General features: G+C 46.2%; 1 protein-coding gene across 1 annotated transcript in view; it reads right to left on the minus strand.

Moving 5' to 3' along the window:
- Positions 1-142,827: 142,827 nt before the first annotated feature.
- The window catches only part of LOC147121949 (uncharacterized), a 10,763-nt gene continuing 9,411 nt past the window's right edge, over positions 142,828-144,179 (minus strand). Inside the window, exon 3 of the mRNA XM_085982535.1 lies at positions 142,828-143,948. Within this exon, the coding sequence (XP_085838661.1) occupies positions 143,056-143,948 (893 nt within the window). The 3' untranslated portion in view covers positions 142,828-143,055. The remainder of the gene's footprint in view (positions 143,949-144,179) is intronic.

A 144,179-nucleotide genomic window follows, 5' to 3' on the forward strand; every position in this document is an offset into this window, starting at 1 on the left:
TTCCCACTAGATTTGGCTACATTATATGCCCTTGTTTTTAGTCGGGTACTATCCTTAATTACTTTACTTAGCCACGGATGGCTATCTTTTCTTTTACACCCTTTTTTCCTCAGTGGAATATATATTTTTTGGAAGTTGTAAAATAACTCCTTAAATGTACACCACTGATCATGTACCGTCTTACCCTTTAATCTATTTTCCCAGTCCACTCTAATCAATTCCGCTCTCATACCTTCATAGTCTCCTTTATTCAAGCTCAGCATGCTTGTTTGAGATCCAACCTTCTCACCCTCTAATTGAATATGGAATTCAACCATGTTATGGTCACTCATTCCAAGGGGATCCTTTTTTAATTAATGCTGTCGCATTACACAGGACCAAATCTAAGGTTGCTTGCCCCCTGGTCGGTTCAGTTACATACTGCTCAAGAAACCCATCCCTAATACACTCAATGAACTCATCCTCAAGGCTGCCCTGCCCAATTTGATTTGTCCAGTTAATATGATAGTTAAAATCCCCCATAATTATAGCTGTTCCCTTATTACAAGCCTCAACTATTTCCTGATTAATACTCCATCCAACAGAGTTGCAACTGTTCGGAGGCCTATAGACTACGCCCACTAGTGTTTTTTTCCCCTTATTATTCCTTATCTCCACCCAAACTGTTTCACTATCCTGCTCCTTTGACCCAATATCATTTCTCTGTATTACAGTGATTCCTCCCTTTATTAACATAGCCACCCCACCTCCCCTTCCTTCCTGCCTGTCCTTCCTGATTGTTAAATAACCTGGTATATTTAATTCCCAGTCATGGTCACCCTGCAGCCATGTTTCTGTAATGGCCACAAGATCATACCCATATATAGTTATTTGTGCCGTTAACTCGTCCATTTTGTTACGAATGCTACATGCATTCAGGCAAAGAACTTTCAAATATGTTTTGTGACACTTAGTTCCTGCTTTTTCCCCTTTTACTACTTTACCTTTTACTCCATACCTTCTGTCCCTTCCTGACATGCTCTGTTTTTTAATTCCCCCACTGCTACCTAAGTCTATGACCTTCTCCGTAGTCATTTTTATTATTTGCTCTCTAGAAACCTCCCCCCCACTAATTAGTTTAAAGCACTCTCTACAGCCCTAGTTATATGATTCGCCAGGATTCTAGTCCCAGCACTGGCCAAGTGAAGTCCGTCCCAATGGAACAGCTCCTTCTTGTCCCAATACTGGTGCCAGTGTCCCAAGAAGCAAAACCCATTTTTCCCACACCAGTCTTGGAGCCACGCATTTAACTCTCTAATTTTATTTATCCTAGCCAAATTCGCTCGTGGCTCAGGTAATAATCCAGAGATTATTATCCTTGAGGTTCTGTTTTTTAATTTGACCTCTAGCTGTTCATACTCCTTTAACAGAACCTTCTTCCTTGTCCTATCTACGTAATCTGTACCAACATGGACCACGACAACTGGATCTTCCCCCTCCCACTCCAAGTTTCTTTCCAGCCCAGAAGAGATGTCCTTAACCCTGGCACCGGGCAGACAACACAGCCTTTGGGACTCCTGCTCTCGACTGCAGAGAACCCTATCTATCCCCCTAATGATACTATCCCCTACCACTACAACATTTCTTTTTACCCCCCGCACTTGAATGGCCCCCTGTTCCACGGTGCTGTGGCCAGGTTGCTCATCCTCCCCGCAGTCCCCGCTGCCGCCCTCACAAGGAGAAAGAATCTCGAAACTGTTTGACAAGAGCAAGGGCTGCGGCTCCTTCAACACTACCTCCTGGATCCCTGTACCTGCCTCACTCATAGTCACACCGTCCTGTCCCTGACCACGGACTACATCTGAATTAATTAATTTCATAGGTGTGACTACCTCCTGAAACATAGAGTCCAGGAACTTCTCCCCCTCCCTGATGTGTTGCAGTGTCTGAAGCTCGGTCTCAAGTAGCTGAATACGGAGCCGGAGTTCCTCTAGCAGCTAACACTTGTCGCAGATGTATTCACTGTGAGCCTCAATGGGGTCCACCGGCTCCCATGTCTCGCAACAGTAACACATCACCTGCTCCATTCTATATAATTAATTAAATTTCTTAATATTAGTTATGAAGACCCTGCCCAGATATAGATGATAATATCACACCACTATTCAATCGGACTTACCAACTTAAAGGTATAAAGAGAAGGAAGAGAACCTACCAACCAGCTGATCACCAACCTCCTCTTTGAATGCTGTCTGTGGGGCCTGTTTGGTTGATTCGTCTCGCTGCTCTGCTTTCGCAGTGCTGTCTAAGCCTGGGACTGGGAACAAAACAGAGCAAAAACACCCCCTCACCTCCCACTTGCCCAAACTCTCCCACTTACAAACTCTCGCTCCACTCAATGCACTGCACCCTGTGCAGCCGCACTAGTCCCGCCCCTTTTATACCCAGATTCTACTTCCGGTTTAAGCTCCCCAGCAGCTTAATTTACACTAAATAATATCCTGACTACAAATGGTTGGGCATATTATGATACCATGCAAATGAGGGAACCTAGCAACACTGGGTGCAAGAAACGCCTACGCATCCTTTACATCCAGCATTGCTAATGGTGTCAGGAGGGGATTTAAAATTTAAAAGGCCAGTTTCTGCAGTTGATCACAGAGTGATCGCTTGCATCTCAGGAACCAGCAAAATATGAAAATGCTCACTTGAGTATATTTCTTTTTATTGTGCTGCTATAGCTTTTGGGGGCACTTACACTACGGCAAAGTGCCACAGCGAAATCCTTTTTCCACCAACTAACACAGATAGCTGCCCACAATATGTGAGGACCAAAAGAGCACTCCTGCCTCTCCTGGCCCACAAAGAAACCTAAAATAGAACTTTAAAACTTACTTTCTGATTCTGATCTGGCTCATGATCCAGCTTCCGACAGGTTTGCCTGATGGGAAAGCTGTCAATGTTCCCCTGCTCAGGACCTCAACTAAAATTGCAGATCGGGTCCTGATTACATCATCAGCCCCGATCTGCATATTTAAAGTAGGACCCCGCTTCCTTCCTGTGGGTGGCCTACTTGCCTACTCAAAAAAGCAGGTTAAGATAGGGACATGGCAAGAAGGCAGTGGGATCAGAGGAGGTAAGTGACTGGTCTTATTTTAACTGCACCTCCTCCCCGCCCAGTTTCTGACAGGCGGGAGCAGTTAAAATCAAGGCCTATGATTCTGTGATTTGGCTCCCCCAATAGCTAACTGGGCAAATGTACCATGTGATGTAATACTTAACTATACAGACTGGTTAATGTACAGTGCCCTGTACTGGAAAGTGTGCCTTTACATGGATGTTGGGTGATGACCGATTCGGATTCAGCTGTGATACAGGGTGGATAAAGGGGAACCAGTGGATGTAGTGTATTTTGGACTTCCAAAAGGCATTTGACAAGGTGCCACACAAAAGATTACTGATCAAGATAAAAAATCATGGGATTGGGGGTAATATACTGGCATGGGTGGAAGATTGGCTATCTAACAGAAAACAAAGAGTTGGGATAAATGGTTCGTTCTCGGGCTGGCAATTAGTAACTAGTGGTGTTCCGCAGGGGTCAGTGCTGGGACCCCAACTCTTTACAATCTATATTAACGGTTTGGAGGAGGGGACCAAGTGCAACATATCCAAGTTTGCCGACGATACAAAGATGGGAGGGAAAGCAGTGAGTGAGGAGGACATAAAAAACCTGCAAAGGGACATAGACAGGCAAAGTGAGTGGGCGGAGATTTGGCAGATGGAATATAATATTGGAAAGTGTGAGGTTATGCACTTGGGCAGAAAAAATCAAAGAGCAAGTTATTATCTAAATGGAGAGAAACTGCAAAGTGCTACGGTACAAAGGGATCTGGGGGTCCTGGTGCATGAAACACAAAAAGTTAGTATGCAGGTGCAGCAGGTGATCAGGAAGGCCAATGGAATCTTGGCTTTTATTGCAAGGGGGATGGAGTATAAAAACAGGGAAGTCTTGCTGCAGTTATACAGGGTATTGGTGAGGCCACACCTGGGGCTGAAAATTCAGTAGGCTTAGCGCCCCATTTGGGGCGCTGGAGGGCCTAGCGCCGCAGTTATGGCCAGTTTGAAAATTCAGTGGGGCCCTTCCGTCGGCGTTACACCGGTTGCGCTGCGCCGGCACCGATGACGTCATCGGTGTGCGCAGCGTCCCGGTTGCCGTGGTGACGGGCCCCAGCGCCGAAATTGAGTTGCGGCCGCCTCGCCCGTGGCAGCCGCAACTAAGATTTTTTCAACCGAGTCTTCCCCAAGTTAGCGCCGGCGCATTAAGGTCGCGCGGCGGCCGGCCGCTTTCCCGCCGGCCGCCTGCCCGCACCTCCCTCCCCGGACTCCTCCACCCCCCCCCCCGCGGAACAGATGTGTCTGGCCTGCAAGCCCGGCACTTGTCCGAGGTGCCGGGCTCATTTTTTCCAATATTTGAACGGACAGCGGGCGGGTGCAGGCAGCTCCTCCTTAACTGAAGGAGGAGGCCTGCACTTCCCCAGCCTGCCGCACCGCATCGGGTCCCGCAGCGCCGGATTAGCGCCGCAATGCGGCAGTCAGCGCTCATTGGGAGGCGTTCACGCCCGCCAGTAGCGCCGGCAGCCGTCTGGGCGCGGCGCTACTGAATTTTTGGCGCGCGCAGGGGGACTTAGCGCCGGCGCTAAATTTCCGGCGCTAAAGCCCTGGCGCGGCGCCAACTCAATTTCTAGGCCCTGGAATACTGCGTGCAGTTTTGGTTTCCATATTTAAGAAAAGATATACTTGCTCTCGAGGCGGTTCTGCGAAGGTTCACTCGGTTGATTCCAGAGATGAGGGGGTTGACGTATGAGGAAAGGTTGAGTAGGTTGGGTCTCTGCTCATTGGAGTTCAGAAGAATGAGAGGCGATCTTATTGAAACATATAAGATTGTGAGGGGGATTGATCGGGTGGATGCGGTGAGGATGTTTCCACTGATGGGTGAGACTAGAACTAGGGGGCATAGTCTTAGAAGAAGGGGCTGCCCTTTCAAAACTGAGATGAGAAGAAACTTCTTTACTCAGAGGGTAGTTAATCTATGGAATTTGCTACCCCAGAGAGCTGTGGAAGCTGCAACATTAAATAGATTTAAAACGGAGATAGACAGTTTCTTAGCAGATAAGGGAATTAGGGGTTACGGGGAGAGGGCAGGGAAATGGACGTGAGTCTAGGTTCGGATCAGCCATGATCCTATTGAATAGCGGAGCAGGCCCGAGGGGCCGTATGGCCTACTCCTGCTCCTACTTCTTATGATCTTATGTTCTTATACTCTCTTATAGGTGAATAGCCTGCTAACATTTGCTGTCTAAGCTCACACATCACAAAGTATTGAAAGCTGAACAGTGCCTGTGCAACTGTAGCATAAGGAGGGAATAAAGTTTGAAAAATTAATGATTCAAACATTTTTAATGTTTTCTTTTCAATGACAGTAATAATTATGCATCTCCGATCTCCATAAAATCACACATTTTAGTAAGGCCATGTAAAATTACTAAATGCCTATTTGAAGGGTTGAATTATTTGAAGTGTGCAGCCGGTTTTGATTTTCGTCTTTGCTCTGTGTTACGTTGGGTTAATTAGGATGATTTAGCGTAATTAATTACTCTTGTTTGAAATAAAAACAACAGACTCGAAGGTCTGGTTACTGGCTAAATATTTTTGGGAAAATCTATCGGCCAGCAGACATAACAAATGCGATCAGGCTGATTTAGAATATGGAGCTGGGCAGCTTCCTGCAAATTGAATGCCTTTAGTACTTGAGCGACAAAAGCTGAAAGTGTTTAGGAAAATAAACTCTTTCCTTGTGCTTACAGGAAAAATAAATATTGACATCTGGGCTCAATGCTCATAGCCATGTCTTCTTTTAAATTGTCTCAGTGGTATATCTGAAATATTCACTGGGGTGATTTGTGAGAAACTTGCTCTTGGGATAACACTAAATAGTGTGTCTTTTTTCGGAGTCTATATGCAATGGTATGAAAGATTCATACACCATCTGCTAGCAGGTATTTTATTGTTTTTCTCAAACCTTCTTTGCCCTTTTTTTAACGGTTTTGTCAGTGATGAGGAATGAAACACTTTTCCATTTCAAGCATTCAGTACCAGCCTCAAACACTCTCAAGTTGCCTCAAACACTCTCAAGTCAAGTGTGTCATAGATTACATACAGTATAAAGCTCCTACTAATCTGCCACAGCAATATGCCTCAGCCCCTACTTCAACAGAGGATTCCTTATTGCACCAGTGTGACATTTTACCATTTCTCACACCAGACATTCTGCGATCTCTCTGAGTGAGCATTACCAATTTAGTACCAAATTAGCAGTAGGTATGAGCTGTAGGCCTATGCCCACTATAAACTAGATTGAAATTTGTTGTGTATGTGCCTTTAAGAGAAGAACTGATTCTATACTGCAGTACCGGCAGTGACCACCCCTGTATATAAAGCCATAGCAGGCTTCTGTATTTCAGTCTTGAATAACTCTCTGTTCAGTAAATACCTGTTTTATTGTTCTCCTGCGGTCTGAGTATTATTGATCCTCGGACACTACACTGGCGACGGGCAGGTTTGAACTCACCTGCAGTACTGCATCACCTCACGGGGATCTTTTCCCTGAAGAGAAGCTTCTTGGAGGTCGAAGTCAGAACGGCGGGCGTCGACCGCGGGCAACCGCCCAGGGATCCATCGGAGAGTTGCACGGGATGGCTGTGGATCGCTGGGCCTGGCTCCCCAGTCGAGGTGTTCCAGCAAGCCGTGCTGGTAGCAGGTAGTGTGCTGACCCTTCCGGACTGCGGCGGGCTCGGGCTTGATCGAGCGGCTCTGCAAAGGGGCCGTGCAGCGTCGTCGGGAGGAAGAGAGAGAGAGAGGGTGGAGCGCACAGGGTGCGGTCGGTGCTCAAGAACAGGGCAGTGTGGAGAGGATAGAACGCGGGGAAGGAAAAGTGAGAAGCGCAGAAGCCGCGGGTCACCGCCATTACCCTGTAGAACGCTAGGAGCACCGTGGCAGCAAGGGGAAGAAGGAAAAGCGTGGGAGGCGCCATTTTATTCCATTGGGGAAGAAGGAAAAGCGCAGGAGGAGCCATTTTATTGCATTGGAGAAGAAGAAAAAGCGCGGGAGGCGCCATTTTAAATCACCCAGGATGCCGAAGAGTGGCAGTATCACTGCTTTCAACAACGAGGTAGAAGACTAGACCACAAATGTGGAAAGAATTGAAGTGTACTGCAATGCCAATGAGGTGGCCAATGGAAAGAAGGTGTCAGTATTATTAAATTTGATGGGCGCGAGAACGTACGGCCTATTGCGGAATTTAATTACCCCAGCTAAACCAATGGAGAAAAGTTTTGAAGAGATTGTTAATATCTTACAGGAACACAATCCCTACACCGCTGCTGATAGCAGAAAGATTCAAGTTCCATAAAAGAAACCAGCACAAAGATGAGAACAATGCTGACTATCTTACGGAACTATGCAAGTTATCGAAGCACTGCCAGTTCGGAGCAGGACTGGCAGACACCTTGCGGGATAAGTTTGTCTGCGGGCTCCAGAGTGAAGGAACCCAGAAACGACTACTTTCGGAAAAGGACCTGACGCTAGAACAGGCTTTCAGCGTGGCAGTATCCTACGAAGCAGCAGCACAGGGAGCTGCGGAAATACAACAGAAACCACAGGAATACCGCGCTAACGATATGGCGTATGGAGCAGAAAAGTGCTATCGCTGCGGCAGAACAACCCATGATCAGAAGGACTGCTGGGTTAAGGACAAAGTATGCAGGCAATGTGGGAAAATGGGACACATAGCAAGAGTCTGCAGGTCGGGATAGAAAACCAACACGACAAGAACTACTAAGGAAAAGTACAAGAAAGTAAAGAAATTGAAAGACAGTAGTTCGGAAGATCAGGAGAGTGATAAGGACTCCGGGAGCAGGAGACTAAGTTGTCTAAAGTTACACAACGTGATCGCAAAGGAGGATCACCGAACCATTTGGGTCACCCTCATGACAGCAGGGTCCCCAGTAAAGATGGAATTGGACACAGGATCAACCCTAACTGTCATGAATCGATGAGACTATGAGCGGCTATTCTCACACATACCCTTGAAGGACACGTCCATTGTATTGAAGACATACACGGGGCAAAAAGTCTACCCCAGAGGAAAAATAAGGGTGCCAGTTGAATACAACGGCAAGGAAACACAGAAACTGTATCTATATATACTACCTATATGCTACCAGATGGAGGACCAGAATTATGGGGACGTGAATGGATCCGAAAAATACAATTGGATTGGCATTCCATTCAGGCGCTAACTGTGACTGATAAAAAGGATGATGACGTCACACCTGGACGACTGCCAAAATTCTAACTGACGCGAAAGAGGTGTTCCAACAAGGACTTGCTTGGGACTCTAAAAGGAGTAACGGCAATGATAAAAATCGAAGATAACGCAAACCCAAAATTTTTTAAGGCCAGACCGGTACCTTATGCGATCCGCCCAGCCGTTGAAGCTGAGCTGGAGAGTCTGGAGCATTCGGGTGTGCTGTCCAAGGTGGACTGGAGCGAGTGGGCCACACCCATCGTTCCTTTAATGAAGAAATCATTGAGCAGCACGCCTGGGGAACCGAAGAAGGTTCGCATCTGTGGGGACTTCAAGGTAACTGTGAACCCAGTCCTGCACCCAGTACAATATCCACTTCCACGGATAGAAGATATTTTCGCCTCACTATCTGGAGGGAAACGCTATACAAAGATTGATCTGGCCCAAGCATATCTGCAAATGGAGGTGGAAGAAGCGTCTAGGAAATACCTCACGATAAACACTCACAAAGGCCTTTACCAGTACAATCGACTGGTATTCGGGGTAGCATCAGCCCTGGCTATTTGGCAGAGGGCGATGGAACAAGTCCTGCAAGGGATCCCGGGGACCCAGTGTTATTTGGACGACATCCTGGTTACGGGTGAAAATGACAGTGAACACCTTGCCAACCTGAAGCAGGTGCTCACGAGATTACAGGAATATGGGCTACGAGCCAACCGCCCCAAATGCGAGTTTTTCAGGAGGCAAATCTCGTATTGTGGCCACATGATTGATGAGGAAGGGTTGCATAAGTCGCCGGACAAGATTGAGGCTGTAGTCAAGGCTCCAGCACCGGTAAATGTGTCGCAACTGAGGCCGTTCCTCGGGTTGGGGAACTACTACCATAAGTTCTTGCCGAATTTATCCACAATTCTGCACCCACTGAACGCCCTACTGCAAACTGGAGTAACATGGAAATGGAGTGATGAGTGTAAGCGTGCCTTTCAGAAATGTAAATGCCTAATCACTTCAAAAGAATTATTGGCCCACTACAATCCAACACTACCGATTCGGTTAGCATGTGATGCATCTCCCTACGGCATCGGAGCGGTGCTGTCACACAAATTCCCTGACGGTTCAGAGAGGCCAATAGCCTTTGCGTCGTGCTCGTTAACCTCAGCCGAGCGTAACTACGCCCAGATTGACAGGGAGGCCCTCAGCCTGGTGTGGGGGTTGAAGAAGTTCAATCACTATCTGCACGGGCAGAAATTCACCCTACTGACTGATCATCAACCCCTGGTCTCCATTTTTAACCCAAAGAAGGGCGTTCCAGTGATGACGGCGCAATGGCTGCAAAGATGGTCACTTTTTCTAGGGGCACATCAGTACGACATAGAGTACAAGGGTACGAAACAGCATGGAAACGCTGATGGGCTGTCGCGCCTATCGTTGCCTACGGCAGTGGAAGCACCTGCAGTGGATCCTGTTGAGATATTCCATGCGACCATAGTCGAATGTCTACCTGTTACAAACTCAAGTATAGAGAAGGAAACCCGAAATGACCCGATACTCTCTCAGGTCTATGATTTGACGGTGAAGGGATGGCCAGCACATGGCAACTCACTGTTGCCAGCATTCTCGCCAAGGAGAGAACAGCTGTCAGTGTGCCGGGGGACCTTGATGTGTGGATCCTGAGTGGTAATTCCACCCAAGTTGAGAGATAGAGTGCTCAATGAGCTTCATGAGGGTCATCTGGGAGGGGTAAAAATGAAGGGCCTAGCCAGGGCATTTGTGTGGTGGCCGGGAATCGATAAAGAAATCGAGGGTATGACCAAGAGATGCACAGGATGCCAGAAGGTCCAAAGCGCTCCACCACAGGCCCCGCTACATCCATGGGAGTGGCCCTCATCTCCATGGCAACGGGTACACATTGATTTTGCTGGTCCATTTATGGACTCAATGGCCTAGAAATTCAGTGGGCCTTGCGCCCACTTAGCGCCTAAAGAGGTCTTTTGCGCCGGCGGGGTGGTAGCGCGGAAATTGAGTGCAGCGGTATTGGCGGCGGTAGCCGTTAGCGCTGCGCCGGGACCGATGACGTCATCGGTGTGCGCGGTGGCCCGTAACGCCCCGAAACCGCGCCGATCCCCATATTTATTTGCGGCCGCCTCCTCTGAAGCGGGCGCAAACAGCGACCAGAAAACGGGGCCGTCCTGCTGCCATAGTGGGGCGCTTTAAAGCGGAAGGTGCGGCCGGCCGCTTTTTCGGCGGCCGCCTGCCCGCACCTCCTTCCCCGGCCTCCTCCACCCGGCTGGTTTCCGTGGAGCCCGGCACTTCTCCGTTGTGCCGGGCTCTTTTGCCGGCACTCGCGATCGGGGCTCCGGCCGTTGCAGGCACCTCCCCCTTAAGAGAAGGAGGAGGCCTGCAGTACCGCAGCCTGCCGCACCGCATCGGGTGGCGCTGCGGCAACTAGCGCGCCGATATTCAGTTGCAGCGCCCCAAACGGAGGCGGGCACACCCTGGTATAGCGCCCGCTTCCGAATTGGGGCGCAGAAGACGAATATACGGCATGCGCTAATGCCTCCCCGCCCAGCGCTAACTTTTGGGCGCGAGCGAGCTGCCCGCGCCCAAGTGAATTTCTAGGCCAATGTTCCTAATCGCTGTGGACGCCCATTCGAAATGGCCAGAGGTCATTAAAATGTCTTCCACCACCACAGAGAAAACTATTGCAGTCCTACGGACCATCTTCGCCAGGAATGGCTTGCCAGAACAGATTTGCTCCAACAATGGACCACAGTTTGTGTCAGAGGATTTCCAGAGGTTTCTGAGGAATAATGGGGTGAAGCATTACACATCTGCCCCATATCATCCAGCCACAAATGGATTGGCTGAGAGGTTTGTTCAGACCTTTAAAAAGGCCATAAAGGCAATGCATAATGACGACATACCACTACAACACAAGGTGGATAATTTCTTGTTTGCTTACACATGCAGTCACCAACCAAGCTCCAGCCATAATGTTCTTCAACCGAAGGCTAAGATGTCACCTGGATTTGCTCAAACCAAACATAAGACGAGATGGTGAGGATAAGCAATTCCAGCACATAAATGAGAAGCCAACCAGGAGCTTCAAGATAGGGCAACCAGTCTTGGCCCGTGACTACCGAACAGAAAAATGGCAGCCAGGAACGATATGCACACAGCAGGGACCACTAATGTACACAGTGGAGGTTGGAGAGAGCATCGTGAGACGCCATGCTGACCAGATTCTAGAGTCACAGGAACAAGCCAAACCCATACCATGAGCAGGTGCACCTGGTAATCAACCCGAAGTACAGATTGCGTCTACCTCAGAAGCAGTGGTATTGGAAGCTGACGAACCAACCAATGACAATGAGCCAGAATCAACTCCGCCGCAAGAACAGGATATTCGAGAAAGGCGCTATCCAGTCAGGATCAGGAAGCCTCCTCAAAGACTGAACTTATAAATGATTATTTCAGTTGATGTATATAGTACAGAGAAAATTGTAATTGTAATTAGTTATTATTTAGTTGTTAAATGAATGTTATGTACTGTTTATCTAAAAGGGGAGGAATTGTTGTGTATGTGCCTTTAAGAGAAGAACTGATTCTATACTGCAGTACCGGCAGTGACCACCCCTGTATATAAAGCCATAGCAGGCTTTTGTATTTCAGTCTTGAATTACTCTCTGTTCAGTAAATACCTGTTTTATTGTTCTCCTGCAGTCTGAGTATTATTGATCCTCGGACACTACAAAATTGCCCCAAGCTTGTTTCACAAAGGACTCTCACAACTGACAGACAGGAGAATTTCATGACTCTGGGTATAATGTGAAATGTCTAAAGTAGTGGTAGGATATCAAGTCAAAGTGTAGCACTGTTAATGATCTGGCAAACTGTGATGGTGGTGTCAATTGCCATAATGTGTATTTCACATTTTCTATCTTTTTATATTTGTACATAAGATCTATTAAGAATGAGTTTATTGCAAGATCCTCTCAGTTGTTGAATTAAAAACAGTGCAGTGTGGGGCGACAATCCACCTGCTAGTTATTTTAAAGGTTACTGAATGTCTTGTGGATAATGTCCATCTAGATGTGAAAGCGCAGTTATGCAGTAGGAGTGCTAGTTCACCTTTCATAACATAGATTTAACAAGTTTTAAAATTTAACACAGTGTAATAACACCAATTACATTAATTGCTACAGGGAAGGAAGATCCCCTGACAATATATTTTCCAGTTCTGGTGCTAAAGCAGTAGGACCGGAGCACAGCAAGTAATACACTTGTTTTCTCTTTAGGCTTAAACTCCTGCAATATTCTGAGGCTGACCCTAATGAATTATTCATGGTGAGCCTCCAACCAATTTTGGGCCTCGGGCTGGGAGCTCACAAAAGAAGGGGTGAGAAATTATGTGTATCTGCAGCTCTTAAAGGACTACAGCTAAATTTAAAGGGATGTGGTCACTTAACGGTAAGTGACTACATATAGGACTAAAAATTGTTGCAATTCATAAAGACTGCAAATATTTCAGCCTTTCCAAAGGCTGTATGGGGGAAAAGAATGAGGTTGCTGAAAAAAGCAGTGACTGGCAAAATACATGTGGAAACAGGAAATGAAGTTTGTGAGCAAGGGATGGAGCAGCACAGCACCAAAGCTATTTGATGGCTAGCAAAATGGAGTTGCTGCTGCATGAGATGGATTATAGAGTGGTTACCTGTTTAGCACTTCAGATTCCCTCTACAGAGGAAGACAGTGCATATGCCTGACAGGAGGTGGTGGCTAATATCAATGCTTTGAACGCTACCTGAAAGATTTTGAAACAGAAGTGGAAGAAGATGGCGTACCTTAAGGAAGTTGCCAGGTTAAGACCACCTAAGAGTACCATTTACCAGGTGGATAGCCCAAGTATGTACACCACAAAGTGTTTTCTGTCAATCTGTGTCACATTTGCTGCTGGTCCATGCCACATCCTCACATAACCTTACAGCTGTTTCATTGCTTATCATGCATGCCCATATTCCAGGAGTGTGTCTATTCATGCTGTATTCATGTACAACTAACATTCTTGTCACACTCATCTTCAAAGGGCTTCATACATAAAATCATTGTACACAACCTACCTGCATAATGCATGGTCACTTACTGACACAGGATGGGCACAAGGCTGCCATCAATGACTGCTCTACTTTAAAAAATGCAGCAGTGCAGTGACATTGGGCAGCCACTGTTGCTATTCAGTAAAAGGGAGATGAAAGTGCTTGCCATGCTGGCTTATGCATCACTAGCTGAAGTGCCCGGCGGTGCCGAGGCTTTTTCGAGGGCATGTTGTTGTTGGAAGAGAGAGAGAGAGCGACTGGGGGGAAGAGAGAGAGCGACTGGGGGGAAGAGAGAGAGCGACTGGGGGGAAGAGAGGGAGGGGAGGGGTGGGGGGAAGAGAGGGAGGGGAGGGGAGGGAGGGGAGGGGAGGGGGGAGGGAGGGGAGGGGGAGGGGGGGAAGGGAGGGCGGGGGGAGGGGAGGGGGGAAGGAAGGGAGGGAGGGGGGGAAGGGAGGGCAGGGGAGGGGAAGGGAGGGAGGGGGGAAGGGAGGGCAGGGGAGGGGAAGGGAGGGCGGGGGGGAGGGGAGGGAGGGGACGGGAGGGCGGGGGGAGGGGGAGGGAGGGGGAGGGAGGGCGGGGGAGGGGAGGGGGATGGAGGGCGGAGGGGAGGGAGGGCGGCGGGCGCCCCCCCCGAGGGTCGCGACCCCCCCCCCCCCGAGGGTCGCGACCCCCCCCCCCGGAGGTGAAGTCCGCCGATTGCGCGCGCAGCAGGAGCTGAGACGCGGCGTCTCTCTCGGCCGGCGGGCCCGGTTGCCAGGGCAACCGTGACGCTGACCAAGCCAGAGAGAGAGACGCCACGTCTCAGCTGCTCCTGCTGCGCGCGCGGCCCCCCGCCCCGAGGGTCGCGGCCCCCCCCGAGGGTCGCGGCCGCCCCCCCTTCCCCCCGAGGTGAAGACCGCCGATTGCGCCCGTTGCCAGGGTAACGCTGGACGCTCAGCAAGCCCCGGCAGAGAGAGACGTCTCAGCTCCTGCTGCGCGCGCACCCTAGCGGCGCTGGGCTGAGGCTCGGCCCTCCAGCCTTCGAGTGGGGCCGGGAGGTGCCTAGCTCGGGCGTGGGTGCGGAGGAGACGCCGAGGCTTCTAGGTCTACCTGGAAAAACGGGGAAAGATAGGAAAATTAATGAGATTAGATAAGTTAATTACTTTCTAAATCATTTTTAAAAAAAACAATATGTGTTTTAAAAGCAACGTTTTTTTTTAAGACGCAGAAAGCGGGAAAAAGAAAGGAAAAGTTTGGAATCAAGATGGCGGCGACTCACCTCGGTTCAGAACGATAAAGCCCGGCCACACGCGCACCGATTGGCCCGGCGGCACACGCCAGCAACCCGGCGTACGATTGGTCGAGCTCGAGGTCACTCTGTTGCTAATGAGCGGATAATGAGATGCTAATGAGCGGAATGTTGAAGGTTTTTGGGATACCGCAGGCGCAATTTTAGCCCGACCGAAACGTAAATACGCTTAAAACCGTCTCGGAAGCGTAAGCTTTCTTTGGAGGTAACGCGCGCGTAGGTACGCCCTGTAACTTTTGAGTGCATACCCGCAATGCACACGCGATGACAGACAGATAGACAGATAGACAGATAGACAGAATGACAGAAGTACCGATTTATATATATAGATAGAAACTTTTGCTTTCTGTTTTTATATTTTTTGCACATTTTTCAGGGGTTCCCCATGCTAAACACGCCTGCGGGGAACCCCGCTGATGAAACCTGGCATGAAGCTTGCCGGCTTGCTTGCTGTCAGCTGCAGCTCATTCAGGAAAACAGAGATTTAAAGGGCCGGCATTTGTATGTTGAAGGACCTTGTTGTTGCAGGTTTGGGGCTACTTCTTCAAGGCTTAGGCACAGCTGTGGAATGTTGGAGCCTCACACACTTCTCCAATGTGATCTCCTGGGAAGCCCCTCTTGCCACCCTCACTCAGCGCTTCCTCAGCGGAGGCATCTACCAGGAGCATGGGATGCCTTTTCTTCCTTCCCTTCTTGCCATTTGTACGGAATTAGCACATGCTAGCGGGGTTGGGGTTATTTGTCTCTGGCCAGTCAAAAGCCTCTGAGCTGCTCCAGGGACCCCCTTGCGGTTTCGAAGCGCTCCCCTATTCCTGAGTTCTGACCGCCAGACTTATTCGGTAGCGATGTAGACAGAAAACAACATGACTCGTGGTTTGGGTGCAAAACAGACCAGTATTTATTGAAAAGAAAAGAAAGAAACAACTTAGAAAAATTGATATAGCTCTTATGCCTGGTACAACACTTTTGCTTAAACGCAGTACACTTAATGTCCACTAGAGGGCTCCCTGCCCAGTGCAACACTACCTTATTTTAAATACAGTACTTTAATATAGACTTAAAAAAATAGCTACACAGCATTCACCACAGCTCTACAGCTTGATGCAACACCCCTTTTAATACAGTTTTACATACAGTACTTTAAAACAGCTAGTCCTTTTTCTAATACAGTTTTAAATACCGAATTTAATGTTCACTATAGCACTTCTCTGCTAAGTGCAGCACTGTCTTGCTTAAATAGGGGAGGAGAAATGGACACAACGAAGGAAATCGACTAAAATCACAATTCTAACGAAATTCCCACTTTACTCCCACCCCTATACCTATCCTAGGTTGCCTTGTGGAAGGCCAGAAAAATATATGCTCACCACTGGAAATGCCTGCTCCGTGTCCTGCGAACTTAGATCTTCACTGCCCCGAAGTGAAAACCACCCCAGTGTTTTAAAAGTAAACTGCTGGTGTTTTGCTTTTACAGGCAGACTCCCACGCTGTAGAGGGACACGGAGGCGAGGCCAGAGAGAGAGAGAGATGCTTCTGGGAAGCTATCTTTTATACCCCCATTTGGGGCCCACCCAGATCTGGATGTTTCTGGGCTAAAACAAAAGATATCCAACTGCCCCATTGTCCAGTAATGGGTTTGAATGTGTTCTCCCATTCATTTCAACGGTTTCTCCTCAGTTTGGATGTGTCCACTTGATATACAAACAAATGCTAATAGCATTCAACTTCTTTGTAAACAAAGCATTGTCCTGTGGTCATCTGGAACCGCAATTGATTGACAGTCTTGAGTGCTTAGCAAACAAAGTTCCTTTGTTCATGCTGGCAGTTTCAAGCACTTGATCTTAGAGTCAACATTGTATAACATTCTGTAAACAGGCATCGATTGTCCTGCTGCAGGGTGGGGGGAAACTCCCCTTTGATTGACAGATTTGACTGCCATTGAACCTTTCTTCACAGACACAGAAAGCTGTTTTCCAAGTCCTTTGTCTTCGGCCATGCGGTCTGACAGCCATTTTTGATCCCTGAAATTTTTAAAGGTGTATCACCCAGGGATTCTTTAATCAAAGAAATTAATCTTCAGAGCTGTAAATTATTGTGAATTCTTACACATTAGAGGATCTCCAGCAGCAGAGGCGGCAGCAGCAGAACCAGGAACAGCAGGATGAGCACCAGGAGCACCAGGCTGCTGCTCACTCACCTGAAGCTGCACAGACCAGAAGGGGCCAGTGCTTGGAAGTGGCTTGAGAGCACCTTGCTGCGCATTAGGGGGCCATGGGGACCCGTATCTGCACTAGCAGTCCTACTCAGAAGGACTTCTATGAAGGTCTGGTTTCTCTGTTCAATAGATGGTCAACGCTCCTCAAGAGATGTCATTCTCTTATGAGCACTCACCATGTTTTCCGTACCCTGGTGAGTTATCTCCTCCATGGAGGTTGCCAACCTTTCCATTGTGATGCGTTCCTCCGCCAATGACTCCACAGAGGCTCTGCTCATGGTCGCTATGGACTCCTCCATTCGCTCCGCACTCGCAGCGACACTGGAGACAAAACCTGCCAGAGACTCCTGCATCTGTGCATGGAGATCCATCACCTCTTCTCTTGCGGATGGACCAAGAGGCAGAGGGTCGACATGCAGCGCAGCTGAGCTGAGCTGGCAGAGTCCTGCGCCCTCCGACGAGGACTCTCCACTGCTGTCCCTGTCTCCAGAATCTGCTGATGCTCACTTGTGAGCTGTGATACACCAGGTGACAACACTACTCTATGTCCTGAAGGTCCCCCCGAAGTGTGAGTGTCTGCGCTGGTGCTGGGTGCGCTTACTTCTGCTGATGCTGCGCCCTCAGAGGTTGGAGCTTCCTCTGAGGAGTCTGGCTGCACAGCCTCTTCCTCCTCCACAGTGTGGACGGGGGCTCTGGATGGTCCTGTGGGGGAGTAGTGGAAGGAGTTAGAGATGTGATGCCAAGGTGACATGCACATTCGAGTTGACATCTGCTGACACCTGCATCCATGCAGCCTTGGTCTCAGTGGGAGGCCTCTTCCTGCCTGACCTAGGGAAGAGGACCTCCCTGTGGGCCCTAACCCCATCCAATAATGCCTGCAGTGAAGCTTCGTCGAATTTGGAGGCAGCTCGGGTCTGGCACTGGCCACAGCTGCCGCAGGCTCCTCTGCCATCCTGTATGGTTTGTTTGGAAGCCAACAGAGGAAGCAATGCTTGCTGTGGACCTTGAAAGCACCATGAATGATGATATCATACTGTGGGGCTTCCTGACTGGAAATGGACAATTAGCAAGGCTGCCCACACACTGGAAATTAATTGGCCACTTGAGGGAAAATTGCGTGGAACTGGCTGACCCATTTTTTTGTGTGTCAGAACCCCACATTCGGGGGAATCCGACCATTCCCCACACAATCCACAAAATCGGGCCCTATGAATCCGCTATCCTAATATTACAGTGACTATATGTTAAAGCCCCAAACAAAATTTTTGCTCAGCATCTACTGGCCACAACTCGACAACAACCCGGGGAATCACTTGACGAATTCCTTCAGAAACTTTGCAGGCTCAGCAAGGATTGTAATAGAGTTTAGAGTTTTACAGCACAGAAAGAGGCCCTTCGGCCCATCGTGTCTGCGCCGCCCATCCATCCCTGTCCAGTCTAATCCCATTTTCCAGCATTTGGCCCATAGCCTTGGATGCAATGGCATTTCAAGTGCTCATCCAAATGCTTCTTGAATGTTGTGAGGGTTCCTGCCTCTACCACCCTTTTAGGCATTGAGTTCCACATTCCAACCACCCTCTGGGTGAAAAAGTTCCTCCTCAAATCCCCTCTAAATCTCCTGCCCCTTACCCTGAATCTATGCCCCCTTGTTATTGACCCCCCTACTAAGGGGAAAAGTTCCTCTTTGTCTACCCTATCTATGCCCCTCATCATTTTGTACACCTCAATCAGGTCCCCCCTCAGCCTTCTTTGCTCCAAGGAAAACAACCCCAGCCTGTTTAGTCTTTCTTCATAGCTGAGGCGTTCCATCCCAGGTAACATCCTGGTGAATCTTCTCTGCACCCTCTCCAAGGCAATCACATCCTTCCTATAGTGAGGCAACCAGAACTGCACACAGTACTCCAGCTGTGGCCTCACCAGCGTTTTGTACAGCTCCATCATAACCTCCCTGCTCTTATATTCTATGCCTCGGCTAATGAAGGCAAGTATCCCATATGCCTTTTTAACCACCTTATCTACCTGTTCCGCTGCCTTCAGGGATCTATGTACATGTACACCAAGGTCCCTCTGACCCTCTGTACTTCCTAGGGTCCTACCACTCATTGTGTATTCCCTTGCCTTATTTGTCCGTCCAAAATGCATCACATCGCACTTTTCAGGGTTAAATTCCATTTGCCACTTTTCCGCCCAACTGACCAACCCGTTTATATCGTCCTGTAGCCTGAGGCTTTCCTCCTCGCAATTTACCACTCCACCAATTTTCGTGTCATCTGCGAACTTACTGATCATACCTTTCACATTCTCATCCAAATCATTTATGTAGATCACAAACAACAAGGGACCCAGCACCGATCCCTGAGGTACCCCACTGGACACAGGCTTCCAGTCACAAAAGCAACCTTCGACCATCACCCTCTGCCTCCTGCCACTCAGCCAGTTTAGGATCCAATGCGCCAAGGCACCCTGGATCCCATGGGCTCTTACCTTCTTGACCAGTCTCCTATGCGGGACCTTGTCAAAAGCTTTACTGAAGTCCATGTAAACCACATCCACAGCATTTCCCTCATCCACCCCCCTAGTCACCCCCTCGAAAAATTCAATCAGATTTGTCAGACATGATTTACCCTTGACAAAGCCATGCTGACTATCCCCGATTAATCCTTGCCTCTCCAAGTGTAGACTAATTTTGTCCCTCAGAATTTTTTCCAATAATTTCCCTACCACAGATGTTAGGCTCACTGGCCTGTAATTCCCTGGTTTATCCCTGCTACCCTTCTTGTATAATGGTACTACATTAGCTGTTCTCCAGTCCTCTGGTACATCCCCTGTGGCCAGAGAGGTTCTGAAAATTTGTGTCAGAGCCCCTGCAATCTCCTCCTTTGCCTCCCACAGCAGCCTGGGATACATCTCGTCCAGGCCTGGGGATTTATCCACTTTTTGGCCTGCTAAAACCGCTAGCACCTCCTCCCTCTCGATGCTAATATGTTCAAGTATGTCATAGTCCCCTTGCCCGATTTCTATGTCTGCATCGTCTTTCTCCATAGTGAACACAGATGCAAAAAATTCATTTAAAACCCCGCCTACATCATCTGGCTCTACACACAGATTGCCACTTTGGTCCCTAATGGGCCCTACCCTTTCCCTGGTTATCCTCTTGCCCTTAATATACTTATAAAACATCTTAGGATTTTCCTTTATTTTGCTCGCCAGTGTTATTTCATGGCCCCTCCTCGCCCTCCTAATTTCTTTTTTAAGTATGCCCCTGCACTTTTTATACTCCTCTAGGGCTTCTTCCGTCTTTAGTCTTTTGTAACTGCCAAAAGCCCCCCTTTTATTTCTAATGCATTTTTGTATATCCCTTGTCATCCAAGGTTCCCTTTGCTTGTTGGTCCCACCCTTGACCTTTACAGTAACATGTTGGTGTTGTACTCTCTCTATTTCCCTTCTGAAAGTCTCCCACTGTTTTGATGTGGATTTTCCTATAAGTAGCTGCTCCCAGTCCACTTTGGCCAGATCCTGCCTTATCATATTAAAATCGGCCTTCCCCCAATTTAGTACTCTTATTTCCGGGCCGTCTTAAAGCTGTCACAGCTGAGCAGTACCAGGAGGAGTTAATTCATGATTCCTTTATTAATGGGATTGCGGCTCCCTTCATACGCCAGCGTCTGTTGGAGAATAAAACCCTCGAGTTACAGGCTGCATTTGACCAGGCATGTTCCCTGGACTTAGCAAAGAGGAATGCAGATACCTATCTTTTACCTCATGTACGGGTTGCTGCTATCACTTTTAATGACTCCTTCGATAGGTCTTGGGTGGAAGCCCTCACTGATGATGACTCTAACCTAGCGGATGACAACCCTACCCTAGAAGCCTTCACTGATGATGACCCCGCCCTAACGGCATCTTGGCAATCTGGAAGGAAGTGTTTCTTCCATGGAGGTGCGTTTCATTATAGGAAATTTTGTCCTGCTCGTAACGCAACCTGCAATCACTGCAGCAAGAAAGGTCACTTTTCTAAGGTATGCCAGTCAAGAGCCTCGGTTAGTAAGAAAGGCCACTTTTCTAAGGTACACCGGTCGGGAGCTCCTGTTAGTTTTACAGCTACTGTCTATAAAACTGCTCCTCCCCCAAGAGCCACTATTAAGGTTACAGCTGCTATCTATGAAACTGCTCCTCCCCCAAGAACCACTACTAAGGTTACAGCTGTCAAGGGTAAAACTGCCCCTCCTCCCATCACAACTGTTTTTCCCCAAAGTCTGACCCATGCAGCCACGAAGGTTTCGGTAAATGGACACATTTTGAGCGGACTAATCGACTCATGCAGCTCTGACAGCTTCATAAGTGAGCGGGCTGTCAGTAAGTTAAAACTGCGTATTTATCCCTCGGACAGGGAAATTGCAATGGCTCTGACGACACTGACCACCAATTCTTCCGGCTTTTGTCTTGTCGACCTTATTCTCAATGGCCGCACTTATTTCTCCACATGGCTCGGGGTGCTCAAAAACCTATGCAGTGATGTGCTCCTGGGACAGGATTTCCAGAAACAACACAAAAGACTCACTTTTGAGTTTGGAGGGTCAAAGCTGGAGCTTACTATTTCCAAAGTACCGTTTTGTGCGCTTTCGGCAGCTTCGCTCGACGAGCCCTCCTTGTTTGCCAATCTTTCCCCCCGATGTAAGCCCATAGTCACTAAATCACGACGTTTCAGCCAAGATGATCGATCCTTTATCGAGGCGGAAATCTCTCGCCTTCTAGCTGATGGTATCTTTGAGCAATGTTCATCTTCCTGGCGGGCTCAAGTCATCGTTGTTAAAAATCCTCTGAAGCAACACAAGAAACGTCTTTGCATCGATTACTCGCAAACTATTAACCAGTATACCGACCTGGATGCCTACCCACTACCACGCATCGATGAAATGGTCAATAACCTTGCCAACTACAAGGTATTTTCAACTTTTGATTTAAAGAGCGCATATCATCAAGTACCGTCAAAGGACTCTGACAAAAAGTATACGGCCTTTTAGGCCAATGGTCGGCTTTACCAGTTTTGTCACCTTCCATTTGGGGTCACCAATGTGGTGGCCGTCTTTCAATGGGTAATGGATAGCCTTGTCAAACAGGAGAACTTAATGGACACTTTTCCATATCTGGATAATATCACCATTGTTGGTCATGACCAGAAGGAGCATGATGCCAACCTCCAGAAATGTTTTGACTTTCTCCGTCATCGCAACTTAAACTTAAATGAGTCCAAATCTGTGAAATCAGTACCATCAGTCAACATCATTGGCTACTGGGTGGGCAACAGTGTCATCAAACCGGATCCGGAGCGACTTCATCCGCTTCAGGAGCTCCCTCCCCCTATGAATCTCGGCTCTCTTCGTCGGGCACTTGGCATGTTCGCCTATTATGTGAAATGGATACCCCACTTCTCCGACAAGATCCAGCCCCTGCTTCACACAAAGTCATTTCCATTGGAGGCAACGGCTATTTCAGCTTTCAACCTCCTCAAGCAACAACTGGAAAAATCCACGCTTCGTTCCATTGATGATAATCTTCCTTTCGTGGTCGAGTGCGATGCATCGGATGTGGCGATCTCTGCTACCTTGAATCAAGGTGGTCGACCCGTTGCATTTCGGTCCAGAACTTTGCAGGGTAGCGAGCTCCATTATCCTCCTGTCGAGAAGGAGGCTACGGCCATCATCGAAGCTGTATGTAAATGGAGTCATTTTTCTCGCTCGTCGCCATTTCACACTTATAACCGATCAGCGCTCCATGGCCTTTATGCTGGATAACCGGAAACACACTAAGATCAAGAATAACAAAATACAACTCTGGAGGATGGAATTGGCCGCCTTTGGATATACCATACATTATCGACCCGGCAACGAGAATGTGGCCCCGGATACCCTCACACGGGCATTCTGCTCTTCTATGTCAACTTCGACTCTTGCGGATCTTCATACTGACTTATGCCATCCTGGCGTTACCCGCACTTTGTGCGATCTAAAAATCTCCCATTTTCTACGGAAGATGTGAAAAGAACGTGCTCCTCCTGTAGAATTTGTGCGGAATTAAAACCGCAATTCTTCCGTCATTCGGATGGCTCGCTGATACACGCTATGCAGCCTATGCAGCGACTCAGCATTGACTTTAAAGGGCCATTGCCTTCCTCAACACGAAACACATACTTACTTGCTATGGTGGACGAATATTCACGCTTTCCCTTTGCTTTCCCCTGTCCCAATATGCTTACTTCCACAGTGATCAAATGCCTTGATCAAATCTTTTCCCTTTGCGGTACGGCCAATTTCATCCACTCTGATCGGGGTCTGTGGTGATTATTCCTTGATTAGTAAAAGTATTATGATTCGTTGTTTGTTAACTGCCTTGGGATATGTGTTGTAATCTCATTGGTAGTTGATGATCACATGATGTGTTGTGGCTACCTTAAATTCAGTCCTTTTCTAGCCTTAGTTGGGACTGGATGTAGAAAGATATGCTGCTAATTTTAAAGTTAATAAAGCCTAACTTTGGAAGGCAAATCTATTCTTTATTTCAATTTATTAACTTTTTGTTAGAATGGAGCGATATCTTCAACCAGAACGATTCAAGGCTGACCCCAATTCTGCTGGAGTGGATGATAAATGGAAACATTGGTATTGTACATTTAAAAACTTTTTGGGCGTGTTGGATCAAGAGGCTCTAAATAAGCTGAATATGCTGATCAACTACATTGACCCGGATGTATATAAATATATTTTGCACTGTAAAACTTATGAAGAGGCTATTTCTACATTGGAAAAGATTTTTGTTAAACCAAAGAATGAGGTATTCGCACGTCATCTTTTATCTGCCCATAGGCAGCAGGTGAGAGAATCTTTGGATACTTATTTACAAGCACTTCGGTGCCTTAGTGTTGACTGTAATTATAAGGCTGTGACGGCTGAAGAACATAAGGACGAATCGGTACGGGATGCTTTTATTAATGGATTACTGTCTAGATCAATTCGTCAGCGGTTGTTAGAAAATAAGACTCTGGATCTTAAAAGTGCTTTTGAGCAAGCTTCTACATTGGATGTGGCTCAGAGAAGTTCGGATTCTTATGCTCTTTTTAATCGGCCTGCGACTATGGTTTCGGCAGTTTCGGATGAAAAGGAATTATGTGGACTTAATGGGAGTGGTTTACTAGATTTTGAAACAGTTTCTACTTCGGCGGCCGTTGCCTCTAGGATTCAGAAGTGTTATTTTTGTGGGAATATCCGGCACCCTCGTCTGAAGAGTCCTGCTCGGGAGGCTGTGTGTAGTAAATGCGGCAAGAGAGGTCATTATGCACGTGTGTGCAAATCATCAGGTTCAATTACCTTCCCTCCTTCTGGTGTGGGAGGGTCTTCCTCCACTACCTCTTCTGTGACTATTCAGCCTTTAGATAGGGCGTTTATTGCATCAATTTCTGCTGCATTTGCTCATGGCCTAAACAAAGCTATAGTTACGGCTCAAGTTAATGGGTTGGAAGTGAAGGCCCTTATAGATACGGGCAGTACTGAGAGTTTTATAAGTCTTCAGTTTGCGAAGGAGAAGCATTTGAAAATTTTGCCTGTTACGTATCAGGTGTGTATGGCTCAGACGACCCTTATTTCACAAATAGCTGGTTGTTGCTTTGTGAAAATGGTTCTTCTGGGTAATACGTATACTGATATACGCCTATCTGTTTTGCCTCATCTCTGTGCGGATATTTTGATTGGACATGATGTTCTTCAGTTACACGAGTCTCTTAGTCTTTCATTTGGAGGGACTAAGCCACCTTTATCTATTTGTGGATTAACCTCTTTATCTATTCCTCCATTATCACTTTTTTCTAATTTGATGTCGGATTGTAAGCCAATTGCTACCAAGTCAAGAAGATATAGTAGTCAGGATAGAGAATTTATTAATTCTGAAGTTCAACGTCTCTTATTGGAAGGAATCATTGAACCTAGTTGTTCGCTTTGGCGAGCACAGGTAGTTGTCACGACTAATGAGAGACACAAGAAACGAATGGTGATAGACTATTCCCAAACTATTAATAGGTATACTCAATTAGACGCGTACCCTTTGCCTAAGATTGATGAGCTTATCAATAAAGTATCTCAGTATAAAGTTTTTAGCACTATTGATTTAAAGAGTGCTTATCATCAGCTTCCTATTGTTAAGAAGGATCAACCATATATGGCCTTTGAGGCTGGTGGAAAGCTGTATCAGTTTTGCCGAATACCATTTGGTGTTACTAATGGTGTTGCTTGTTTTCAACGGGCAATGGATGCTTTTATAAGTGATAACTCCCTCTCTGACACCTTTTCATACTTAGATGACATCACAGTGTGTGGCAAATCAAGGGTGGAGCATGATTCTAATTTAAAAAGATTCCTTCAAGCTGCGGAAAAAGTTGGTTTAACTTTTAACAAAGAGAAATGTGTCTTTTCGACTACTGAGGTAAATCTATTGGGGTATATTATTTCGGGAAATAAGATTAAACCAGATCCAGAACGTCTGCGACCATTGATCGATTTACCTTGTCCTACTAATTCTAAGGCTTTGCAACGAGTTGTTGGACTGTTTTCTTATCATTCTAATTGGATTGCAAATTTTTCACGGAAGATCCGGCCTCTTATTCGGGTTACGACATATCCTCTATCATGGGAGGCCAGGACATGTTTTGAGAATTTTAAAAAGGATATTTTAGGAGCTGTTGTGCATTCCATTGATGAGCAGGTTCCCTTTGTGATTGAGACGGATGCTTCGGATTTTGCAATTGGGGCTATTTTGAACCAAAATGGAAGACCTGTGGCCTTTTTCTCACGTACTTTGAATAATAGTGAAAAAAGACATTCCTCAATAGAAAAAGAGGCATACGCAATAGTAGAAGCATTGCGTAAATGGAGACATTATTTATCGGGGCGACATTTCACGCTGGTAACTGACCAAAAATCTGTGTCCTTTATGTTTGATGTTAAACATTTTGGAAAGATTAAAAATGATAAAATAATGAGATGGAGGATTGAGTTGGCATGTTACCATTTTGACATAGTTTATCATCCGGGGAAGGATAATGTTGCTGCTGATGCACTGTCGAGGGCTTATTGTTTGGTGATTCACGGAGATACACTTATTAATCTTCACAATGCCTTATGTCATCCTGGGGTTACGAGGATGATACACTTTGTACGCAGTAAGAACTTGCCTTTTTCAGTTGAAGACGTCAAGCGGATGACTTCATCATGTTCTATCTGTGCTCGGTGTAAACCGAATTTCTTTAAGCCTCAACGAGCTCATCTTATAAAGGCTACTTCTCCTTTTGAACGTTTGAGTGTTGATTTTAAGGGACCTCTTCCTTCAACTACTCAAAACCGATATATATTTACTGTTGTGGATGAGTTTTCAAGGTTCCCTTTTGCTTTTCCTTGTGCAGATGTATCAGCTGCTACAGTTATTAAATGTTTGACTCAACTTTTTGTCATCTTTGGGATGCCTGCGTATATCCATTCAGATCAGGGAAGTTCTTTTATGTCTTCCCAGTTGAAGGAATACCTTCAGAGTCGGGGAATTTCTACTAGTAGAACTACCCTGTATAATCCCCAGGGTAATGGACAGTGCGAACGATACAATGGGGTGATCTGGAAGGCAGTTATGTTGGCGTTGACATCCCGGAACCTTAAGAATACACAGTGGGAAATGGTGCTGCCTGATGCCCTGCATTCCATTAGATCACTGCTTTCAACGGCTACTAATGTGACCCCCCAAGAAAGGCTCTTTAACTATCCGCGGAGATCTACTATGGGATATTCGGTACCTTCATGGTTTACTATGCAGGGACCTGTGTTGCTTCGACGCCATGTTAGATTGTCAAAATATGACCCCTTGGTGGAGGAGGTGGAGCTGTTGGAGGCAAATTCCCAATATGCTCATATTCGATTCCAAGATGGGAAAGAAAGTACTGTTTCAATTAAAGACTTGGCTCCTTGTGGGGGCCAGCCCTCTTCTGAGGATATTAATAATGGTCATGATTCGGATAAGGTGGATGCTGTTACAGATACTACGAATATTTCCAATCCGATTGCAGATAATCATACTTCTATTAGTCAGCCTTTGGTAGATGTTTATGACCGTCCCAGTTCATCTTCTGATGGGATTTCTAATCCGGAAACCGTTGAGAATTGGGATATGGATAGCCTTCCTGTTGAAGATACTTCTGTGCCTTCTGGCGTGGGAGGGCAAGGAATTTCACCAAGGTTAAGAAGGTCGACACGAACAAGATATCCGGTCGACCGATTGAAAATGGACTTTTAAATTGATAATGTTTTAAAAATTGTTGAAATATTATAGTATATTGTTTTAGTTGAGAGATACTTAATACTTATGCGTAATGTTATTATTTGTTGTTGTTCATTTAGTATTGTGTTATGTAAATAGTTTTATTCTCGTGCATAGTTTAGTTGTAAATAATTAATTGTAAATTGTAAAAGTTATTAGGTTGGAGTATATTTTAAAAGGAGGGGTGAATGTGGTGATTATTCCTTTATTAGTAAAAGTATTATGATTCGTTGTTTGTTAACTGCCTTGGGATATGTGTTGTAATCTCATTGGTAGTTGATGATCACATGATGTGTTGTGGCTACCTTAAATTCAGTCCTTTTCTAGCCTTAGTTGGGACTGGATGTAGAAAGATATGCTGCTAATTTTAAAGTTAATAAAACCTAACTTTGGAAGGCAAATCTATTTTTTATTTCAGGGTCCCTCCTTCATGTCAAGCGAACTCAAAAGTTATCTTTCCCAACGGGGAATCGCCACAAGTAAAACGACACCGTACCATCCCATTGGTAACGGACAGGTTGAGAGATACAATGCTATCATTTGGAACGCTGTTTGTCTTGCACTAAGGTCACGCAACTTACCAGACCAGCAGTGGGAAACTATGCTCCCTGACGTGTTGCATTCCATCAGGTCTCTTCTTTCCACGTCCACCAAAGTCACACCTTACGAGCAATTCTTCAGGTTCCAGCATCGCTCCACACATGGGACGTCCCTACCACCATGGTTGGCAGCTCCCGGCCCCATGCTGCTCCGAAGATTCGTCCGATCTTCTAAAAATGATCCCCTCATCGACGAGGTAGAACTCACGGACGTTAATCCCACGTACGCGCACGTGCGGTACCCTGATGGCCAGGAGTCCACCGTTTCGCTCTGGGACCTGGCTCCCTGTCCAGCCGGTCCCACGGACCCAACTGATAGAGAGACCCACGGTGATGATGCCGACACTCTGCGCTCCCTTGAAGATGACGCCCTACCTGGGACATCGAGAGATCTGCCTGCTGCCCCACCGGATCCACTCGGGGAGCCGAGCGCTCCCCGTGGGATGGCCACCCGAGGCCAGGTCTATCCCTGGCTATCAAACAGGATGAAGCCAGCTCTGCGCCTATGAGGACCCGCACCCGGAGTCACGATCTCCCCAGCCTCCCTCGGGTCGATCAGGGCAACACGGGCCCTGTCGATCCACCGGTACAGATCAAGTGGCCCAGGGACCAATACACGGTCCGGGGAGACGTGCCTTCCAGCCACAAACAAAGATCTAAAAGACTGCGGCTATTTGTGGTCCGCCTGATCCGTTAAGAGGAAGTCGTCAGACTTCCAAATCTTTTAGGCAGGAAGAATGTTATAAATCTCATCATCATAAAGAAACTACTCATGAAATAACACTGGACGGCCAGCTGGTGGCGCCGTCCAAGGAGTATAAATACTCGGGCGTGGGCCCAGCTAGCAGGGACATTTTGTAAGACAGGAACTAGTGAAGTACAACTAGACCTCCATGTTCTGAAACAAGTTGATTAAAGCCTTGCTTTATACTCAAACCAAGTGCGTAGTGAGTTTTATTACGTCAAGTAGTGTGGCTTTAACCATACCCATCCAGCACATGTACTGGTAATACTAATGTACTCATCCAGAGTGTACACTGTAACACGAATGTATCCATCCAGCGCATGAAATGTAACACTAATTACCCATCCAGAGAGTGTACCGAAACACTAATATGTTTACACACACATCCAAAATATGTACTGCAATATTAATGTAGTCATCCAAAGTGTGGACTGTAACACTAATGCACCCATCCAAAATATCCACAGTGACACGGCTGTACATTTTGACCAGTGCTGTTCCCATATAATTCCTTTGTGTGTTTTTAAACACCAGACCTTGTCAGTTATTTTAAATGTGTTAACGCCTCAGTAAAGAAGTGGATGGAGGGATTTAGTACAACTGTGTTAAGCATTTGTACGGAACAGTTCTGGTCAAAAAAAAATATCCCCATTACATACTATCACATAGAGACTTGTGCAAAAAAAAAGTTCTTTAATTCTAATCAGTGTGATTTGTTGGGCCTTGAAGGAAATCAGAATCACATCTAGATTTCAATCCATGGGTAATTTTTGAGATGATTTGCTGATATGTAAAGTTATTCACATGGAATCCCGTTCAGAGTTTAAATTATTTGTATTGAGACAATTGTTCATTCCCAAATGTCTGATATTATCAAAAATCTGATTTTCTTTTTTGCTTGTTTCTTTATGTTGCTGATTTATAGCTTGGTCTGTCTGCTTTCTGTTCATTAGATTTTTTCATTGCTGGGTAGTTGCATTCTTTTCGTCTAAAGTGGAAAAGACACCACAACTTGCACAGTGATTATGTTACTGGACTAGTAATCCAGAGGCATCGACTAATGATCCGGAGAAGTGAGTTCAAATCCCACCATGGCAGCTGGGGAATTTAATTTCAGTTAATTAAATAAATCTGGAATGAAAAGCTAGTAACCATGAAACTACCGGGTTGTCAGAAAAACAATCTGGTTCACTAATGTCCTTTAGGGAAGGAAATCTGCCGTCCTTATCTTGTCTGGCCTATATTTGACTCCAGACCCAGAGCAACGTGGTTGACTCTTAACTACCCTTTGGCCGAGCAAGCCACACAGTTGTACCGAATGGCTACGAAAAGCAATAATAAGAATAAAACCGGACGGACCAACCGGCATTGACCTATGCACCTGCTTCGGACACGCCAAAGGCACGCCCAGCCCAGTTGATCCTGCAAAGTCCTCCTCACTAACATCTGGGGACTTGTGCCAAAATTGGGAGAGCTGTCCCACAGATTAGTCAAGCAACAGCCTGACATAGTCATACTCACAAAATCATACCTTTCAGCCATGTCCCAAACTCCTCCATCACCATCCCTGGATATGCCCTGTCCCACCGGCAGGACAGACCCACCAGGGGTGGCAGCACAGTGGTATACAGTCAGGAAGGAGTGGCCCTGGGAGTCCTCAACATTGACTCCTGACCGCATGAAGTCTCATGGCTTCAGGTCAAGCATGGGCAAGGAAACCCCCTGCTGATTTACCACCTACCGCCCTCCCTCAGCTGATGAATCAGTACTCCTCCATGTTGAACACCACTTGGAAGAAGCACTGAGGGTAGCAAGGCACAGCATGTGCTCTGGTTGGGGAAATGTCCATCACCAAGAGTGGCTCGGTAGCAATACTACTGACCAAGTTGGCCAAGTCCTGAAGGACATAGCTGCCAGACTGGGCCTGCGGCAGGTGGTGAGAGAACCAACACGAGGGAAAAACCTACTTGACCTCGTCCTCACCAATCTACCTGTCGCAGATCCATCTGTCCATGACAGTGTTGGTAGCAGTGACCACTGCACAGTCCTTGTGGAGATGAAATCCTGGCTTCACACTGAGGACACCCTCCATCATGTTGTGTGGCACTACTACCGTGCTAAATGGGATAGATTCAGAACAGATCTAGCAGCTCAAAACAGGGAACCCATGAGATGCCGTGGGCCATCAGCAGCAGCAAAGTTGTATTCCACCTCAATCTGTAACCTCATGACCCAGCATATCCCTCACTCTACCATTACCATTAAACCAGGCGACCAACCCTGGTTCAATGAGGAGTGTAGAAGAGCATGCCAGGAGCAGCACCAGGCATACCTAAAAATGAGGTGCCAACCTGGGAAAGCTGCAACACATGCATGCTAAAAAGCGGAAGCTGCATGCTATAGACAGAGCTAAGTGATCCCACAACCAACGGATCAGATCAAAGCTCTGCAGTCCTGCCACATCCAGTTGTAAATGATGGTGGACAATTAAACAACTAACGGAAGGAGGAGACTCCATGAACTTCCCATCCTCAATGATGGCGAAGCCCAGCACACAAGTGCAAAAGACAAGGCTGAAGCGTTTGCAACCATCTTCAGCCAGAAGTGCTGAGTGGATGATCAATATTGGCCTACTCCTGAGGTCCCCACCATCACAGAAGCCAGACTTCAAGCAATTCGATTCACTCCACGTGATATCAAAAAATAACTTAGTGGATTGGATACAGCAAAGGCTATGGGTCCCGACAGCATGCCGGCTGTCATGCTGAAGACTTGTGCTCCAGAACTAGCCACGCCTCTACCCAAGCTTTTCCAGTACAGCTACAACACTGGCATCTATCCGACAATGTGGAAAACTGCCCAGGTATGTCCTGTCCACAAAAAGCAGGACAAATCCAACCCGGCCAAAAAACCACCCCATGCAGCAAGAACTGGACAACATTACGGCTTGGGCTGATAAGTGGCAAGTAACATTCACGCCACACAAGTGCCAGACAATGACTATCTCCAGCAAGAGAGTCTAATGACCACCCCTTGACATTCAACTGCATTACCATCACTGAATCCCCCATCATCAACATCCTGGGGGGGTCACCATTGACCAGAAACTTAACTGGACCAGCCACATAAATACTGTGGCAACAAAAGCAGGTCAGAGGCTGGGAATTCTGTGGCGAGTGTCTCACCTCCTGACTCCCCAAAGACTTTCCACCATCTACAAGGCACAAGTCAGGAGTGTGATAGAATACGCTCCACTTGCCTGGATGAGTGCAGCTCCAACAACACTCAAGAACCTTGACACCATCCAGGCCAAAGCAGCCTGCTTGATTGGCACCCCATCCACCACCTAAAACATTCACTCCCACCACCACTAGTCAGTGTACCATCTACTAGATGCACTGCAGCAACTCACCAAGGCTCCTTCAACAGCACCTCCCAAACCCGTGACCTCTAACACCTAGAAGGACAATGGCAGCAAATGCATGGGAACACCATCACCTCCAAGTTCCCCTCCAAGTCACACACCATCCTGACTTGGAAATATATCGCCGTTCCTTCATTGGCGCTGGGTCAAAATCCTGGAACTCCCTCCCTAACAGCACTGTGGGAGTACCTTCACCACACGGACTGCAGCGGTTCAAGAAGGCAGATCACCACCACCTCCTCAGGGGCAATTAGGGATGGGCAATAAATGCTGGCCTTGCAGTGACGCCCACATCCCAGGAACTAATTTTTAAAAACTTCTGAACTCTACTAAACTATCATCCAAACTCCTGGAAATCTGCTGGCAGAGTTTATACATTCTTCCAAGAAAAGCTCCAAAATACCACAGCAACCATTAATTATTGAATATATTCTCCTGATGGCCCAGTTGCTAAATACACTGTTTGCCGTGGTGCTGACTGATGCCGACCAGAAGGTCCAAAGTTCATCCCTGGTCTGTACATTATTTTTCATTTGTTCTCAGGATGTGGGCGATGCTGCTACGGCCACATTTGTTGCTCATCCCTTGTTAACCTGAGAAGGTGACGGCGGGCCTTCTTTTTGAACTGCTGCAGTCCCTGTGATGATGGTGGTCCTACAATAGCATACATTGTTAGCTGATGTCAACCGGGGAGCTCCAATTAGCCTCAACGTTCCCAAGCAAGGAAGGGGAAAATCAGCCAAGGTTCTAGCAGAGTAGAGACAGTTTTACTTTGCCTGTGACTTAAGCTATATCTTACCTGGAGTACTTGATGCTGACACTGTGAAAATGGGAAACTGGTAAAGGAAAAGTATAATCTTGTTTCCCTCACTTCTGTGATCACTTCCCTTGATTTGGAACAATGCCCCAGTGTCTTTAACACTCTCTGTAACCTTCTCCGGCCATACAGCCCTCCATGATCTCTGCGTTCCACCAACTCTGCCTTCTAGTGCATCCCCCACTTCCTTCGCCCACACCATTGGCGGCTGTGCCTTCAGTCATCTAGACCCTAAGCTCTGAAATTCCTGCCCCAAACTTCTTTGCCTCTCCAACTCTCTCTCATCCTTTAAGATGGTGCTTAAAACGTACCTCTTTGACCAAGCATTTGGTCACCTATCCTAATGTCTCCTTCTTTGTTTCAGTGTCAATTGTTTATTCTGATTATGATCCTATGAAGTGCCTTGGGACGTTTTTACTATGTTTCCACATTACAACAGAGACTCCACTTCAAAAAGTACTTCATTGGCTGTAAAGCGCTTTGAGACATCTGGTGGTCATGAAAGGTGCTATATAAATGCAAGTCTTTCTTTTTAAAGATGCTATATAAATGCAAGTTATTGTTGTTTAAACAGAGTTAACCATAATTTGCTGAACTAAAGTTGCTGGAGGTTGCATTAAGCTGTGGGAAATCCCTTGTCTGATAACGTACTGCTATAATTTCTGCAAGTCTCTCAGTAACAACTAGGGTCAAATTTATGAGACATTAGTCCTTGTTACAGTTTTTCCTGGTGGCACCTTGTTATTATGCCACCTTATTTACAAAAAACATCTTTTAATTTCACACAGTGCAGCAGAAAGATGATCCTGTGTTGGGCTGTTTGGCTTTGATCTTACAACTGGGATTTTTGTTTCTGTAGTCTATTGTCTAATGCCCATTCCATCTTCTTTGGTTTCATCAACTCTTGTAAAAAAACATGACATAGTGTTTTCAAAATTGTAATTAACTTAAACCAGCCTGAAGGGATAGCTAACTATGAGCTGCAGTGTGTATGTTCTGTGCCTTTTGTCATGGAATACTGGATCATTAGGAGTTTCATGGGTTTTTTGATGCCTTTGGTGACAACTGATCAACCTCATGTTAGAATGGGTATTCTCACACTGACCGTAATTTAGACAATTTAGTTCTAGTTGGGGTCCGATTGTCATAACCAATGCATGATTTTGTAGTTTTCTTGCTTTACTTCTCAACTCATAATTGTTTAAAAGTAAAAGGCATCAGCATACTGGGAGCCATGGTGGCTTGTTCAGTAACAGGTTTTCTTAATTATTAGTGTAGACTTTATGCCTTCAGATTGTTTGTTAAGCTGTTTTTGTACTGCTTCTCCTGCATACTAAAATTGCAGGTGAGGGTGGTCTTGCAAGGGCTCTTGTTTGATTTTATTTCCCATTTCTGGATGATAAGCTACAGTAAATGGCATAGTTGCATGGAGAACTTTATCTCATTTCTCACCATAATTTGAAATTAAACTTTCAACAGATCCTGATGTATAGTCCACAATAGATAATAGCACACTGAAGCTTATCTCAAGCCTAAACACTCCCTATCTCAACGTTTTTGTCTCATTTTATTGATACTACTCTGATCATTGCTCCTCTGGACTTTTCCTCACCTGTTCCTCTTAAACTCCAGATATGCTGTTCTACATATTCTTCCTCCTCTATGCATCCTTGTTGTGTTGAAACCAAGACTCATCACACTGTCACAACATTAATGCAATGTATCCAAGGATCTGTAAACAGTGAAACTCCTTAGCCGGAATTTTCCAGGGTGGTAGCGGATACGATCAGTGGCGGGTCGGGTGGGAAAGTTGTTATTTTTGACAGCCGGTTCGGAACCCGCTGTCATCCCGCCCCCACGTGCCTTTCCCACAGGTGCATCTGTCATCGTGGAGCCGACCTGATTGGCAGCGGCGGGCGACCCAATTGAGATGATTAACAACTAGTTGTCAGACCCTTAACGTCTGTCATCTGTACTTCACCTGCCATCTATTCCATCACCTTGGTCCTCAGAATCTGAACACGATCAGCCCCAACACCAGCAGTACCAGGCACACCAGCAGCACCAACAACAACACCTTCTCCGCAATCACCTGATGCTGCACAGGACAGAGGGCATCAGCACCCAAGCACATTGCTGCCCGGGAGGCCAGAGATGGCCTCGTCATGGCCAGATTTAGTTAACTTTACGCTGTACACCCATATGGCTGCCACATGATGTGCCAGGTTGGCACCACCCCACACCAACACCTTAAAGCATCCCTACAATGACCAAGCCATTCCTTTCACACGCATCACCATTGCAGGGGGTACTGTTATGTCTCACCATTCACTGCAACTCACTAAGCCACTTCCAAATGTGCACGCAAATCTGTCCAAGACTGGAAAGTGTTGAAAATAAAGATTTTTATGTTTGACACCACACTAACAGAAACTTTACATAAACATTGGATAAAACACCCAAGTGGCTACCTTTGTGTGTTGTTAGTTGGTATGATTGCACTAGGATGAGGGTGAGTGTGAAAGGTGGCTAGTGAGATGGGGATGTGATAATGTAGATAGAGAGGGATGGGTGGAGGTGCAAGTTATGTTGATGTGAATAAGGATGTGCAGGAGTAGAGTAGGGAAGGCAGAGTGAAGGGGATGTGATGAGAGGCACAGCAGGATGAAGTTAAGTATGGCTTTGTACTAACGTTTCCTGATCTAATGATATCGTTGAAACATTTGCGGCACTGCACTCAGGTCCTCCTGAACACATCCCTGCTTGTGATCTCCTCTGCAATGTGCAACCAGGCTGTTTTGGTCTCCTGGGGAGGTCTCTTCTGCCCATCGGAAGGGAAGAGGACCTACCTGCGTGCTCTGACTTCCTCCATATGCATATGGAGGGAGTCATCGGAGAAGCTGGTGCAGCCCTCTGCATCTGTGCAGTCACTGTCAGTGTTTGCAGCACTTCAATGCTGTAGTACACTGACAGTACTATGTTAGATTAAACATCAAATGTAATGTGGCCATGGTCCCTTTAAAGATCATGGCCGAAAATGCGTCATGAATGACATCACCAGACCCACTCCATTTAATTGGGCCAGGTAACGCGCTGGGCGGGCTTAATAGGCCCTATTAACGTAAGTTCCTTTTCAGCAGCGGGATGGAGCTGGCAGCGGGGTTGTGACCCGCCATGGGCACCTCCCACACCAGACCCGCCAAGGTAAGCAAAATTATGGCCCTTGTCGCCTTCTGTCTTCCCTTCCTCCTGCAATCTACAGGCTGTTAGAGCCCAAACTTGGCGTCACTATCTTCAGAGTTAGCAAACACCAAAATTTGGACATCTGAAACAGAACTTGAACTTAGATGGAAAAAAGAATCAAAGTTGTTATCACTTATACTTACTAATTGTACCACAAACCTGGTAGATGCAAGCTATTTTTTTATTCACTAACATTCTCTACATTTCCTGAAGGCATTGACACAAGTCCTGGCTAAAAGTACCTTGTCTAAGTGCCCATTCGTAATATGGAAATCTGCACAGTGAGTGTTGCTAGCGTATTCAACTGTAGAGAGCATCACAGCCAAGTCCAATTCTGTCTTCATCTGAAATCCATGCTACCACACTTCCCAGCACAGATCATTGGATAGTGTTCAGTAGCTGGAATGCTGACTATTTTTTCCCCAACTAGCCTAAGGAATCTGCCAACAATTGCACACAAACCGCCATCCTAGCTGAGATTAGCCAACTCTTGGTATGGCTCAGTACCACACCACTCTACACCATGTGGTTCATTACCCACTGTGCTGTCGGGGAGCCTCTAGCTGCTTGCTCTGATAAGTCTCACTGATTAGCTCTATTTCATAGTGGCTTTATCTTTATATTCTCTCCACTTGTCTTTTGAAGATACCAATTGCAATTTTATTATCATTTTTTGAAAGTTATGTATAATTTGCTTCCAAAAAACTATCAAATATGCAAAAACAATGAAAATTAGGTTTAGAGTGTTGTAAAATTAGTCATACTTATGTAGAAGTCATAATTTTAACATCAATAACAAACCTTCAAGTTTACCAACACATAAATTGCAGACCTAGTTTCACAGGTCTTAAATACAGAATTTGTGTGGCAATGTATACGTGTGTACTTATACACATGTGCATCACTGTGTTCACGTTCATGTGTATGGTACAGTTGGAGCAGGCAAAAGTAAAATCACGAAAGGTACTGTGAAGGAGAAATAAAACAAACTGGGGTTAACTTTCAAACAGGTATAAGGCTGCTTTTACATAGAATTACATAGAATATACAGCACAGAAACAGGCCATTTGGCCCAACCAATCCATGCTGGCGTTTATGCTCCACTCGAGCCTCCTCCCATCCTTCCTCATCTAACTCTATCAGCGTAACCCTCTATTCCCTTCTCTCGCATATGCTTATCTAGCTGCCCCTTAAATGCATCTATACTATTCGCCTCAACTACTCACCACTCTCTGGGTAAAGAAGTTTCTTCTGATTTACCGATTTGATTTCTTGGTGACTATCTTATATTGATGGCCTCTAGTTTTGCTCTTCCCCACAAGTGGAAACACTCTCTCTGAGTCTACTCTATCAAAAAGTTTCATAATTAAAAAAATTCTGTTAGGTTACCCCTCAGCCTTCTCTTTTCAGGAGAAAAACGACCCAGCCGGTTCATTCTTTCCTGATAGGTATAACTCCGCAGTTCTGGTATCATCCTTGTAAATCTTTTTTGCACCCTCTCCAGTGTCTCTATATCCTTTTTATAACATGGCGACCAGACCTGTACACAGTATTCCAAGTGTGGTCTAACCAAGGTTCGATACAAGTTTATTATGCAGCTGGAGTATTGTGTCCAATTCTGGGCACCACACTTTAGGAAGGATGTGCCTTAGAGAGGGTGCAGAGAAGATTTACTGGAATGTTGCCAGGGATGAGGGACTTCAGTTACGTGGAGAGACTAGAGAAGCTAGAATTGGTCTCCTTAGAGCAGAGAAGGTTAAGGGGAAAATTAATAGATGTATTCAAAATTGTGAAGGATTTTGATAGAGTAGATATCCACTGGCAGGAGTGTCAGTAGCCAGAGGACACAGATTTAAATAATTGGCAAAAAAAACAAGGGGGAGATGAGATTTTTTTTTACGCAGTGAGTTATTATGATCTGGAATGCACTGCCCGAAAGGGTGGTGGAAGCAAATTCAATAGTAACTTTCAAAAGGGAATTGGATATATACTTGAAAAGGAAACATTTGCAGGGCTTTGGGGAAAGAGCAGGGTAGTGGGACTTAGTGGATAGCTCTTTCAAAGTGTCGGAATAGGCATGATGACCTTTTTTGCTGTCTGATTCTATAGGGGTGATTTTGCCAATGGGGGCGTGTTGGAGGCGGGGACTGCTGCTTGTTGGGTTTCAGTCCCGCCTACATTGACTTGTGGCCAACCCACCCTATTTTCCCTTGATTGACCTTGTTAAGCCCACCCAGCGGGCTTAGCAGGCCAATTAAGGGGAAGCCAGTTACAGAGAACATCAAATTTTTGACAGATGAATTGTCATCGTTTGACAGCTCTGTGAAGCTGTCAAACACTGACATTTTCTGTTGTTTGATGAGTCCTTTTATTCAAGTCTCAGTAAACCTCTTTTGTGAGCAGAAATTAGATGGCTGTTGCATCAGAGAATGCAGCAGCCATCTGTCATCTCTGCCGGTGAGATGCGAGAGTCTCCACATCCCCAACTGTTGAAGCCTGCAGGAAGAATCAAAGGTAAGTAAACATTTTCTATCACTTTCCACTCACCTCACATACTTACCTCTCCACACTTGCACCCATCACTTACCTCCACAGCGCACTTTTGCACCCCTCTGACCCCCGCAGACCCACTGCTCGCCTCTGTGACCCTGGCGGGGTTTCCCTGACGTCGGGAAGCCCGCGCCTCTGGTGGAAAAATGGGGATAATCCTCTTAACTGCCTGTTAACTACCTGTTAACAGGCAGTTAAGTGGCTGTAATCCCCTTCCCGCCTCCAGGAGACGGGACCCGGCACGGGTCGGCTACCCGCCTCCTGGGAAGATGGCACGGAGGCGGGTTGGGGATGGGATGGGTACCCGCCCCCAGATTCTGCCATTTTCCCGGCAGTCCCGTCTCCAAACCCGCCTCCCCAGGGCTGGCAAAATCCAGCCCTTTGATTCTAAATCAGGGTTCTACACTGGCTGTAGGTAGAAATTCAGGTACAAATGGGTGGAGCTTGCCCGGCATAAGCTCCACCTAGTTGTAGCAGGTCTTAAGTAGCCTAACCAGCAATCCTCAAAAAAAGCCGCAAAACGTTTTAAAAGTTATGTTTGTGGAGCCAGAAGGAGCGGCACTACTCCTGGCTTCACAAAAATACTGCAGGCTGCAATGCATACCAATTTCCACCCCATCCTGTTTTACGGAAGTCTTTGACTGACACTTTATTTGGAATGTTCAGGTTTGTAGGTGTGCCTGCCATGAAGGGATTAGCAGTATGATGATCTCATTTTGTTGCTGACTGAATTTGCACTATCAATTTGCTTAAACTTTAATTGAAAATTTAAAAGGAAACCGAAGCACAGTAAAAATGCCCACTACTGCATATATAGTAGCACTCTTGCAGTGCAAGCCTAATCTTTTTTAAACTTATTTTCTTCCCCAATTTCTCCCCTCTTCTCCTGAATGTAGTAATTTATCCTGGGGTACAATTCCAAGTGTGCTGACAGACCTCTGGTAGTTCTACACACATGGGGCTAGATGGTGACTGTCACCAGGATATTCACTATGGGGAGCATCACAGCTGTGCATTAAGATACACATGGAATGAAATTCAACTTTGGCAGGGGCGTAAAACGGACAGTAGCGTATCGGCCACATGTTATATACCTCGCTCAATTTTCTTTCTAGTGAGTCAATGGAAAGGAAAATTGTGCAAGGTGTATAATGGGCACCCAATCCACTACCGCTCATTGTGCACCACTGCCAAAGTTTATTTCACCCCCACACACTTTCCAATGTGGTCACTGGATCAATCAGATGCAGAAACCTTGGCTGATTATTTTCCCTATCCCTAGTGTAGGGAGACTAAGGCCAGTTGCGGTGTCTCTACAACTGCCCAGGCTGAGCTTAGTTAATTTAAAATGGACCAGGGCTCAAACCTGGGCTCTTCTTGGACTGTATGGTTTAGCAACGTACAATTTGATGCATATACTCACTGAAACATACATGGAGTTACTGCATTACTAACTTAAACTTGGTGGACCTTCAGTAGAGTGTGGTATCCCACCTGCATGACAATGCAGCAAGAAAACCTCTTTACTTTGAAGAAGGCATGATAATTAATAATTAATGCATATGGGAAGCTGCAAGCATGATTTATCCAGGACAGGCAGTGCTACACGTGTTGTTTTCTTGGCTGGTAGGAACATTCCGAATTGAGAAACAGCTGGTAGAGCTGAAAATGTGAAGACTATCACGCTATTCTATGCTGGGAGCAGAATAACCAGCATCTCTCAGCTTTTCAGCTGCTTTTTCTTTTATGTCCTGTCCATTCTGCAATCTTAATAAAGAAAAATCAGGTTTATGTGTCACATGTTTTTATAAAGAGACACCCTAGAGTAATAACTCTTCCCTAAAAGAGGTGTAAATACATTTAGAGATGACATTTACAGCCACATTACAGACAAGCATGCCATTTCTCAACTATGAGCAGCATTGCCATTCAATGGTTTGGGTTACTGAGCAAGAAGATCTGAACCAGTCTGCTTTAATGCACATGGAATGTTCCTCAGTTAAAACTCTTCACAGGAAAGGCTATTTTCAGCTACTTTATAAGTGGATAGTTCACACTCTAAGCATTACAACCAGGACAAACAGCTGCCGCCTCTGCCACTTTCTACTTGGGGTACTGCAAAAAATCTAATGGTTTCATTTACCGAGATGAAAGTAGAATGTTATTTAACATGAAAAAAGCCGATTAAATTACTTAAAGGCAGTTTGGTGCTTTAACAGGCATAATACAGCTTAACAAGATACAGTTGTGTTAAGCTGCAACCTTTTTTACCCCATCTCTTCTGATGGCGTTGATTCTTCTCCGGCAACAACTCCATGAATACCTCAGCCCTCTGTTTCACTTAAGTGGCCATTCCTCATTTTGACCCGAGACTGCAAGTATTGACGGGATATTTGACTGGAAGGGGGCATCACAGCTGAACCCAATCTTGATCTCATCTGACGTGTGTGTGTATATACATACACACATATATATATATATATATATATACATACATTCACACACAAGCACGCGTTCAAAAAGAGATCACTTAGCAGCAAACTCTGCCAAATATTTAACCCTTTCTACTCCAGGCACCTTGAGATCAACTTCAGAATCTCTACTGTAGCCCTAGTTCAAATGCGTTAACTCAGCATAGACCAAGGATTAAACCTGTGACCTTCTCATCTGAATTGCTTAAAACTCCAGGCAGTGCCTTTACCTGGTTGATCATCAGGTGAGCAACACTCTATTATCTTAATCAGGTATTTATGAAATCTTCTGATTAAAATCTGCCATCCTCAGCACCACTTTGCATTTCTTTTTCAAAACCTTTCTTTCAGTAACACAATTTATCAGTGAATGTGTGGGCCAAAACGACTGTTTAACTTGGCTTAAATCCCACTATTCATTTCATTTTTGAAACATTCTTTCTAAGTCACCTGTGAGGTGCTTGCTATGAAAACAAAATGCTTTATCAGATGGATTCAAGGTGTACTGAAGTTACGATAATTGAGGCATTGTAATCTTGTTTAAGTCAAAATGAGAAATCTGTTTTAACCGACTTAGGGGGAAAAATTAGGTTTCTTTGCGCCTCCCGTTAGCGCCCTGCGCTAACGGGGGGCGCAAAGCAACTAGCGCCCGGGTGCGATGCCGCCAACGCCTCCCGCGAAATTCAGTGGGAGGTTAGCGGCGGCGGTAACCGTTAGCGCCCAGCGGCACTGCGCTGCCGGCGATGACATCATCGGCGTGCACAGCACCCCGCTCGCGCCCCGGCCGCGATCTTCGGTAGCGCCCCCTGACTTACCGCCGGACGCTATGTTCGACGGGGTCAGGAGGCCCTACCTGCGGCTGGGGCGGCGCTAATTAAAGGCAAGGTGCCTTTTTGTTGCTGGCCATCTGCCAGCACCTGCCCCCGTTGCCGTTCCCGGCCTCCTCTGCAGCCCCCCCACAGAGTGCCGGATGCGCTCCATGAGCCCGGCACTCCTCTTGAGGGCTCTTTTGCCGGCACTCCAATCCCTGGTGGCCCAGCTGGGCCCCGGGTCGCGCTGCACAAGGCCCCTCCCCTTTAAGAAGGGGAGGAAGGCCTGCAGTACCGCGGCGCGACGTGCCGCTCCGCGATATTCCCTCGCATCTAGTAGCGCCCCGCTTCCCTCTTGGGGTGCTACCGATGAATTTCGGCCGCAGGGGCGCTAACTTTTTCGGGGTGCTAAAAGTAGTGCCCTGGCGAAGTTAGCGCCCCAAAGGGGGCGCGACTCACTTTTTCCCCTTTGTTCTTTGTTTCTGCCAATTCCTGGTATCTTTATTTGTCAACTTTATTGTACTTCATATTAGCAGCTTTCCATTAACGGCATTATAACTGAGTGCCTGGTTTGTGTCAATTACCAGCACAATTCATCGCCATTTCTGCTAAATATCAAAACTTTCAAATGATTCATCATCTTTGTAGAAATGCACTAAGTAACTCTTTTAAAAGTGATGCAAACATCTTGTTTCAATTTTTTAAGTGCTAAAACTGATTTCAAAGCACAGCCAATGCAAAAAGGAGAGACGTGCTGTAATACTAGAGTACTATTCCGGAATTTCTCATTTTCCTTTGCATCCACCCTGCCCTCGCCATGATATAATCTTTCCATAATTTCCTAGAGAAGAGCCTTATAGTCACGGGAATTCAACAAGAAGATCCCAGATTATTGCTGGCACATACACAAAAATTAGGATGGAGTATTTTTTTTAATTGAATAGTCCAATTGAAGGGGAAAGGCCTATTGTCAGCTGTGGCTCAGTTGGTAGCACCCTCGCCTCTGAGTCAGAAGGCTGTGGGTTCATTAGTCCCACTCCAGACACTTGAGCACAAAAATCTAGGCTGACACTCCAGTGCAGTACTGAGGGAGTGCCGCAATGACAGCGGTGCTGTCTTTCAGATGAGATGTTAAATCAAGGCCCTGTCTAACCTCTCAGGTGGACGAAAAAGATCCTATGGCACTATTTCGAAGAAGAGCAGGAGAGTTATCCCCAGTATCCTAGCCAATATTTATTCCTCAATCAACATCACTAAAACAAATTATCTGATTATTATCACATTGCTGTTTGTGGGAGCTTGCCTAGTGCAAATTGGCTGCCGCGTTTCCTACATTACAACAGTGACTACACTTCAAAAAGTACTTAATTGACTGTAAAGCGCTTTGGGACGTCCGGTGGTCATGAAAGGTGCTATATAAATGCAAGTCTTTTTTATTTTACCGCCCATCACCAGGAGAGAAGATGAGATAAACCAAGAAGTGTGATTAGATGATGCTAAGCTTAGTATCGCCCCATTTGGGGCGCCATTATCGACCGTGCGCAAAGTTTAGCACCTGGCGCTAATTATCGCCTCTGATGGCAAACTTGGAGGTAATTGGAGCGCTAAATCAGGCGCTTCACACCTGTCTTAAGGCGCAAAGGCCGAGGAGCGAGGCGGTACCTCAGAGCGCTGGCGAAGCAAGGAAGGGCAAATCAAAATAAACCTGCAAAGTGCTGCTCAGTACTCAAAACTCCTTCACACAGCGTTGAATCTCTCCAGAAGTCTCTCTCTCTCTCTCTCAGAATGCGTGGTGCAAAAATGTCACCGACAAAAAAAGGCAGGAAGCGGTCGGCTTTAAATAGCGCTCCCCCAGTCCCTTTCTGACTGCAAAACACTCCCCTCAACCTGTCGTTGCTAGCAGCAGGCGGTAAGGCAGGGGGCACCACTCAATATCCGGTCCGGGGCGCTAACGGGGCGTTGCACACTCGACTGACATCACGATCTGCCGGCGCAGGAGATCGTGGCGGTAGTGTTTAGCACTGCTGCAAAATGTCTAGTTAATTTCGCGAGTGGCGCAGACATCGCCGCACCCGGGCGCTAGTTGCTTTGCGCCCTCTTAAGGCGCTAATGGGAGGCGCAAAGAACTGAATTTTTCCCCCATAGATTGTTAGATTGTAGAAGGAAGGAAAGACTAAAGGAGATAAGGCAGTGAAATTGGACTTGGGCGGTAGCCCAAAATGGGTGATAGTGATTCAGTAGCCTGGTTACACCTGCCCGGTTTTCTTTTCCATTGAACTCTCCTTCACCCATGTTGCGCCACCGCCCAAGACAAATTTCATCCCCAAGGAGTTCCACAGTTTTGAAATCTTGTGAAGGAGTTACAGGAGATGGTGCGATGAATCTTGATTTCAACACAGTGAGAATATAAGGAAAAGGAAGAGATGTGCTTTTAGAGCTCAGGAGGAACAAGAGAGGAAAGTTCAGAGGAGCAATGACCATAGCAGTATTGAGACAATAGAGCAGAGGTGTCAGCCTTTCAAACTTGAAGAGCCAGTAAAAGAAATTCTATACTGACATGTGTAACTGTGCTTACAAATGTTGATGAGAAGGATTCAGGGCACTGTGCGGTGCAGTCTTGTTCTGGCACTACTAGCTGGCCAATCTTCCAGGCTTACAATGACACAACGAGAACAAATGTTAGATTGCTGGCTGTAAGAAATACCTTAAGATAGCGTTTGCTTCTCAGTATACTAGATGTTATGTTTATATGCCTGTGTGTATTACTATATATAAGAACATAAGAAATAAGAGCTGGAGTAGGCCATTTGGCCCTTCGAACCTGCTCCACCATTCAACTCCATCTATCCCCATTTCCCTTAATTCCCAAAAATGTATCGACCTCTGTCTTGAATATACTCAATGACTGAGCATCCACAACTCTCTGGGGTAGAGAATTCCAAAGATTCACAACCCTTTAAGTGAAGAAATTTCTCCTCATCTCACTCCTAAATCTCAGTCCCCTTATTCTGTGACTGTGACCCCACGTTCTGGATTCCCCAGCCGGAGGAAACATTTTCTCAGCTTTAATCCTGTCAAGCCCCTTAAGAATTGTACATGTTTCAAGTAGGTCACCTCACATTCTTCTAAACTCTAAGGAATATAGGCCTAGTCTACTCAATCTCTCCTCATAGGGTAATCCCCTCATCCCAGGAACCAGTCTAGCGAACCTTCATTGCACTCCCTCTAAGGCAAGTATGCCTTTCCTTAGGTAAGGAGACCAGAACTGTACACAGTAATCCAGGTGTGGCCTCTCCAATGCCCTGTATAATTGTCATAAGACTTCTTTACTCTTATACTCTAATCCCTTTGTAACAAAAGCGAACGTACCATTTGCTTTCCTAATTGCTTGCTGTACCTGCATGTTAACGTTCTGTGATTCATGTACAAAGACACCCAGGTCCCTCTGAGTACAAACATTTCCCAGTCTCTCACCATTCAAAAAATATTCTGCTTTTTTGTTTTTCCTACCACAGTGGATAGCATCACACTTCCCCACATTGTATTCCATTTGCCATGTTCTTGCTCATTCAGCCAACCTGTCTATATCTCTCTGCAGCCTCTTTGCGTCCTCCTCACAGCGTACTTTCCTACCTAACTTTGTATCATCAGCAAACTTGGATACGTTACACTCAGTCCCTTCATCTAAGTCATTAATATAGATTGTAAATAGCTGAGGCCCAAGCACTGATCCTTGTGGTACCCTGTTAATTACAGCCTGCCAACCTGAAAAAGTCCAGTTTATTCCTACTCTCTGTTTTCTGTCCATTAACCAATCCTCAATACATGCTAATATATTACCTCCAATACCATGAGTCCTGATTTTGTGTACAAACCTCTTGTGTGGCACCTTATCGAATGCTTTTTAAAAATCCTAATACACTATATCCACTGGCTCCCCCTTATCCATCCTACTAGTTACATCTTCAAAAAACTCTAACAGAATTGTCAAACACGAATTCCCTTTCATAAAACCATGTTGACTCTGCCTAATTATAATATGATTTTCGAAGTGCCCTGTTACCGCGTCCCTAATAATAAATTCTAGCATTTTGCCTACTACTGATGTCAGGCTAACTGGCCTATATTTCCCCGTTTTTTCCTCTTCCAACTTTTTTAAATAGCGGGGTTGTGTTTGCTACCTTCCAATCCTTGGGGACTGTTCTAGAATCTAGGGAATTCTGGAAGATTAATACCAGTGCATCCACTATCTCTGCAGCTACCTCTTTTAAAACCCTAGGGTGCAGGTCGTCAGGTCCAGGGGATTCATTGCCACTTAGTTCCATTAATTTCTCCAGTACTATGGCCGCAATTTTGCTGGCGCTCAGAGGGCGGGTTTGGAGGCGGGTCAGAGGTTAAAGCCGTTTTGATTGACGATGGGCTCCGAACCCGCCATCATCCCGCCTCCACGCAAATTTGCAAAGTTTCGGGTCTGGGAGTCCCAATCAGACCCGACACCAAGCGGCGGGAGAGGCACTTAAGGCAGTTAACAACTTGTTAACTGCCTATATAATCCCATTTTACCAGGCTCTTCCCATTTTACAACATTTTCAGCATGTTCCACGTCATGAGCCAAACACACCAGTTGACTGTGCCGGGTTGAGCAAGTACCTGAATTCTTGACATAAGAACATAAGACATAAGACATAGGAGCAGGAGTAGGTCATTTGGCCTCTCGAGGCTGATCTGATCTTGGCCTCAACTCTACTTCCCTGCCCGCTCCCCATAACCCTTGACTCCCTTACCTTTCAAAAATCTGCCTATCTCCACCTTAAATATATTCAACAACCCAGCCTCCACAGTTCTCTGGGGAAGAGAATTCCAAAGATTCACGACCCTCTGAGAGAAGAAATTCCTCCTCATTTCCGATTTAAATGGGTGCCCCCTTATTCTGAAATTATGTCCCCTAGTTCTAGATTCCCCCACGAGGTGAAACATCCTCTCTGCATCTACCCTGCCAAGCCCCTTCAGAATCTTATATGTTTCAATAAGATCCCCTCTCATTCTTCTAAACTCCAATGAGTATAGGCCCAACCTGCTCAACCTTTCTTCATAAGACAACCCCTTCATCTCCGGAATCAACCTTGTGAACCTTCTCTGAACTGCCTCCAATGCAAGTATATCCTTCCTTAAATAAGGAGACCAAAACTGTACGCAGTATTCCAGGTGTTGTCTCACCAATGCCCTGTACAGTTGTAACAGGACTTTCCTACTTTTATACTCCATCCCCCTTGCAATAAAGGCCAACACTCCACTTGCCTTCCTAATTACTTGCTGTACCTGCATGTTAACTTTTTGTGATTCAAGGACCCCCAGATCCCTCTGTACCTCAGCATTTTATAATTTCTCCCCATTTAAATAATAATTTGCTTTTTTATTTTTCCTACCAAAGTGGATAACCTCGCATTTTCCCACATTAAAATCCATCTGCCAGATTTTTGCCCACTCACTTAGCCTATCTATATCCCTTTGGAGATTCTTTGCATCCTCCACACAATTTGCTTTCCCACCTATATTTGTATCATCAGCAAATTTGGCTACATTACATTCGGTCACTTCATCCAAGTCATTAATATAGATTGTAAATAGTTGAGGCCCCAGCACTGATCCCTGCGGCACCCCACTAGTTACAGTTTGCCAACCTGAAAATAACCCATTTATCCCGACTCTCTGTTTTCTGTTAGTTAGCCAATCCTCTATCCATGCTAATATATTACCCCCAACCCCGTGAGCTCTTATCTTGTGTAGTAACCTTTTATGTGGCACCTTATTGAATGCCTTCTGGAAATCCAAATACACAACATCTACTGGTTCCCCTTTATCCACCCTGCTCGTTACATCCTCAAAGAACTCCAGCAAATTTGTCAAACATGATTTCCCTTTCATAAAACTATGTTGACTGCTTGACTATATTATGATTTTCTAAATGTCCTGCTACCACTTCCTTAATGATGGATTCCAGCATTTTCCTAATGACAGCTGCACCTGCAGCATAAAAGTGGACCTGTAACATGGCTGACTTTCAGATGGCAGCACTTTGTGTTTTGAGGTGTTGGAACACATTTTGCAGGTCTATTGAGCTTGTAAATGTTTACGCTGAGATCCATATGCACTGTGACCTCCTTGGAAAACCCTCTCCCCACATTGACTGAGCGCTTATAACAACTAATCCTCAACTGAGATATATACCAGCAGAATGGGAACCATTTATACCCTCTCATGCTGGTCCTCAGAATCGACGGAAGAGCAGCCGCAGCAGCAGCAGAACCAGGCACAATAGCAGCAAAAGCAACAGGACCGCCAACCTTCTCCTCAGCCATCTGATGGTGCACAGGGCAGAAAGCATCAGCGCAGGGATGCACGTCGCCGCTGGAAATACCCACAACACAGGGTTTACAGGCCGAGGATGACCTTCCTCAACATGACTGAACAGAAGTGTCAAAGGTAGGCTGAGACTTTCGCGAGAGGTAGTCACTGACATCTGCGCAATGCTGCACCAACACCTGGAGCCCAGAGGAGCGGGTGGACACCCCTTACCAGTGGCTGTCAAAGTCACCACCACCCTCAATTTTTTTGTTTCAGGGTCCTTCCAGGGATCATCAGCAGACATCAGCGGCATCTCCCAGTCAGCTGCACACACCTGCATCATGCAGGTAACCGATGCCCTCTTTGCCATGGCGTACAATTACATACACTTCTCCACGGATCAAGCAGGTGTAACCGTGTGTGCGGTTGGCTTTGCAAATATGGCAGGCTGCCAAAGGTGCAGGGTGTCGTAGACTGCACACATGTGGCCCTTAGGGCACCCCATCGCAACCCAGCTGTTTTTGTCAACCACAAGGGCTTCCATTCCCTCAACGTGCAGCTGGTGTGTAACCACAGGAAGGACATTTTGCATGTTTGCTTGAAATACCCTGGCAGTTGTCATGACTCGTTCATCTTGCACCAGTCTAGTGTGCCTCTGCTCTTCAATCCACCTAACTAACTTTCCGGGTGGCTACTTGGAGACAATAGCTATACCCTGAAGACGTAGCTGATGACGCCGTTGAGGAGGCCATTGAACGAAGCTGAGGAGCGCTACAATGCCAGCCATGTTTCCAGCAGATCCATTATCGAGCAAACCATCGGCTTGCTGAAGATGTGATTCAGATGCCTTGATAGATCAGGTGGAGCCCTACAGTATTCAGCAGCCAGGGTCTCCAGAATCATCGTGGCCTGCTGTGCACTGCACAACATCGCACAGCATCATGGCTTGCAGCTGCCTGAGGAATAAGTGGCTCAGCGCATAGCCTCCTAAGATGAAGAGGAGGAGGAGGAGGAAGACGGAGGCGGATGTGCCAGTTCCAGCAGCACCCGAGCATATTGCTGCCCGTGATGCAAGTTATGCACTAATCTTTGCCATATTCACATAAGCAGATGAATCAAACAAACGTGGCTGGCACCTTCTTAACACACCATGCACAATGTACAAGAACCTGTGGGTTCCTATCACTCTGACCACCATCATTACAAATGCAAGGCGCCCTGAGCCCTCAATGTGGAACTTCCATTTCCGAGGTCACATAGTCCAGACCTTCAACTGTTTGCCATCACTTCTATTTAATCTATTCACAAAAGGATGACAATGTCAAATATTAAAGAAAACAAAAGACAACAGAACAGAACACCCTAGTGACTACCCTTGTGACTAATTGTGCTTTACCTTCCTCTTACACGTGCTTCTACGTGGCGCTGTAAGCGGTTTTTGATCCTAGCCCAATTGCTAAACGGACGGTTCGAATCGCCCCCGCCTTACGAAAGTTCTATACCCGGGAATTATTATTCAGAGTGTAAATGGAATAAGTCATGGACAGGAATGCTTCAGTAAAAAATCAAACTTATATTTATTTGGTCTAACATACACTGGCTAAAACATGCACTACTAAACAAAATCACTGTCTCTGTGGAGAATAAAATCCAGGTTACAAACAACATACATACAGTACACAACTGGGGACTATAACAAGCAGTAATTCCCTTGTTGCTATGATGGACTCTAATTCCACCCCTACCAATGAATTACCCAGTCGCATAAGCCCCTTCATCTGGCTGAACCAAATGAAGCTCCCACCCCAGAATAGCCCAAAAGCTTCACTTCTGAGAAAAAATCCCTGAGCCCCTTACACCTCACCCAGCTTGCCTGGGATATCTGGTTACCGGCTTGGGACACTCGAGACTATGCTTACCACTACACACGGTCGGTCTCGATCGCTTCACTCAGCGACTTCTTCCTCTGGTACTTCTTGTTAGGTTGATCTTGGTGGAGCGAGAGAGCGAGAGAGAGAGAGAGAGAATGGTGGAAAAGAATCTATCTTTATAGGAGCCTGGCTACCCCTATCTTTCCCGCCAATCTTTAAAATCCTTTTGTTTCTAAGCACTCCAGTGCTTAATCAGTGATGGGTCATCATTGGACCCATGAGTATTCCGTGATTGGATTAATGGCCCTAAGTCTGGGACATATCTTTGGTCTTTGTGTTGGGAAAAACTGGCTCCTCTTCGGCTGGCTGAGGCTAGTGGGTTCATTGTTCTGCTTCTCTTTTGAGATGGAGGTGAGAAGTGCTTTTGCATATTAGAGTGGCTTTCTAATAAGTTCAAGTTCAATGGCCCCCTTCCTTTTTCCAGGACTGTCGGGCGAACCCATACATTCTGGATGACTGACAGTTCTTTTGTCACAGCCAACTGCCATGCGTTCTCTGGAGTTTTAACAAACCAGTCCCCCATGCATCTGCACAGGGCGATCCCACCACAGGGAAAACACCCTCAGAAAAATCCCATAAAGTCCACAAAATATTCTTGACTGAGTCCATTCTTCAAACAGAGACTTTGCGATCTCTTCAGTGCCTTCCCTGTGGCTTCAGCAGATGTGGAGGCACCTTGCTCACTTTCATGCTGCTCCTGCTTCAACACCTTTGGGTGTCCTCTGGGTTTGCAAGCCTGTGAGGGCTCATCAACAGTCTGCTCCTCCTGCGTCTGTGCAGGGGCTGAGACGCCCATCTCAGTTGGGTGAGGACTCTGGTGGGGCTCTGACCGAGGGCTACTCAGTGGCATGGGCGTGTGAGTGCTTGGAGAGGAGCCCCCACTTCCTTGTTGCTTGCCACCAACATCCCTCTCATGGGCCAGCCCTACTTCAGTGCTAACAATTGGCTTGACAGCAGCTTGCTGCACATCAGGGGGGCCATGAGGACCCGCATCTGCACTGGCAGTCCTACTCAAAAGGACTTCCAAGAAGCTCTGGTTTCTCTGCTCCATAGCTGCCCATTGCTCCTCCAGAGATGTCAGGCTATTCTGAACATTCACCATGTTTTCCTGACTCTGGCGACTTATTTCCTCCATGACCATAGCCAGCCTTTCCACGGAGGTTGCCATCTTTTCCGTGGTGGTGCGTTCATGCGCCATTGCCTCCACAAAGGCACTGCTCATGTTAGACATGGACTCCTTCATCCTCTCCACACTTGCAGGAACCCTGGAGAGAAAACCTGACAGAGACTCCTGCATTTGTTCCTGGAGTTCCAGCGCCGCTCTCTTTCTGGATGGACCCGGAGGCACAGGGTCCACATGCAGCTGAGCAGAGCGCCCTGCGGCCTCCGAGGAGGACTCTCCACTGCTGCCCTGTCTCCACCATCTGCTGATGCTCACTTGTGAGCTGTGATACACCAGGTGACAACACTACTCTATCTCCCGAAGGTCTCACCGAGATGTGCGTTTCTGCGCTGATGCTGGGTGTGCTTAATTCTGCTGATGTTGTGCCCTCAGATGTTGCAGGTTCCTCTGAGGAGTCTTCTTGCTCCGGCTCTTCCTTCTGGATAGTGGAGAGAGGGGCTGTCGATGGTCCTGTGGGGGAGTAAAGGCATGAGTTAGACATGTGATATTAACGTAGCATGCACATGGGCTTGTGCAGATGATCATAAGCCAATCTGTATGAGCATCAGAAGCCATAACAGTCACTCATGCAATGTAAATGAGAGAGATGCAAAACTATTCTGTCACCAGCTTGCTCTGATGCACCCATCTGTCTGTCCCCCACTTCCAGATCCTCCTCGGCTCCAATGATCTCTAGGGCCACCTCCTCAGCGCTGGTGAGATGAGCTATTGAGGGTGGCCCTCCTTCTGTCTTTGCCCTTTCCCTCTTATTGTGGGCTTTCTTTTCCTGCAATAAGGGACACAAGTGGAGATTGAGTGAGAATGATGGAGTGAGAGTAGAGAATCCATAGCATAGATGCTTAGAAGGAGACAAAGATGGGGTGAGGTCCCAATACCAAGGGCCCTCTGTGTGTTGTTAGTTGTTGTCATTGCATAACAGTGATAGAGAGTGTGAGGGCAGCATAGTTGAATAGTTAAGTGATTGTGTACATAGAGAGAGAGAGAGAGAGATGGTTACGGGTGCAAGGGATGTAAGGGTAAAGTGGGATGTGTAGGAATAGGTTGACAATGCAGAGTGCTGATGCTGAGAGGAGATGGGGAGCAGAATGAGGATAAAGGTGATGGTGTACTCACTTTTCCTGTGCGGACAAGGTCATTGAACCTCTTTCGGCACTGCAGCCAGGTTCTGCTGCACAACAATCTGGAGCTGACCTCCTGAGCAACTTGCAGCCACACAGCTTTGGTCTGCTGGGGAGATTTTTCCCTCCCAGAGGAAGGAAAGAGCACCTCCTTTTGAGCTCTGGCTCCCTCCACTAGAGCATGGAGGCAGTCATCATCGAAGCGAGGTGAGGCCTTGGGCTTTGAGCTAGACATTTTAGGAGTATCAAACAATTAGCAAAGTAGTCACTCTGGAAGTACAGAGGGAGAAAATGAACCAAGGTTGCTTGGAGCCCTTAAAAGCAGCTGGATAAATGACGTCAGCAGAGGCGAGTTTCAGACCCAAAAGACAAATTGGGCCAGGGGAGCGCACACGCAGGGAATCAATTGCCCAATTAGGGCAAAGTCGCAAATTTATCCCACCTGACAGCGGAGGTGGGAGCGGGACCCGCCGACCACCTGACCCACACCCAACCTGCCTCCATTAGTAAAATCACGGCCTCACTCTCTGTGCCTCTCTTGGCATTCTCCAAATTGCCCATCGAGGCACCTGTAGCTGATTTCTTACTAGTAGCAATCCCAACTGCCCCATCCTCCTCTCTCGCCAACTGTCCTATCCAGTGTGCCCAATGCACCTCCTTCTCATCCCACTCACCCAACCCACCACTACCCTGTTGGATTCTGTCAATGGATTAATCACTGCCCCTCTCTGCATTTCCTTCCACAATGTCCATTCGCTCATGAACAAGGCCCTTGCCTTTCACAGCCTTATTGTGGATGATTGCATTGACATCCAGGTTTTGACTGAAGCTTGGCTCATGGGTGGCAACCCTTTGGCACTTACCGAAGCCTCCTCGCCTGGCTATACTTTCCACCATCTGCCCCACCAAAGCTGCTGTGGTGGTGGTATGCCCTTATCACCAAATCTCACCTTGGTCTATCCCCCTACTCTTTTAGCACCTTCTCCTTCTTTGAATGCCTCATTTTGTTCCACCCCTCTCACCTCTCTTTTAAAATCCTCCTTGTCAACCCTGTCCCTCCTAATCCCCAAAACAAGTTTCTGTCTGAGATATTCTCCTTCCTTTCCTCCCGCAGGCTCTGCACTTAGTGACTTCATCCTCAGTAGTTTCAATATTCATCTCAGCTCTCCTTTCCCTCTCTCCTGTGAATTCACTGCCTTCTTGTCCTCCCTAAACCTCTCCCTCCATATAAACTCTTCTACCCATATTCACGGTCACCCCCCTCAAGTTGCCATCTTTCATGGCCTCTCTGACAAGGCTATCTTCAACCACTTCCTTGTATCACCCACCAACATCCTCCTAATCCCTTTCAGCACCATTTTCTTCTGCGTCCGTCCCTAGAAAAAACTCCCCAAGTCATTTACAACCATACTATCAAACTACTAAATGCCTAGCTTTTGGCTTCCATTCACCAAGATACTTCTGCAGCTGTCAATTTGCTCAACCACTTCCTCAACTTCACCTTTGATGCCTTTGTCCCTAGCAAAACCTTTACTCTCTCCAATCCCAGTCGGTTTCCTCCCCGGTATGGCTCCTGTCCACTTCCTCAAGTCCATGGGCCACAGATCTGAGTGTACCTGGCACCTATCTGGTTTTGCCATCCATCACCAGATCTGGCTGGACCACATCAAGTGCTATCGGGCCATCCCTCAGCCAAAACCAAACACTCGTCTAGGAATATCCTGGTAAGCAAAGATAACCCCCAGCTTCATTTCTGCACTTCCAACCATCTCCTTAAACCCCTCTACCTGCCTCCTCCATCCTCATCTCCAACAATAGTCTGAGGAGCTCATAGATGTCTTTGTCACTAAAATTGATACCATCCATTCAACTGTCTCTCCTGTTTCCCCCTTCCCACCAAGCCAAACCTTCTTCCCGCCCTAGCCCTAAACCCACGACTTTCTGTACTTTCTCTCCTATCTTCCCTCATGCCCTCTACGAGCTCATCTTGTGTGCGAGACCCACCTCCAGCTCCCTTGACCCTATTCCAGCTAAACAGCTGACCACCTTACTGGCTCCTATGCTAGCTGACGTTCTAAATGTTACCCTTTCCTCAGGTACTCTGCCCCTCCCTTTCAAAACTGCCACTATTGCCCTAATCCTCAAAGAAATCCAGCCAAGACCCCTCTGTCCTTGCAAACTACTGCCCCATTGCCAATCTCAGTTCCTCTCCAAAGGCCTTAAACATATTTCCACCTCCCAAATCTGTGCCCATCTTTCCCTCAACATGTTTGAATTTCTCCAATCAGGTTTGCATCCATGCTACAGCACTGAAATGGCCCTAACCAAAATCACAAATTACATCCTCTGTGACTGTGACCGTGGTGTATTATTCCTTCTAGCTCCCATGGAATTATCTGCAACCTTTGTCTTGGTGAACCACAGAATCCGTCTCCAGCGCCTCTACTCCATTGTCCATTGACTGCAATGGAACAGAATATCCGGTGCTACGTATAATGGGCAGCCGATCCAATATCGCCTGTTTTGCGCCACCACCCGAAACGAATTTCTAGGCCCAAGTGTTTAATGGAGGAGCAATCATTTCAATGGAAGTAAAAATCAGGGGAGATGTAAATTGGCTGCTGATTCTTTATCAACCATTTTACACTGTTGCACAGTCAAAATCTACCCCCATGTGTGATTTGTTTGCATATGTGTTTGATTGGCATCTCTTTTTTAATTTAAATTCAATTTTTTAAGTTGAAGAAGCAATGGTAATTATTTTGTGGTATTTATCAGTAGTTTTTACCAAATCATAGGACTAGCAATTCGGCCATGCAGCGCCCGTTTTTCAGACACTAAACGGCCTTCTAAGCCTTCATTATGGTGGGCAGGAAGCACTTGCTCATCATGAGCCAGCAGTGCGTTGCCTGTAATATAGAAACATAGAAACATAGAAGATAGGAGCAGGAGTAGGCCATTCGGCCCCTCGAGCCTGCTCCGCCATTCGATGAGATCATGGCTGATCATCCAAACTCAGTACCCCGTACCTGCCTTCTCCCCATATCCCTTGATACCTTTAGCTCTAAGAAATATATCTAACTCCTTCTTGAATATATTTAAAGACTTGGCCTCAACCGCCTTCTGTGGTACAGAATTCCACAGGTTCACCACTCTCTGGGTGAAGAAATTCCTCCTCATCTCTGTCCTAAATGGCTTACCCCTTATCCTTAGACTATGACCCCTGGTTCTGGACTCTCCGACCATCGGGAACATTTTACCTGCATCTAGTTTGTCCAGACCTGTCAGAATTTTATAAGTTTCGATGAGATCCCCTCTCATTCTTCTAAACTCCAGCGAGTATAAGCCCAATTGACCCAATCTCTCCTCATACGTCATTCCTGCCATCCCAGGGATCAGCCTTGTGAATCTTCGCTGAACTCCTTCCATGGCAAGAACATCCTTCCTCAGATAAGACGACCAAAACTGCACACAGTACTCAAGGTGTGGTCTCACCAAGGCCCTGTACAACTGCAGCAGGACATCCTTGCTCCTGTACTCAAACCCTTTCGCTATGGAGGCCAACATACCATTTGCCTTCTTCACCGCCTGCTGCACCTGCATGCTTACCTTCAGCGACTGGTGCACAAGGACACCCAGGTCTCGTTGCACTTCCCCTTCTCCCAATCTATTGCCATTCAGATAATAGTCTGCCTTTCTGTTTTTGACACCAAAGTGGATAACCTCGCATTTATTCACGTTATATTACATCTGCCATGCTTCTGCCCAATCACCCAACCTGTCCAAATCATCCTGGAGTTTCTCGGTATCCTCCTCGCAGCACACACGCCCACCCAGCTTTGTGTCGTCTGCAAACTTGGAGATATTACATCTAGTTCCCTTATCTAGATCATTAATGTATATTGTGAATAGCTGGGGTCCAAGGACTGATCCCTGCGGTACCCCACCAGTCACTGCCTGCCACTCGGAAAAAGACCCGTTAATTCTTACTCTCTGCTTTCTGTCCACCAACCAGTTCTCTATCCAAGTCACTACCTTGCCCCCAATCCCATGTGCCTTAACTTTACATGCTAATCTCTTATGCGGGACCTTATCGAAAGCTTTTTGAAAGCCCAAATACACCACATCTACTGGTTCTCCCTTATCTATTTTCCCAGTTACATCCTCAAAAAATTCCAGTAGATTAGTCAAGCACGATTTACCTTTTGTAAATCCATGTTGACTTTGTCCGATCCTGTCACTGTTTTCCAAGTGCTCAGCTATTACATCCTTTAGAATGGACTCTAGCATTTTCCCCACTACCGATGTCAGGCTTTCTCTCTACCACCCTTTTTGAATACCCTCCAATCCATGGGTACAGTTCCAGATTCCAGCAAATTTTGGAAGATGATCAGCAATGCATCTACTATTTCTAGGGCCACCTCCTTAAGTACCCTAGGATGTAGATGATCAGACCCTGGGGATTTATCGGCCTTCAATCCCGTCAATTTCCCTAACACCATTTCCCTACAAATACTGATTTCTTTCAGTTCCTCCCTCTCATCAGACCCTATGTTCTCTAACATCTCTGGGAGGTTATTTGTGTCCTCCTTTGTGAAGACAGAACCAAAATATGCATTTAATTGGTCTGCCATTTCTTTGTTCCCCATTATAATTTCCCCTGCTTCTGACTGCAAGGAACCTACACTTGATTTCACTAATCTTTTTCTCTTCACACATATCTATAAAAGCTCTTACAGTCAGTTTTTATGTTCCCTGCAAGCTTACTTTCATATTCTATTTTCCCCTTCTTAATTAATCCCTTTGTCCTCCTTTGTTGAATCCTAAACTGCCCCCAATCCTCAGGGTTACCACTTTTTCTGGCCAATTTATATGCCCTCTCCTTGGATCTTATGCTATCCCTAATTTCCCTTGTTAGCCACGGTTGAGTCACCCTTTTTGTTTTATTCTTATCCCAAACTGGGATGAACAACTTCTGTGGTTCATCCATGCTGTCTTTGAATGTTTGCCATTGCCTATCCACCGTCAACCCTTTGAGTGACATTCCCCAATCAACCCTACCCAATTCGCGCCTCATACCATCGTAGTTTCCTTTATTTAAATTCAGGACCCTAGTCTCCGAGTCAACTACTTCACTCTCCATCCTAATGAAGAATTCTATCATATTATGATCGCTCTGACCCAAGGGGCCTCGTACAACAAGATTGCTAATTAATCCTCTCTCATTACATAATACCCAGCCTAAGATGGCCTGATCTCTTGTTGGTTCCTCGACATATTGTTCCAGAAAAACATCCCGTAAACATTCTAGGAATTCCTCCTCCACAGTATTTTTACTAATTTGGTTAGCCCAATCTATATGTAAATTAAAGTCACCCATGCTGTGCCCTTACTGCATGCTTCTCTAATTTCCCTTTTATTGCCATCCCCAACCTCCGTATTACTGTTTGGAGGTCTATATACCACGCCCACTAACGTTTTCTGCCCCTTGATATTTCTCAGTTCTACCCATACAGATTCCGCATCATCAGAGTTAATATCCTTCCTTTCAATTGTGTTAATCCCCTCTTTAACCAGCAATACTACCCCACCTCCCTTTCTTTTTTGCCTATCCTTCCTAAATATTGAATACCCCTGGATGTTGAGTTCCCAGCCTTGGCCACCCTGGAGCCATGTTTCTGTAATCCCAATCAAATCATATTCGTTTACCTCTATTTGCGCAGCTAATTCATCCACCTTGTTCCGAATGCTCCTTGCATTAAGACACAAAGCCTTCAGGCTTGTTTTTTTAATGCTCTCAGACCTATCTGAATTATTATTTACTGTGACCATGTTTGATTTAAACCGTTGAGTTCTTTGCCTTCTAATTTTGTTTATCTCCTTCCTGTCTTTTGCTTTTTTCCTTGTTTCCCTTTCCTCTGTCTCCCTGCTCAGGTTCCCAACCCCCTGCCACTTTAGTTTAAACCCTCCCCAACAGCACTAGCAAACACTCCCCCTAGGACATCGGTCCCGGCCCTGCCCAGGTGCAAACCGTCCCGTTTGTACTGGTCCCACCTCTCCCAGAACCGGTTCCAATGTCCAAGGAATTTGAATCCCTCCCCCTTGCACCATTCCTCTAGCCACGTATTCATTTGAAATATCCTCCTATTTCTACTCTGACTAGCACGTGGCACTGGTAGCAATCCTGAGATTACTACCTTTGAGGTCCTATTTTTTAATTTACCTCCTAACTCCCTATATTCTGCTTTTAGGACCTCATCCCATTTTTTGCCTATATCATTGGTGCCTATGTGCACCACGACAACTGGCTGTTCGCCCTCCCCCTCCAAAATGTTCTGCAGCCGCTCCGAGACGTCCTTGACCCTTGCACCAGGGAAGCAACACACCATCCTGGAGTCTCGATTGCGGCCGCAAAAACGCCTATCTATTCCCCTTACAATTGAGTCCCCTATCACTATAGCTCTTCCACTCTTTTTCCTCCCAGCTTGTGCAGCAGAGCCACCCATGGTGCCAGGAAGTTGGCTGCTGCTGCCTTCCCCTGATGAGTCATCCCCCCCAACAGTATTCAAAGTGGTATATCTGTTTGAGAGGGGGATGGCCACAGGGGATTCCTGCACTACCTGCCTGCGCCTCTTACTCTGCCTGCTGGTCACCCATCCCTTCCTGCCTGTACACCCTTTACCTGCGGTGTGACCAACTCGCTAAATGTGATATTCATGACGTCCTCAGCATCGTGAATGCTCCAAAATGAATCCATCCGCAGCTCCAGTGCCGCAATGCGGTCTGTCAGTAGCTGCAGCTGGACACACCGTTGCAAAATCGGCGTGCATGTATTGGACCCTATGCATATTTTTTTTTTATTCCCTTATAGGATGTGGGTGTCGCTGGCAAGGCTAGCATTTATTGCCCATCCCTAATTGCCCTTGAGAAGGTGGTGGTGAGCTGCCTTCTTGAATTGCTGCAGTTCGTGTGGTGAAGGTACTCCCACAGTGCTGTTAGGTAGGGAGTTCCAGGATTTTGACCTAGCGACGATGAAGGATCGGTGCTATATTTCCAAGTCAGGATGGTGTGTGACTTGGAGGGGAACTTGGAGATGGTGGTGTTCCCATGCGCCTGCTGCCCTTGTCCTTCTAGGTGGAAGAGGTCGCGGATTTGGGAGGTGCTGGCGAAGACGCCTTAGTGAGTTGCCACATTGCATCTTGTAGATGGTACACACTGCAGCCACGGTATGCCGGTGGGAGAGGGAGTGAATATTTAAGGTGGTGGATGGATTGCCAATCAAGTGGGCTGCTTTGTCCTGGATGGTGTTGAGCTTCCTGCGTGTTGTTGGAACTGCACTCAGTCAGGCAAATGGAGAGTATTCCATCACACTCCTTACTTGTGCCTTGTAGATAAAAAGAAAGAAAATCTTACATTTCTATAGCGCCTTTCACGATCACGTCTCAAAGAGCTTTACAGCCAATAAAGTACTTTTGCAGTGTAGTCACTGTGGTACTGTGGGAAAGGCTTTGGGGAGTCAGGAGGTGAAACACTCGCTGCAGAATACCTAGCCTCTGACCTGCTCCTGCTGCCACAGTATTTATGTGGCTGATCCAGTTAAGTTTCTGGTCAATGGTGACCCCCAGGATGTTGATGGTGGGGGATTTGGCGATGGTAATGCCGTTGAACGTCAAGGGGCAGTGGTTATACCCTCGCTTGTTGAAGGTTGGCATTGCCTGGCACTTATGTGGCGCGAATGTTACCTGCCACTTATCAGCCCAAGCCTGAACGTTGTCCAGGTCTTGTTGCATGCAGGCATGGGCTGCTTCATTATCTGAGGAGTTGTGAATGGCACTGAACACTGTGCAGTCATCAGCGAACATCCCCATTTCTGACCTTATGTTGGAGGGAAGATCATTGATGAAGCAGCTGAAGATGGTTGGGCCTAAGACACTGCCCTGAGGAACTCCAGCAGTGATGTCCTGGGGCTGTGATGATTGACCTTCAACCACCACACAACCATCTTCCTTTGTGTTAGGTATGACTCCAGCCAGTGGAGAGTTTTCCCCCCGATTCCCATTGACTTCAGTTTTACTAGGGCTCCTTGATGCCACACCCAGTCAAATGCTGCTTTGATGTCAAGGGCAGTCACTCTCACCTCACCTCTGGAATTCAGCTCCTTTGTCCATGTTTGGACCAAGGCTGAAATGAGGTCAGGAGCTGAGTGGTCTTGGCGGAACCCAAACTGGGCATCAGTGAGCAGGTTATTGGTGAGTAAGTGTCACTTGATAGCACTGTTCATGACACCTTCCATCACTTTGCTGATGATTGAGAGTAGACTGATGGGGCGGTAATTGGCTGGATTGGATTTGTCCTGCTTTTTGTGGACAGGACATACCTGGGCAGCTTTCCACATTGTCAGATAGATACCAGTGTTTTAGCTGCACTGGAACAGCTTGGCTAGAGGCACGGCTAGTTCTGGAGCACAAGTCTTCAGCACAATAGCCGGGATGTTGTCAGGACCCATAGCCTTTGCTGTATCCAGTGCGCTCAGCCGTTTCTTGATATCATGTGGAGTGAATCGAATTGGCTGAAGACTGGCTTCTGTGATGGTGGGAACCTCAGGGGTAGGCCGATATGGATCATCCACTCGGCACTTCTGGCTGAAGATGGTTGCAAACGCTTAAGCCTTGTCTTTTGCACTCACGTGCTGGCCTCCACCATCATTAAGGATGGGGATATTCATGGAGCCTCCTCCTCCCGTTAGTTGTTCAATGGTCCACCACCATTCACAACTGGATGTGGCAGGACTGCAGAGCTTTGATCTGATCCGTTGATTGTGGGATCGCTTAGCCCTGTCTATAGCATGCTGCTTCTGCTTTTTAGCATGCACGTAGTCCTGTGTTGCAGCTTCCCCAGGTTGGCACCTCATTTTTAGGTACACCTGGTGCTGCTCCTGCCATGCTCTTCTACACTCCTTATTGAACCAGAGTTGGTCCCCTGGCTTGATGGTAATGGTAGAGTGAGGGATATGCCGGGTCATGAAGTTACAGATTGTGATGGAATACAATTCTGCTGCTGCTGATGGCCCAGTTTTGAGCTGCTAGATCTGTTCTGAATCTGTCCCATTTAGCTGCTACCAATGCTGTTATGGACAGATGCATCTGCGACAGGTAGATTGGTGAGGACAAGGTCAAGTAGCTTTTTCCCTCGTGTTCGTTCTCTCACCACCTGTCGCAGGCCTAGACTGGCAGCTATATCCTTCAGGACTCGGCCAGCTTGGTCAGTAGTGGTGCTACCAAGCCACTCTTGGTGATGGACATTGAAGTCCCCCACCCAGAGTACATTCTGTGCCTTTGCTGCTCTCACTGCTTCTTCCAAGTGGTGTTCAACATGGGGGAGTACTGATTCATCAGCTGAGGGAGGGCGGTAGGTGGTAATCAGCAGGAGGTTTTCTTGCCCATGCTTGACCTGAAGCCATGAGACTTCATGGGGCCCAGAGTCAATGTTGAGGACTCCCAGGGCCACTCCTTCCCAACTGTATACCACTGTGCCGCCACCCCTGGTGGGTCTGTCTTGCCGGTGGGACAGGACATACCCAGGGATGGTGATGGAGGCGTTTGGGGCATATGCAAATAAGCGCCTAACATTTGTTTGAGGTCCCCTTGCAAAGATGATTTGCCCGTGATTGGCAGAAATCTCGGATAAACATCGTAAACAGCTGTATACCCAAATTATCCAGGATGTCCACTGATCTTCCGCTGAAGTTACGGCGTCACACTGGACGAACCTATAGAAATTCTCCCCATGCTGTATTACTGCTATCATTCACTTGTTCTATGACTGTACAATAAATGTGTTTGGCAGTTAAAGCCTAAAACAAGGTGTAGGTTAGTATTATTCTGACACCTTCTAAAGACAAGGAGGATCTGGTGAAGGCACAGGATAGAACCAGTAGCTGAGACAATCAGTCAAAATGTTGTCTTTTTATTCCTCAGGAACACTATCTGGGCAAGTGAAAATGCTCTTAAGGACACAGGGAGCAAGGGTGCATCTTCGCCAGTAACCTGAAACACCATAGTAAATTATCTGCAATCAAAAAGGGAAAAAGGTACCAAAAAATATAACAATGATATTTAACTGAAGTTTGGAAGATTTTACCAATGTGATCTCTGAAATCACCATTGTTTAGTTCAGCAGAATAAGAACTGATGTGGTGTTGGGGCTGGGGGGATGGGGAGGGATAGTGGGTGGCAGGTGTGCTCCTGTTCAGGAGAAACCATGTCCTCTGCTGTCTCTCACTTCCTTTACTTATTTTCAATCAGTGTCTGTACTTTGTAAAGCAGGCCATGACAGCCCAACTGCTTCATTGAAAAATGGTCTGATGTCCATGAAGTTCATGTTGTAATAAATAATAATCTTGTAGGTAACCAGCACTGACTCTTTAACTGCAGAAGCCAATAGCACAAGAAGGTTTGTACTTGTAGGCCTAGAAATTCCAGAGCGCTGGAAACCTGCCCATGGCACCCGGGCACAGTTAACAGCTGCCGAAAGTAATAGCGCCGCCAGCCCCGGTACATTGGTGCTGCTTGCAAATTAACATTAGCGCAGTGCTAAACTTACTGTGCAAGGCCTATTTTCGGGTGGTAGTCTCAGCAGGAGGCCCAATGTAGCATGGCCATAACATCATTGGCACAAGAACAGCGTTCTCTTAAAGCATCGCTATCATTTTAGAAAGCAGTGTGGTCCCTTAAAGAGGAACTGCCTTCTAAAATTAAAAAAATAAAAGTCATTTAAAAATAGGCAGTTTTTAGCTCTTAGAGCTCAACTGTTTTCTGAAAAAAAGATAAACATTAAAAAGAATTCCCAAATGGCAGTCTTCAGCTCTTAACCAAATGGCAGTCTTCAGCTCTTAAAGCTGAATTGCCTTCCGCACCTAAAAAAATGGGAAAAGTGCTTCAACAAGCCAGGCAAGGGCACGCAGGGTCTTGCACGCAGCACTCCAGCTTTGTGCAGGAGGTCAACACTGCAAGAGAGGTCCTCTACCCGGAAGCCCTCCAGAAAGAAGGATGTGGGACCAGATCACTGAGGTTGTCCTTGCCAGCAGTGTCGCCCCTAAGACCTGGCTCCAGTGCCCAAAAAAACTTCATGACCTCAGACCAGTGGTCAAAAGCTGTCTGCGACCAACTGCACTACTACCCTCGCACACTGCTCAATGCATAACCACCACCCCCTCCTCAATCGCTTACCTACCAAGAATTTGTACCAAACATGAGGCACACCTCCCATTCGCCCCAATAGAGGAGAGTGTTGGCCAATCTCGGCAGGGGCATCGCTGAGCTCTTGACCAGCAGCGGGGCTGAAAGGATACATGATGCTGCTATCCTCATACATTATCCTCATATGTTATCCTCCTTCTTGCATGCACCTCTTGCTTCCCCGTCCTCCCCTCGCCACAACTCCACCCTTGTGTCTTCACCATTTCACACACCCAAGAAATGCAGCCTACCCAGCCAGCGGTTGACCAAAAAGAGGGAGAGGAGAGTGAAGAAGAAGAAGAAGAAGAAACATCATCACTCGATTTCACACTTCCAGCCACCAGCTCCTCAAGGTCAACCTGCAAGGCCATTTGCAGTGTCCCCCACTGAAAGTCAGCAGCCTTCCACCAGCCACGCTGCAGCCACTGGGGTAGCACTGCGTGACATCAGTAGGATAGGCACACACAACACAGTCACTAAGAGAATGCATAAGGGTGATTAGTTGATTTCTTGATGTCATATTGGATGGATAGATGTATAAAGTTGGATTGGAAAGGTTGCTTTGTGGTGGCTTTTATTTCAGCAATGTGGCCAAGAGGTCAGTAACAGATGGAAGGTAAGGTGTGGGACAAATGTTGAAAGGGGAATTGGGGTTGTGGTCAATGGTACTGTAGGTGGATGATTCTATCCCAGATATCCTGGCCAGAAAGGGGCTGTCTGGTTTGCATCCTTCCTTCCGCTTCCTCCTCTTCTGCTTCCTCCTCTTCTGTTTCTTCCTCCTTTTCTGCTTCCTTCTCTTCTGTTTCTTCCTCTTCTGCTTCTTCCTCTTCTGTGTCTTCCTCTTTCCTCTGCGAGCTGATGCTGGAAATCTGAAATAAAAGCAGAAAATGCTTGAAATACTCAGCAGGTCAGGCAGCATCTCGACCTGAGACATGTACTCTGTTTCTCTGTCTACAGATGCTGACTAACCTGCTGAGTGTTTCCAGCATTTTCTGTCTTCTCAGAGGCCTTCCTTTACCATCCGAGGTCTTGCAGGCATCCAGCAACATCCCCTGAACTCCCTGCACACTTTATAACAACTTTTAGCATCTATTGCAGTAAGCCACTACTTCAATAAAATCAAAAAAATCCAGTCCAAAAACTTAAATGCAAACTTACCTGAAAGATGTGTGTGTCCCTTTAAGAAGTGCTGACATCATCTCTGTCGGTCTGCTTTTCAGAGCGAGCTTAGGACTCAGCACTAAACTCAACGCAAAGGTCCAAGTTCGCAGAGCATGGCATCAAGTCAGCGTTGCACGCCGATTGATGTCATGCTCTCCAGATTTGCATATCCAGGGCCATCGCTGTTAACGGTAGCGCTCTGGCCCACACCAAAATGGCAGCAATCGAGCCCCGCACCAGAGGTGGGCGGAAGAGCAGTGACCACCATTTTATTTCAGGAATCTGCCAGTAACAGGTGGTGGTAAATAGCCGAATTTCTACGCTATACTGTCAGCAGCACTGTAATTCCTGTATTGTTCCTTTGCCAGGCTCACGATGGGACTGATGGTATGGAAAGGAAGAGAGGAAGTGTAGAGGTGGAGGGATTTAGGGAAGGAATTTCAGTGCAAGGCTGAAAGCAGAGCCATCAATGGTGGGACAAAGGAAGGAGAGGATGAAAAGGGGCCAGAGTCAGACGAATGGAGAGTTAGGTTGGGGGTTTTAGTAAGACAGTGCAATAAATCTTGATTGCAACACAGTAAGGATGTGGAGAGGAGGTTGGCAAGACGTAATAATAGATAAATGTAAAGTGACTGAGCGACATAATTCTGGTCAAGTTTTGGCCAACATTTATCCATCAACCAACAAATAAATTATCTGGACATTTATCTCATAGCTGTTTGTGGGAGCTAGCTGTGCACAATTTGAACACCATGGCCGGGATCTTACCTGAGGAGGCGCGTTGGGGCGGGACTGCTGGTTTCCAGGTTCTAGTCCCGCCCCCAGCAACGTCTGACGACCTGACGCTATTTTCCTCTGATTGGCCTTGTTAAGCCCACCCTGCGGGCTTGGCAGCCAATTAAGGGAAAGCTGGTGTCAGATGACGTCAGTGCATGACGCTTCATCTGCCGGTTTTGCTAAAGTGACAGGCTCCATAATTTTTTGACAGATGAATTGTCAGTGTTTGACAGCATTGAGGTGCTGTCAAACACTGACAATCACTGTCCAAAGGTGAGCCCTTGCTTCCAGGCTCACCAATGATTCTCTCCTTAGGAGAAAACAGATGGCAGCTGCATATGAGATTGCAGAAGCCATCTGTCAATTCTCCCGATCAGATGAGGCTACACAGAAACATCAAGTCTTGTCACCTGCAGATACATATAAACAGAATAAAAATATTTCTCACTACATTCTCTTACCTGTCATACTTACCTGTGCACCATTGCACCCATCACACTACCTCTGCAGCTGTCATTTGCACACTTACACTACAGCAGACCCACAGCTCGCCTCACTGACCCTGGTAGGGTTTCCCGACGTCGGGAAGGCCGCATCAGCAGGCTGAAAATGGGGAAAAGCCTCTTAACTGCCTGTTACCTACCTGTTAACTGGCAGTTAATTGACTCTAATCCCCTTACCGCCACTAGGAGACGGGTCCCTGCGAAAGTCGGGGACCCGCCTCCCGGGAAGATGGTTCGGAGGTGGGTTGGGAGTGGAACCCGCTTCCAATTTTTCCCATTTTCCCAGCAGTCCCACCTCCAAACCCGCCTCCTCAGGGCTGGGAAAATCCAGCCCCATATTTCCGTACATTAAATTAGTGACTATGCTTCAAAAGTACTTCATTGGCTGTGAAGTATTTTGGGATATCCTGAGGACGGAAAAGGCACTATATAAATTCAAGTTATTTCTTTCTTTCTATAATTGAGTGTACAGATTAATATATTTAGAATTGGGGGCAATTCAGTTGAATTTATACTTTTCTTTGAGGTTATACAGCAGTGAAAGACAGTTTCCTCCTTTGTGGCTTATACCCACGGTTGTTTAAAAAGAGGCTATACTTCTCGTGCCTTTCCCTTTAAGTGTGTTCTCTTTCACCCTACTTAAACTCATACATGTGGCTACTATTTACACCAGACATGCATACCTGCTTCCTTCATTGGCCACTGAAGCAGTCATACATGTGGTTGCTATTTAAACTATTTGGGGTAACAGACATATGGATGAGATTAATTCCACTTGAGAAAATTGCCATTTGCACCTGCATTTTGCATGTAACCCAATTCATTTCTTTGCGCCACCTCCATAAAATCTCTGTCTTCTCAGATCATAAACTTTAGCAAAAATATTATTGGAACTATATTGAGACTTTTAAAGCAAGTTAAGGCTCATGGAATTAATGATAAATTAGCTAGCTAGATTAAAAACTCATTTGGCAATTGGAAGCCGAAGTGGTGATAAAATATCTGAGGGCCGTAACCAGCAGAATTCCTGAGGTATCTGTTCTGGGACCCCTCCTGTTCACATGATTAACAATTGATTTGTTGGAGGGTACTTATAATATTATTAAATAGCTTGATAATAATATCAAGCATTAGAGCAGCAATACATATCATCAAAAAAAAATCTCGAACAATTAAGCAAGTAGGCTAAGAAATGGGAGGTGAATTTAATGTAGATAAGTGTAAAGTGATGCATATTTGAACAGGATACAGCAAATGTGCATACCATGAAGGCACCTTTTTTGTAATGGGCCTGTGGATTACACCAAAGTGGGAAAATGCAACTTCAGTAGGTGCGCAAAACAGTCGGTAGCATATCGGCCACTTGTTATATACCCCTCCTGATTATCCTTTCCATTGACTTCAATGAAAAGGAAAATTGGGCACGGTATACAACAAGCGGCTGATTTGCTATCACCCATTTTGTGCCATTGCTGAAGTTGAATTTAACCCCCAAGTGTCTCCCAATTCCAGTAAAATTTTAGGTAGGTGTCCAGTAAAATTTTAGGGAGGGGTGGCCCACCCAATCGTATGTTTAAACAAAGCAAACTAAAAGAAATAACAAAGTGAAATTGAAACACCAAAATCAGGGGAATTTAAACAAAATATTTCATGCAGGTAATGTAGTGTCCAATAGTTAAAGTGGAGAAGGAAAAGGATTGTTAATTATTCATTGAAAGTTTCCAGTCAGTTGCTAACAACAAGTAAACCAAGTAGGCTTCATCTTGAGAGCACTTGACTCCAAGTTGAAACGAGTTATTTTAACCTTTGTTTCGTACATTACAACAGTGAGTACACTTCAAAAAACAAGTACTTCATTGGCTGTAAAGCACTTTGGGACGTCCGGTGGTCGTGAAAGGCACTATATAAATACAAGGCTTTCTTTTCTTTCTTTATTGATCATGGATGTAGGGGGTTTTGGTTTGGGGTTTGTGTCTGGTCAGTCAGTCGTGTGGGGGTCAAACCAGGCCGCAGCCTGGGCTCGGATTTGGGGCAGGCAGTTTGTCATTAGACAACGGAGCCAGTGGGTCAATTGGACTTGGTTCAGTAATGTCCGCGCTGGCATTCCCGGGCATGCGCTCCGGTAGAATGGCCACAGCCTGTCTGCGAATGCCTGTGGGGACTCCCCTGGGAGCTGTACCATTTTTTCCGCCCGGGCGAACGGACTACCGTCATTGAGTCCCATGGCCTCCAATATCTCATTCCTCAAATCCTCATAATCTTTCTGCCCCTTTTTACATTCACCCGATAGGATCTGGAGGAGATCACTCCCCAGAGAAAACAACAGCATCTTAGCTTGCTCTGCGTCATCGCAGTCATTAACGCACGCTGCCTGTTCTATCTCCCTGAAGTGCAGAGAGGGCTCTCCCTTTTCGGTGAGCTTGTGGATGTGACTAACCATGGCCCTGAGCTGTTGGGTGCCATGCAGCACCACAAACTGATTTTGGATGGCCCCTGGGTCCTCGTCATCAACGGGCGGGCCGTACCTCCGTTGTCGGAGGGGGTACACCGGTCCTGGTCCCGGCCTATCTAGCGGGGCCTGCTGTGCTTCCCCTACCACTTCATCCTCCATCCCCCCTTGCTGCCAGAACTCCTGAAAACTCAGAGCTATGGGTGGCGGCCGTGGGACCTCTAATTCCCTAGCCAACTTTGTTCTGGGTGCTGCCTGTGGGGCGGTTCTGTTTGGGTTGCCGGTAAAGTCCGACTGGCCCGCCTTCGGGCTGATGAGGCATACCATGCCCTTCACCCTCGATAAGGCCATGCCCAAGCTTTCTATCTCCTCCCTACAGGGCCCGTGATCTGCCTCCTCGAACCCCCGGTCGCAGGCTAGCTTGTATGCTGCCTTTACCTCCCTTACTTTCTCCTCCTGCTCTTTTAATTCTTGGGTGAGGTCGCAAATCGTGTCCTGCAGCCTTATCTCGCTGCCCCTCGCCTATCTGACCTGGTATTCCAAGTGCTCCATCTTGCGCCTAGCGCTGGCTTTAATTTCAGCGGTCTGGTATTCCAGGTGCTCTACCCTTGCCTGATGTTCCCGTTGCGCTTCGCCGGCCCGGGCCTCCAGGCGTTCTACCTTTGCCTGGTGTTCCCGTTGCACTTCGACGGCCCGGGCCTCCAGGCACGCTACCTTTGCCTGGTGTTCCCGTTGCACTTCGCTGGCCCGGGCCTCCAGGCGCTCTACCTTTGCCTGGTGTTCCCGTTGCACTTCGACGGCCCGGGCCTCCAGGCGCGCTACCTTTGCATGGTGTTCCCGTTGCACTTCGATGGCCCGGGCCTCCAGGCGCTCTACCTTTGCCTGGTGTTCCCGTTGCACTTCGATGGCCCGGGCCTCCAGGCACTCTACCTTTGCCTGGTGCCCCTCGCCTCTCTGACCTGGTATTCCAAGTGCTCCATCTTGCGCCTAGCGCTGGCTTTAATTTCAGCGGTCTGGTATTCCAGGTGCTCTACCCTTGCCTGATGTTCCTGTTGCGCTTCGCTGGCCCGGGCCTCCAGGTGTTCTACCTTTGCCTGGTGTTCCCGTTGCACTTCGCCGGCCCGAGCCTCCAGGCGCTCTACCTTTGCCTGGTGTTCCCGTTGCACTTCGACAGCCCGGGCCTCCAGGCGCTCTACCTTTGCCTGGTGTTCCCGTTGCGCTTCGACGGCCCGGGCCTCCAGGCGCTCTATCTTTGCCTGGTGCCCCTCGCCTCTCTGACCTGGTATTCCAAGTGCTCCATCTTGCGCCTAGCGCTGGCTTTAATTTCAGCGGTCTGGTATTCCAGGCGCTCTACCCTTGCCTGATGTTCCCGTTGTGCTTCGCCGGCCCGGGCCTCCAGGCGTTCTACCTTTGCCTGGTGTTCCCGTTGCACTTCGCCGGCCCGGGCCTCCAGCTGCTCTACCTTTGCCTGGTGTTCCCGTTGCACTTCGGCGGCCCGGGCCTCCAGGCGCTCTACCTTTGCCTGGTGTTCCCATTGCACTTCGACGGCCCGGGCCTCCAGGCGCTCTACCTTTGCCTGGTGTTCCTTTGCCATCTGCGCTCTTTCTTGGCTTAATGCCTGAAGTGCCTCTAGCACTTTCTCTTCCGCTAAAACCTTATCCTGCATTTCTAGGGCCAATTTCTTGAGCTTGGCAGCCTGTGCTGCTACAACACTGTCCAGCACTAGGACTTGTTTCTTGTAACACATTAACCAGACTGCCTTTTCAATTGCCCTCTTATGGTGTTTTCTCGCCGTCCACTGGGCGGCGGCGTCTATGGGACACTCGGCCTTTAACATAGCGCCCACCCATTTCTTGGCGATATTGACCTTTCTGCACACATAGGTGGACAACCTCTCTTCCATTGCGGCTCCTCCCTCCGCACCACTGTCTGTCATATCGCATACTGTTGCCGATGCTCCTACCTGGCTCACCATTTCTGTAGGGGGTTTTGGTTTGGGGTTTGTGTCTGGTCAGTCAGTCATGTGCCTGAGCTGCCCCAGCCCCAGCCCCGTGTGGTTCGAATCGCTTCCCCTTTGGTTCTGACCACTGGACTTATTTACAAGTAGCAATATAGACAAACGAGACCAGTGGTTCGGTGCAAAGGAAACCAATGTTTATTAAAATAGAGAACAATTACTATACAGAGACGATCACTATGGATGCAGCACAATTACACTGAACAGGGGAGGAGAAACGGACACATCGAGGGAAAATGACTAGAATGACACTTTAGCAATTCCCCTTAACTCCCACCCTTTACCCCTATCTAGGTTATCTTGTGATGGGCCAGAAAATTGATGCTCACCAGTCTAGGATGTTGAAATGCCTGCTCCGTGCCCTGTTGCCTGCTGATGTCTTAGGTTTTCACCGCCCCAAAGCAGAGATACCCCAGTAATTTAAATGTAACTGTGGGTATTCTACTTCCCTGGACGGGCTCTTCGTCGACGGTCCTTTTTGCTGGGTTGATGGTAAGGCAGGGCACCAGAGGTGAGGCAGGAGAGGGAGCGAAATGGCCTCCCGAGGGACTAGTTATACCCTTCCCAGTAGCCATAATCTCCCGCCAGATCAGCTCATTTCTTTTGTCTAATCTGGACGTATTGAAACTCATACAAAAGGTACCGATCTGGGCCCATCGACCTGGATGGCCGGTAATCGGTTTTAAATGCCTCATCAGTGTTCCCCTTTGTCCAACTGGTTTCATGATGGAGCCATTCCAGTCTGAATGCCTCGTTGATCGTTTTGAAGCACTTGGGTAAACAATGTTGACGTCCTCTAAACGAAGGCCTGAATGCAACTGAGCTTGTCCCACTACATATTGAATAGGCCTTGTCTGCTCTTGATTGTTTGTGCAAACAACCTTGATGGCTTTTAATCAGAGGCCCGAATGCCACTGGGTTTGTTTCTCATGCATAAATGCAGAAGATGTCTGCATTCAAGTTCTGGAAAGTTCCTTCTCACAGTCATCAGAATACAAGTTTGTCAGTCCAAACTGAAACTTACAGGCTTTGGCCATGAGGCTGACTGCAGCCATCTTGTTGAGACCTGGATTCCAAACTTAGTCCAACCAGGGCTTCTTTAATAAACCAAAAGTAAATCCTCGGGGGAGACATGAAATTTGCGAATCCTTTCATGGATGATGCTGCATTTGGAATATTTTGTGGATTTTTGGCCACCTTACTTTCAAAAGGAAATTGATGCATTGGAGTAGCTTCAAAGAAGAGTGACAAGAACGATTCCTTGACTTAGAGCTCTAGATAATGAGGAAAGATTTATAGAGCTAATCTTATTCTTATTAAAGAAAAAAGGATTGAGGAGGACATATAGGGCAGAAATTCATTCACGCCGCTAGGTCAGTAATAACTCAACACAGTGAACAATCCCTGCTCCCAAACAGGTAGGCCTGAGGTCCGATCAGAATATTTGGGGCAAGATGTCATTTCCTGTTGCACCTCCAGAGGCAGCTCGCCCATATCGACAGTTCCAATTTGGGCCACCTGCCTAGCCACAAGTGGGCTCAGGAATGCTGTGGAGCCAGGAGGAGCACTCCAGCTCTTCCTAGCTCCACCTGAAAGTGTTTTAAAACACTTACCTCTTGCTGGCGGCTGCTTATTAGGCTGCATCTATGGCAGGAAACGCTGAGCAGAGCATGCCTGTTCCGTAAAGGACAGCCCATTATAAGGAAAGGATCCTAAAACAGGCTGTAGGTCCCTTATTAAGATATGCAAAGGCCTAATGTCTGTTTTAGGTGACTGCCAGGGACGCCTGAAAATTGCTTGACCCAATATGGGGTCGGACATATTTCAAGCACCTTTGGGGTGCGGGACACAGCCGTGCAAAATTTGTCTTCTTTGCCCCCGTTTTTCGCCCAGAGAACAGGCGCAATGACATCCAGTTTCTACTCTGAGGTCTTTAAAATGCTGACAAGTATAGATGATGTAAGTGGAGCCAGCTTATTTGAATTAAACTGCTGAGCACAGGATTAAAGGACACAGGTTTAAAAATAACAAGCTTCATGACTTTTGGGAATCAGGAAACTTTTACAAAGAATATTTCCTCAGGGGATCAAATGGGTTTGTCTGGTGCATGATTATATAGATTATATATGTGGTCTGTGGAAAGAGCAGACTTGATAGGCCAAATAAGAACATAAGAACTTAAGAAATAGGAGCAGGAGTAGGCCATTCGGCAGCTCGAGCCTGCTCCGCCATTCAATAAGATCATGGCTGATCTGATCTTGGCCTCAACTCCACTTTACTTCCTGTTCCCCATAACCCTTGGCTCCCCTGTAGTTCAAATATCTGTGTATCTCTGCCTCGAATATATTCACTGACTCAGCCTCCACAGCTCTCTGGGGTAGAGAATTCCAGAGATTCACGACCCTCTGAGAGAAGAAATTCCTCCTCATCTCCGTCTTAAATGGGCGACCCCTTATCCTGAAACTATGCCCTCTAATTCTAGATTCCCCATGAGGGGATACATCCTTTCAGCATCTACTCTGTCAAGCCCCATCAGAATCTTATATGTTTCAATAAGATCACCTCTCATTCTTCTAAACTCCAATGAGTATAGGCCCAACCTGCTCAACCTTTCCTCATAAGACAACCCTTTCATCTCAGGAATCAACCTCGTGAACCTTCTCTGAACTGCCTCCAATACAAGTATATCCCTCCTTAAATAAGGAGATCAAAACTGTACACAGTACTCCAGGTGTGGTCTCACCAACGCTCTGTACAGTTGTAGCAAGACTTCCCTACTTTTATATTCCATCCCCCTTGCAATAAAGGCCAACATTCCATTTGCCTTCCTAATTACTTGCTGTACCTGCATGCTACCAGAGCCTGTTAACTGCCTTGATAATCCTATTTTGATAGTGGTTTCCCATTTTCGTGTCTCTGGCTCCTGTTTCCCGCCTTGTCAGAAACACGCCAGCTGCAAGGAGACAAGTTGGTGGAGGACAGGATCTGTAGTCATTATTGGTGCAGAACTTTAAAAGCACTCCTGTAACATGGCTAGCATTAAAATGCAACAACTTTGTTGTTGGAGGTTTGGGATAAGATTTTGCAAAACTACTGACCTTGTGACTGGTCAAGCTGACACCCATCTACTTTATGAACTGATTGGAATAATTTCAGGCCACTTTGAGTGTGCGCTGGCAAGCTTCTTGCCTCAACTGAAATCTATAACATTGTGATTGGAATCAATTACATCCTCTCATCCTGGTCATCAGAGTCAGAGGAAGAGCAGCGCGGCTTAGTGCTGCCGGATGAACAAGTGGCTCAGCACACAGCCTCCTTGGAGGAAGATGAAGAGAACGAGGAAGAGGAGGATTAAGGAGGATCAGGAGGAGGACAGGGAGTGACACCTTGCGGGGCCGGATTTGGCCAATCCAGCAGCAGGTGACTGTTGTAAATCTCATCATCATCAAGAAACTACTCATGAAATAATGCTGGACGGCCAGCTGGTGGCGCCGTCCAAGGAGTATGAATACTCGGGCGTGGGCCCAGTTGCCAGGGACATTTTGTAAGACAGAAACCAGTGAAGTACAACTAGACCTACATGTTCTGAAACAAGTTGATTAAAGCCTTGCTTTATACAAACCAAGTGCATAGTGAGTTTTATTGCATCAATTTAATCAACTTGATATCGACTCCACGCTCTGAGGGATTTCGGGAATAGCCAGCTACGACTTCAACTGCAGAAGGGAACTCCGGCATAGAAATCAATCCATCATGGACAAACTACTCAGACCCACCCGTCTTGACCTGGACCTAAATTCACCTACAACTGCTAAGGTATGGAAACACTGGTATCGTACCTTCAGCAACTTCCTCAGGGTGTGTGGTGAGAATGTTCCTGATAAATTAGAGATACTTGCCAATTATGTATCTCCTCGTGTGTTTGACTATATCGAAGACTGTGCAGACTATGACTCCGCTATCCTAATATTACAGCAACTATATGTTAAGGCCCCAAACAAAATTTTTGCTCGGCATCTGTTGGCCACAACGCGACAACAACCCGGGGAATCACTTGACGAATTCCTTCAAAAGCTTTGCAGGCTCAGCAAGGATTGTACCTTAAAGCTGTCACAGCTGAGCAGTACCAGAAGGAGCTAATTCGCGATTCCTTTACTAATGGAATTACGTCTCCCTTCATACACCAGCGTCTGTTGGAGAATAAAACCCTTGAGTTACAGGCTGCCTATGACCAGGCGTGTTCCCTGGACTTAGCAAAGAGGAATGCAGATACCTATCTTTTACCTCGTGCACGGGCTGCTGCTATCACTTTTAATGGCTCCTTCGATAGATCTCGGGCGGAAGCCCTCACTGATGATGACTCTAACTTAGCGGATGACAACCCTACCCTAGAAGCCTTCACTGATGATGACCGCGCCCTAGCGGCATCTTGGCAATCTGGAAGAAAGTGTTTCTTCTGTGGAGGTGCGTACCATTATAGGAAATTTTGACCTGCTCATAACGCAACCTGCAATCATTGCAGCAAGAAAGGTCACTTTTCTAAGGTATGCCAGTAAGAAAGTTCCCCTTTCTAAGGTATACAGGTCGAGAGCTCCTGTTAGTTTTGCAGCTACTATCTATAAAACTGCTCCTCCCCCAAGAGCCACGACTAAGGTTACAGCTGCTATCTATGAAACTGCTACTCCCCCAAGAACCACCGCTGTACTAAGGTTACAGCTGTCAAGGGTAAAACTGCCCCTCCTCCCATCACAGCTGTTTTTCCCCAAAGTCTGTCCAATGTAGCCACGAAGGTTTCAGTAAATGGACACATTTTGAGTGCACTAATCAACTCATGCAGCTCTGACAGCTTAATTAGTGAGCGGGCTGTCAGTAAGTTAAAACTGCGTATTTACCCCTCGGACAGGAAAATTGCAATGGCTCTGACGACACTGACCACCAATTCTTCCGGCTTCTGTCTTGTCGACCTTATTCTCAATGGCCGCACTTATTTCTTCACCCGGCTTGGGGTGCTCAAAAACCTATGTAGTGATGTGCTCCTGGGACAGGATTTCCAGAAACAACACAAAAAACTCACTTTCAAGTTTGGAAGGTATAGTAATCTGGAATGTTATGATTAAGGTTATCAACCAGGTGGTGCTGTAGCCAATTCTGCTGCTAAGGTCAGAGGTTTGCTTCCTGTTAAGGTCAGGGGTTTTGCTTCCTGTCAAGGTCAGCACAAGGTGGAATGCCAGGATGCTGATGCAGGCTGTCTGTAAATGTGTTTCCCAGTTGTTAATAAAGTACTCATGTTAATTCTACGATATCGCCTCTTTGAGTCCTTGTTCCACTTAATGGATTTATCACATTTGGCGACAAGGAGGAACTTGGCACATTTAATGGCCCTCCAGCTAAGATTTATGTAGACAAGGAGGCACCACCAAGGTTTTTTAAACAACGACCTGTGCCTTATGCCATGAAGCCAAAGGTAGAGGCTGAGCTTGACCGTCTATTGAGAACATACTGGAGCCAGTGAAATGTTCGGAATGGGCAGCTCCCATAGTACCTGTTTTAAAACCGGACAATTCGGTAAGACTCTGTGGAGACTATAAATTGACAGCCAATCGGGTGTCCAAACTAGAGCAGTGTCCAATTCCCAAAACAGAGGATCTCTTTGCAAACCTGGCAGGAGGAAAGAAATTCACAAAGTTGGATATGAGTCATGCCTACTTGCAGATTACACTGGATGATGAATCAAAGAAGTATGTCAACATAAATACACACAAGGGCTTGTTTACATATAACCGCTTACCGTTTGGTGTCTCATCTAGTCCAGCTATCTTCCAGAGGACAATCGAAGGTGTACTGCAAGGGATTCCACATGTTTCCATCTATCTGGATGACATTCTGGTGATGGGAAGAACCGACCAGGAGCATCTGAGCACTCAGAGAGGTACTACAGAGATTGGAGAGGGCAGGGTTCTGGCTCAAGAGGAGTAAGTGCACTTTCCTGGGGAATGAGGCAGTGTTCCTGGGACACAGAGTGGACGCCACCGGGCTCCATCCATTCAAGGAGAAGGTACAAGCACTGCAGGACGCCCCTGCTCCTACAAATGTGGCTGAGTTAAAAGCTTACCTGGGACTGCTAAACTATTATAACAGGTTTTTACCAAACTTGTCAACTGTGTTAGCACCTCTTCACAAACTACTGCGCAAGGAGACACAGTGGCAGTAGGGAGAGGAGCAGGGGCTTTCATTTGAACAGTCCAAGAAACTGATGCTGTCGTCGGATGTGCTGGTTCACTACAATGCAGAGAAAGACAGCATTCTCTCTTGTGACGCTTCACCTTACGGGGTGGGGGCAGTTCTTTCACACTGCATGGAAGATGGAACTGAAAGACCAAGAGGGTTTATGTCCCGAACTCTAACACCAGCGGAAAAAAACTATTCCCAGTTAGACAAAGAGGGGTTAGCAGTATTGTTTGGGTTACAGAGGTTTCACAAGTACATATATGGCAGGAAGTGCACCATATGCACCGATCATAAACCTCTCCTCTCACTTTTCAATGAAATGAAAGCAGTTCCACAGATGGTGTCACCCCAGATCCAGAGGTGGGCAGTGACATTGAGGGCATATGAGTATGTCATCGTCTACAAGGCGGGCAAGTACCATGAGAACGCAGATGCCTTGAGCCGTCTTCCACTGCCAGGCACACCTATCCGTGCAGCTCCAGAGGACAGAGTTTTGATGTTGGAGGACACTGACACGGCACTTGTGACTGCAGAGCAAGTAAGAACATGGACAGGTAAAGATCCAGTACTGTCTAGAGTTCGAGAATATGTGGTGAGGGGATGGCCACAGCATCCGGAAGGGGCTGACTTCACACCCTACAGTGTCAGGAAAACAGAGCTGAGTGTGCAGGATGGTTGCGTGTTGTGGGGAGCACGAGTGATTATTCCACAGCCAGCATGACAGTCTATCCTAGAGCAACTACATCAGTGTCATCCTGGGGTCTCGCGTATGAAAGCCTTGGCTAGGAGTTACTTGTGGTGGCCAAAGCTAGATGAGGAGATAAAAAATCTAGTCAAGACATGCAGCACTTGTCAGGAACACCAGAAGGCACCAGCAGCGGCTCCTCTTCATCCCTGGGAGTGGCCGGATAAACCATGGAGAAGATTGCACTTAGATTATGCGGGTCCATTCATGGGGAAGATGTTCCTCATAATCATTGATGCACATTCCAAATGGATGGATGTTTGTCCTGTAAATTCTGCTTCCGCCACTACTACTATAGACTGCCTGTGTTGGAGCTTCAGTAATCAAGGGCTACCGGAGATCGTGGTGAGTGACAATGCCACTTGTTTTGTGAGTACAGAGACAAAAGAGTTCTTGAGAAAAAATGGCATAGTGCAGGTAACCTCAGCTCCATATCATCCGTCCTCGAATGGACTTGCGGACAGAGCCGTACAAACATTTAAGGAGATGATGAAAAAAAGTGCAGAAGGGAGTTTAGCAGCCAAAGTGTCACGGGTTCTGTTCAGCTACAGAATAACACCTCAATCCACCACAGGACTCTCTCCTGCTGAGATGTTATTAGGTTGTAGACTACGCTCCACTCTTGACCTTGTCCACCCAGACCTAAAAAGGAAAATGGAAAACAGACAAAACAAACAAAAAGAGAACCATGACAAAAGAACAAAGAGCCGAAGTTTTGGAGAAGGAATTTCAGTTATGGACCAAAGTGGATTCCTGGCTTCATAGACTCAATGACAGGTCCAGTATCATACAAGGTCATGTTGGGAGATGGTAGGGTAGTACGCAGACATGTAGATCAGATACTTCCCAGACAAGGGGAAATTGAAATGAAGGTTCCAGATGCAATGACTGAAGACAGGGTTGCCCCCAGTTATCCAAGTGCATCTGTGGTGCCACCCCCAGGGACAGAGACAATTCCACAGAAACCTATTCATCAAGAGGAAACCATCGTTGCAGAGTCAGATACTCTGAGCACTGCTCAGGAGCAGCTGGTGGCTTCACCACAAACAAGCAGGGACTTTACTGTTAGACGTTCACAAACGGCTCGCAAGGCACCAGAGAGATTGATACTGAACTGATAGATTCGTCAAGTATGGAACATGATGAATGGAAACTCATTATTGAACCTCAGGAATGGTTGTTTGTTAAGAAATTCAAACTGAAATCTTAAGGGAGGAGGGATATAGTAATCTGGGATGTTCTGATTAAGGTTATCCACCAGGTGGTGCTGTAGCCAATGCGGCTGCTAAGGTCAGAGGTTTGCTTCCTGTTAAGGTCAGGGGTTTTGCTTCCTGTCAAGGTCAGCACAAGGTGGAATGCCAGGATGCTGATGCAGGCTGTCTGTAAATGTGTTTCCCAGTTGTTAATAAAGTACTCGTGTTAATTCTACGATATCGCCTCTTTGAGTCCTTGTTCCAGTTAATGGACTTATCACAGAGGGTCAAAGCCGGAGCTTACTATTTCCAAAGTACTGTTCTGTGCGCTTTCGGCGACTTCGCCCGATGAGCCCTCCTTGTTTGCCAATCTTTCCCCCCGATGTAAGCCCATAGTCACTAAATCATGACGTTTCAGCCAAGATGATCGATCCTTTATCGAGGCAGAAATCTCTCGCCTTCTAGCTGATGGTATCATTGAGCCATGTTCATCTTCCTGGCGGGCTCAAGTCGTCGTTGTTAAAAATCCTCTGAAGCAAAACAAGAAACGTCTTTGCATCGATTACTCGCAAACTATTAACCAGTATACCAACCTGGATGCCTACCCACTACCACGCATCGATGACATGGTCAATAACCTTGCCAACTACAAGGTATTTTCAACTTTTGATTTAAAGAGCGCCTATCATCAAGTATCATTAAAGGACTCCGAAAAAAGTATACAGCCTTTGAGGCCAATGGTCGGCTTTACCAGTTTTGTCGCCTTCCATTTGGGATCACCAATGGGGTGGCCATCTTTCAACGGGCAATGGATAGCCTCGTCAAACATAACAAATTAACGGACACTTTTCCATATCTGGATAATATCACCATTGCTGGTCATAAGAACATAATAAGAACATAAGAAGTAGGAGCTGGAGTAGGCCATACGGCCCCTCGGGCCTGCTCCGCCATTCAATAGGATCATGGCTGATCTGAATCTAGACTCACATCCACTTCCCTGCCCTCTCCCCGTAACCCCTAATTCCCTTATCTGCTAGGAAACTGTCTATCTCCATTTTAAATTTATTTAATGTTACAGCTTCCACAGCTCTCTGGGATAGCAAATTCCATAGATTTACTACCCTCTGAGTGAAGAAGTTTCTCCTCATCTCAGTTTTGAAAGGGCAGCCCCTTATTGTAAGATTATGCCCCCTAGTTTTAGTCTCACCCATCAGTGGAAACACCCTCACCGCATCCACCCAATCAAGTCCCCTCACAATCTTATATGTTTCGATAAGATTGCCTCTCATTCTTCTGAAATCCAATGAGTAGAGGCCCAACCTACTCAACCTTTCCTCATACGTCAACCCCCTCATCTCCGGAATCAACCGAGTGAACCTTCTCTGAACCGCCTCGAGAGCAAGTATATCTTTTCTTAAATATGGAAACCAAAACTGCACACAGTATTCCAGGTGTGGCCTCACCAATACCCTGTATAACTGCAGCAAGACTTCCCTGTTTTTATACTCCATCCCCCTTGCAATAAAAGCCAAGATTCAATTGGCCTTCCTGATCACCTGCTGCACCTGAATACTAACTTTTTGTGTTTCATGCACCAGGACCCCCAGATCCCTTTGTACTGTAGCACTTTGCAGTTTCTCTCCATTTAGATAATAACTTGCTCTCTGATTTTTTCTGCCAAAGTGCATAACCTCACACTTTCCAATATTATATTCCATCTGCCAAATCTCTGCCCACTCACTTAGCCTGTCTCTGTCCTTTTGCGGGTTTTTTATGTCCTCCTCACTCACTGCTTTCCCTCCCATCTTTGTATCATCGGCAAACTTGGATATGTTGCACTCGGTCCCTTCCTCCAAATCATTAATAAAGATTGTAAAGAGTTGGGGTCCCAGCACTGACCCCTGCGGAACACCACTAGTTACTGATTGCCAGCCCGAAAATGAACCATTTATCCCAACTCTCTGTTTTCTGTTAGATAGCCAATCTTCCACCCATGCCAGTATATTACCCCCAATCCCGTGATTTTTTATCTTGATCGGTAATCTTTTGTGTGGAACCTTGTCAAATGCCTTTTGGAAGTCCAAATACACTACATCCACTGGTTCCCCTTTATCCACCCTGTATGTTACGTCCTCAAAGAATTCGAGCAAATTTGTCAAACATGACTACCCCTTCATAAAACCATGCTGACTCGGTCCTATTAAATTATGTTTATCCAAATGCTCTGTTACTGTTTCCTTAATAATGGATTCCAACATTTTGCCAACCACAGATGCAAGGCTAACTGGTCTATAGTTTCCAGCTTTTTGTCTACTTCCCTTCTTACATAAGGGTGTTACATTAGCAGTTTTCCAATCGGTCGGGACCTTTCCTGAGTCCAGGGAGTTTTGGAAAATAATCACCAATGCATCCACAATCCCTACTGCCACTTCTCTCAAGGCCCTAGGATGTAGGCCATCAGGTCCGGGGGATTTATCCGCCTTAAATCCCATTATTTTACTGAGTACCATCTCCTTAGTGATTTTAATCATGTTTAGCTCCTCCCCCCCATTGCCCCCTGTTTGTCCAGTGTTTGGATATTTTTAATGTCCTCTACTGTAAAGACTGATACAAAATATTTGTTCAGCGTCGTTGCCACCTCCATGTTACCCACCACTAGTTTCCCAGTCTCATCCTCTAAGGGACCAACGTTCACTTTAGCCACCCTTTTTCTTTTTATATAGCTGTAGAAACTCTTGCTATCTGTTTTTATATTTTTTGCTAGCTTACTTTCATAATCTATCTTCCCTTTCTTAATTAATCTTTTAGTTATTGTTTGCTGGCTTTTAATTGCTTCCCAATCTTCTATCCTCCCACTAGATTTGGCTACTTTATATGCCCTTGTTTTAAGTCGGATACTATCCTTAGTTACTTTACTTAGCCACGGATGGCTGTCTTTTCTTTTACTCCCCTTTTTCCTCAGTGGAATATATTTATCTTGAAAGATGTGAAATATCTCCTTGAATGTAGACCACTGCTCTTGTACCGTCTTACACTTTAATCTGTTTTCCCAGTCCACTTTAGTCAATTCTACTCTCATACCTTCATAGTCTCCTTTATTTAAGCTCAGTATGCTGGTTTGAGATCCAACTCTCTCACCCTCAAACTGAATTTGGAATTCAACCATATTATGGTCACTCATTCCAAGGGGATCTTTTACTAGGACATTTTTTGTTAATCCTGTCTCATTACACAGGACCAGATCTAAGATTGCCTGCCCCCTGGTTGGTTCAGTTACATACTGCTCAAGGAACCCATCCCTAATACACTCTATGAACTCTTCCTCAAGGCTGCCATGCCCAATTTGATTAGTCCAGTCAATATGAAAGTTAAAATCCCCCATGATTATAGCTGTTCCCTTATTACAAGCCCCAACTATTTCCTGATTTATACTCTGACCAACAGAGTTGCAACTGTTAGGAGGCCTATAGACTACGCCCACTAGTGACTTTTTCCCCTTATTATTCCTTATCTCCACCCAAACTGTTTCACTATCCTGATCCTTTGACCCAATGTCATTTCTGACTATTGCAGTGATTCCATCCTTGATTAACATAGCAACCCCACCTCCCTTTCCTTCCTGTCTGTCCTTCCTAATTGTCAAATAACCTTGTATATTTAGTTCCCAGTCATGATCATCTTGCAGCCATGTTTCCGTAATGGCCACCAGATCATACCCATGTGCAGCTATTTGTACCGTCAACTCGTCTATTTTGTTACGAATGCTGCGTGCATTCAGATGAAGAACTTTCAAATATGTTTTCTGACAATTTATTCCTGCTTTTACCTCTTTTACTACTTTACCTTTATCATTATACATTCTGTCCCTTCCTGACACGCTCTGGTTTTAAATTCCCCCACTGCTACCTTGCTCTATTGCCTTCTCCGCTGTCATTCTTGAACTTCCATTTCCCAGAAAACAGAGGCCACACTTTAGGTGATCTCAGTAAATCATTAAACCTTTTTCGGCACTAAACCCATGTGCATCTGCACACAGACCTCGAGTTCACCTCCTCAGCAATTTGCAGCCAAGCTGCCTTGGTTTGCTGAGGCGGCCTCCTCCTTCCGTTTCCAGGGACGAGGACCTCCTGATGTCCTCTAACTCCCTCAGCAAGAGCATGGAGAGTGCCCTCATTGAACTTGGGTGCAACCTTAGTTTTTAGGGCTGCCATTCCTGCAGCTCCCAGCACCTTTAAGAGAAAAAAGCATTAATATTACTAAGCAAATGATTGGAACACATCTGGCATCTTTTTCATTTCATAGTCAGATAATGAAGTTGTAGTGTATGTACTTTGAAGAAGGAACTATATTCTGCAGCCCCTGTATACTGCAGTACCAGTAGTGACCACCCCTGTATATAAGCCTGTATAGTAGTTCCAGTTTTGTCTCCATTCAGTAAAAACCTGTTATAACCAACTCCTGCAGTCCGTGTCTCAATTACACATGGACGTTACACTGGCGACGAACAGATCTGAACTTACCTACAGTTCTGCACCACCTCACGGGGATCCATCCCTGAAGCGAAGTTGTTGGAGGTCGAGGCCAGAAGGAAGAAATCCAAAATGAAAAAAAAACAAACAGAAGAAACGGGCGTCAACCGGGGGCAACCGCCCTCTGATCCATCGAATTCGAAGATTTGCAGGAGAGGCTGTCGAGAGCTGGGCTTGGTTATCCAGTCTATGGTGTTCCAGCTAATCGGGCTGGTGGCAGGTAGTACACTGATCCTTCCTGGGCTGCGGCGGGCTAGAGCTCGATCGGGTGGCTTTTCCACGGGGCCGAGCAGCGTTGTCGGGAAGAGGAGAGAGAGAGAGAGGGTGGAGCACACAGGGCGCGGCCGGTGCTACGAAGCCGGGCAGCGTACAGGCCCGAGAAGAGGGAGGAAAGTGTCCCATAGGGTCTGCTCTGACGACGGGAACATTAATTAAAATTAAAGAAATTAGAAGCGCAGAAAGCCGCGAGGAGCTGCAGTTTGCTACGGGGACCGCGGAGAGCGGCGTTAGCAGCAGCGCGGGGGGGAAGTGCGCGAAGACCATAGGGCGTCACCATCAAGGCATAAAAACACCAGCAACAGCGCTAGCAGCAGCGGAAAAGACAGAAAGCGCGGGAGGCGCCATCTTAATCCAGCGGGGAAGAAGGCAAAGCGCGGGAGGCGCCATCTTAGATCTCCAAGATGCCGAAGACTGGCAATATCACTGCCTTCGATAATGCAATAGAAGACTGGACCACGTATGTGGAAAGAGTCGAAGTATATTGCAAGGCAAATGAAGTAGCCGATGAGAAAAAGGCATCGGTACTACTAAACTTAATGGGCGCAAGAACGTACGGCCTATTGCGGAACCTGATCACTCCAGTCAAACCAATGGTGAAGAGTTTTAACTAAATTGTTGATATCCTACAGGAAAACCTAAATCCTACACCGCTGCTGATAGCAGAAAGATTTAAATTCCACAAGAGAAATCAGCATAAAGATGAGAGCAATGCTGATTACCTTACGGAACTACGCAAGCTATCAAAGCACTGCCAGTTTGGAGCAGGACTGGCAGATAAGAACATAAGAACATAAGAAATAGGAGCAGGAGTAGGCCAATCGGCCCCTCGAGCCTGCTCCGCCATTCAATAAGATCATGGCTGATCTGATCCTAACCACCAATCTACTATCACAGAACCATCTCCTGAATCTAACAGAATTAGACACACGAAATAGGAGCAGGATCAGGCTACACGGCCCCTGGGCCCGCTCCGCTACCCACAGGGCCATGACCGATCCGAACCTAGACTCATGTCCAAATTCCTGCCCGCTCCCCGTAACCCTTAATTCCCTTTACTTCTAGGAAACTGTCTATTTCTGTTTTAAATTTATGTAATGATGTAGCTTCTACAGCTTTTTGGGGCAGCATATTCCATGGACCTACCACCCTCTGAGTGAAGTAGTTCCTCCTCATCTCAGTTTTGAAAGAGCAGCCCCTTATTCTAAGACTATGCCCCCTAGTTCTAGTTTCACCCATCATCGGGAACATTCTCCCCGCATCCACCCGATCCAACCCCTTCACAATCTTATATGTTTCAATAAGATCACCTCTCATTCTTCTGAACTCCAATGAGTAGAGTCCCAATCCACTCAACCCTACGGGACAAATTTGTCTGTGGACTCCTGAGTGAAGGAACCCAGAAGATGTTACTCTCAGAGAAAGAGCTGATGCTAGATAACGCTTTCAGCATGGCAGTATCGTACGAAGCAGCAGCAAGGGGAGCTGCGGAAATACAGCAAAAGCCACAGGAATACGGCACCTATGGAATGACATGGGGATTTGAAAAATGTTATCGCTGCGGCAGAACAACCCATGACCAGAAGGACTGCTGGTCCAAGGACAAAACATGCAGGCAATGCGGAAAGATGGGACACATTGCACGAGTTTGCAGGTCCGGGAAGAAGACTAACAACAACAAAAAGGCTACTAAGGAACAGTACAGGAAAGTACAAAAGATGACAGACAGTAGTTCCGAAGACCAAAAGAGCGATAGTGAATCCGAGAACAAGAGACTAAGCTGTCTCAAACTACACAACGTAATTGCAAAAGAGGATCACCGAACCATTTGGGTCACCCTCACGATAGCAGGGTCCCAAGTCAAAATGGAATTGGATACAGGATCAGCCCTGACCGTCATGAATCGACGAGACTACGAGCGGCTATTCTCACACATACCCTTGAAAGACACATCCATTGTCTTGAAGATGTATACGGGGCAGAAAGTATACCCCAGAGGGAAAATAAGGGTGCCTGTCGAATACAACGGCCAGGAAATACAGAAATTGTATCTGTACATACTGCAAGGTGGTGGACCACTGTTATTGGGATGTGAATGGATCAGAAAGATAAGTTTAGACTGGTACTCCATTCAGGCACTGACTGTGGCTGGTAAAAAGGATGACGACGTCACACCTGGACGATTGTCAAAAATCTTAGCTAACGCTAAAGAGGTATTTCAACAAGGACTGGGAACTCTTAAAGGCGTAACCGCCTCGATAAAAATAGAAGAGAATGCAATTCCCAAGTTTTTCAAAGCAACACCGGTACCGTATGCAATTCGCCCAGCCGTCGAGGCAGAGCTGGAGAATCTGGAGAATGCAGGCATGTTATCTAAGGTAGACTGGAGCGAGTGAGCGACACCCATCATTCCTGTCATGAAGAAAACGTTAAACAATAAGTCTGAGGAGCCAAGGAAGGTTCGCATCTGTGGGGACTTCAAGGTGACTGTGAACCCAGTCCTTCACACAGTACAGTATCCTCTCCCGAGGATAGAAGATATTTTCGCCTCACTATCTGGAGGGAAGCGTTTTACAAAAATTGACCTAGCACAAGCATATTTGCAGATGGAGGTTGAAGAACCCTCTAGGAAGTATCTCACGATAAACACTCACAAAGGTCTTTACCAGTATAATCAACTGGTATTCGGAGTAACATCAGCTCCGGTGATATGGCAAAGAGCGATGGAACAAGTCCTGCAAGGGATTCCGGGGACTCAGTGTTACTTGGACGACATCCTAGTGACAGGTGAAAACGACAGTGAACACCTTGCCAACCTAGAGCAGGTGCTCACTAGACTAAGAGGACATGGGCTACGAGCCAATCGCCCCAAGTGCGAGTTTTTTAAGAAACAGACATCGTATTGTGGCCACGTGATTGATGAAGAGGGGTTACATAACTCCCCTGACAAAATTGAAGCGGTAGTTAAGGCTCCAGCGCCTGAAAATGTGTCGCAACTGAGGTCATTCCTCGGATTGGTGAATTACTACCATAAGTTTTTGCCAAATTTGTCCACAATTCTGCACCCACTGAACGCCCTACTACAAACTGGAGTAGCATGGAAATGGAGCGATGAATGTAAGCGGGCCTTTCAGAAGTGTAAAGACCTAATCACTTCAAGAGAAGTATTGGCTCACTACAACCCATCACTACCGATAAGACTGGCGTGTGATGCGTCTCCCTACGGCATTGGAGCGGTACTGTCACATAAATTCCTTGATGGTTCAGAGAGGCCGATAGCTTTTGCGTCACGCTCGTTAACTTCAGCCGAGCGTAACTACGCCCAGATTGACAGAGAGGCCCTCAGCCTGGTGTGGGGGGTGAAGAAGTTCAATCACTAACTGCACGGACAGAAATTTACTCTACTAACTGATCATCAACCTCTTGTCTCCATTTTCTACCCTCAGAAGGGCGTCCCGATAATGACAGCACAACGGCTACAGAGGTGGTCCCTTTTCCTAGGGGCACACCAATATGACATCGAGTACAAAGGAACTAAACAGCATGGGAATGCTGATGGATTGTCGCGCCTACCATTGCCGACGGTGGAAGAAGCACCTGCAGTGGATCCTGTGGAGATATTCCACTCGACCATAGTCGAATGTCTACCTGTGACGAATGCAAACATAGAAAAGGAAACACGAAATGACCCGACACTCTCCAGGGTCTATGATTTAATGGTGAAGGGATGGCCAGCACATGGCGAACCACTGTTGCCAGCATTCTCGCCGAGAAGAGAACAGCTGTCAGTGTGCCGAGGAACCTTGATGTGTGGATCCAGAGTAGTAATTCCACCCAAATTGAAGGATAGAGTGCTCAATGAGCTTCATGAGGGTCATCTGGGAGGGGTAAAAATGAAGAACTTAGCCAGAGCGTTTGTGTGGTGGCCGGGAATCGATAGAGAAATCGAAGAGATGACCAAGAGCTGTACAGGATGCCAGAAGGTCCAAAACGCCCCACCACAAGCCCCTCTACATCCATGGGAGTGGCCCTCATCTCCATGGCAAAGGGTGCACATTGATTTTGCTGGTCCATTTATGGACTCGATGTTTTTAATTGCGGTGGATGCACATTCAAAGTGGCCAGAGGTAATAAAAATGTCCTCAACCACCACAGAAAAAACTATCACAGTCTTACGAACCATATTCGCCAGAAATGGGCTGCCTGAACAGATTTGCTCCGACAATGGACCACAGTTTGTGTCTGAAGAGTTCCGGAGGTTCTTAAAGAGCAATGGTGTTAAGCATTAAACATCCGCCCCATACCATCCAGCCACCAATGGATTGGCTGAGAGGTTCGTTCAAACATTCAAGAAGGCTATCAAGGCAATGTGTAATGAAGACATACCCCTACAACACAAGGTGGATAACTTCTTGTTTGCCTACCGGAATGCGACACATGCGGTTACCAACCAAACTCCAGCCATGATGTTCTTCAATCGAAGACTAAGATGCCGCTTGGATTTGGTTAAGCCAAACATCAGAAGAGATGTGGAGAACAGGCAGTTTCAGAATATGAATGAAAGGCCAACCAGGAGTTTTAAGATAGGTCAACCAGTTTTGGCCCGGGACTACCGCACAGGGAAATGGCAGCCAGGAACGATCTGCACACGGCAAGGACCTCTAATGTATACCGTGGACGTTGGAGAGAGCATTGTAAGACGCCATGCTGACCAGATTCTAGAGTCACTGGAAAACGTCAAATCCACACCACGATCCGATACACCTGGTGATGAAACCGAAGTACCAATTGCATCTACCTCAGAATCGGTGATATTGGAAGCAGACGAACCAAACAATGGTGTTGATCCCGAATCAACTTTGCCAGAAGAACCTGATACCCCAAAGAGGCGTTATCCAGACAGAATCAGGAAGCCTCCTCAAAGACTGAATTTATAATTGCTTAACTTCAGCTAATGTATATAGCAACTGTAATTGTAAATATGTTATTTAATTATTAATCGAATGTTATGTACTGTTTAGCTAAAAGGGGAGGAATTGTAGTGTATGTACTTTGAAGAAGGAACTATATTCTGCAGCCCCTGTATACTGCAGTGCCAGTAGTGACCACCCCTGTATATAAGCCTGTGTAGTAACTTTGTATAGTAGTTCCAGTTTTGTCTCCACTCAGTAAACACCTGTTATAACCAACTCCTGCAGTCCGTGTCTCAATTACACACGGACGTTACAGAAGTCATATAACAAAAAATCATGAATCTCTTTCTGGAACAATATGACCAGCAATATCATTCATTAAATTTTACTCAGAACAGACGCTGTCAACTCTCCTTTCTTGATAATACAGCACCAAGCCATCCCAATGACATTTTTTACAAAGGGGACATGGCCCCTTTAAATTTTCAAACAAAAAATGCGTCATCAGATGCAAGAAACTGACATCCTGCTAGCAATTGCCTGGAGGGACCCGCACATCGGCCGTAACAAGGCCAATCAATCCAAAATCGGAAGTGCTGGGAGGCGGCAGCCGGGTGCAGGTCCGAAAGCTGCCGAGCAGCGGTCCCGCCCTCAACCCGCCTCCGTTAATAAAATCGAGCCCTTTGTGTCCTCCTCACAACTTGCTTTCCCACCTATCTGTGTATCGTCAGCAAATTTGGCTACAGTAGACTCGGTCCCTTCATCCAAGTCATTAATATAGATTGTAAATAGTTGAGGCCCAGTACTGATCCCTGTGGCACCCCACTACATACAGTTTGCCAACCTGAAAATGACCCATTTATCCCGGCTCTCTGTTTTCTGTTAGTTAGCCAATCCTCTATCCGTGCTAATATATTACCCCCAACACCATGAGCTCTTATCTTGTGCAGTAACCTTTTATGTGGCACCTTATCGAATGCCTTTTGGAAATCCAAATACACTACATCTACTGGTTCCTCTTGATCCACCCTGCTCGTTACATCCTCAAAGAACTCTAATAAATTTGTGAAACATGAATTCCCTTTCATAAAACCGTATTGACTCTGCTTGATTGTATTATGATTTTCTAAATGTCCTGCTATTACACCCTTAATAATGGATTCCAGCATTTTCCCAGTGACAGATGTTAGGCTAACTGACCTATAGGCCTAGAAATTGAGTTGCCTTAGCGCCGCTTTTGCGGCGCTAGAGGGCCTAGCGCTGCAATTGGCGCCGGCGTCGAAATTGCCTGGGGCCCTTCCGCCGCGCTAGACCGGTAGCGCTGCGCCGGCACCGATGACGTCATCGGTGTGCGCAGCGTCCCGGTTGCCATGGCGACGGGCCCCAGCGCCGAAATTCAGTTGCGGCCGCCTCGCCTGTGGCAGCCGCAACTAAGACTCTGGCAACAGAGTCTTACCTGACTTTGCGCCGGCGCATTAAAGGCCCCGCGGCGGCCGGCCGCTTTCCCGCCGGCCGCCTGGCCGCAGCTCCCTCCCCGGACTTCCCCCCCCCCCCCCGGAACAGAAGCAAGCCCGGCACTTGTCCGAGGTGCCGGGCTCATTTTTAGAACAATTTTCGCGGGCCGCGGCCGGGTGCAGGCAGCTCCTCCTTAAGGGAAGGAGGAGGCCTGCACTTCCCGAACCTGCCGCACCGCAGCGGGCGCCGCAGCACCGGAATAGCGCCGATATTCAGCACGTAGCGCCAGTTTTCAGGCGCAAACACCTCTCAGCAGCGCCGGCAGCCGTTTGGGCGCAAAACTATTGAATTTTGGGCCCGACCAGCGCGACTTAGCTCCGGCACTAACTTCCGGCGCTAAAGCCCTGGCTGCGCCAAAACTCAATTTCTAGGCCAGTGTTTCCTGCTTTCTGTCTCCCTCCTTTCTTGAATAGGGGTTACATTTGCGGTTTTCCAATCCACTGGAACCTTTCCAGAATCTAGGGAATTTTGGAAGATTACAACCAATGCATCCACTATCTCTGCAGCCACTTCTTTTACAACCCTCGGATGCAGGCCATCAGGTCCAGGGGACTTGTCAGCCTTTAGTCTCAGTAGTTTGCCTAGTACTTTTTCTCTAGTGATAGTGATTGTTTTAGGTTCCTAGCCCCATTATGCCCCTACTATTATTGGGATGCTTTTACTGTCTTCTACCGTGAAGACAGATACAAAATATTTGTTCAAAGTCTCTGCCATTTCCTTGTTTCCCATTATTAATTCCTCAGTCCCATCCTCTAAGGGACCAACATTTACTTTAGCTACCCTTGCCCTTTTTATATACCTGTAGAAGCTCTTACTGTCTGTTTTTATATTTCTTGCTGGTTTACTCTCATAATCTATTTTCTCCCTCTATTATTTTTTTAGTCATCCTTTGCTGGTTTTTTAAAATTTCCCAATCTTCTGGCCCACCACTAATTTTCACAACAATGTATGCCTTTTCTTTCAATTTGATACCATCCTTAACCTCCTTCGTTAGCCACGGATGGTTCCTTCTCATCGAGTCTTTCTTTCTCATTGGAATGTGTCTTTGCTGAGAGTTACGAAAAATCTCCTTTTGTAGCTTTTTGCTTTCTCATGTTTTTAATTAATGTTATATAATTAATTATAAATAATTGTACAATGGTTAAAAAAGACTGCTCTTGGAAATAATTTACTCAGGAATAATAATAAAGTCAAATATGTGTTCTCAGAATAGATATTGTCAATGTGCTTTGTCAATGGCCAAATCAACCTAAATATTACAAAAAGAAAGGTATATAAGTGAAATATTTAGTTGAGCCAAAATTCAAGTAAGCCAAAGTACACATTTGGAAGTCCCAGTTTTTCTATTCTCTAAATACTATGGGGGAGAAATTCATTTTAGCAGGTAAAGTTGCCGGTGTCACCAGCAATTGGAGGTAACGGCTGCTGAAAATGGCCGCAATGCTAATGGAGCAAAATTCGTCTGGGTGGGAGTGAAGTTCCTGTCCAAGTGCAGCATTGGCGCTTCGCACAGCCTCTGGAAGTGAGGTTGTGGAGCTCGCAAGGAACTGTGGGCAATGAAGAGGTCTGAGAATTAAAGGAGTCATGCACACTGAAGCAATACAAATTAAAATGAGGTAAAACAATGCAGTTTTCAGCCCTTTCTGCCTTTTAAAAAAATATTTAACATTAAAAAGAAGTTCCAAATGTTAATATTCAGCTCTTAAAGCTGAATTCCCTTCCTAACCTCAAAAAATGGGAAAAAATGGCTTAGCAAGCCAGGGAAGGGGCACCTGTGGTCTCGCACGCAGCACTCCATCTTTGTGCAGGGGGTCACTACTACAAGACTGGCCCTCCACCCACAGGGGCCAGGAGGCCCTCCAGAAAGAACGATGTGGAAGTACATCACCGAGGCCGTCACTGCCAGCAGTGTCGCCCCCACCACCTGGCTCCAGTGCCCAAAGAAGCTTCACGACCTCAGATTGCTGGTCAGGGTCAGTGAATGCATCTTCAAATGCCGTCTCCTACCAAATGCACCACTAGCTTCACATACTGCTCAATGCACGACCCCCACCCCCAATCACTCACCTACCAACAATCTGCACCAATCACGAGGCACATCTCCCATTCCTAGCCTCATCTCACCTTCTTGGATGAGATGGTGCAAGCTATTCTTAGCAGGAGAATGGCTGAGCCCTTGGCCAGCAGCGGGTCTGAAAGGTACAAGATGCTGGTATCCTCATACATTATCCTCCTTCTGGCATACACCTCATGCTTTCCCATCTTCCCATCACCACAACTCCATCCTTGTGCCTTCCTCATTTCACACACCCAAGAAATGCAGCCTGCCCAGCCATTGGGTGACCAAGAAGAGGGAGAGGAGAATGAAGAAGAACAAGATGAAGATGATTGATTTGACACTCCCAGCCACGTGCTCCTCAATGTCAACCAGCAAGGATATTTGCAGTGTCCCCCATTGAAAGTCAGCAGCCTTCTACCAGCCATGCTGCAGCCATTGGGGTAGCACTGCGTGACATCAGTAAGATAGGCAAAGGCACACACAAGGCACTCACTAAGAGAATGCATACGGGTGATGAGTTGATTTCTTGATTTCACATTGGATGGATAGACGTATATAGTGGATTGGAAAGTTTGCTTTGTGCTGGCTTTTATTTCAGCATTGTGGCCAAGAGGACGTTGTGATGATCAGTAACAAATGGAAGGTAAGGTGAGGGACTAATGTTGAACAGGGAATTGGGGTTGCGGTTACTGAGACCGCAGGCAGATGATTCCATCCTGGATATACCGACCACAAAGGAGCTGTCTGGGATGCATCCTTTCATCTGCTTCCTCCTCTTCTGCTTCCTCCTCTTTGGCTTCCTCCTCTTCTGTGTCTTCCTCTTTCATCTGCAAGCGGATGCTGTAAATGTGAAATCACAGCATTAAATGCTGGAAATACTCAGCTGGTCCGGCAGCATCTTGATGTGAGATATGAACTCTGTTTTTCTCTCCACAGATGTTGCGTGACCTGCTGAGTATTTGCACCATGTTCTGTCTTCTCAAAGACCTTAATTTACCATGCGAGCCCTTGCAAGCATGCAGCAGCGCTCCCTATACTCTTTAAAAACTTTTCACATCTATTGCAGCAAGCCACCACTTCAATAACATCCAAAAAAATCCAGTCCAAAGCCTTAAATCCAAATTTACCTGAACGATGTGCATGTCCCTTTAAAAGGTGCAGAATTCGCCACTGTCATCCTGCTTGCACGTCAGATTAACCTAGCATGCTTAGGATCCAGTGCTGAATTCCAACAGCTAAATGTAATTAACAGACAAGGGAGATAATTTTAACTTTTGGAGGTATCACCCATCTTATATCCTGCCTGATCTTTCTTTCCATTGACTTCAATGGAAAAGAAAATCGGGAGAGGTATATAATAGTCAGCAAATCCGATATTGACCATTTTATACCATCGCTGAAAGTTAAAATTACCCTCCTGGGTTTTCTGTTTCATTATCCCAGTCATACTTACTTGGATCTTGAGACTACATTAGACACACTCAAAGATATGGGGAGCTGGGTGTCACTCGTTAAAATCATTTAAGTTACACAACTCAGAATAATTTAGAGTACGAAGGGTAGAAAAAACGTAACAGAAGGTATTTGTATGAGGTCTATGGAAAGACTTGCTTGATGGGCCAAATGACTTTTTCTCATTCCATGCTGCTTTATGTATGAACTCGGATCACAAGAATACTTAACATATAATCATAGAATGATACAACACAACAACTTGCATTGATATAGCGCCTTTAACATAGTAAAACATCCCAAGGTGCTTCACAGGAGCGTTATCAAACAAAATTTGACAACGAGCCACATGAGGACACATTAGGGCAGGGGTTTTAAGGAGCTTCTTAAAGGAGAACAGAGAGGCTGAGAGGTTTTTGGAGGAAATTCCAGGACCTTGGCAGCTGAAGACACGGCCAGCAATGGTGGAGCAATTAAAATCAGGGATGTTCAAGATGTCAGAATTGGAGGAGCGCAGATATCTCGGAGGGTTGTAGGGCTGGAGGAGATTACAGAGCTAGGGAGGGGCAAGGCCATGGAGGAATTTGAAAACAAAGATGAGCAATTTAAAATCTAGGCGTTGCTTAACCGGGAGCCAATGTAGATTAGCGAGGACAGGGGTGATGGGTGAACGAGACTTGGTGCAGCACAGAAGGAGGTCATTTGGCCCATCGTGCCTTGATAGAGCTATCCAATTAGTCCCACTCTCCTGCTCTTGCTCCATAGCCCTGTAAATGTTTTTCCTTCATGTATTTATCCAATTCTCTTTTGAATGTTACTATTGAATCTGCTTCCACCACCCTTCCAGGCAGCACATTCCAGATCATAGCAACTCGCTGTTTAAAAAATGTTTCCTCATGTTGCCTCTGGTTCTTTTGCCAATCACCTGAAATCTGTGTCCTCTGGTTACCGACCCTTCTGCCATTGGAAACAGTTTCTCCATATTTACTCTATCAAAACCATTCATGATTTTGAACATCCCTATCAAATCTCCTCTTAACCTTCTCTGCTCCAAGAAAAACAACCCTAGCTTCTCCAGTCTATCATAGAATCATAGAAATTCACTGCACAGCAGGAGGCCATTCTGCCCATCTTGTCCGCGCCGGCCAACAAAGAACTATCCACCCTAATCCCACTTTCCAGCACTTGGTCCGTAGCCTTGTAGGTTATGGTACTCCAAGTGCCTATCCAAGTACTTTTTAAATGTGATGAGGGTCTCTGCCTCTACCACCCTTTCCGGCAGTGAGTTCCAGACCCCCACCACCCTCTGGGTGAAAACATTTCTCCTCAAATCACCTCTAAATTTCCGACCAATTATTTAAAATCTCTGCCCCCTGGTTATTGACCCTTCTGCTATGGGAAATAGTTCCTTTCTATCCACTTTATCTAGGCCCCTCATAATTTTATACACCTCAATTAGGTCTCCCCTCAGCCTCCTCTGTTCTAAAGAAAACAACCCTCCACATAAGTGAAGTCCCTGATCCCTCGTACCATTCTAGTACTTCTCTTCTACATCCTCTCTAAGGCCTTGACATCCTTCCTAAAGTGTGGTGCCCAGAATTGAACACAATACTCCAGCTGAGGCCTAACCAGTGTTTTACAAAGATTTAGCATAACTTCCTTGCTTTTGTACTTTATTCCTCTATTAATAAAGCCAAGGATCCCATATGCTTTTTTAACATCCTTCTCAACTTGTCCTATCACTTTCAAAGATTTGTGTACATATACCCCCAGGTCTCTCTGTTACTGCACCCACTTTAAAATTGTACCATTTAGTTCATATTGCCTCTGCTCAATCTTTCTACCAATATGTATCACTTCACACTTCTCTGTGTTAAATTTCATCTGCCATATGTCTGCCCATTTCACCAATCAGCCTATGTCCTCCTGAAGTCTATTACTATCCTCTTAATTGTTAACTACATTTCTGAGTTTCGTATCATCTGCAAACTTTGAAATTATGCCCTGCATACCCAAGTCCAGGTCATTAATATATATCAAAAAGAGCAGTGTTCCTAATACCGGCCCCTGGAGAACACCACTGTATACCCCACTCCAGTCTGAAAAATAAACACTCACTACTACTCTTTGCTTTCTGTCCCTGAGCCACTTTTGTATCCATGCTGCCAATGTCCCTTTAATTCCATTGGCTTTAATTTTGCTAACAAGTCTATTATGTGGTAGATTGTCAAATGCCTTTTGAAAGTCCATATACACAACATCAACCGCACTACTCTCATCAAACCTTTCCGTTACTTAATCAAAGAACTTGATCAAGTTAATAAAAAACACGATTTACCTTTAACAAATCCATGCTCCCTTTCACTTATTATTCCATACTTTTCCAAATGCCAATTAATTTTGTCCCAGATTATTGTTTCTAAAAGATTCGCCACCATCGACATTAGGCTGACTGGCCTGTAGTTGCCGGGTTTATCCCTCTTCCTTTTTTTAAACAGAGGTGTAACATTTGTAATCCTCCAGTCCTCTGGCACTACTCCCATATCCAAAGAGGATTGGAAGATTGTGGCCAGAGCCTTTGTAATTTCCACCCTTACTTCCCTCAGTAACCTAGGATGCACCCCATCTGGACTGGGTGACTTTTCTACTTTGAGGACTGTCAACCTTTTAAGTACCTCCTCATTATCAATTTTTATCCTATCCAATATTGCTACTGTCTCCTCCTTTACTGCTACACTGGCAGCATCCTCTTCTTTAGTGAAGACAGGTGCAAAGTACTCATTTAGTACCTCAGCCATGCCCTCTGCTTCCAAAATAAAAAAGAAAGACTTGCATTTATATAGCGCTTTTCACGACCACCGGATGTCCCAAAGCGTTTTACACCAATTAAGTACTTTTGAAGTGTAGTCATTGTTGTAATGTAGGAAATGCAGCAGCCGATTTGCGCACAGCAAGCTCCCACAAATAGCAACGTGATAATGACCAGATAATCTGTTTTTAGTAATGTTGATTGATGGATAAATATTGGCCAGGATACTAGGGATAACTCCCCTGCTCTTCTTCGAAATAGTGCCATGGGATCTTTTACGTCCACCTGAGCGAGCAGCCAGGGCCTTGGTTTATCGTCTCATCTGAAAGACGGCACATCCGACAGTGCAGCATTCCCTGAGTACCGCACTGGAGTGTCAGCCTAGATTTTTGTGCTCAAGTCTCAAACAAGAAGGTTTCCTTTTTGGTCCCTAATCGGTCCCATCCTCCCTTTGACTATCCTTTTACTATTTATGTGTTTATACAAGACTTTTGGGTTCCCTTTTATGTTTTCCACCAATCCATTCTCATACCCTTTCTTTGCACCTCTTATTCCCTTTTTTAGATCCCCTCTGTACTTTCTAGGGCTTTGTGCCGAGCTTGGAGCCCATCCTTTCCAACATGGAACAGGTCGTCAGCTCCATCAGCACATGGAACCCACCATGATGCAACGTCTGATGGCCGATGTTACAGCTTCCATTGCAGCACAAATATGGGATATGTGTTGGTGTAGGGGTTACGGGGATTGGGTGGGATATGTGTCGGTGCAGGCTCGATGGGCCGAAATGGCCTCTATCTGCACTGTGGGGTTTCTGTGATTTCTGTGAAATAGCTTCCATTGCAGGACAAACAGCCTCCATCAAAGGTCTGAGTACTGTAGTGGTAGCTCAGACTGCTACCTTGTAAGCTCAGACAGCTCTGGACACCACTGTTCAAAGGGGCTTCCAGGGCATCACAGCAGTCCATCAATCTGTTACCCAACAGATCAGTAGGATTGCTGAGGAGCCGCCCCGGGGGAGTGGCAGTGGCTCCATGTAACACAAACCTGCAGTCCTCTCTCAGGCTGGCAGCATTCCTGCGATCACCCCTGCCACTCCGCCACTCCCTTGCTGTTGACTGTCAGCCAGCCCAGGCCAAGATGATGCAGTCTGAAGCTGGGCCCTCTAGGCCCAGAGCTGCTCGAAGTCATCCTCCAAGACTATCTGCAGTCTCCTCAATTGAAGGTCAGTAGCCTTCCACCACCTACACCACTGGGGAGGCACCTTTTAGGAGCACTAGGATAGGTAAAGGTACACGGAAGTCAGGCACTAAGGGAATGCACAAGGATGATTCATTTATTTTGGTATGCATTATGTAATGATTGAATTTATAAAATTGAATTGAAATGTGCATTTCTGGTGGGTTTTATTTTTGTGTTGTCAGAAAGAGGACGATGTAATGGTCAGCGATAGAGGAAAGGTAAGAAGCATGGGACTGTTGGGGAATAGGGAGGTGTGGTTGAGGTTACTGTTATCGCTAATGAATTATTAGAGCCCGGGCAGAAAGAGGCTGTCTATATTGCAGCCTCCCTTCCTCTTCCTGTTCTTCCACTTCCTGTTGCACTTCCACTTCCTCCTCCTCATACTCCTCCTCCTCAGCTTCTCGCCTGCTAGGCGGTGGCAAGGACTGTTCCCTCGTAGTGGCCAGGTTGTGCAGCATGTAGCATACTACTACAGATCTTGATACCCGCTCTGCTGAGTATTGCAGGGCTCCTCCAGAGTGGTCCAGGCAGCGGAAGCGTTGCTTATGGACACCGATGGTGTGCTCTATAATGTTCCTTGTGGCAGCATGGCTCTCATTGTAGGCCTGCTGTGCATGTGTGCATGGGTTGCAGACCAGAGTCATGAGCCATATCATGAGTGGATAACCTTTGTCGCCCAGTAGCCAGCCTTTGCTTTGTCGTGCTGGGTCAAATACAGGTGCCACAGAGGACTGCTGCAGAATGAAGGAATCGTTACTGCTGCCAGGATAACGGGCATTTACCTGCACAATGTGCTGCTTATGATCGCACACCAACTGCACATTGAGGGAGTGCAATCCCTTTCAGTTCATGAAAATGGCCGAGTTCACATGAGGCGCATGCAAGGCAATGTGCGTGCAGGCTGATGCACCTCAATAACTTCAAGACTCGAAGTTAGCAGAATAAAACAAGGCTTTTATTAGCAAAGAAAAGATGCCGGTGTCTGCACCTAGCTTCACCTAGCATGCTGCTGTTCTACTGCAAGACAAGCCTGGACTTGTCTTAAGTAGGGCCAGGTATGGGTGGAGCCGACACACAAAGGGGGCGGTGCCCTATACACAATACAAGGTACAAACACCGGAGCAGGCAATACAATATATACAGTTAACTACAGAGTCTGATGAATGGCATATTTCATCATACAGGCAATGGCACCCTGCAACATGGAGAAGTCTGAAATCCATGCAAACTCTTGTGCTCGCTCCGCCTACTTGTCTGTGGCAAGAGGGAATGAGATGAAACTGTCCCTCTGTGTAGAGAGAGCCTCAGTGACGTCCCTTATACAGCAGTGCACTGCAAACTGCAAGACGTTGCTTATATCTCCAGCAGCAGCCTGGAAGGAGCCAGACACATAAAAGTTAAAAGCCACAGTCACCTTGACAGCCACAGGCAATGCTGTCTTTGCCATGCTTTGAGGTTGCACTTTTGGCTGCAGCAGTAGGTAGATTTCAGTCACAACCTCTTTTGCGAAGTGAAGACGTCTCATGCATTGGTCCTCGCTGAAGTTGAGGTAAGAGAATTGCTCCCAAAATACCCTCGGCAAATATGGCCTCCTGCTGAGAGCCCTTCTCCCACTCCTCCTCCTCCCTCTTCTAGCAGCTTGTCCTGCTCTGCGTGGTCTCTCTTCATCCTCCCAATCATGTTCAATTCCCAGAGGAAGCCTTGCCTGGCCACCCATGTCTGGAAGCAACTTGTTTCAGCACAAGCTTTCAAATTAACAAAAAAGTACTTTAGCATCAGCCAGACTATGCAAACTTTAGCCAAATATAGGAAATTGCCAAAACACGTACAATTGCACCAGCAGCCAGAAGAAATAGTCCACCAACTAACCTGTAAGTAGTTCATGATCACTTTACATAGTGCTGGTGGGGGGTCCTTCATTCCGTTTAACGTCATGTTCAGCTGTGCAAGGTTATGATAGGGTGCTGGCTGGAGTGTGCAATTGGAAAATGGCAGTGCTGGTGCCAAATCAGCATCGCATTGATTCGTGTTATGATCTGCCTGCTTTGCATGCTGCCAGCGGTTGTTAGCGGCGTGCGCACAAACCCCTTTGCATCCTGTGCACTTCCCATCAGAAGTGTGTGCGGCATCTCAGACCCCATTTTTGAGCATTTGGTGACCATGTAGCGCCTAAAAACGGGCGTTTTACAGCCCAATTTAGCCCCCGTTAAGTCTTGAACTGGTATTTGAGCTGTTAATTTTTCAGATGTCCCAACCACTAGTCAATAGCATGTATTTATTAAGTTCCCCTTCCCCATTGTCTCTGTTTCTCCTCTGACTCTGCTTACTCATGCTTGAGCATGGAAAATGACCTCTTGGTGAGGTATCGAAGGGCTGCCAGCACCCGTGGAACCCTATCCCTCCAGATGCCTGTGCCTCAGGAAGAAGAGCAGAAAAGTTTGGAAATTGATTGTTTTTAATGTGATATTACTACATGTTCTTCTGTAATAACATCCCTTTTTTCATCTTGATGGTGCCTGCTTCTACTCTTCCCTAATGTCTGCCTAAATGTCTAGTTGTATTTTTAGAATAGACAACCCTCTCACCAGGTTAATGTAACAGGTTGGTACTATAAATTGCATCTAGAATGGTTGAAACATTTGAAATTCGACCTGAGCATTCTCAAAATATTCTTAGTAACAGACCTATAGTAACTTGGTTATGGTTAGTGCTGAATGAATTGTTTCTGACAGTCTAGGCCAGTGATTGTATTGATTCTAAAATCTATTTTGATCAAAACACGAGAGGACTATTTCTCTGTTCTCCATCCCCCCTCCAAACTTTTGGGATCCTGGACTTACACATGATGCATCTAACTTTACTAACTCCCAATATATTTCTAGATCTTCAGGGAAAGTCAAAAGGTCTTCTGCCAATTTTAGAATTGATGACTTCTTACATTATATAACTTTAGTATATCATTATTATTGTCTTTGCCAAGTCAAGAGATGTTAGTACTGCAAAATATAACATTTTCACAGTTCAGGCACCCACTGGAAGCTTCAAGCATGTCAGATCTAACACAGCCAACTACAAAGCAAACCTCCCTCTCTACTGCCCCTTCAATCACTCCCAGATCAGGCTCAGCAGAACCAGATGCAGAATAAAACTCCCTCTACACTACCCCAACATTATACTTCAGCTCCTCATTACTGCAGGAGTGTGGCATTTTTTCTATTTCCTACACACCATTCCTACAGTCTCTCCGAATGAATGAGATTGCCAAGTAGTGCCAAATTAAGGATACTTTTGTGTTGTGGGTCCACACACATTTAGAACTGGGATGATATCACTCAAATTCATCTTACATAGCACCTTTACAGCCAGCTGAGGTCTTAGAAGTGAAAGGACAATGTTCAAACCCACTGTGCTCCATAGTCCGCCCATCTGCTCCTTTCAATGGTGCCCTACTGTTTGATCACACACTGTAAATTCTAGCAGGTTTGCCACTCCATTTTCTGCTTCACTTTGCTGTTTTTCCCCCAGCCAGTAGATTGTTTTCAGTACCTTGATGACCATAGCTCTAGCAATTAACAACCAGCTGACAATTTTAGGCTCAACACTCAACTACAACCAGCAAACTCCATTCACCCATTGATGCGATGTTTGATTCATCCACTTAAGCCTCCAGAATATTAACTCTCAGTTACAATGTTTCTACTGCTTCACCTGCCTCAAATTGACAACGCTTATAGTAATCTGGGATGTAATGTTTAAGTTGTCCACCAGATGGAGCCAAAGATTAAGGGATCATATTCACCAGTGTTTAAGGTAATGTCCTGGTACACCAGTTAGTATGGTAATGTGGCATTGCATTATGGATATGACTCAGAGGTGAATCCTCCATCTTGGCTCGTGCAGTTAGAAATACTGTGTTTTGCTTGCAGCCTGTAAGAGCTATGTCTTTCTGCTACACCGTGTAATAAACAGTTGGGTTTTGTTCCTTAAGATCTCGCTTATCTCAGTTTCGGACCTTACCACTCGGATATCACAACGCTCCACTGATGCCTTTGCTCACCACCATTCTTGCTGCCTCTGTCCAGTCTCTGACATCATCAATACTTCTGCCCTGTCTTGCTTCTGTGGCCCACTTCTCCCCTCTTGTGTGCACTTTGACACCGGCTACATCTCCAAGACGTGCGTGGCTGTTTTTAGACTGTTTCAAATTCACTCAAACTCTGACCGCAGAAAGCAACCAATGCAGGAAAGGAACGGGTAAGTTGACTGAGCACACCCCTGACACCAATTCACAGCTGAGGACAAATGGCATCATGATCAAGTCATTAAGAGTGCGCCAAACAACAACTATAACATATTCCACAAGATCAAGGCAATGCAAATCACAGCAGTCATGAATCACTCAGATAACAGAGGCCCAACACCACCATGTGCCAAACTCCCCGAAGATCTCTACCCACCAGGCATTCCCCTAGAGGACTGCACTGTCCTGCATCCCTTGATCACCCGGCAGTCAAGACTATAATTCTCAAACAGCATAAGAGCACCAGCCAAACTAACTGCCTGATAACCTCGCATCAGCAACTCCCTGACCGCCTTGCACCACAATAACCAGAAGAACCCCTGGACCCTCATCACTTGAACAACAAATGAGCCCACGTTCCTGATCATCACATCAGCCTGGCCCTCAACCCTCAAGACAAAACTAGACTCTGAAGTTCCTGTCTGTCTACATTCATTCATCAAGCTTTGACTCTAAGGAATTCTCTAATTTTGCTTAGTTTCTTCTTTTACTTGTCCATGTAACTTAAGATATTCAGAGAGACTGTATGAATAGCATGTGTAGGAAGTTGAAAATTGTCATACTGCTGCAGCAATGGATGCTGTTCTGAGAGGTTGTGGTAGAGTAAAGGGAGCTTTACTCAGTATCTAGCTGTGCTGTGTCTCAATTGAGAGTGCTTGATGAGCAGTACAGAGGGAACTTTATTTTACAGCTGGTCATGTTATATTTATCCTGGGAATGTTTGAAGCTCATCCAATGTGCATATAGGTGCTGCTCTGGACATGTGATCCCCTACCCTCTTCTCCGTTGGCTGTCTGGCCCCAATTTGCTCTCTTCTTCTCCCATTACTTGTAGCCTCTGCCACCCACATTCCCTTACATTCCCCTCTTCTTCTCTCCACTGATGTCCAGAAACATACCCCTCTTGGTCCCCCACCCCATTTCACCCAAAGTTATTTTTCAGCAAACCTTGTTTCCTGATGACATCCTAGGCTCAAGTTCTTTCCAGGATGCCTCCGTAACTTCCCTCTTCTTCATCTTAGACATCCTTTATCCACCACTGTGGCACTGGCTGCTGGCTGTCCCAGAACAACAGCCCTAACTTCCTCATCCCTCATTCCCCAGTAACAATCCCATTCAACTCACTTATGGGGGTTAACCTCTCTAACCTCTTCCCCATTCCCCTGTCAAACCCTCCCCCAACCCCACCCATCATCAAGTCCTCCTGCATCAGCCTGCTCCATATTGAGAGGTAGGGAGCTAGTGTAGGTCAGTGAGGATCGTACAAATTGCTAATCAGAATTACTGTGGGACAGGATGCAGGAGACAAAATTTTGAACGAGGTGGAGTTTGTGCTGAACAGGAGGGCAAGCAGAGCTCCCTTTCGAAGCAAGTCCCTACCATCTATGTCTTCATTGCAGGTGAGTTCTTTGAGGTTCCATGCTTGAAAGAATCATAGTATCATAGAATGGTTACAGCACGGAAGAAGGTAATTCGGCCCGTCGAGCCCGTGCTGACTCTCAGCTAGTCGCATTCCCCTGCCCTTTCCCAGTAGCCCTGCAACTTTTTTTCTTTCGGCTACTTATCCAACTCCCTTTTGAAAGATAAAATTGAGTCTGCCTCCACCACCCTTTCAGGCAGTTTTGTGTCATCTACAAATTTTGAAATTGTGCCCTGTACACCCACGTCCAAGTCATTAATATCACAGAAATCACAGAAACCCCACAGTGCAGATAGAGGCCATTTCGGCCCATCGAGCCTGCACCGACACATATCCCACCCGATCCCCATAACCCCTACAGCAACACATATCCCACCCTATCCCTGTAACCCCACATATTTAATCCCCCTAACACTAAGGGTCAATTTATCATAGCCAATCAACCTAACCCGCACATCTTTGGACTGTGGGAGGAAACCGGAGCACCCGGAGAAAACCCACGCAAACACGGGGAGAATGTGCAAACTCCACACAGACAGTCGCCCGAGGCCGGATTCGAACCCGGGTCTCTGGCGCTGTGAGGCAACAGTGCTAACCACTATGCCACCGTGCTGAAAAGCAGTGGTCCTAGAACCGACCCCTGGGGAACACCACTGTATACCTTCCTCCAGTCTGAAAAACAGCTGTTCACCACTACTCTCTGTTTCCTGTCACTCAGTCAATTCCGTATCCATGCTGCCACTGTCCCTTTTATTCCATGGGCTTCAACTTTGCTGGCGAGCCTATTATCAAATTATCAAATCCTATTACCACTTTGTCAAATGCCTTTTGGAAATCCATGTACACTACGTCAATGGCATTACCCTCATCAACCCTCTCTGTTACCTCATCAAAAAACTCAATCAAGTTGGTTAAACGCAATTTGCCTTTAACAAATCCGTGTTGGCTTTCTTTAATTAATCCACATCTATCCAAGTGACTGTTGATTTTGTCCCTGATTACTGTTTCTAAAAGCTTCCCCACTACCGAGGTTAAACTAATTGGCCTGTAGTTGCTGGGTTTATCTTTACACCCTTTTTTGAACAATGGTGTAACATTTGCAGTTCTCCAATCCTCTGGCACCATCCCTGTATCTATGGAGGATTGGAATATTATGGCCAGTACCTCCGTGATTTCTGCCCTCAATTCCCTCAGCATCCTAGGATGCATCCCATCTGCTCCTGGTGATTTATCTACTTTAAGTACTGCCAGCCTTTCTAATACACGTAGACTACCTTTTATCCGAACTTCCGAAAACCGAAACCCTCTAAAAACCAAAGGTTTTTTCGTTCAGCGTAAGTCGTGCGCACGACATGACCAGAGTGGCGCACGACCCTGACCCCCGCTGACGACCCCCCGCGGACCCCCGCCGACCCCGACCCCCGCCGACCCCCCGCCGACCCCCCGCCGACTCCCGCCGACCCCCCCGCGGACCCCCGCCGACCCCCCCGCCGACCCCGACTCCCGCCGACCCCCCCGCCGACCCGACCCCTGCCAACCCCCACCGTCGACCCCGACGACCCCCACCCCCGACCCCCCCGCCGACCCACCCCCGACAAATTTCCCAGTCTTATAAAATACCTTCCGAAATCCGAAATTTTCCGAAAACCGAAACATGGCTGGTCCCGAGGTTTTCGGATAAAGGATAGTCTACCTGTACCTCTTTATCAACTATTATCCTATCAAATGTCTCTACTGCCTCCTCCTTCACTATGTCTATGGCAGCATCCCCTTCCTTGGTGAAGACAGATGCAAAGTACTCATTTAGTATCTCAACTACACCCTCTACATCCATGTATAGGTCTCCTTTTTGGTCCCTAATCAGCCCCACCACTCCTCTTACTACCCTTTTACTATTTATATGCCTATAGAAGACTTTTGGATTACCTTTTATGTTGGCTGCCATTCTATTTTCATACCCTCTCTTTGCCCCTCTTATTTTCTTTTTCACTTCCCCTCTGACCTTTCTGTAGATAGCCTGATACTCATATGTATTTGCACCCTGACATCTGTCATACGCGCTCCTTTTCTGCTTCATCATATTGGCTATTTGTTTCGTCATCCAGGGAGCTCTGACTTTAGTTGCCCCACCTTTCCCCCTAGTGGGAATATACCTCAACTGTACCCGAACTATTTCCTCTTTAAAGGCAGCCCATTGTTCCACTACAGTTTTGCCTGCCAATCTTTGATTCCAGTTTACCCGGGCCAGATCCATTCTCATCCCACTGAAATTTGCCTATCCCCAGTTAAACATTCTTACTGTAGGTTGCTCCCTGTCCTTTTCCATAGCTAATTTAAACCTTATGATACTATGATCACTGTTCCCGAAATGTTCACCTGCGGACACTTGCTCCACTTGACCTACCTCATTCCCCAGAACCAGATCCAACAATGCCTCCTCCCTCGTCGGGCCGGAAACATACTGATCAAGTAAGTTCTCCTGAACACGCTTCAGAAATTCTTCCCCTTCTCTGCCCTTTACACTATTACAATCCCAGTCTATATTAGGATAGTTGAAGTCCCCCATTATCACTACTCTATAGTTCTTGCACCTCTCTGTAATTTCTCTGCAAATTTGCTCCTCCATATCTTTCCCACTATTTACGCCTAGTAGTATAATGGCACCTCTATTATTTCTTAACTCTAGCCATATAGATTCTGTCCTTGACCCCTCCAGGACATCCTCCCTCTCCAGCACTGTAACATTCTCCTTGACCAATACTGCCACACCACCTCCTATCTTTCCTGAACACTTCATAACCAGGAATATTTCATACCCAATCCTACCCTTTTTTGAGCCAGGTCTCAGTTATTGCCACAACATCATATTCCCAAATAACAACAGAAAATGCTGGAAAAACTCAGCAGGCCAGGCAACATCCGTGGAGAGAAAATAGAGTCAACGTTTCAGGTCTAACCCTTTTTCAAAACTGGAAAGGAAATGAAATAGATCGAAAGGCAGGGCTGGGAGACAACAAAAGAAGTGAAGAGACATTAAAAGGTATTCAAAATGAGACGAGATGGTGATAGGACTAGTGGAGACAAAAGACGGCTTTAGATTAGGTGTGAAATGTTCTGGCAGAATGAGAGACAGCTGCCATGTGGGAGAGAGAAAAGAAAAGCCTTCCGGACTCAACATCAAGTTCAACAATTTCAGATCATAACCTCGGCCCCCTTTACATTTTTGCTTATATTTTATCCACATCTTTGTTTTGGCCCTTTCTCTCCCCCTCCCCTTTTTTTTCTCTCCCACATGGCAGCTGTCTCTCATTCTGCCAGAACATTTCACGCCTAATCTGAGCCGTCTTTTGTCTCCACTAGTCCTATCACCATCTCGTCTCGTTTTGAATACCTCTTAATGTCTCTTCACTTCTTTTGTTCTCCCCCAGCCCTGCTTCGATCTATTTCATTTCCTTTCCAGTTTTGAAAAAGGGTTAGACCCGAAACGTCGACTTTATTTTCTCTCCACGGATGTTGCCTGGCCTGCTGAGTTTTTCCAGCATTTTCTGTTGTTATTTCGGATTTCCAGCATCTGCAGTATTTTGCTATCATATTCCCATATGGCTATTTGTGCCTGCAGCTCACTTACCTTGTTTACTACACTTTGTGTGTTCACACACATACACTGTAAACCCATCTTAGACCATCCTGTGTTCTCTCTTAGTTGGACCCCACCTAATACCTTACTATTTCTTACTTTAGTGCTCTTTGCCTCTCCCAATCCTTTGAGCACTTTATTTCCCCTTTCTATTGTTACATCCTGGTGCCCATCCCCCTGCCAAATTAGTTTAATCCTCCCCAACAGCATTAGCAAACCTCCCCACGAGGATATGGTTCCAGCCCTGTTGAGGTGCAACCCATCCGGCCTGTACAGGTCCTGTCTCCCCCAGAACTGGTCCCAATGCCCAAGGAATCTAAAGCCCTCCCTCCTGCACCGTCTCTCCAGCCATGCATTCATCTGCTCTATTCTCCTATTTCTATACGCACTTGCGCGTGGCACCGGGAGTAATCCAGAAATTACTACCTTTGAGGTCCTGCTTTTTAATCTCTTTCCTAGCCCCCTATAATCTGCCTGCAGGATCTCATCCCTCTTTTGACCTATGTCGTTGGTACCAATATGGACCACGACCTCTGGCTGTTCACCCTCTCCCCTCAGAATGTTCTGCAGCCGCTCAGTTACATAAAATCCTGGCAACAGGGGGGCAACATACCATTCTGGAGTCACGTCTGCGGCTGCAGAAATGCCTATCTGCTCCCCTAACTATCGAATCCCCTACCACTATTGCTCTCCGACTCTTCTTCCTCCCCCCCCCATACAGCTGAGCCACCCGTGGTGCTGCGGACTTGGCTCTGGCTGTACTTCCCAGAGGAGCCATAAGAACATAAGAAATAGGAGCAGGAATAGGCCACTTGGCCCCTTGAGCCTGCTCCGCCATTCAATAAGATCATAGCTGATTTTGGGCTCAAAGCCACTTCCCTGCCCGCTCCCTATAACACCTTCACTCCCTTATCTTGCAAAAATCTGTCTATCTCCACCTTAAATGTATTTAATGAGCCAGCCTCCACGGCTCTCTGGGGCACAGAATTTCACAGATTTACGACCCTCTGAGAGAAGAAATTCCTCCTCAACTCAGTTCTAAAAGGGTGACCCTTTATTCTGAAACTATGCCCCCGAGTTCTAGATTTTTCCACGAGGGGAAACATCCTCTCTGCATCTACCTTGTCGAGCCCCCTCAGTATCTTATATGTTTCAATAAGATCACCTCTCATTCTTCTAAATTCCAATGAGTATAGGCCCAACCTGCTCAACCTTTCTTCATAAGTCACCCCCTCATCTCAGGAATCAACCATGGGAATCATCTCTGAACTGCCTCCAATGCAAGTATATCCTTCCTTAAATAAGGAGACCAAAACTGTATGCAGTACTCAAGGTGTGGTCTCACCAATACCCTGTACAGTTGTAGCAGGACTTACCTGCTTTTATACTCCAACCCCCTTGAAATAAAGACCAACATTCCATTTGCCTTTTTGATTACTTGCTGTACCTGCATGCTAACTTTTTGTGTTTCATGCACAAGGACCCCCAGGTCCCTCTGAACTGTAGCATTTTGTAATCTCTCTCCATTTAAATAATAATTTGCTTTTTTATTTTTCCTGCCAAAGTGGATAACCTCACACTTTCCCACATTATACTCCATCTGCCAAATGTTTGCCCACTCACTTAGCCTGTCTATATCCCTTTGCAGATTCTTTGAGTCCTTTGCATAACTTGCTTTCCCACCCATCTTTGTATCATCCGCAAACTTGGCTACATTACACTCGGTCCCTTCATCCAAGTCATTAATGTAGATCGTAAATAGTTGAGGCCCCAGCACCGATCCCTGTGGCACTCCACTAGTTACCGTTTGCCAACCGGAAAATGACCCATTTATCCCGATTCTCTGCTTTCTGTTAGTTAGCCAATTCTCTATCCATGCTAATATATTACCCCAAACTCCGTGAGCTCTTATCTTATGCAGTAACCTTTTATGTGGCACCTTATCGAATGCCTTCTGGAAATCCAAATACACCACATCCACTGGCTCACCCTTATCCACCCTGCTTGTTACATCCTCAAAGAACTCCAGCAAATTTGTTAAACATGATTTCCCTTTCATAAAACCATGCTGACTCTGCTTGACTACATTATGATTTTCCAAATGTCCTGCTACTGCTTCCTTAATGAAGGATTCCAGCATTTTCCCAACGACAGATGTTAGGCTAACTGGTCTAAAGTTTCCTGCCTTCTGTCTCCCTCCTTTCTTAAATAGGGGTGTTACATTAGCAGTTTTCCAATCTGCTGGGACCTTTCCAGAGTCCAGGGAATTTTGGTATATTGCAACCAATGCATCCACTATCTTTGCAGCCACTTTTTTTAAGACCCTGGGATATAGGCCATCTGGTCCAGGGGACGTCTTTTAGTCCCATTATTTTACCAAGTACTTTTTCCTTAGTGATAGTGATTGTCTTTAGTTCCCTCTCCCTGTGCCCCCTTGATTATCCATTATTGGGATGTTGTTAGTGTCTTCTACCGTGAAGACAGATACAAAATATTTGTTCAGAGTCTCTGCCATTTCCCCGTTCCCCATTATTAATTCCCCATTCTCATCCTCTAAGGGACCAATGTTTACTTTAGCTACTCTCTTCCTTTTTATATACCTGTAGAAGCTCTTACTTTCTGTTTTACTATTTCTTGCCAGTTTACTCTCATAATTCATCTTCTCTCTCTTTATTATTTTTTTAGTTATCTTTTGCTGGTTTTTAAAAATTTCCCAATACTCTGGCTCCATCGCCCTCACCAGTACTCAGAACCGAATACTGGTTGGAGTGTGAGATGCAATCAGGGGACTCCTGCACTACCTGCCTGGTCCTCCTTTTCTGTCTGGTGGTCACCCATTCCCTGTCTGCCTGCACACTCCTTATCTGTGGGGTGACCTCCTCTTGAAACGTGCTATCCACAAAGCTCTCAGCCTCGCGGATGCACCACAGTGACGCCAGCTGCTGCACAAGCTCCAAAACCTGGAGCTTCAACTCCTCCAGCTGATGACACTTTCTGCACACGTGGTTGTCCAGGACAAGGGAAGTGTCCTAGATTTCCCATATGGCACAGAATGTGCATTCCGTGGGACTGAGCTGCCCTGCCATGCCTCTATTTAATAGGCCATTAACTAACTTACACAAACTTAAGACTAAGATGTATTTGATTCAAGTTATTAATATAATATAACAGTTACTAATTTAATATAGTATTAACTGTTACTAATTTCTAAGTTTCTGCTTAGAAACATAGAAACATAGAAGATAGGAGCAGGAGTAGGCCATTCGGCCCCTCGAGCCTGCTCCGCCATTCAATGAGATCATGACTGATCATCCAAATTCAGTACCCCGTTCCTGCCTTATCTCCATATCCCTTGATCCTTTTAGTCTTAAGAAATATATCCAACTCCTTCTTGAATATATTTAATGAATTGGCCTCTACTGCCTTCTGTGGTAGAGAATTCCACAGGTTCACCACTCTCTGGGTGAAGAAATTCCTCCTCATCTCTGTCCTAAATGGCTTACCCCTTATCCTTAGACCCCTTGTTCTGGACTCCCTGACCATCGGGAATATCCTTCCTGCATCTAGTCTGTCTAGTCCTGTTAGAATTTTATAAGTTTCAATGAGATCCCCTCTCATTCTTCTAAACTCCAGCGAGTATAAGCCCAATCGACCCAATCTCTCCTCATACGTCATTCCTGCCATCGCAGGTATCAGCCTGGTGAATCTTCACTGCACTCCCTCCATGGCAAGAACATCCTTCCTCAGATAAGGCGACCAAAACTGCACACAATACTCAAGATGTGGTCTCACCAAGGCCCTGTACAACTGCAGCAAGACATCCTTTTTCCTGTACTCAAACCCTCTCACTACGAAGGCCAACATACCATTTGCCTTCTTAACCACCTGCTGCACCTGCATGCTTACCTTCAGCGACTGGTGCACAAGGACACCCAGGTCTCGTTGCACTTCCCCTTCTCCCAATCTATTGCCATTCAGATAATAATCTGCCTCCCTGTTTTTGACACCAAAGTGGATAACCTCGCATTTATCCACGTTATATTGCATCTGCCATGCGTCTGCCCAATCACCCAACCTGTCCAAATCATACTTGAGTTTCTCGGCATTCTCCTCACAGCACACACGCCCACCCAACTTTGTGTCGTCTGCAAACTTGGAGATATTGCATCTAGTTCCCTCGTCTAGATCATTAATTGTGAATAGCTGGGGTCCAAGGACCGATCCCTGCGGTACCCCACTAGTCACTGCCTGCCACTCGGAAAAAGACCCGTTTATTCCAACTCTTTGCTTTCTGTCTGCCAACCAGTTCTCTAGCCAAGTCAATACCTTGCCCCCAATCCCATGTGCCTTAACTTTACACGCTAATCTCTTATGCGGGACCTTATCGAAATCCTTTTGAAAGTCCAAATACACTACAGCCACTGGTTCTCCCTTATCTATTTTACCAGTTACATCCTCAAAACATTCCAGTAGGTTAGTCAAGCATGATTTACCTTTTGTAAATCCATGTTGACTTTGTCCGATCCTGTCACTGTTTTCCAAGTGCTCTGCTATTACATCTTTTATAATGGACTCTAGCATTTTCCCCACTACCGATGTCAGGCTTACTGGTCTGTAATTCCCCATTTTCTCCCTAACACCTTTTTTGAATAGTGGGGTAACATTAGCTACCCTCCAATCCATGGGTACTGTGCCAGAGTCTATTGAATGTTGGAAGATGACCTGCAATGCATCTACTATTTCTAGGGCCACTTCCTTAAGTACCCTCGGATGTAGATTATCAGGCCCTGGGGATTTATCGGCCTTCAATCCCATCAAGTTCCCTAACACCATTTCCTTACAAATACTGATTTCTTTCAGTTCCTCCCTTTCATCAGACCCTATGTTCCCCGACATCTCTGGGAGGTTATTTGTGTCCTCCTTTGTGAAGACAGAACCAAAGTATGTATTTAATTGGTCTGCCATTTCTTTGTTCCCATTATAAATCCCCCTGATTCTGACTGCAAGGGACCTACGCTTGACTTCACCAATCTTTTTCTCTTCACATGTCTATAAAAGCTTTTACAGTCAGTTTTTATGTTCCCTGCAAGCTTACTCTCATGCTCTATTTTCCCTTTCTTAATTAATCCCTTTGTCCTCCTTTGTTGAATCCTAAACTGCTCCCAATCCTCAGGTTTGCTGCTTTTTCTGGCCAATTTATATGTTCTCTCCTTGGATCTTATGCTATCCCTAATTTCCCTTGTTAGCCACAGTGGAGTCACCTTTTTTGTTTTATTTTTATGCCAAACTGGGATGAACAAATTCTGTAGTTCATCCATGGGCTCTTTGAATGTTTGCCATTGCCTATCCACCGTCAACCCTTTGAGTGACATTCCCCAATCAATCCTACCCAACTCACGCCTCAGACCATCGAAGTTTCCTTTATTTAAATTGAGGACCCTAGTCTCTGAGTCAACTACTTCACTCTCCATCTTAATGAAGAATTCTATCATATTATGATCGCTCCGACCCAAGGGGCCTCGCACAACAAGATTGCTAATTAATCCTTTCTCATTACATAATACCCAGTCTAAGATGGCCTGATCTCTAGTTGGTTACTCGACATATTGGTCCAGGAAACCATCCCGTATACACTCCAGGAATTCCTCCTCCACAGTATTGTTACTAATTTGGTTAGCCCAATTTATATGTAAATTAAAGTCACCCATGATAACTACTGTGCCCTTATTGCACGCTTCTCTAATTTCCCTTTTAATGCCATCCCCAACCTCTGCATTACTGTTTGGAGGTTTATATACCACTCCCACTAACATTTTCTGCTCCTTGGTATTTCTCAGTTTTACCCATACAGATTCCACATCATCAGAGCTAATATCCTTCCTTAAAATTGTGTTAATCCCCTCTTTAACCAGCAATGCTACCCCACCTCCTTTTCCTTTTTGCCTATCTTTCCTGAATATTGAATACCCTTGGATGTTGAGTTCCCAGCCTTGGCCACCCTGGAGCCATGTTTCCGTAATCCCAATCATATCATATTTGTTTACCTCTATTTGCACAGCTAATTCATCCACCTTATTACGAATGCTCCTTGCATTAAGACACAAAGCCTTCACACTTGCTTTTTTAACGCTCTTAGACCTTTTAGAATTATTATTTACTGTTACCATGTTTGATTTAAATCCTTGATTTCTCTGACTGCCACTTTTGTTTTTCTCCTTCCTGTCTTTTGCTTTTATCCTTGTTTCCCTTTCCTCTGTCTCCCTGCTCAGGTCCCCAACCCCCTGCCATTTTAGTTTAAACCCTCCCACAGAGCACTAGCAAACACTCCCCCTAGGACATCGGTCCCAGTCCTAGCCAGCTATTTAACCCCGGCCCCTAACTTGAAGAGCAGAATAAACTATGTTGTGGCGGATCGCCACCTAAACGGGCGCAATCCACTTTTCCGTCCGTGGACAATAAATCGGGCACCTTGCCTTTAAGAAGCATGCTGCCTTTAAGGCATGACAAAGGAGCGGGCGTCGCCCTCAGTGTGTACACAAAAGCGCGGGCGTCGCCCTCATTCTGTTTTCGGGTTTAGCAGAGAGAAGAGCTGGGGCAGCCATCTCTCAAGAAAATGTAATAAAAAGCCATGTGTTCCTCAGATCGGTTCGGCCTCCATTCATGTTCCGCGGCAGCCTCAACATTGGTGACCCCGACGCTCAGAACGTATTCTGAGCACTGCAATGGCGGACACGAACGCAGTTTCCGTGAAACTGCCGGAGTTTTGGGAAAACCAGCCCGAAGCCTGGTTCCTCCAAGCTGAGTCCCGATTCCGGCTGCGACACATCACCACAGATGGGACGAAGTATGACTACCTCGTCGCATCACTCGGTAGCTCCACAGTCATGAAGGTCTGGATAGCGCTGCAGAACTCACCAGAGGAGGGCAAGTATGCACATCTTAAGGCCGCGCTCCTTAAAAAATTTACGACCTCGACATACCAGTGAAACTGCCGCCTCCTCGACCTTCCAGGCCTCGGTGACGCCTCACTGTCAGACCTCCTCTCCCACATGCTCTTACTCACTGACGAGAGCCCACCCGGGTCCCTCTTCCGCACGCTGTTCATCCGCCAGCTACCTCCCAGCATCCGCCCAGTGATCGTGGTGTCCGGCCTCACGGACCTAGAAGCCCTGGCCGACGAGGCTGACAAGCTGCTGTCCGCTCACTCCAGCCGCGACGTCGCTCCGGACCTGGAAGCCACAGCCTGGGCGCGCCCCTCACCGGCCACCACGCGGCCACAAGGCCCAGCCACGGTGCCCACGGGGCCTTCGCGCCCCACAAACCCGGGCTACTGTTACTACCACGCACGGTTCGGCGCCAGGGCACAACGGTGCACACCTCCCTGCTCCTTCAAGTCCGCCCCCGTACCAGCCCCTGCGATGGCCGTGGGCCACGCGGGCTCCCTGCTGTACGTCACGGATGACAAAACCGGCCGCCGGTTCCTGTGCGACACTGGAGCTCAGCACAGCATCATCCCGGCCTCCGCCCTCAACATCCAAAAGGGCGAACGAGGACAGGCGCTGGCTGCCGCTAACGGCTCGGACATCCAGACGTACGGCACCCGCACAGTCACCCTCGACCTCGCTGGTCGCCGCTACCGATGGGAGTTCATCACTGCCAAGGTACTCTCCCCTCTCATCGGCGCAGATTTCCTTTGCACCCACGGCCTACTGGTAGACATCCCTCGACACCGCCTCGTGGACATGAACACCATGTCCCAAATCCTGGGCGCCATGGCCCCCCGTCAACCCGCCGACATGGCGTCACAGTGCCACGCCCAGGCCACGGATGACTACTCGGCACTCCTGGCCGAATTCCCGGCCCTCACCAACCCGACCTTCTCCGCGGAGGTCGCCAAACACGGGGTGGAACACTTCATCCCCACCACAGGCCCCCCAGTGTACGCCCACGCCCGCAGGCTGGACCCGGCCAAACTGGAGATCGCGCGGACCGAGTTTGCCACGATGGAACAGCTCGGCATCATCCGCCGCTCCAACAGTCCCTGGGCCTCCCCGCTCCACATCGCCCCCAAACCAGGCGGAGGTTGGCGCCCCTGCGGGGATTACCGCCGCCTCAACGACGCCACCACCCCTGATCGGTACCCCGTGCCGCACATTCAGGACTTCTCGGCTAGACTATCCGGCCGCTCAGTCTTTTCCAAAGTCGACCTGGTGCGCGGCTACCACCAAGTCCCTGTCCACCCCGCGGACATCCCCAAGATGGCCGTAATCATCCCCTTCGGGCTTTTCGAGTTCCTGCGCATGCCCTTCGGCCTCAAAAACGCGGCCCAGGCATTCCAACGGCTCATGGACTCGGTCCTTCGGGACCTGAAGTTCCTGTTCATCTACCTGGATGACATCCTGGTAGCCAGTTCCTCCAAGCAGGAACACCTCGAACACCTTCGCATCCTGTTCGGGCGCCTCAGCGACCACGGGCTCATCCTCAGCCCAGCCAAGTGCCAGTTTGGCCTGGACAAGATCAACTTCCTCGGCCACCACATCACCCATGCTGGGGCCATTCCCCTGCCCACCAAAGTGCAGGCCGTCCAGCAATTTCCCCGCCCCACCACCATCAAAGGACTCCAGGAGTTCCTCGGGATGGTGAATTTCTACAACCGCTTCATCCCCAAAGCGGCATCCCTCATGGGGCCCCTGTATGAAGCCCTCCGGGGCAGGAGCGGCAAGATGGCAGTCGAATGGATGGCAGACGTATCAGCCGCCTTCAACTCCACCAAGACCGCGCTCGCCGACGCCACCCTGCTCGCGCACCCACGGCCCAATGCCAGAGTAGTGCTCACCACGGATGCCTCCGACCACGCGGTCGGCGCCGTGTACGAGCAGTGGATCGATGGCGCCTGGCAACCACTTGCCTTCTTCAGCCGCCAACTACGCCCCCCGAAGGTCAAGTACAGCACCTTCGACCGCGAGCTCCTCGCGCTGTACCTGGCGGTCCGCCATTTTCAGTTTTTGCTGGAGGGCCACCCCTTCACTGCGTTTGTCAACCACAAACCCCTAACATTCGCAATGGCAAAGACAACCGACCCCTGGTCCGCCAGGCAGCAGCGCCAGCTCGCGGCTGTGTCCGAGTTCACCACGGACATCCAACACGTCTCTGGCTGAGACAACGTGGTAGCCGACTGCCTCTCCCGCCCCGCCATCCACGCCGCACACCTGGCAGTCGACTACGCTCAACTCGCAGCAGACCAGCTCACGGACCCTGATCTGCTCTCCGCACCTACCAACCTACCAGGGCTACGCCTGGCCAACGTCGCCTGCGGCCCGACCGCAGTCACGGTCAAGTGCGACATATCCCTATCTCAACCTCGGCCCGTCGTCCCAGCGTCCTGGCGCCGCCGGGTATTCGAGATTCTCCACAACCTCTCCCACCCTGCCGCCTGCGCATCCATCAAATTGGTAGCCAACCGCTTTGTCTGGCGCGGCCTTCGCAAGGATGTGCGTACTTGGGCCAACTCCTGCCTAGCCTGCCAACGGGCCAAGGTGCAGCAACACACGAAAGCACCCCTCGAGGAGTTCACCATCCCTTCACGTAGATTCGACCACATCCACGTGGACATCATCGGGCCCCTGCCCCCGTCGCAAGGCCACACGCACTTGCTGATGATCGTCGACCGCACCACGCGCTGGCCCGAGGCAATTCCACTGACCTCTACCACCACCGCTGACATCGCCAGAGCCTTCGTCAGCACCTGGGTCGCACGGTTCGGCGTCCCCTCCGACATGACGTCGGACAGAGGTCTGCAATTTACCTCTGAACTCCGGGCCGCCATCGCACGCAATCTCGGGGTGACCATTCACCGCACCACTGCGTACCACCCCCAAGCCAACGGACTGTGTGAGCGGTTCCACAGATCCTTGAAGGCATCTCTTCGAGCCAGCCTCCAGGACGGCGCCTGGGCCGACCGACTCCTGTGGGTCCTCCTCGGCCTGCGCTCCGTGGTTAAAGAAGACCTCCACGCATCGGCAGCAGAGCTCGTGTACGGCCAGCCGCTGCGCATACCCGGCGAGTTCCTGCCCACCGCCACGACACCCTGGTCAGCCGACCAGCAACGCCACGACTTCACCTCACCGGTGCTACAGTTCGCCCCGGTGCCCATTGCCCGTCACGGCGAATCCACCTCACACGTCCCGCTAAGCCTGCACCAGGCACGGTTCGTTTTCGTCCGGCACGACGCCCACCGCGGACCCCTTCAACCCCCGTATGACGGGCCCTACAAAGTGCTATAGGCTGGGGACAAATTTTTCGCCCTACAAGTGGGCGACAGGACTGAAAAAGTGTCGGTTGACCGACTCAAGCCAGCACACTCGGAGCCTGGTGAGCAGGTCCCAGTAGCTCGTCCACCACCACGCGGCCGACCTGCCCTCAAGCCAGTACACCCGGCTGCTCCACGCCCGGCCGTTCCACGTCCACCGGCGTCCTACAAGAGCCGCTCCGGCTGGCCCATCAGACCGCCGCACCATCTCGTCCACACCTCCTAAGCGGATTCTGGGGGGAGCTGTGTGGCGGATCGTCACCTAAACGGGCGCAATCCACTTTTCCGTCCGTGGACAATAAATCGGGCACCTTGCCTTTAAGAAGCATGCTGCCTTTAAGGCATGACAAAGGAGCGGGCGTCGCCCTCAGTGTGTACACAAAAGCGTGGGCGTCGCCCTCATTCTGTTTTCGGGTTTAGCAGAGAGAAGAGCTGGGGCAGCCATCTCTCAAGAGAATGGAATAAAAAGCCATGTGTTCCTCAGATCGGTTTGGCCTCCATTTGTGTTCCGCGGCAGCCTCAACAATGTGACCTTTACCAACCAACCAGTTACCAGCTATCCTGTAATGTCACTCCTGGATTTTTTAAATTTTTCTCTCTCCTCTCTGTTCCCAACTAGGTTCGCTGCTCTGCGAGTCCAACCTGACTCGGTAATTCCTTTTTCTTACTGAAAGTGTCATACCTGGCTAATCATTCCACCACAATCCTCACCCAAACCACCATCAAGGTAGGGCTCTGATTGCCAGGTCTCATCTTGGTTTCTCCCCCGACTCATCAGGCACTTTGTTCTCTTTCAAGCACATCACATTCTTTCAACACTCCCACTTTTCCTTTAAGGATGACCTGCACTAGTTCCCTATTTCCCAATTAGTCGATTTCAAATTCCTCATTCTCACCTACAAATCTCTCCACTGCGTAAACACACTTAGAACTCGAAAGAAAAAAAGACTTGCATTTATATCGTGCATTTCACGACCTCAGGACATCCCAAAGTGCTTTACAGTCAATAAAGTACTTTTGAAGTGTAGTCACTGTTGTAATGTAGGAAACACAGCAGCCAATTTGCGCACAGCAAGCTCCCACAAACAGCAAAAATCAAGTAAGTTTCCAGCTCCTGGTTAATGACCTCTGCTGGACATTAGGTGAGGACAGGACCAAGCTTGGTTGTGATGCCATACAGTGGAACGGCCTGCTGACATTCACTGGCTGAGCTCAAATATGAAAAATGGTCAGTTTAGCGAAGTATCAGTGTGACCAATGACTGTGAAACACTGTATGTTGGAAAAATAGTTACTGGTATTAGACACATCTCCACAGGCCAGTTTACACCAGGTAGGCACGCTTGGTGCTCAAGCTTCTTCCAAACTTAGTAGCACTGTTGCACACAGAGAGGTATGTATACAAACTTCATCATGCATCACACGCATGCCTGCACATGTATGGCAGTGCTCCAGGTTTCGAAGGAAGACAAACAAAAAAGTAAACTGGCTGACATGTGTTATTGCCTACCAATCAATGCATCAACTGTTCACCTGAGGAATAAAAGCATCAGCATCGATGTTTGAGTTCAGAATTTTTAATGGCTGTTTTGTTGCATAAATTATTAATTATCAATTGTGTTGCAAGAAAAGCATATCTATCTTCAATATGACACTTGTATTCCAAATTTCAGGTCTGGATTGAAACTTGGTAAGTTTATATTAATGCCTTCCTGATTTGCTGGTTGCATGTATTTGAAAAGACACAACATGCTAGGTTAATGTAACCCAGGTCAGGCTGACACTGAAGATTGCATCTTGAATGGTCCAAGCCATTGAAATTTGACCTGAGTGTTAAAGTATGTGTTAAAGGAGGCCTTGTAGAAGCTAGTTGTTGCAGCTACTGCTGAATGACATGTTTTTGATTGTCCAGGCTGGTGGTAGCATTGATTCTCTGAACCATCATTAAACAGGGGCATCAGTACAGTATGTGGGATTGTTCTCTGCTGCCCTCTCCAAGCTTCTGGGATCCTGGATAAATGACGTATCTATTCGTACCTGTTGATCATTATCACCAATATCTCTCTGGGAGATCTTTAGAGAATGCAAACAGGTGTGCTGCCAATTCTAAAACTGATGACCTGTGTCTGTCATTTAATTTTTTTAATAAATTATTTACGCTCTTCAACCTGAGGGATGCTAATGCTGGGGAATAGAAAACATTCCTATTCAAGGCACGCCACATTATCATAAGAAAATTCCATATTGGGTACAGCATAGCCAAATTCAAAAGTAAAGCACCATGTGCTATGCTTAATCAACGTGCCTTAGCCTAAACCTCAATATAGCACCTCTTATACCAGTGTGGCACTTCTATTTTCCACACTAACTATCCAGTGACCAAATTAGGTTAATTTTATGTTTTTCCCACTAAGAACTGGATTGAGCCATCATGTCTCCATGGAGTGTTTGATCATCTCAATATAATACTGTAAATTAGTATCAACTGCTTTTCCTGGTACTCTATTACACACATATCCACTACTTTATAGGGGAAAAGGAAATAAAAATTGTGAGTGATGTAAAATGAGCTGTTGATTCACTATTACCTATTTTACATTATCGCACAAAGTCAAGCTCTATCCCAATGTATCTTACAGATCTGTTTATACCAACTTCCTCCAAAACTCAGAGAATCTCTGCATTTAAAGAGACACATACACACTGTCTCATATATACAGGCCCTGACTGTACTTCAGGAAAAGGATCTCTTTCTTTATGATGACATTGTACTGCCTGTTTCTCCTCTTACATAATATCTACCTGATCTACCAGTTGTACATTTTTTTAAGGACACAACACACCAGGTTATTGTAACCCAGATCAGACTGACACTGATGAGTGCATCTAGAATGGTGCAAGTATTTTAAATTTGTCCTGATCATTCTCAAAATATTCTTAATAACAGACGTGTAGAAACTTGGCTACAGTTAATTCTGAATGACATTTTTCTGACAGTCCACGTTGGTAGTGGTACTGATTCTATGATCCATCAGTAAATAGAAGCTTCAAAGGGATTCCCCAAATGACTTAGTGGTTGAAGTTACAACCTGGTGTGATAATGAGCCACACAGACCAGAAGGTCATATATTAACTCCATATGTTTTTATTTCAGATTTTCAACATCCACAGTATTTTGCTTTTGTATATATTCACTCCCATCTGTTGAGTTAGCTGATCTCATTTGACTCTACAACTAGTCTCTGTTTCTCCAGGCATTGGAAAAATAAATAAGGATTCCTACTCCTGTTCGCTATCTAGTGACCCTGTTGGAAAGTGTACATGCTTGAGTTTTGGGTAGGAACAGGATTGGGCTTAGCTGTGATGCCCTCCATGTTGAAATAGTGTATCAGCACTTGATGTTGCATGTGTAATGGATGCTAAGGTGAGGTACCAGAGGACTACAAAAACCTGTGGATCTATACCCTAGAAAGTGTCAGTGCCTTCAGGAAAGCAAATGAGGGGAGAAAACTAAAAAAAAGAGCATCAGTGCAGTTTGTGATTGTTTCTATGCCCATTCTCTGCAGCTTATATAAATAATATATCTTTTGGTACCTCTTGATCACTAGCTCCAATATCTCTCAGGGCATCGAGCAGAAAAATATCACTGGGTCTGCTGCCAACTGCATAATTGATGTCCTCTATATGATTTTGTCTTTATGTGAAAATGAAAACTGTTGTGACTCTACTATAAAAGGATTCTGCAGCAATGGATTCTAAAATGTGTGTCAGCTCATCATGTTCCACTGGAGCCAAACAATACTGGTATACCACCAGGCCACTATCTTGGTTAGTTCTCAATAGAAATGACGTACTCAGGTGCACCAAAGAACCAATGTTTCAATACTGGGATTTTCCTACATTTACAATCATAACAGTCTGAATCCAGCATAAAAATCCTACTATGACAGCATCAGTAATTCAGTGGGCATCCAGCTTTAGGTTTAGTAACCTTTTCAACTAGTATTTGGCCAATAAGCGCATTATCGATCTTTCTTTAAATAAAAATTGAGATGGGCAAAATAAAACAAATATGTTAGTGAGGCAAACAGAGTTCTTTAAGTTTGTATATGTGTTTGACTTTTTAAAGCATTTCTTTAAGTTTCGCACATATTTATTATGTATAAAATAACAGACATTGCAGAATGAGAGGAAGGTAAACTAATCGCAAGTATCAACTAACCAATCAACCTTCCCTTTTATGGCACATGACATCATCTGAACCCCCAATGAGGTCATGGCTCTGAGTTTTGAGCACAGTCCCGAGAGCTGAACTTGTTTCCATTTGAAAATAAAATTGAGGGGGGATGAAATCATAGATGATGTAAGTGTAAGCAGGCTATTTAACTTAAACTAGGGGATACAGGTTTAAAATCAACAATCCTCAACTATTGGGGGGAAAGAGAGTTGTGATAAGTGGAACAGACTCCCAACAAAAGCAATTGAGGCTGATTGATTGATTCCTTTACCAATGACAAGCTGGATAAATATCTGATTGAGAATAGATTTGGTGTATATAGGTGTACATATGCAGTTTTAGTTTAGAAAACTGGTCTGCTTTAAGCAATTTTAACACTATAACATACAGGTGAGACAAATGTGGACATTTGCTATGGTGCAATTTCAAATTATTTTTTAAAGTGTTGCTCCTTTCCTAACACATGCATCTACATTTTAATTTAAACCTGAAGATTTGCCTTCTTGTTCTACTTTGCCACAAAATTGAAATTATTGGCTGGAATATGTTGGACTTGAATCATCTGAACTGGGGATTAGAAAAATCAACCAGGGTTCCTGCTCCTGATCACTATCCAGTGACCCCTGCTGGAAAGTGCACATGTGTGGATGTTGGATGGGATGCCCCCTCCTGTCAATTAACCTGCTAGTACTTACTGCTTCGGTCCATGCCGTCCCTGTGGAATTGAACTGCAGCAAGACTCAGTGCCTTCAGAAGAAAGGAGAATTATTTTTTAAGTCAAATTTTTTGTCTTATAACACTTATGTGAAGCGCCTTGGGACATTTTACTACGTTAAAGGTGCTATATAAATACAAGTTGTTGTTGTTATTAAACTGAAATAGCTGAGTCATATTACATACCTAGTTCCATATACATCATTGCTGAAAGAAAAATAATCAGTAGAACATTCTTTTATTCCATACAATCAGGTCACAGATATATAAAAAAATTAACAAACATAAAACATTTGTCCCTAAGTGCAAACTTTTTCTTCATGTTTTCTAGATCTTAGAGTTAATAGATTCCATCAGAAAAAAGAAGTTGCAGGTATAAGCATTACACAGTTTTTTTAATTCTTAATTGGGCAGTGAAACGATCTATCATTCTCAGAAGTCAGATATTGTGATTAACAAACAAAGAAATCGGATGAATGTTATCGTTTATGTCGACGCCATATTGTCGAGGACGTTATAAGTTATCTCCTCCCCATATCTCTGAGTTTACAAGGAAAGATGAAGTACTGAGACAGGTATCTAATCTGTTCTTATATGATATAGGGGCAGCAAAAGTGTTACCAAAGATAGGAAGGTGTTGCTACAGCAACGTATTTTTATTTATTTAGTTGAGTTAAGACGTGCTCTTTACCTCCAGCACGCTGACAATGCTCAGCTCTTTTTGTTTCTCATTTATTGATAACAGCAAATTGGATGCTGGCACAATACCCTGAATTTATAAACACAAAGTAACTTGCAACGCAGCATTTTCTGTACTATAAATGCAAAACAAAGGGGCTTATCTTATTAATAATCAAGGTATATGGATCACAAGACATTACTCAAGTAAATTTTCTCCCAGGGTTAAATGTGAAGTTCTTTCAAGATATAGAAATTATCGCCCCAATTTTAATCTAACTTGCACGTTTTACACTCAGTCCCATTTTATTCTCCATTGAAAAGCTTTTCAAAGCTTCGCTGTATTTTGCAGTCTTGCTGAGATGTGTTGTATTGGCTCCCTTGTTGGTTCAGTAGACAAATGCACTGTCCGGTGTGGAACTGAGCCATACGAATCTAAGTCCCCAGCTTTATCTCTGATCTGCACAGATCCAGCTGGGACAGTTGTAGGAACCCTACAATTGGCCGCATTACCCTTGGGCTAGGGAGGAGGGAAAATCAGCCCTTATTCCTGCTCCTGGCTCCTGCTGCTAAATGTACAAATGTAGCAGTCAGGCACTGACTTATGAAACTGTACTCTCCAAAAGTCAATATCTTTAGAAGAAGAAGGGAGAGAATTAGGGGAAAAAAACAGCTGTAATGAGTGTGTCAACTAACTCTGGTTTCATATCAACTTGAATAGAGAATGGTAGATATTTGGGGTAATTTTAACTCTCCCATGACAGACGGTAGAGGGTTGGTGAGGGGGGGGTTAAATCGGCAAATTTGCAAAACCCCCCGGCCCCTCAAAAATCTTCTGCCGCTATCAGCCGACCCCCCACCCCTTCAACCCGCAATGTTTCCTGATCCCACCTCCCTCCCGATTGTCGGTCCAACCTCCCTCACCAACCCACAATGTTTCCCGACTGCAGGGGACCATCGCGAACACAGATTGCTGCGGCACCGTGAGATCCCCAGTGGACAGTGGTCGACCCAACGACGATTGCAGCAGTCAGCGCTTGCGTGGCATCAATCTGAGACAGCATCAGTACTCAATTACAGCACTAAGCTGTTGCATTGCTTCGGCCTGGGCTACAATATATGCTGCCGCCTCACCCATTACACATGGCATGGGGTCTGGGTCCCCACGGTTTCCCTGCAAGTCAACCATCCTCTGCAAAGTAGCAAGGATGGGCTCAAGGGTTTGCGCACAGATGGCAGCAGTGCTGGCGGTGGGCTCTTCCATGCTCCTAGCCAGTGCATCCATGCTCTTGGGCACCCTTGCCATTGCACCCATGAGCTCAGTATGTATGCTCATCTCCTGTGTGTTCATCGCCTAGACATCGAGGTCCTCATCCGAGTCCTGTGCAGCAGAACTCATGCACGCACTCACCTTCTGGGGAGATGGCTCCCGAGCTTCCCTTTCCCCATGGCATTGCTGCAGCCTGCTGGGTCCCAGAGCTTCACCCACATCAGAGCCAATTTCTCTGCTCCCCTCTAGCAACTGCGTGGCCCCATTATCCGATGTGTCGCCCTCAGGAGACGCAGGCAGTGAGGCTCCGGCTTGGTGTTCCTCCTCCTCTCCTGCGTCGCTGCCACTGGGAGGCTGAGGGACAGGCTGTTCAGATGGTGGCTCACTATCTGAAAGCAGGAAGGCACAAGAGTGGGTTTAACGTGAGGGGAGGGGGGGGCAGGAAGGGAGCAAGGAATGGAGACATTATACTTAGATGGAAAGTGGGATGGGCTCGTGTTGTGAGGGGGAAGTGATATGAGAGAGGAGGGAGAGGTGATGAACATACCATTGCTGTCCTCAAGGGGGTCAACCTCTCCGATTGCCACAGTGCCCACGATATGGCTTGTGATGATTCTGTGCACTTGCTCCTCCAGCTGTGTGAGGGGATGCAGCTCTGCCTGACCTCCTCCTGTGCATAGCTGCTCCCTCCTGTTATGAGCAAGCTTGGCCTGCAAGAAAAAGGACAGCGTGTGAGTGAGTGTGCAGCCATGTGTTTGGCAGATCTGCCTACCATAGTTGAATAACCGTTAATGTCTGCAAGATGTGAGATGGGGATGTGACTTTTAGTAGATGGGCATAGTTGGTGGGTGAGTGTTGGGGATTTGGCAGTTTATACTGTCTGTGCACAGAGTCAGGTTGAGATGGTGGGATGTAGAGGTATTTCAAGCATGTACTCACCCTGACCACCCGAATGAGGTTGTTGAACCTCTTGCAGCACTGGGTGTGAGTCCTTTGGACCACGCTTCTGGACGAGACGTACTGGGCCACCTCCCTCCACATCCTTGTGAACTCCTGAGGCAATGGCCTCCTGTCCATCTGCATTCCACAGCCACAACCAGAGCCTCCAATGCCTGGTCGCTGAACCGACAAGCTCTCTCCTTGGGCCTCTGAGCGGCCATGAGATTCGTGGTTGAAGAATTGCACCTCCTTGCAGGCCCAGATCACAAGCAGCAATGATCAGGGTGAGGCTGTGCAGCTTGATTGAACCTCCCCTTTAACAACTGGAAGGCGCCAGTCTGTCTGAGTATTAGGTAATTGACAGCGCCTGAGCTTGAGTAGTGCTCTGTGGTAGTGACCCGTTCCCCGGCATTAACGCCCTAAGAGAAGTGTGTAGCGCTTGATTTAACATTCCAATCACCTCCAGGGGCGCTGGAAACGAACCCCTTCCCGCCTCGGGGAGGCGGCTCCCAGCACAGGTCGGGTATCCGCCTCCTTTGAAACTAGCATAGAGGCGGGTTGGGGGCAGGATGGGTTCGTGCCCCCCAATTTCGCGATTTTAACCCCCCACACGCCTCCAATCCCACCTCCACGGCCCAATGAAAATCCTGCCCATTGCCCAAGTACCTTTAATGTCAGCTATAGTTTTACTCTAATATTAATCCTATAAAACTAAAAATTCTCCCTTAAAACACAATTTAATCTAAAAAAGAAAAATGTTAACACTAATTCTGCTTCCCTTGCTTTCTCTATTTCCCCATTCTGTCTTTTTCTCATTTTCCATCTGTTTCATTTTTTATTTTTTAATATTAATTTTACTTTTTTTTAACTAACAAATCTAACCTATTCTATTCTATCAATTCTTTTTCCTCATCTTATTATTGGGAGCAGGTTTTAGAAAAACTAAGTTTTTACTGATAGCTCAGACTTAGAAGATTGACATGATCCCATCATAGGTGTGTGCAGATAAATCTTCGAAGCATTTTTATGCATCAAATCAAGAAGATGGCTCCTGAACTAATATGCTTGTTGGTAGCCCCTGAACCTGACAGTGCCAGAAGAGTAAATTTGTCAAAGTGATGTAATCCTTACATCTTTTTTCAGAAAATGGCAGTTATACAAATAGCCTTCAAATTTCAATGGTGCAATTTATAGGAGCATGAGCGAGCCTGGAGTGCTGAGATGTGAGCTTGCCAAAGGGTCCCAACAGCTCTGAGTTTGTACAGGTAGACTATCCTATATCCGAAAACCTCGGGACCAGCTGTGTTTCGGTTTTCGGAAAATTTCGGATTTCGGAAGGTATTTTATAAGACTGGGAAATTTGTTGGGGGTGGGTCGGCGGGGGGGTCGGGGGTGGGGGTCGTCGGGGTCGGCGGTGGGGGTCGGCGGGAGTCGGGGTCGGCGGGGGGTCGGCGGGGGTCCGCGGGGGGGTCGGCGGGAGTCGGGGTCGGCGGGGGGTCGGCGGGGGGTCGGGGTCGGCGGGGGTCCGCGGGGGGTCGTCGGCGGGGGTCGGGGTCGTGCGCCACTCTGGTCATGTCGTGCGCACGACTTACGCTGAACGAAAAAACCTTTGGTTTTTAGAGGGTTTCGGTTTTCGGAAGTTCGGATAAAAGGTAGTCTACCTGTAATATAAACTGCATTGTTGGATAGAATTGCCCAGTGGAGACAGGTGCTTTCTTACAAGGAAAGTGAGAAAATGATACCCAGTTTTCTCTCACACACTGTCTAGCATGGTGGGTAGACTAGAAAAGAAATGTAAAATTGAAGAGAAAGACAGGTTAATGTTCCGGATGTAGACACTCAATCTGAGTTCTGATGAGGGGTCTTTTTTCAGTTGTTGATGGACCTGGATATATCCAGAATTTTCTGTTTTTCTTTCAGATTTCAAATATTTGCAGTTATTTTATTTTCATCCGTAAAATAGAAGATTCTGACCCTCGAACGATATATATGTCTTGAACTTGACTATTATGTATTCTTGTGCATAACTTATGCAATCCAGTCATAGAATGTGCTGATTTTAGCTAAGCAGGTTTGTACGTAACAATTGACACCAGCGCTGCTGTGCTGAGGGGGAGGGAATCAACCAGGATTCCTGCTTCTGATCACTATGCTGTGATCCCTGCTAGAAAGCGTGTGTGTGTCAACAGGATCAGGCTTGACTGTGATGCCCCCAAGATTGAATAGTCTGCTGGCACTGATTGTTTAGACTCACACAAAATGATCATCTGGGTGAGGTACAGGAAGGCTCTCACACCCATGGAACCGTGCCCCAATATAAGTCCCTACCTTCAGGAGAAGAGCAGAAAAAATAGGAGGGCAGAAAATTGGAGGAGCAAAATGTATCTATGTGCAGTTTTAAAGGTGCATACAATGTCTCTCACCTCCTTACATCTTAACAGAGGCATGTATAGAAATACAAAAGAGATAAGTCCCCAGGAAAAAGTAACCAAAAATAACTTTACTGAAAAATTATGCAACTATAATAATAAAACAACCAAAGTCAAAGCAAATTTTGGAAAGTAATACTCTGTTTAAAAAGTCTGATTTTGGGTGCGTTTCTGTGTTATAGTGCATTAAAACAACAGGTGTACATGAATGAATAGCACAAGAGCGACTGAACCCAGAGTACATTACATCTGGTTGAGTTTTTTGCAGACACTGCCAACGAAGTTGAAGTAGCTGCACATGCACAATTTCAGTGTTTTTTTGGCTGTTCACATTTGATTATAATAAAAACAATTCTGGGGAAGGGCAGCACCGAAGGTGTTCAATTTTTTTTGACAGTTGTTTAAAAGAGTAGTTTGGGTTTCACTCCGTAAACAGAGATTTAGTACCTCGTAAACAGTGAAATATTACATTAGAAGTTATTGCGGGGGAGGGGAGGTGGAAACGCTTTTTGGTCATATATAAAAAAATGGTTTTGTTTGCCATGGCAACATGCAAGACCGAGCAAGTCAACATAACCGATTGGTGTGGCGAAGTCTGGCCGCCGATGTTCTAATTAGCCAGCAGTTCATTGGCAGCAGTCACTCTGTTTTGTGTTATGCCAGGATATTGAACAATGTGAACAATACCCAACATATATTAGTTGTAAGACTTAGGGGAAAAAAATTGTCATTAATAAAATTAATTGAGCACCCATTTAGCATTGATAGCTGAGCTTCCTCTCCATCACAAAGATCGCCTACTTCAACCTCTGTAATATCAGCCATCTCTGAAACCCTTATCCATGTTTTTGTATGTCAGCCATGGCTCAGTTGGTAGCACACTCGCCTCTGAGTCAGAAGGTTGTGGGTTCATAGTCCCACTCCAGGGATTTGAACACATAAATCTAGGCTGACACTCCAGTGCAGTGCTGAGGGAGTGCTGCACTGTCATAGGCGCCGTCTTTTGGATGAGACGTTAAACCGAGGCCCCGTCTGCTCTCTCAGGTGGACGTAAAAGATCCCATGGCACTATTTCGAAGAAGAGTAGGGGAGTTATCCCCAGTGTCCTGACCAATAGTTATCCCTCAACCAACATAACAAAAACAGATTATCTGGTCATTATCACATTGCTGTTTGTGGGACCTTGCTGTGCGCAAAATTGGCTGCTGCGTTTCCTACATTACAACAGTGACTCTGCTTCATTGGCTGTGAAGCGCTTTGAGACGTCCGGTGGTCGTGAAAGGCGCTATATAAATGCATGTCTTTCTTTCTTTTTTACCTCCAGACTCAACTATTCCAATACTCTCCTGGCCAGCCTCCCATCTTCCACCCTCTGTAAACTTGAGCTCATCCAAACCTCTGCTGGCCATATCCTAACTCACCCCAAGTCCCAGTCACCCTTCACCCTGCTGTGCTCTCTGACCTACATTGGCTTCCGGTCCACCAATGCCTTAATTTTAAAATTGTATTCAAATCCCTCCATGCCCTAGCCCCTTGCTATCTCTATAACCTCCAGTGAGCCCCACAACCCCTACGGGAACTCTGCGTTCCTCCAACTCTGGCCTCTCACTTCCTTCGCCCAACCATTGGCGGCTGTACCTTCCGCCTACTAGACCCTAAGCTCTGGAATTCCCTCCCCAAAGCTTTCAGCCTCTCCACCTCTCTCTCCTTTAAGACACTCCTTAAAACCTACCTCTTTGACCTTTGGGGGCGGGTTGGCAGTAAAATTGCCGGAAATAGCGAGCACATCGGAAACCCGCAGCCTCGCACATTTAACTCGGACGGCTTTGAAAGGGCGACACAGACCCAATCCGCAGAGGTGTGCGACCGCATTGAAATCATTAAGAGCTTGTTTACAGACCCTTAACAGTGATTTTTCTGAGTTCTAGAAACATAGAAAAATAGGAGCCGGTGTAGACCCTTCGACCCTTCGAGCCTGCTCCACCATTCAATATGATCATGTCTGATCCTCTATCTCAATGCCATATTCCCACTCTCTTCCCATACCCCTTGATGCCCCTTCTACTGCAGGAGCATGGGATTCACGGAGGTCGGGTACCTTGCCTGTGAAGGAGAGGCGGAAGCTCAGTGGCATTTGGCGAGTTCATTCATTGATAGTTGGGAAAAGCACAAATACTGCAACATTACACCTCATTACTTGCCTCATGGAAAGGCTCTTGCTCACTCCATCTTGTCCACAGATTTAGGTGTCAGCAATTTGCAGTCATTTCTGAAACCTCGGAAGCCACTCTCACCACATTGCTACTCACTATCACAACATTGAGGGATTGGCCCTCTGATCTCCACTTGACCTGCCACCTACTACATCAGCATGGGTGATGCTTATACTGTCTCACCTTGGTCCTCAGAATTGGACCAAGGTGAGCCCCACCACTAACGACACCAGCCACAGCAGCAGCAGCAGCAACCACAACAGCAGCCTTCTCCTCAATGACCTGATGCTCCACAGCAGAGAGGGGGTCAACACAGGGCTACTCCACTCTGAAGGTGATACCCCCAACACAGGGTATACAGGCAGCTTCCTCAACATGACTGAGCAGTAGTGCTTCAGGAGGCTCAGGCTATCATGCCAGATCATCATGGACATTTGTAGCTTTCTGGAACAAGACCTGCTGCCCAGAGGTCCTGGTGGACACTCCTTACCGGTGGCTGTCAAGGTCACCAGCGCCCTCAACTTTTTTGCCTCAGGTTCCTTTCAGGGGTCTGCAGCAGACATTTGCGGGATCTCGCAGTCGGCCACCCACAGATGCATCAACCAGGTGACCGATGCCATGTTTCACAAGTCAGCCAATTATATCAACTTTGCCACTGATGAGGCCAGTGTTACTGAGCGGGTGCTTGGCTTTGCAGCTCTGGCTGACCTCCCACAGGTGCAGGGCGTCATCGACTGCACACATGTGGCCATTAAGGCACCCCATCATCACCCAGGAGTGTTTGTGAACCACAAGGTATCCACTCCCTCAATATGCAGCTCATCTGCAACCATAAAAAGATGATTATGCATGTGTGCACCAGATTCCCTGGCAGCTGTCATGACTCATTCGTGCTGCGCCAGTCCACCTTCCCTCAGCTCTTCGCACCTCCAAACAGGCTTACTGGCTGGTTGCTTAGAGACAAGGGCTAACCACCGAAGACGTGGCTCATGGCACCCCTGAGGAGACCAAGTACTGAAGCCGAGGAGCATTATAATGAGAGCCACATCTCCACCAGATGTGTTATGGAACAAGCAATAAGCATACTGAAGATGCACTTCAGAGGCCTTGACAGATCTGGAGGAGCCCTTCAGTACGCACCAGCCATGGTCACCAGAATCATCATCATCTGCTGTATGCTGCACAACACAGCGCAGCAGCAAGGATTGAAGCTGCAGGAGGAGCAAGGCACACAGCACACAGCCTCTTCAGAGGAGGAAGAGAATGAGTGGTGGAAGACAAGCAGGAGGCGGAGGAGGAACCTGAGATGCAAATGGCACCAGCAGCGGTGCACATTGCTGCCCAGGAGGCCCGATATGGCCTCATCATGGTCAGATTTAATTAACTTGCTCCAATGCAGCCACATGCCTGCCACATGCTATACTAGTTCCGCCCCAACCCTCCAACAACACCATAAAGCATCCTTACAGTGACCAATCCAATACTCTCACCCAAAGCCCCAATGCTCGAGGTTAAATAATGTGTCACCATTTGCTCCAAGTGACAAAGCTGCTTCCAAGGTTTGAGGCAAAAATGGACAAGACCCGAAAGTGGTGCAAAGAAAAACATTTATGTATGTAATCAAAACAACTGAAACTTAGCACTAACATTTTTTGATATACCCATGCGCATACCATTGTGCATCTACTTTTGTGTCATTTTTCTTTTCCAAGTGCTTCTATGAGGTGCAACCCCTGTGGCTTCAGCAGAGGTAGTTGCAGGCTGCTCACTTCCCTGCTGCGACTGCGTAGACACTTTTGGCAGACGTCCTCTGGGTTTTGGAGCCTGTGATGGCCCCGCCAAAGTCTGCTCCTCCTGCGACTGTGCAGGGGCAGATTCGGCCATTGGGATCCGAGGAAGCATGTGGGGCTCTGACTGAGGGGGAGGCAACAGAGGAGAAGTGGGAGCACTTTGAGAAGAGCCCCCACTTCCATGTCCCCTCTCACCATCATCTCTCTCATGGGCCACCCGCATTTCCCTGCTAGCAAGAAGCTGGCGAGCACCTTGCTGCACAGCAGTGGAGCGATGAAGGCCCAAGTCTCCTTGAGCTGAGGCCTATGAGTGCTTACCATCTGTTGTCCACAGCTAGCATGTGCTCATGTGACTGGCGCATTTGCTGCTCCATGCAGGTGGCCATCCTTTCCAATGGAAGAGCACATCATCGCCATCGCCTGCGAGATGGTGGTCCTTATGTTGGAGAGGGACTGCTCCATTCTCTGAACATTTGCAGACATCGTGGCTGAAAAAGATGTCAGAGCCTCATGCAATTCTTGCTGCCCTTCCAAGATCACCCTTTTTCTCGATGGCCCCCGAGGCTCAGCGTCTGCATGCAGCTCAGCAGAGCTTGGAGCGTCCTGCAATCTTTGTCGAGTAGTCTCCACTGCTGTCCCTGTCAGCACCACCTGCTCTTGCTCACTTGTGAATTGTGCAACACCAGGTGACTACTTGATGATGCAAAGGACCCACCGAGATGTGAGTATCTGCGTTGGTGCTGGCTGCGCTTGGGTCTGATGACGCTGCTCTCTCAGAGGCTAGAGGAGTTGTCTTCCTCCTCTGATTGGACAATGGGGGGGGAGAGTAAAGAGATGAATTAGAAGTGTTATAATAAGAATGGGTAATGTTACCATTATGCACATGATGACATTTCACTGGCTGCTGACATCATCACCATATGAATGACTTGTATGCCATGTGGCTGTATGAGATGTGATTCTGTCACCAGGTTGCTGGGATGTCCATCTCCCTCTATCTCCCACCGCCAGCGTCTCTCGAGCTCCCAAAATCTCCAGAGCTGCCTCCTCTGCTGCTGTAAGGTGTGCGATTACTGGAGGGCCACCGCCGGTTCTCTCCCTCTCTCCGTTGATGTGGGCTCTCTTCTCCTACAAGGAGGGAATGAAGAGAAGTTTGAGTGAGAGTGAGGGAATGAGTGTAAGGAATGGATGGTTACATCTGTAGAGGGTGACTATGAGGGAATGTGGTGTCAATGCCAAATGGCCTCCTTCTGTGGTGTTTCTTGCTATGATTGCATTGGGATGAGGGTGAGTGTGAGGGGTGGTTAGCCAGATGGAGATGTGAGTATGTACATAGAGAGAGAGGGATGGGTGGATTTGGAAGGTATGTTGGTGTGAGGAATGATGTGCAGGAGTAGTCTTGGGAAGGCAGAGTGATGGAGATGTGTTGACATCAGGATGAGGATGAGTGTGGCATTGCACTCACCTTTCCTAATCTCATGAGATCATTGAAGTAAGTGTTTCCTGCACTGTATCCAGGTCCTCCTCACCACATCCCTGCTGCTGACTTACTCAGCTATATCCAGCCAGGCTCTTTTTGTTTCTTGTGGAGGTCTCCTTTGCCAGCAGCAGGGAAGAGTACCTACCTGCATGCTCTGACAGCCTCCACCAGGTTATGCAGCGATGAATCAGAGAAGCGTGGTGCAGCCTTCTGCCTTTGGCTATCCCTTCTTCCAAAGTTATAACAGTACGGTGGCCTTTCTTTGTCACGATCTACCCTCCTCTAGCAACCTTCAAATCAGTTGAGTGCAAGGCTGCTTTAAATATGGGCGCTGAAAATGAGTCATTGATGATGTCATCAGACCCCCACCATTTCTTAGGCAGTCCCTTGGAACCGAGGATGACTTGCTCATTTAATAGGGCTGGGAAACGCGCATGAGTCTTTCAGTTGGGGCCGTTAAGCAAAAGTCTCACATGGCAGCTGTTGATGATTCTGCAATTGCCATTTACACTTCATCTAGAGTCATCTTTTGTTTCTTAACTTGTCCCATTACCATCTCCTTTAGCCTTGCACCATCATCCCTTTTGTCTTTTAATCTCTCCTGCCTTCCATCCTATCACAGACCTTCGCTTTTGTTCTTTCCTCCCCTCCCCCCTTTCCCTGCCCCACATTTGCTTAAAAACCTGTTACATCTCCAACTTTTTCCAGTTCTGACGAATTGTCATCGACCTGAAACATTAACTCTGTTTCTTGCTCTACAGATGCTGCCTGACCTGCTGAGTATTTCCAGCATTTTCTGTTTTTATGTCAGCTTCTGTTACTGCTTTGATGACAACGTGCGTTTGTTACCATTTTGTGTTGATGTGAAATGTTTTGATAATTGGCCAAATAGATTCTTTTTCTTTTTGGGAAAATTGCATTAACGTTTTCTAATTTTCATTAAATGCTGAATTTTCTTAAGCATTAACACCAAAGGTTAATTAATTTGACAATTTTAAGTTTAATCTAGAACAGTCAAGAACAAAGCATATGTGTGTGAGAGATACAGAAGCACAGAGACACAGAGGAAGGCACAGGGATACAGAGACAAAAAGATACAGAGATAAAGAGAGAGAAAAGAACAGAGACTTCAACAGAGACATTAAGACACAGACAGAGACAGAGATTTACTGTTAAGATCCATCATGTGACTTAAAATTACAAACCTAAAATGAAAACAAAAAATTGTTTGATTCCTCCACGATAATTGGCCAATCTGAAAAATCTGCCATACTAAAAGCGCATGCATACATTATAACTAGGATTACATTACACTTACAAGACATGTATACTTGCATTGTTATCTCTGACTTAAACTAATGAGAGACACTTCACAGGGATTAGAGGGGGTAATTATAACCCTGACCCTCAGGTGGAAACCGGACGGGTGAGCAGTTAAAATCACCCAAGTTACTTACCGCCCGGTTACTAACAGGTCTTATTTTAACCCGCTTTCCTAAGCAAATGGCAAGGACACCAGCCAAAGGATGGTGGGGTCCTTTTTAACATATACATGTCAGGTCCCGGTGATGTTATTGGGACCCGTCTGCAATTTTTATGAAGAGGCCTAAGCGGGAAACAGCAGTGAGATTCCTGCCAGGCCAACCCAGCATGGGAGTGGATCGGGGCGAGAAGAGGCCCGAAGAGGTAGGTTTCATTTTTTTTTCCTTGTAGGGCAAGAAGAGCAGGGTTGCTCCGCTGGGGTCCACAAGGAAATCTTGCCTCTCCCCCCTCACCCCTGAACATGGGATGACCCAGCAGCCAATCCCATGCACTTACCTGCTCGGTGGGTGGCCTCCAGGGCTGCGTGAATTCACGGCACTTCCTGCTGATTTCCCACCCAGAATCAGGCCTGGGAGTTAAAATGTCCCAGGCCTCTTTTTTTTTGCTGCAGCAGTTAAGTTTTGAGCTGACACTAAAACTTACCCACCAAAATCTGGCCCCCAGTTAAAATCGGGGCCAAAGTTACACAAAATAAATGGAGGCCCATTTTTCAACTCTGTGGGGTTTTTGAACCCTATTGAATCCAGTGAGGGGTTCACTGGGGGATCTTTGAGTATCCTCAACTGAGGTATTTTTTTGTGGTATACGAGTAGGGTGAGGTAAATCCTCAGGTGGTCTGAGGGGTAGTTTTGGGTAAAAAAAATGAAAAGTATTTGCGTGGAATGAGGACTATGTTCAGCAAGCTGGAAGGTATTCTTGAACAGGTGCCCTTGGGTATCCCTGGAGACTCCAGACACGTATTTTTTCAACATTCAGGCAAAATTTTCCATTTTCTTTGGAATATAATGGGACATTAATCCCAACATCTGGGAAAAAAGGAAACAGCTTCTGATGAAGGTATTATGAGAGGTGTGTATGTGGATATGCTGGTTTAGAGTGTGTTTGTGTGAATTCCTGCACGTATGTGTATACATTTGAGAGTGTGTGTATGTGCATGTGTGAGTGTGTGTATATGAGAATACATGAGGTGTGTATGTGCATACAGATGTGTGTGTGTGTGTGTTTGTGTGTCTGTATACATTAGGATGCTGTGACACTGTTCATGTGTGCATGGAGGGCAAGGAGCTCTCTTTACCAAATAGCTCTTGGTGCCTTAATAGCTTAGCAACAGCAGTAAAACACAACTTATTTTATAAGTCAATACTAACTACTGTAGTAGGGCTCCCAACCCTCCTTTTTTGTCAGGAGTCTCCTGAAATCGGCGATTCCACTCCCGAGCGCTGCCTCTAGCAACCCGGGAAATCAGCTCTTTAAATTTCCCAGCGCAACGTGCACCCACCGTGCTCCGTGACGTCACCAGCTGCTGCTCAGAGAAGCCTTTGGCTCAGTGATGTCACACAACCACCACCGCAAAGAGCTGTGACCAGCTGGTATGTAGTTGGGATGGAGGCTGGGATGTCTGAAAATGGTGGGCGCTTGGGAATCGTGGATATATCTGTTTATACACTGTATGGATAGATCTGTATTTTTGTGAACAAACATGAATGTTTTCCGATGCTTTGGCAACATAAGATGTAACTTGTCATGCCAATAAAGCGATTTGAATTGAAAAATTGAATTGAAAATTGAGAGATGGAGACTGGGGAATGGGGGATTGGTGGGGTGACTGAGGAATGGGGGATCAGAGAGAGATGGAGACTGGGGAATGGGGGATTGGTGGGGCAACTTGGGAATGGGGGATCAGAGAGAGAGATGGAGACTGGGGAATGGGGGATTGGTGGGGCAACTTGGGAATGGGGATCAGAGAGAGAGATGGAGACTGGGGAATGGGGGATTGGTGGGGCAACTTGGGAATGGGGGATCAGAGAGAGAGATGGAGACTGGGGAATGGGGGATTGGTGAGGCAACTTGGGAATGGGGGATCAGAGAGAGAGATGGAGACTGGGGAATGCGGGATTGGTGGGGCAACTTGGGAATGGGGGATCAGAGAGAGAGATGGAGACTGGGGAATGGGGGTTTGGTGGGGCAACTTGGGAATGGGGGATCAGAGAGAGAGATGGAGACTGGGGAATGGGAGGAGAGAGGACAACTGGGGAATGGAGATCAGAGAGAGAGAGATGGAGACTAGGTAATGGAGCTCGGGAGGAGAGAGGGAGACCAGGGGGGTTCAGGCTCAGAGAGACAGAGACTGGAGAATGGGGGCTCGGGGAGTGAGAGGGATGGGGATCAGGGAATAAAAGGTTGGGCAAGGGAAAGAATCTGGGAAATTGGAAACCTGTATTTATAAGATAAATGCAATAACATTTATAGAAGTCATGTGATCACTCATCACATGGTCAGATGTCATGTGGTCAGAACATCACTTGATTAAACCTCCAGGAATGCCTCCAGAGTTGGTATCCCTACTAACTAGTAATTTGTTTTTAAACTTAAGCATTAATTCTAATACTGTGTTTTAATTCAGAGAAGAAAAATGTCTGCAGCCTCTGCCTTATTTACTTTCCCTGATCTTGATTTGCTTTTTGGATTGGCTGGATAAACTCTGAACGTGCTTTGGTGAACATCCTGATGTTGCAGGTATTGTGGATTTCTGAGTTTAAATGTGATGCATGTTTGCAGCAGTTTTTTTTCTAGGTTTACTGCATGTTTCTTAGTGCAGGCTTGGTGTGCATTTTCTGCAAGTTTGTTACAGGTTTGCTTTATGTTCGAGAAGCTTCTTAAAGGTTTGGTGCACACATTTGTTGCAGGAACACATAGAGAGTGGCCTCACAGTCAAATTGATCCCTACGCCCTTGACTGAGGTTAGGCCTCTGGGCACAAAATTTATTGTATGCATTTACAACAGGAGTTGGGCAATTTTATGGGTATGTTTAATTTTTTTAGCAACTTATTTAAGTTTTTAGATATTTGTTATGCTATAAATTGTATTTGTTATCAGTATGTAGCCAGCTAACTGGTGAAACAAGATGGCACCCAAAACAACTTTCAAATATGTTAGGATTTCATTGGTTTACCTCTTCTTCCTTGCTAGCTGTTTTATTAGTAGCTGTTTGTTGATTGCGGATTCTTGATTGGTAGTATTTCTAAATTCTTAATACTTCATGATGGTTATTTTTGTTCCCATTTGTTACTTGTTCTTCGATAAGTTGCGATTTGTTGCTATTTTATAAATAGGATATTTGAGCAATTCAGGTGATTAATATGGTAAACACTTTTTAAGTGTGACATTTTGAGGTATGACCAACATACATTAAGCATAAGACTCTTTTTATATTTTGATAGTAAGGATTATTTTATTATGCATACTACTGAATGTAAATCAAACAAGACGTAGTTAACACTGCTATACATAACAAAATTGTACATAAACCATATATAGAGCTATAATTGTTCATATACACAATTACATTTTATATAAACATGCCAAGAATTTGTGAAAGATTGTTTTCTGATTTAGAAAAATTGTTTATTTTTTTGGAGTGATTTCTTTCCCCTATGAAACAAGTCAATAAGAATGAGTGTTACTGTGGAGTTAATTTTTTTTCCATATGACATTTTGTGCAATTTAACTGTGAAATTTCTCCAACTCCATCATATTTGAAACTGTGCTACTGGCACTTCTCCAAGGTTCATTTGTAACTTTGGTGATGGAGTTGATTAGGCCAGATTCTGAAATGCATCTGGGATCATTTTTGTTCAAATTCAGAATTCAACTGGTTAACAAAGGCTCATTTGTGCTGAGGGTTTATTCTGAAAATTGCCTTTTAACTATCAGTTCCTCTCATAATAATTTATTTTGTGTTCATATTTATTAATAGTGAATAAAGAGAAAGAGAGCTTGAAATATAAGAACAAAAGGATAATCTCAAAATAATTCTGAATTAGGTGACTCAAATCTTTCTGGGAAAAGTAATGCCAAATAAATATTTTATTTGCGATTCCTGGAATACTTTTAAGAATCAAGTCATTAGTTAAGAACAAATTAGAGCAGCCCTTTCCATAAATGTACTGCCAAGTGTGGTACTCAGCCGTAAGTCCCATCTCTGGCCAGTGCTGAGTTAGTTGGCCTTATCTGAGGTGACATTTAGGGGTACTACAGTTGGCCTCTGCACTCTAAGTTAGCAAGAGGGTAAAAAAAACAGCAAAGATTTCCTCTTCTCATCGCTATCCAATGATCCTTGATAGAATTACCCATGTGTGAACTCTGGTGAGGTTAGAATGTGGCTCAGCCATTATGTTCCTCATGATCAAATAGCCTGGTGACACTCTGTCTTGACACACACATGAAGAATGGCTGAGGTACAGAAGGTTCAGCATCTGTGGAACTGTACCCTTGCACGAATTTACACTGTCAGGATAGGAGGGCAGAAAATGTAGTTTTTTTTTTAAAAAAGAGTGAAATACATTTGACAGGAAAATATATTCAGATATGAATAAGAAATCCCAGTCTCCAATAATTCAGTTCAAAAAGGTGATCATTTCTCATTGCATTAGCTCTCCTTTAGCTGTAGTGTCCTTCACTGCATCTGATACTCTTGAAATGGCATAACATTTCTGCCCTGTCAGGTAAAAATGTGAGAATACTGGTATTTACACTGACTGGGGCCAAGCAATGTCAAGAATAAGGGGGATGCTGACAGGAATAGCGTGAAAGATTCCATCTCAATTTTAAAAATAAAGTTCTTACCTCCAGAAGAAACCTAGATTGTTTGACAGAGTGTTTTTACAGAAATTTAAAATGAAGAAGCCTAGGAAGATAAGGTTTTTGGATTTTGTTTTAATGTATATAGCTTATAAAGTCCTGAGAAAGAATGAGTTAGAGTAGGAAACAGTGTGATGAGTCTTGATTTCAACACAATGAGGATTCAGCTAGGAGGTAGAACATGAAAGACGGCATATTTGGAGCTTAAAATGAACAAGAGGAAATTTCAGTGGCAATGACTAATAATACCAATAAATTAGAGGGAGAACAAAACACTAATAGAGATAGATTGAAGGGCAGAGGTGAGCGAGAGATTGGAAATCGGGCAACAAGCTTTTTCTTGTTACCGGGAGAGGAGTGAAAGAAAGATTTTAGAACAGTCTCGCCGGGTATGGAAGCAGGATTCAAGTCTTGGATGGATTTGGACCTTATAGAAACTTAACTATTGTTAAGTAGAAAAGTGTTTGTCATAATAGAAGAAATCTTGGAGCCTGCTTTAGCAATAAGAAAGAAAAACTTGCATTTATATAGCGCCTTTCATGACCTCAGGACATCCCAAACCAGCCAATTAAGTAATTTGAAGTCTAGTCACATGGCAGCCAATTTGCACACAGCAAGGTCCCACAAACAGCAATGTGCCAATGACCAAATAATCTGTGTTTTTTATGTTGGTTGAGGGATAAGTATTGGCCAGTCCACCGGGGGGAGAACTCCCCTGCTCTTCTTCAAATAGTGCCATGGGATTTTTTACATCCACCTGAGAAGGCAGATGGGTCCTCGGTCTAATGTCTCATTTGAAAGATGGTTATGTCTGACAGTGTAGCACTCCGTTAGAACTGCACTGAAGTGTTAACCTAAATTTTGTACTCTCAAGTCCCTGGAGTGGGATTTGAACCCACAACCTTCTGGCTTAAAAGTAATATATGAAGCTTCTCTCATTTTAGGAAGAGCTAAACCGAGTATATGCCTGTCATCAAACAATATTTACAATAGTCTGGATACAGTGGGACATTTTAGCCACTTCAATCCAAAGAGCCAGCAGCTTGTCACCAAGTCTTACGGTGTTTTTATCTGTTCAGTACACAACCCCAGCTGCTTTGTAAGTTTTTCTCCATTTAATACAAACCTACTAGACATCTTACTCCCTTTTAATATAAAATGAAATAAAATAAAATATTAAAAACTGCTTTACTGCTTTGTCGTTCAAGGCTTGCCGCAATTGAGTCATTTAGGAAAAATCTAGTAACTTTTAATGCCTTTTTTTCTGTCTGTTCCAGTTGATGTGTGTGTGTGTGTGTGTACCTAAGTCTTGCAGTGTGGCCTCTTCAAGAGAATTCAGTAGCCCCTGGATCAGCTACATTTTAACTCTCAGGCTGCCAGCAGCACTCTATACTTTCTGAGCTGGATTTTTTTTAGATTTTAACTCATGCACTGTCACATAAAAATCCTCCATTATTGTAGTAATTATGCTACTCAAATGTCAGGAGTAGCTTTATTACTCAAATATTATCTCCTCTCATCCTTCCTATTTTCTATCATCTGGAGTTTCCCCATTTTACCTCCTGCCTCTTATGGCACACAGTTCATGTTCAGAGCTAGGGCTACCTCAAGAGAAATCCATGTCTTATTGGCTGATAATGACTTTCATAGACCCTTTTCTCAATCAATGAGAAAAGTTGTTAGTAAAGTTTGACTTGAATGCATAATTAGAGTGAAAGGTCTAATCTTTTCATATGGTTTACAGACCGCTCTGGACAGTAGATCTACAGGAGGATTAGAGAGTAGGTAAGCGAATGATATAATGACATCTCATTGTTTGTTCTCAGCGGATTAAATGCTTAGTGCTGATGAAGGCAGTGGAGTTACTCAGCCTGGCAATGGGAAGAATAGAGCTAGCATCATAGAGATTCAGTCATAATGACACTAATTATACTGCACCAGCTAATGTACTATTACTATGCAATGTGAGTGAGGATTTGTGCTTATACTGTCTGCTTGTATCGCCGTTGAGCAGAAGACACAACCCCATGCATAGATATTCAAATGCATGCACAAATTACTAATTGCCAGCCTCTGACTGCCAGCAAGATTTCCAATAATCAAATCATTAGAAATTTAATATTGCTACAGGTAGCCAGCTGAGGTTTTCTTTTTAACTTTAGTAAGTAAAGTTTGAAAAGCAGGCTGCAAAGCTCAGGTGGTGTGGGAGCACCTCTTCCTAGTGGTCACACTGTCAAATTTTCCATTTCTGCAAAATCATTGCATTATACTGCACATGTGGTATTGGTGTGGTGCAAATCATGGTGCTGTAATGACACCAAATGTGCAGTATAGCTGGTGTATAACACAAGATGCTACTGAGGGACTGACAGCATAAGGTAGCTGACTTAGTATCAGTCGAAGTAGTCATTAGCACAGGTAGCCAGCTGAGAGGAATTAAGGAACACCTGAGAGTGCAAGAGAACTGGATTAAAGCCAGTGACACAGGTGGAATGAGTTACTGAGTCTGACAGCATGGGGAACCTATATTAACTATAATTGAGAGAGCCATTAACACAGTTTGTAGCTGAGAGGAGTTACTGATGCAGACATCATGAAGAAGAGACTTATTATCAGTAGAAATGTCATCTTTATCACAGAATGCTAATTGGAAGGAATGACTGAGACAGACATTGTGAAGTAACTGAATTAACAGACTGCTAGTTAGAGCAAATTACTGAGCCCAACAGCGTAGACCTGGATTATTATTAGTTATATTACAATCATTGCCACTGGCTATTTCAGCAATGAGTTAATTTGAATATTGTTACTTCAGTTCAGCCCAAAAAGTAAGCATTAAGAAGTTATTCAACTATAGCGGCATCACAGCCAAGCCTAATCTTTATGCCACCCAATGTATACACTCATTCAGCCAGTTACTGAATAGTAATCAGGAGTGGAAATCCTGGCTGATTTTTCTTCTCCCTACCTAAGGGTACTGAGGTTAAATCTCACCCCAACCGAGTCCATGGAATACAGACCAAGGGGCCGACCAAGGACTTTCCTGATTAGTAGCAATGCACTCAACCATGGGGCAATTGATTTCTTAAAGTAGTATGAATGCTGGGATTGCCTCTTGAACATTACCAATTGTTCTGAATGTGTCATGTAACATGTTTTAAACTTAAAATGTTACAGAAAGCAGTGCTGCCAGAGTTACGGTTGATACTTTCTCATAGAATTATTTTCTCAGACAGTGATTCCTTACTCTCTCCATTGGGGTCACTGAAACTATGGGCAATAAAGGTATAATTTTTACATCTGGTGTCTCCCTTATTCGTATATTTGATTACTATTATTTGATTAGGAAGCACACAAGAGTTTTATATAAACAATTCTTTTGGAAGGTCATCGACCTGAAACATTAATTCTGTTTCTCTCTCCACAGATGCTGCCTGATCTGCTGAGTATTTCCAACATTTTCTGTTTTTATTTCAGATTTCCAGCATCCACTGTATTTTGCTTTTATATAAGCACTCTTTTCCAAATATAAAATATCAAAACATACTAATTGGGTATAGGGAAAATATGTTGAATATAAAGGAAAATAAAATGACCTCATTAATCGATGGTCAAAAGACAAGAATCTCAAGACCATTTTATTAATAACAATTAAACAGATAGGAAAAAAATCAATTTACAAACTGTTGCATTTTAAATGTGAACAGGACATCAGGGACACTTTTTTTTTAATGTATCTGCACTAGGTAGTAGGATCTTGTTCCAAGAAGAGGAAAAGTCTAATTAGAAGTGGATCTAAACTGGAATGAAAGTTGTCTTTTAATTTATGTTTTCAAAAGAGATTCCACAGAAAATGGTAGCAGCTGTTTAGTTATTTTTACTTGACTGCGAGAACAATGTTCCTGTGTTTTCTTTGTAAATTGTCTTAAAGTTTCTCTTGCGATGAAGCTGTCTGGAGCAGATTTACTCCTCGGCTCAGGCGGTCCATGTGAATCTGGGGATAAGGAATTTCTGAATGAAATAAGCGCTTCAGACAGACCTATGTGTTGTGCAGATTGTTTCTGAGAGGGACAGCGAGCTGTACTTTCATAAACTGAGTCAAAACCTTTTGTAACTTTTGCTTGGGTGCAATAATCTCTGTGACTGGAACATAGTTCCTTTGAGGTTAACTTTCCATATGCAAGAATTTTCCGTGTAGGATCCAACCGTTCGGGTAAGCTGCTATCATTGTGCGTACTGTGTGGATAGAGTGAATGGTTGACTGCAGTAGACTTTTGCCCCCATATTGAAGTATAACTTGATGCTTGTTCAGAAATGCAGCCTGCCATGTTTGCCGAACATGAACCCCTGGTCTGTTCAATGTTTCCTTGGTAACATTGAGATCCAAAGTCCCAGAGGGCAGGGTTGGTGTGCACAAGAGGAATGTAAAAATTCAGTAACTCCCTAGATGCTGAAGGGTTAAATTGTGATGGGTCACAGAACTGGTTGTAGCTGAGTCTAAGAAGGTTGTACTCAGGGATAGTTTCCACACTGGGTCTCATGAATGCTTGAACTGCAGTAAGTTCCTGTAACTCTCTCTCTCTGTACTCTCTCTCCAGCATCACACTCTCCAGCTCCTTGTCTGCAAACGCTCTCCTTTTCCTCATTCTGTCACTCAGAGGTGGTAGAAAGAAACGGTTTGGACAGGAAAAACTGTCATCCTGCGGAGGCCGATAACCTGCAGAGAAAACACAACTGTATATACGGTGTGGAAATATTATCCAATAACAGCATAAACACCCCTTCTATACAGTATATAGAATATCTAGTAATAAATTCCAGAACTATATCCATAAAATAGTAGAAAAATTATCTAACAGAAGAGATATAAAAATATTACCTCCATAAGTAATGTATAGAAGTATTCCCAAATGACAAATACCTCAATGTATACCGAGAAACTCAAAAT

Source organism: Somniosus microcephalus, chromosome 3 (genome assembly GCF_052327205.1).
Source record: "Somniosus microcephalus isolate GS21.2 chromosome 3, FLI_Smic_1.0, whole genome shotgun sequence".
Taxonomy (NCBI): Eukaryota; Metazoa; Chordata; class Chondrichthyes; order Squaliformes; family Somniosidae; genus Somniosus; species Somniosus microcephalus.